This window comes from Xenopus laevis, chromosome 4L (assembly GCF_017654675.1).
Source record: "Xenopus laevis strain J_2021 chromosome 4L, Xenopus_laevis_v10.1, whole genome shotgun sequence".
NCBI lineage: Eukaryota > Metazoa > Chordata > Amphibia > Anura > Pipidae > Xenopus > Xenopus laevis.
In genome coordinates, this window is record NC_054377.1 from 29,749,107 (window position 1) to 29,893,285 (window position 144,179).

At 40.2% G+C, this 144,179-nt stretch overlaps 3 protein-coding genes across 6 annotated transcripts in view; all 3 read left to right on the plus strand.

The window, feature by feature from the left end:
- brms1.L (BRMS1, transcriptional repressor and anoikis regulator L homeolog) overlaps window positions 1-10,108 on the plus strand; it is a 15,126-nt gene extending 5,018 nt beyond the window's left edge. Inside the window, exons 4-12 of one of the 2 annotated variants that reach the window (XM_018256920.2) lie at window positions 1,427-1,554; window positions 2,350-2,429; window positions 2,526-2,622; window positions 2,777-2,869; window positions 3,262-3,326; window positions 3,490-3,529; window positions 3,627-3,750; window positions 6,256-6,334; window positions 8,611-9,186. In XM_018256920.2, the coding sequence (XP_018112409.1) occupies window positions 1,427-1,554; window positions 2,350-2,429; window positions 2,526-2,622; window positions 2,777-2,869; window positions 3,262-3,326; window positions 3,490-3,529; window positions 3,627-3,750; window positions 6,256-6,334; window positions 8,611-8,757 (853 nt within the window). In that variant the 3' untranslated portion in view covers window positions 8,758-9,186. 2 annotated transcript variants of the gene reach the window in all.
- Window positions 10,109-20,488: 10,380 nt separating this feature from the next.
- Window positions 20,489-45,187, plus strand: LOC108713950 (ras and Rab interactor 1). Of its 2 annotated transcripts, none has more exons than XM_018257700.2 (10): window positions 20,489-20,727; window positions 32,631-32,808; window positions 33,483-33,597; window positions 34,369-34,441; window positions 36,268-36,359; window positions 36,526-37,563; window positions 39,490-39,795; window positions 42,800-42,931; window positions 43,312-43,448; window positions 43,724-45,187. In XM_018257700.2, exons 2-10 carry the CDS (start codon window positions 32,632-32,634, stop codon window positions 44,015-44,017), a joined length of 2,364 nt encoding a protein of 787 aa, XP_018113189.1. In that variant the 5' UTR covers window positions 20,489-20,727; window position 32,631; the 3' UTR covers window positions 44,018-45,187. The 2 variants fall into 2 exon arrangements, with proteins under 2 accessions (XP_018113189.1, XP_041445964.1); XM_041590030.1 differs by lacking the exon at window positions 20,489-20,727 and adding an exon at window positions 27,359-27,444.
- A 16,002-nt stretch (window positions 45,188-61,189) lies between these two features.
- Window positions 61,190-80,114, plus strand: pmt.L (phosphoethanolamine methyltransferase [provisional] L homeolog). 2 transcript variants are annotated; one of them, XM_041590031.1, is made up of 12 exons: window positions 61,190-61,214; window positions 63,877-64,051; window positions 64,795-64,950; window positions 65,295-65,431; window positions 68,685-68,824; window positions 69,380-69,568; window positions 75,930-76,019; window positions 76,432-76,521; window positions 76,883-77,005; window positions 77,099-77,230; window positions 77,903-78,019; window positions 79,663-80,114. In XM_041590031.1, the coding sequence occupies exons 2-12, from the start codon at window positions 63,891-63,893 to the stop codon at window positions 79,786-79,788; spliced, it is 1,461 nt and encodes a 486-aa protein (XP_041445965.1). In that variant the 5' UTR covers window positions 61,190-61,214; window positions 63,877-63,890; the 3' UTR covers window positions 79,789-80,114. The 2 variants fall into 2 exon arrangements, with proteins under 2 accessions (XP_041445965.1, XP_018113190.1); XM_018257701.2 differs by lacking the exon at window positions 61,190-61,214 and adding an exon at window positions 61,221-61,547.
- Window positions 80,115-144,179: the final 64,065 nt, after the last annotated feature.

Below are 144,179 nucleotides of genomic sequence, written 5' to 3' on the forward strand. Positions count from 1 at the left end.
TTGCTTACAAAAAGCAAAAATATTTTTAAATTTCAATTACTACAAGCATGGACCAGAGGATTAAACTGCAGACCTACAGAAATGCATCAAGCAAGGACACCATTAACGTCTCGATGCAGTCCCTACTCAATGGGATTTTTGGATATTGATCAGTCAGGAAGTTGTGGGCTCCCATTTATGGGTCAGTAAGCTGTTGACTCAGTCTGGAGAAACAAAGTCACAGCTTATATAGGCCTGTCAGGGCTATAGTGTGCGTTAGATGAAGAGCTCATGATTTCTCTTTGTTTCTCTTATAGCTTTTACAGGGTAAGTAAACACAGTTCAACCACTCAGTGGCACATAAAGAACATTGCTGCTAGGGGGTTAATGGGGATTAAATGTTTTTAAATGCACTTTAGTACAAAGTAGGCAGTGTAGTTCTCACAATAAATAAGGAGCCTTGATATGGCATGTAAACCTACATATTTTGACCAAAATGTGATCTTATTTAAAGGAGAATTCAACCCTAAAGTTAAAAAAATCCTACCCTACATAGACCCCTCCCTCCCCAGCCCAGCCTAAGTGTTACCCCGGGCAAATGCCCATAACATTTTACTTACCCGTCGGTGCATATTGAGACTGGCACTTCGACAATTTTCATGAGTTTTTCGCTCTGCAGTCGTTGCTCCAACTGCGCATGCAGGTCTCATTCCGAAGATTACCGAAGCGGCTGAAGATGGCACCCGTGAACTCCGATGCCTCAATCTGCGCTGAGGGTTAAATAAAATGTTAGGGATATTTGCCCGGGGTAACACTTAGGCTGGGGGAGGAGGGAGGGGGTCTATAAAGGGTAGGGGGTAGGGTTGACTTCTCCTTTATAGGAATTCACCTAAGCTGAATTTGAGCGCTGAAGGTTTTTTCTCTTTCATATAGGCCTGTGTATGACAACTTGTAAGGCATCTTACAGAAATTATGATGTATAACTGACAAATAGCTGCAAGACTGAACCCTCCATTTAAAGAACAACATATTCTGGCTTGGACATATGGTTGTTTGTAGAAGAGATCAGTTGGTAGATTGGTCATGCATGATAAAAAATGCCAGCTGGGAACTTGTTAGGAACATTATCTAATGCCACTGTTGTAGCATTATAATCATCACATTGACTAAATATGAACAGAAAGTATTGTTTGAGCCAAAACTTACCAGGATTTGCAGCAGAACGACTAAATCACCAACATCCACTGTACAAAGCTGCTTGTTCTGATCCCTGTATGTAATAACAATATCTGTGCATGTTTGGCTAATTTTGCTTGTATGATGTATTTTGTTTGTATAGCCGTGTAGTGACATAACCCGAGCCAGTATCTTCCATGAACATTAGGTTATTTGTCTGCATGAAACAAATGATGATGTCCGTCATCTGGTTTCCTTCTCTTTTTCATAGATTGTTTAAGGAACGCTTAAATCAATTAAAGGCCAAATTGGAGGAGGTAAATTCAGGCAGAGCCATGGAGTATATCAACCCTTTAGCAGAACTGCAGAAGAACATGAAAATTAGGATAGAAGTTGCAGGTATTGCTTTCTTTTAACACTATCCCTGTTTGCAAATACAATTATTGATAATGTTTGTAATATTATCAATAGACAAGCTGCCTTATTTATTTTAACCCTATCCTATTTTGTGAATGCCTATAGGAGCTAAATTATGTTTGCATTAGCATCATCAGATTTTGATTTTGTTCTTTTACTGAAGATTGCCATATCTTAATTTTATCCAGTACCCATTCTTTAAAGGAGAACTAAAACTTAACTAGAGAACTAGGCTAGAAATGTTGTAAATTATGTTTTAGGCTTCTGTACCAGCCCAAGGCATCCACAGGCCTTTAGCATGGAAGATCTGTGCCCCCAAATATGCTCCAGTAGCTCTTTTCTGCTGAATCATTGCACATGCTCTGTGCTGCGGTTACTTACTGAGCTTAGGGACCCACTCACAATATACAGTACGCATAGAATAGAAATGTCACAATATAAGTCGAATTAGTAATTTATACAGTTTTTGCTTGAAAATTAGCAAAACCCCCCTAAGCTTAGCTTTTCAACACTGAGCATGTGAGTGTCGCAGACACTTTCCAAGATGGTGACCCCCTGTGACAAGTTTGAAGTCCCGGATCATTGTTGCTATTGATAAGCTGAAACTTTAGGCTGGTGCAACAAGTTTTTGTTTTTTAGCTATATTCATTTTTAGGGTTTAGTTTTCCTTTAAAACAGACACTTCTACACTTTCTATTGTTATAGCTCATTTTGCCATTCCTTTTAACAGAACCATTAGTTTGGCTGATTAAACAGCAAGTGACTTTTCTTTTGTAGGTATTTACAAGGGCTTCTGCCTGGATGTCATAAAACATCGCTATGAATGTGAGGTGCAGGGAGCTAAGCAGCACTTAGAGGTTATCTTACATTTGACCTTATAAATATAAATTTTTTTGTTTCTGAATATTAGATATGGTTGAAGATATTTTTGCTCATTCCTTATATATTTGCAGAGTGAGAAGGTTCTCCTGTTTGATAACATGAAATGTGAGCTTCTGGAGCGCATCCAAAGACTAGAGGAAGACCGACAGAGTATTGACATCTCATCAGGTATCCAAACAAGGAGACATTGGTCTCTATTTTCCTCTCATAAGTATTTACTACATGGGAGGGAGCATATGCGTTATGTCTGCATTACAAAACTGAAGTTGCCATTTGATTTCCACTTGAATTTAATTTCCTCTCAATTGTATTCTGTTTGTAGAATGGTGGGATGAAGAACTGAGATCGAAAAGAAACCGCAAAAAGTGGGATCCCTTCCGGTCAGAAAAAAAGAGGAGAGTTCCCTTAGTGTCTGGTATCCTTTCCTATAAGGAAATGTATAAGCATAAACTAGTTCATCAGTATAAGGATTTCCACCGCAAAATGTAAATTTCGTCCCACTGCTGCATCTTTTATATAGAAACAATTGTTAACCCAAAACTAAATTCTGCATACAAGCACCTGTCTATATTAAACCAATTGTATTTTCAAATTGAATCACGGTGGTGGTTACAGTTTTGTGCAAAAAACTTTCTGTCCCAGGATAAAATCTGTGAAGATGGCAACTCATCATTAATTGCATTTAGTATCATGGCAACTGCACATGGACACCATACTTCAGTAGAAACAGTAGCTGTTTTGTATGGCAGTTCCTGACAACTGATATGTACCAGATTGCATTACACGTTTTCTTAAAACAACCTCCAGGTCCATATATTGTTTATATGCTACGGGATTTGGATATCCTAGAAGACTGGACTGCTATCAAAAAGGTAAAATAAACAAGATGAATGGGGCTCTTAGAAAGGATTAAAATAATGCATTGTGTATGTTTCATAAAAAGAGTTCTTTGTATCATATCAGATACGGGTGTAAAAAAGGAATAAACATACTTTTGTTTCCTTTGTTACCTGTTACATCTTCTTTTGGTTTCAGGCCAAAGCAGCAGTTTCTCCACAGAAGAGGAAATCAGACAGTGAGTATATATGGGTACTGGCTATTGAACTCTTACATTTTGCTTCTTTTCAGTTAACATTTCTAGTGTTCCAATATTTTTTTTTCCCACAATGTAGATGTAAAGGTGGATAAGCAGCATTTCAGTGCTCGCTGTGAAGATGGCTGTCTGTATTATGAGGGAGAGAGCTTCACCAAAGGAGAGGCTATTATCTTAGATATGAAGGATGAACCTCCATCACAGTAAGATTCTTTCAGCTCTAGTTTTGACACTTATTCAGACCATACACATATACATTCTGGCAGAATCGCATGACCCTGCAATGTAGGGAAACCAGTTTGCAGGCATATTTGTATGGCATACTATGATACACACTTGGACTGTACAGAACATTTGGTGTGCTGATACCACCCCCTTTAATCCAACTATCTACTGTATGTGTAGAGAATCTGTCCCATGGTTAACCCACCAGCACACCCTGGCTTCTCAATGAAAATTTGTCCGGTGCATGGTAAGAGGGACTGGCAGCTTCAAAAGTACAGCAAGCAAGAAGAAAGATACCGGCAGTCAGGACTCCATGCAAGTTGGCCAAGCCCTTCCTGTTTATTGCAAAGTAACGTTTCGGGGGTACACCCCTTCGTCAGACAAGCAAACCACAATAATGGTGAACATTTCAACCCACCTTAATAAGTAATAACTAACATATAATTTAGTAGATAAAAATAGTGCCGAGCAAAACCCCAAAAGGACTGTTATTAGGGTATATGTGCAAAGAGTCCATAATAAATCCACTTTCAATTCAATTCAAGTCCAAAGAAAATTAGTAGTCCAAAAAAAATAGTAGTCCAAAAAAAATTTCTGTAACTTAATCGTAAACAAAGTGCACCTAACTAATCCTGTGGGAGAACATTAAAAACAATGTATTACAATACAAAAGGTTTGAAGCACTAGCTTGCTCTCTTCTATAAACGAAACAATGTTAAATAGATTAAATTTACTTTACCCTACCCTTGCAACATTACGATTCAATTCTCATATCTGCAATCTAAAGGGGAAGGCAACACATTAACATTTTTAAAGATAACAGGCAATATTAAATTCTTCATTGAGTTCCTATGGAAACTTTGTTTGTAAAACCCAAATCCAATGACATTCTCTCTGTAATAACAATTTTACTGCCAATAACTATACGCCTTAACGAGCACAAAAGTACTATAAGTAATTACCAGCCATCCACTGAACAGAAAGATGATGAGGAGACAAATAAAAAGAAAAGAGAAACTACACTTACTAGACATTTCTTTGAAAAGAGCCATAGAGTTGCCCAGTTGAGATTGCAGATTCTGGAAAAAAGTTTACTAAGTGAGCGACAGGATAATAAATTGTTATTACAGAGAAAATGTCATTGGATTTGGATTTTAAAAACAAGGCAGAGACCTGTGTCTGTCCCATGAATACTGCACTGCCTGCATTCCATCAACATTGTATTTATTAGGGGCAAGCCGGACATGGTGAGTAGGAGCCCCCTCCTCTTACAATGACATGCAAGTTAGTGGGCTTACGTTAAGGGATGTTCTGATATACATCGGTTCCTGCCCTTATAGACTCATGTGATATCTGAGCTTTCTACTTGCTGATCTGCTGGACCCTTTTAAATTTGACCATAGCTATGAAACAAAAGCCTGAATAAGTAAAGATTTGCTGCTGTCTAAAAATCAGCTCATGGATCCCATTTACGTGCACCTTTGGTGTAGCAATCTTCCAAATCCATTAAAGGAGAACTAATGCATAGCTAATGAAGTAGGGCAGCAATGTTGTATGTTATGCTCTGGCCTTCTGTACCAGCACAAGGCAACAACAGGCCTTTACTAGTAAAGATCTACACCTCCAAATATGCACCATTGGCTCCCCATCTTCTTTTCTGCACATGCTTTGTGCTGCTGTCTGTGCTTGCTGAGCTTAGGGACAAATGGACAAGATACTGGAGAAAAAAAAAAAAAAAAATAATATATATATATATATATATATATATATATATATATATATATATATATATATACACGGCAACACAATTAGCATCATAATTTAATAATCAGCCCTGTAGCATTAGCTTATATGACATACAGGCCTCATTTTCTGCATTATGATTTGTGACAACCCCTAAGCTTAGCTTTCCAACAGCTGCTGAGCATACTGAGCATGTGCTTGTCACAGACACGCCTAACAAAATCCAAGATGGTAAAATCCTTTGAATACTTTGAAGGAGTAGGATCATTACTACTATAGGGATGCTGAACCTTAAGGCTGGTTCAATATGTTCAAAAAATAATATATAGCATTTCTAGCCATATACATTTTTAGGGTTTAGTTCTCTTTTAAAGATTAAGCTGAATACCGAACCAAACCTGAAGGCTATGTATATTCAAATTTGATCACGGGGCAAACGTCACCCCTTGTAAAATGTTTCTTCTTCCTTTTGCCAGGGCTTTAACCCTTTACCTGCCAAGAACGTAGGTACTACGTTCTTGCAGGGAAAAGCCCCAACTGCCAAGCACGTAGTACCTACATTCTTGCTTGGAAAGGGCTCCTCTCTGCATTAGCGGCAGAGGTCTCTGGTGCTCTCCCAACCCCTTAGGCAATGAGCAGGGGGAGCACAGTGGGAGGCCACGTGGGTCCTGCGACGCGATCATCGCATGACCCACCTACGTGTCTGCGCGTCATCTGTGTCTCCTCTCTGCCTGTTCCAGCCAGCCTGCGACTTCCTGCTGCGTGGACTCTGCTTTAGGACCCCCCTTGGCTGCCCAGGCCCTGCTGGACTTCAGAACTGTAAGTAGCCTTTTTTTGACACTTATACACACATTTACATAGACACATACATGCATATACAAATACACACATTTTTTTCTTATTTTTTTAGATTTTCATTTCATCATTTTGCCTCTTGTTTTTCCCCTAAAAACTGTAGATTTCATAGCGTGACTATTTGATCAAGCATTCTGACCACTGACCACGCTGTCGGATCCGTTATTTTGTTATTTCATTGATTTTCCTGATTTTATTTTTGTGATTTTATTGCAGTATTATGCTTGCATTGTGTTTGTCATGTTTTATTTAGCGTAGCTTTGCAGTAAGAGTTTGGAGTAGAAATACATTTTTTGCAATTTTGTATGCGTCAGAATGTGTATTTTGCAAAAATATATGATTTTGGGGGGGGTCTTTGTGCTGTCAGGACGGTTTTGTGGCACATAATAAGGAGTCAGAGTGCTTTGTTCACAGAAGGCGAAAAGACAGCTGAGAAAATTAATATGTACTATTTTTATTTGGGGTCCACACATGCCAGCTGCTTTGGTATATCTATGCATATTGGGCATCAAACTGTTCAGTAGACCCTTGGCATCAATATTAAGGGTATTTTACAATTGTATGTAAGAAATTGGGGGAGCTAAATGTGGCCAATTGCAATATTTTTAGGCGATTTCCAGAAATGTCATAAATATATACTACCTTTAGCGTAGCTTTGCCGTTGATTAGTGTAGAGTAGAAAGACATAATAAACCATTTTGAATGTGTACTTTACAAAAAATATATTTGTTTTGGGGGTTCTTTGTGCTGATAGGCTGGTCTTGTGATTTATTTATCAGGTTGAGCTGTCTAAAAACGGGACAATTGGGAGGTATGATATATGGTTTTCTCTGGTGAACGTACTTTTTTCTGGGGTGAATGTACTTTTTTTTTCTACCTTTTGGCCACCCCAAAATCATGTAAATGTGTTGATATTGAAGTATCTGGAATTACAGAACTGGTAGCTCGAATGGGGTGTCTACATTTTGGGGCCCCTATATGCCACATGCTTAGGTAAACCTATACATATTGGCCATCAAACTGTTCAATGGACTCCTGGCATTCATATTTAGGGTGTTTTACAATGGTACCTAATGGTGTGTGGGAGATATGATGCCGGAAGCTTTTAGGTCATTTTTCAAAAAAATCACCAATTTCTATAAAAAATTGTAACTTTAGGAAAGAATTGCAACTTAGTAGTTTGGAGTACATTGATATATTCACCCATTTCTAATAATGTATAGTTTTCTAGGGTAAGCCTACTGTTAGTGAAATGTTTGGCCTTGAAATCAGAAGTATGCCGTTTTGTGGAGCAGTGCTTTGGACTTTGATAGATTGAGTGAGTGAGAAATCTCCATAAAACTATATTAATTTGGTATTGGAGCATTTGATTGTACTATGTGAAATATGTTTTTTTCCCATTTTATTAGGCACTTAGAAACCTATATTTTTTTTTTACAGAAGAGTAATTACACCAACATTCTATTTTGTACATGTGTGACAAAAATGGTCTGGCAATAAAAGTACCAAATCAGCTGGCAGCGAAAGGGTTAATGTCATTTGACATTAAAAGTTAGATTTATTTTAAATACAAATGAAAGTTTGGTGGTTTGGAGCTCTGCACTAAAAGTCCTTTTCAAAATAGATAATTGGCAGCACCAAGGCAGGTGTGGATCCACTCGTCCACGGAATGAATAAAAAAGATTTCTAGGGTCGGTGCGCTGATAATTAACTTGTTTTTCCACTGGTACCTAGATGTAAGACATATTATATAGTGAAGTACGATCCTTTCAGGATAATTATACAAAATCTACTCGCAAGGATCTCTTGGTTATTTGCTTATCACGGGGTTAACACCGCACATTGTAGAGCACAGGACCGGTATTAAGCACACTTGAAAAGGAATCTGGTAATTTCAGATAATTATCCTGTAAGGAGCGTACTTCACTATATAATATGTCTTACATCTATACCAGTGGAAAAACAAGTTAATTATCAGCGCACTGACCCTAGAAATCTTTTCGATTTATTTTTGACTGGCTGGTAAATATTGAGAAAAATGTGTGTTATACAAAAATGACTGGCATGAAGTACTTGATTTTGTGCATTCTTATTGTGAGACTCATTGCTCAAGGCAAAGTTCTGTTTAGTTGTGAAGGGGGGGGGCGCACACACACACAAATCAGTGACAAGTTATTATTTTGAAAATATCTATAATTTGCGGCTATCTCAACCAATTAAATATTTGTTTCTTCCTTCAGGGCAGTTATCACTGCAGTCAGCACAGGAGAAGTATGGCTCAGAAGAGGAGACAGCAGCAAGACAAAGATCTACGTGTCACAGCTACAGAAAGGCAAATATTCAGTCAGAAGAGCAGGAAAATAAAATTTGGTTCTCCATCATTTTAGATTTTCTAAATTCCCGGTTTCCTGCTTTTATTTGGCAATCGATGGATTTGATATGGATTAGTTAAATGATAAATATAGCTAAAATACATAGTGCCCCATGTAATAATATTCTTATTTTAATGGACGGTAGTGGGGTATATGGCCTTTTATATTGCCATTGTTCTTGTAATGTTACAAACATTTGTAACTCACTGGCTGAGTAGGGAGCTTGTCTGTATTGCTAGGGCAGTCGGGCGGTAGTTCTATTGTACTCTTATTAGGTTTTTCAGAGGTTTGTATTCTTCTTTTGTAGGAATTCCAGAAACAACAACTTCTCCTCTTTTCCAAGCTCTCATACATTATAAACATAACCCTTTATTTATTAACAAGTGCAAATACATCTGGGATCAAAAGTTATATTTAAAAATAATAAAATGGTGCTTCTTTCTGTTGGAAATCGAATTTATTTGGCCATGCACATTTAATTAATGATCAATAATGACAATGAATCAGATATGTTTAACATAGTTAATTATAATATGCTTTATTTTAACTGTGTCTTAGTAATGTAATGATAGCCTGAAAACCCGTTATTCAGAAAGTTCCAAATTACAGAAAAAGGCCATCTTCCATAGACTCCATTTTATCCAAATAATCCAAATTTTTAAAAATGAATTCCTTTTTTCTCTGTAATAGTAAAACAATACTTTGTACTTGATCCAAACGAAGATATAATTAATCCTTATTGGAAGCAAAATCGGCTTATTGCATTTATTTAATGTTTTACATGATGTTCTAGTAGATTCGAGGTACGAAGTTCCCAGGTATCCGGAAAACCCCCAGGTTCCGAGCATTCTGGATAACGTCCCTACCTGTATATTCACTACTAGATTCTGTGCTAGTCATTATGCTCGGATAAAAGTTGCCACACATTTCTTCAAACCAAGCAAAAATGGTAATTTGGGTACCATCTTTTATGCAGAAGTAAGAAATGTGCTACAGCTGGATGGTCTTTCCAGCCTGAAAAAAAAAAAACAGTGCAGCACTCCAAATACAGACTCACTATTAGGAAAAAATGCAAACTCATACCACTGCACATTGTGGCATGTGCATAACATTTACACTGTGATAGGCTGTGATGTCTTTACTTACAGGAGGGCAACAGTTGCAGTATGAAGAGAGTATTGGGCTCATCCAGTGACGCTTAAAATACTGTGCTTCTCTGCTAGTTGTACCTGTTGGTAAAGCAGCTACATTTAGTAGTAGGTTCCAAGTGATGAAAATGCAGCAGCATGGTCCTAACTTGTAAACTTCTCTCTCTTGGGGGGCCATTTACTTAGCTCAAGTGAAGGAATAGAATAAAAAAAAAAAACTTCGAATTTCGAATGTTCGCCACCTAAAACCTACCGAAGAACGATGTTAGCCTATGGGGAAGGTCCCCGTAGGCTTTCTAATGTTTTTTTGGTCGAAGAAAAATCGTTTGATCGATGGATTAAAATCCTTCGAATTGAACGATTCGAAGGATTTAATCGTTCGATCGAACGAATAGCGCTAAATCAAGTCGAAGGATTTAACTTCGACAGGCGAATATTCGATATTCGCCCCTAAGAGTAGCCAGTTACAAGATTATGAAATACAAGTCCGGTTATAAAATAAGTTGCAGGAATAAATATATTTTTTTGATCGACAATAATTAATATACAATGTTTCAACCACTTTATGAATATTATTCATTGTATTAACATTATTTCTTAAGTAGATATTCTATTTAGTGTAGCTGGTCAATGATTCATTGTTTTATTGATCAATAATTGGAAGTATGTCAAGGACTAAGAAATTGGTTTTATGGAAAGACTAAACAAAAACACCGTTTATTTTAAAGTTTTTTTTTTTTTTGTTTTGTTTTAGAAAATGGATTCTACTTTCTTTGCACTTGCTGTTTCTAAAGAGAATGTCAATTCTTATATTGTAGCTTCTATTGAATTGTGAAAATGAGTTTGAAAATCTTGTAATTTGCTCTGTCATAAGAGCAGCTTATATTTTAACTATAGGTGTGTTTTAAGGTAGAATATTTACAGAGAAGCATCTGGCATTCGCACTGGAGGAGCTGAGCGTATCATAGATATTATTCAGGTGATGTGTTAGCTGCATTAAATCTGAATGTAAGTCATTGAGCTATATGTATAAGGCATGATGCTAATAACAAAAAGCACCGTGCAAGCTCTTTGTAAACGAGGCCCACAACTTCCATATATATATCTGTGGAATGGATTCTCTTCATGAGAAAATTGCTTTAATCCCTCTTCATTTGTATATGCATTACCATTACAATGTATAGAGAGCAAAATGTTATACATGATTTTGTGTGTCCATTTGTTGATTGATTGATGTTGTGATGTGGGCATAACTACATATGTGGAGGCATGGCCAGTACTATTAAATAGAGTGCATACTTGGATCACAGAATAGGTATGTGCAAAGGCAAAATTAATTGTTCCCGAGGAGCCAGAATTGGCTAACAGTGAACAGAACCATAAATATATTGGATGACAGATATTGGACTATAGATCTAGCACTGTGCCATGCCTCATTGGAGTAAGGTATGAACAACCCAGATGTTTTTAATAGGTGGCTGGCTCTCTTTCTATACGGATGATTTGTTTTTGTGCAGTATTGTATTATACATGGGTTATAATGTGGAGCCGTGCATTAATATTAATTCTATGCTTTTTAGGTTTCACCATTTTTGGTGAAATAGGTGCCCTTTTTAATAAATCTGATTTCCCTTTTCAAAGGATATGTGATGCAGTACAGAAAGAACACTCACTTCTCCTAATACAATAGGTGCAACTTACAAGCATCTGGAGCCCCTAAATTTACATGCATATACCAAGGTATGGCTGTCTTTGGTAAGATAACATGCCTGGCAGGTGCTCAAGTCTTCCACCTTGGAGAGTGAGCTGTGCCAGTATGGGAAAAATTTGGGGGGCAGGGAAAAATAGGTGGCATTTAAATTCAGGGGAAGTGTGTAAGTACCTTGAGTGCAGAAACAGCAGGGAATTAGAATAATATTATTATTATGCAGTTTTTCAGATATTATATAATTATTTTACTATATTTACACTGTTTCTGGCAAAATGAAAGATATGTATTTTTTTAACCAGCTAAAGTAGTGCTTAATAAATAGCCATGTTTTATATCTAGACTCTTATTTATATGGTGGTTTGGGTGAGAAATTCTATATATTATCTCAAAAGGGGTGAGTAAGTCACTCTGCATATCAATACAATGGTCACTGCTTGTATGAAAATCATAACGGGAAATAATAAATAATGAAAGTGAGTCCATAACGTGCTGCCAATGCAGTGTATCCTAATGGATAATTCTAAGCAACTTTTCAATTTGTCTTGATTTTTTATTTATTTTTTTATTTTTTAAATTATTTCCCTTCTTCTTCTGATCATTTCCAATTGTAGTCACTGGCTAAAAATGCTCTGTAAGGCTACACATTTATTGTCAGTGCTGCTTTTTATTACTCATATTTCTCCTATTCATATTCCAGTCTTTTATTTAAATCAATGTATGTTTTTTAGTGTAAGTTGGACCCTAGCAACCAGATTGCTGAATTTGCACACTGCTAAATAACTCAAAAACCACAAACAATAAAAAATGAAAGCCAGTTGCAAATTGTCCCAGGGCATAACTCTCTACATAATAAAAGTTAATTAAGATGAAGAACCCCTTTAATAATGATATAAAGTTCATGGTCACCACTGCAGGGAATACAGCACGCTCCAAGTTAATCTTATGAATGTATATCTTGCAACATATACTGTAGTGTTAGAAGATAAACACTCAAGGTGGCCTCACTTGGTTGTTTTTTTTTTTGGTACCATGGGCTGGTGGCAGGATAGCCTCAGTACTAGTCCAAAACTTCAGAAGCAATATAGCAGTAATAATCCATGTTTTCAAAGTTGTTCCCAGCAGCTCCCCATCTTCTAATCTTGTTAGGCCATATCTTATGTTATTGACACTACATGTGCCCAGTGTGCTCTGGGCTGCTGCTAAGAAGCTAAGCTTAGGGGTCATGGGAAATCATCAAAAATTATAGGAAGACTAGCTCTTATATAATCCTTTCTCTTTTTATATGTATAGAAATATTACCCTGCATTTGGCTTTGTGGCAGTCCGTGTCATTAACAAAGAGCTTTGCAAAGAGAAATTCTTAGATAAACGTCACTTTGCAAGTAAAGTGCTGCAAAGAACATAGGCTCTGGTCTGCTGAACAGTGCAAAACACTTGGGTTAGCTGAGTCATGCTTTATATTGTTCTCAATAAGTGGATGTTGCATTGCCAAGCTCAGGAGCTGAGCTTGAGCACAGTTTTCTACATCCATTTGCAGTAAAATATGTATATTTTGTAGGGGTTTCCAGCTCCCTTTGTCCTCTCTTAATTCATTTAGAAATAATCTTCCATCTGAGAAAATCCAAAAACAGCAAGATTATTAAAGAACCTTGTGTCAGGGTCCTGATAGTTATTATTATTATTAACATGTATTTATATAGCGCCAACATATTGCGTAGCACTGTAAAGTAAATGTGATTATATAACTAAATCACATGAATTATATACATAGAACATATGGAGTTACATACATCACAATCAATACGGGTACGAAAGTTGAGGAAGGCCCTATGGATAGGCATACACTCTAAAGGGAAGGGAGTAATACACAAGGTGTGGGAGTGGGCAAGATCGAATTAAGTGGGTGGGAGAAATGTGGTACTGTATGTGGTGTTGCATTTGGTAGTTAAGCAGAGTGAGGGTAGGCTTCTCGAAAGAAGTGCGTTTTAAGAGATTTCTTGAAAGCAGAAAGGTTGGGAGAAAGTCGGACAGACCGTGGGAGAGAGTTCCAGAGGAGGGGTGCAGCCCTTGCAAAGTCTTGAATGCAAGAATGTGAGGAGGTAATGAGAGAAGAGTTGAGTAGCAGGTCAGTAGAGGAGCATAGTAAGCGGTTGGGTGAGTATATAGAGATGAGTTCAGAGATGTAGGGTGGGGCAGAGTTATGAAGTTCTTTAATGGTTTAGTGAGGACTGAGGAGGAAGAACTGGGGCACAGGCAGAAGACAGGTACTTGAAAACAAATTTATTGATGAACAGACAGCTAGAAAGGCAAGATAGAAAGGTGGGAACTGGCACATAAATGTAACGGGTAGGCAATAATAGACAAATGTTTGAAGCAAGGACAACAAATGTTAGAGTTTCAGAGCCCAGTTACAGGCAACGGATCAGGCAACATACAAAACAGTGACCATGACCAGGCTTGAATCTGTACCAGGGATGAAGGACAACAGTAGCATATGAATTGATGAAATTGTAGTCGCCAGATGGATTTGAGGCAGTTACGCATGCAGTACTTGGGGCACAAGGTGGCAGTAGCTCCAGGATTTCCCTGCATCAAAAAAGTACTGTCCTTAAAGAACAGTTCATTGTAAAAATAAAAACTGGATAAATAGATAGGCTGTGCAAAATAAAACATGTTTCTAATGTAGTTAGTTAGCCAAAAATGTATAAAGGCTGGAGTGACTGGATGTCTAACAGAACTATACTCCTGTTTTTCAGCTCTCTAACTCTGAGTTAGTCACCAACTTTAAGGGGGGTGGGCACAAAGGGACATTTTTTTGTGCAATGCCGGTGGAAAAATTTGCACAACTGCACTTGTGGTCATAAGTGAACCCTTTAATTTACTGTTAACCTGTACAGCATATTTATTCCAGAAGTACTGCTGCATATTACTGCATATAAATAAGATGCTGTGTTGCCATGGATTAAAGCCAATTAGGACAAAAAAAGCAGATGATTACACAGCAGATAGCCAAACTCTGTAGAATACAGTGGAGGTTTAGTTCTTACACAGGAAGATAAACATGGGTCAAATGCAAGTCAAATATCTCTACTGCAATATGAAATGGAAAACTTTAACATATGAAATAGGACATTTGCTGGCAAGAAAGAATGTATTTGCAGGTGCTAAAACTTAAAATGTCATTTGTAGTGATTTAACAAAGCTATTCGGACTCATCCCTATTCCCTTTGTTTGGTGTCTCAAGCAGGACTGCAGAGGATTCAGTGTGCCCGCATTCATGCAGAGCTCCTCAAACTACGATTATCCAGGGCAAAAAAGAAAAAATATTGAGCACACTTCCTTGTAGAGAAAAATAAATGAATTAATAAATAGTGGTTTTTATTTGAGTCTACGAGGGAGTGTGCCCAATATTCTTTCTTTTTTTTTGTCTTGGGTAATCTCAATTTGAGGAGAACAACTGTAGATGTAAGAAAACTTTGATCAATTGTGTGTCAGCCATGGCATTTTCCATTATTTATCAATATGAATAGAGACGGGCACACAGGGGCTGACATTGACCAATATAGGGGTGGTCACCAAACATGTAGATCCATTGCCAATGGGTATTTCCATCAGATGAATGAGCCAAGGAAGTGAATAGTATAGAGGGTGGTGAAAAAAAAATCCTATCCCCTATAAGCTCTTAAAAATATAAATTAGGTTGTTAAAATCGGTTTTACTGATTTCTGTGGGGACTTAAAAACAACACTTCTCTTAGTAAACGGCTACATATTTCCCTGTGTGGTAGTAACATGCAGAAATGCTTTCTGTGTTTTTAATATAGGAAACATCAGACATAGGCTGATTGAGCTACCAGGCTGGATGCATCTTATCCACCCACATATGCTAAGGAAATATTTAAGCTGGCCATAGACGCAAAGATCCGACCGTACAAATCGAGGATTCGAACGATTTTCGCACCATGTGTGGAGAGTCCCGACATTTTTTGTCCCGCAGAGATCGATCATACGATTTTCAGTGGGAGACTGTCACCAGCTTTGTCGGACATAACTTTCATAGGATTGCTGTCAGGGGCAGAATATCAGCTGATCTGTTCTTTTACTACTTTATTTGATCTGAATAGTTAGTGGCAGGTTAGGAGATGGGGAAGTCCAATCATTCGAGGATTCTAACGATCTTTGCATCTATGGCCAGCTTTAGTCACCAGCAGATACATTTTTCTTTTTCTTTTTAACTGAAAGGGATGATATATTTCAGGACAAGACAAATAAAATTGCGTTTGGAAAATGGCAGTTGCATTATGAGAAAAGCTTGGGACCTGGGGTTTTCTGGATAAGGGTTTTTCGTAACCGAGATCACCACCGCTTATGTTTACTAAGCATATTATATTATGACGTGCATTAAATTCATATTGCATATGAACACGGGCAATCCTGGCCCCTCCACCACCTTAGGCAGCTTGCTGTTGCTGCCGTCCCCACCACTCCACGAGGGTGGTGGAGAGGCCCAGGACGTTGGTGAATAGAGCAGGGGTGCCCAAACTTTTTGCGACGAGGGCTAGATTTGGTGGGGTGAAAATGTGTGGGGGCCGACCCTTCAGCCCGACATTCTTTGAACCATTAACATTTAATTAAAGGAATTGAGTAATCGTAGCAGTAATATTTGGGCACATTAGTGAAATGATCTGCCACTTGGTCTATACTGCTGCCTGTGTGCTGATGGTTTTAGCAATAGACACATACTGGAACGTAGTGACGCCATACTTCTTTAGTTTACCATACTGGCACGTCAGTACGTCTATTGAAACCTTCAGCCCTAAAGAAGTATGCGAGAGCGGCGTGTCACTAAGTGCCAGTACGTGTCTATTGCTAACACCTTCGGCACACAGGCAGCAGTATAGACCAAGTGGCAGATCATTTCACTAATGTGCCTTAATATTACTGCTATGGGATTGGCACTGTGCTGGGGGGCCTCATTATTATTAATTTCATGACGGAGGCTGAGGGCAGGTGTAAATTTGAAAACAGCCCGCAATTGGCCCCTGGGCCGCACTTTGGACCTGGAATAGAGCATACTTGCGTTCTCTGCGATAGAAGAGCCGAATTTCTAGTTTGAAAACTGGAAATTTGGCTCTTAAAGTACCAGGAGCGTAATTTTTGCCGCCTCTGGCACCTAGTGCGGTGCTGCTGTCTGAGGCAAGTTTCTCAACTCTCCTCATTGGCGCAGCGCCCCTGTATGAACAACCTATATAGGATCATTTTGCCACCAACATAGATTAGACAAGGAACAGTTTAATTTTTACAGAGATTTGGTACTCCATATTTTGGAGCTTTTTGGAGAATGGGTTTCCTGATAATAGATCCCAAGGACAAGTATAACTAGTGCTACAGTATATTTGCAGCCCTGTGGTTCTTTCATGCACCCAAGTACAGAGCAAAAACAACATATCACCATCACTAGGGCAGGTACAAAGATTTTAATTTAGACAATTGCAACGTTTATTTAGACAATATCTACCTTGCAGAAGATTTCTGCAAGGTTCTGCACTCTCAGGTGTCTTTAAGGGTAGGACTACATGGAGGTTTTAGGCGAGATCCGACAAGCTGCAACATAACTCCGGCGTCAATTAGCATGCAACGGAAATAAGGTAAGTGAATGCATTGTCGGATGGTGTCGCAGCGTTGATCTAACAAGACACGACTGTCGGATGCAGACGCTGCACGCTTCGACACCATCCGATATTTCCATTACCTACCTTATTTCCGTCGCATGCGATTTGGCGTCCATGTAGTCCTACCTTTAAGGGGCCCATTTATCATGTCTTGTAAAAATGGCAAGTAGAAAAGTTATAACAGCACCACAGGATTTTCTTCTTATTTAAAAAGCCTTTATTATTGCTTTAGAGCATCACAGCTTGATAAAAGGCTGCATGGCCTGAAGAAGAAGAAAATCCTGTGGTGCTGTTCTGACGATCCTACTTTTGATGTCAGTGGAAAGTGACTATGAAATAACATGCACTACCTCTACAAAAAAGTCATAATTGTTGTGCTGACTGCTAGATTGCTAAACTTGTGTAAAAATGACAGCCAGACATTGCTGTGTGAAAAAACAGTGCACTTATCAAGCTGTGTATGGTTTTTCAGCAACCGTAGTTATTTTCAGTGAGACTTCAGCCAGAACTTACTTGCCACTTGAATTTTTCCCATTGACTTTAACAGATTATGCAAAGTCTGATGGCATAAAATAGAGAAGCAGTTGTTACACACAGTGAGATAAAATAGTAACATAGTAAAATAAGTTAAAATAACGAAATTCAACCTTTTATGACTATATAAAACCTGCCTAGCTGCTAGCTTCTCCAATTTCCCTCAGAGGGGGAAAAAATTCATTTCTGACTCCAAGATGGCAATTGGACCAGTCTCTGAATCAACTTTGTTCTGAGGGCCTTTTTTTTCTTTAATCAAACTGTTTTATTGCCTTTTGAAGTGAAGAAACAAAGACAACAAATGTCCAGTTATCATAAGTCAGAAAAAAAAAATCAGCTATTTTCAATAACCCTGAATTTTCTCACTTGCGAAAAAGTCATCCAACCCCTTCTTCATCTAATGTGTCAGCCTGTACGACTGATTCAGGGGGAGAATAACACATCTTCACAGCTCTCACTGTAAAAAAACCCTTTCCAAATATTAAGATGGAACCTTCTTTCCTCTAATCGGAATGGGTGCCCTCATGTCAGCAGGAAGGACCTACTAGCAAATAAAACATTAAAGTAGGGCCAAGGGCAGACAGTGCCCCATCTCCATTCATTTGAATGACTTGTGTGCAGTCACACACAATGGAGTGGAGGTTGGCCTGAAAATGCCCGCTTTTGTGTTTTTGGGCTGACTTCCGCTGCGTGTGCACGCAAGTAGCAGATCTTATTCAAATCAATGGAGCAGACTTCTCTCATCCTGAAAAAATATTAAGGGCTGAAAGCAGCAGAATCAAAGCTCTGTCCACCCTTGGCATAATAAACTACCAGCTTGTAAATTGTGTAAATACAACTTGTAGTCCTCTCTGTCATTATTGAACTCCCAGGCCCGGATTTGTGGAAAGGCCACCAAGGCTCGGGCCTGGGGCGGTAGAATTTTAGGGGGCGGCATGCCTCCCAACCACATCCACATTGATTGAAAGATCTGAGACACAATCGTTTTTTAAATTTCCCTGTGCATCAATCCTCAGTTCTTCTGACCTGATGATGAAAATTTGTGCATGAATGAAGGGGAGGGGACAGGGGTGATGGGGCCTTGGGATGACCACCATGTAAATCTGACCATGTGAACCCCCAACCAAATCTCCTCCCCCATTTTCCCTTACTATGCCCAAATACCTTATGTAACCTATCACAGAATTACCCACTGCACCCCCTCATGCCAAGTTTAAACATTTCCTCATCCTTCTAGTCCTCCTCTCCCCCAAAAGCAGCTGCACCATCATTATTGAGGTGCAGTCCATCCCTGGCAAAGAACCTGCAGCCAATTGAAAAATCAGCCCAGTTCTCTAGAACCCAATGCCCTCCTCCCTGCCCCTCCCTAAACTGCCTTCTTGATGTTGCATGTGGCAGAGGTTATATCTCTGAGATAAGTTATCTTGGAAGTCCTCACCCTCAACGTTTAACCTGTTTTTTTCTTAAATCATTCCCCACCCCCTCTTACTTGGTAATTGGCACAGATATGTACCATGACTGCTGGGTCTTCCCCAGTCCCTTCCAATATTGTATCTACTCTTTCCACCACATGCCCAACCTTCGCACCAGGCAATCAACAGTTTGGCATGTAGAGTCCTTGTGATAGATAACCAATTCCACCTTCCCAATAACTGAATCTTCTATAACCTTCCTTTCCTTTCTAGCTGTCCCTCAGGGTGCTCTGAGAGAGAGCCTGCTCCATACATGCTAATTCAGATCTGTCCTTCCCAGGCCTCTAATATTAAATCATCACATTAACAGACATACACATATATATAATAACGTATACTCCTCCATGTTCCGTTAGTTTGCAGTTAAAGTCCTATGAATGGAAAAGTGCTCAGGTTAATAGAATGTCCCAGTATGAACATGCACTTCTCTACACGTCTAGAAATCTAATGAAAGATGGAATTAATGTTCTCTGGTTGGAATTATCAGCATTATGTATAAAGTTCATAAGGTATTGCCCAAAGCAGCAGTGCTGTCCACATGTAGCTTCTCATTTTGCAGCTGGTGCCTTGTTTTATAGAGAAGTTAAAAAGAATCCTCTTTATGATGCTGCAGGCTATATCTGATGTGCCCAGTCATGCAAACCAGACGCACCTTCCTTACGTCAGTACAGGATTTGTTTAATCAGTAGTTATAGGAGAGGAATTTGATATCTCGAGGAGGTGAAAGCAGGTTGTGGGTGGTGAAAAAAGTGCAGCTGGTAATTTCATAAAACACAACCATAATGTGTGCATTGGGGCAGAGAATGTTAACACACACACAGTATGCTGACTTTGTTTCCATGACTTTCTAGGAGCTATCATAACATGCTGAATATCAAGTTTGTTTTCCGTCCCATTTACTGTAGAAATACTTTACTTTATCTTTCCTCTCCAGTCTTATACAATCATTGCGGGATCCCAATCTGATTCATACTATGAAAATGTGGCTTCTACCTCAAACTCATTCCCTACCAGTACATTTCCTTCCCTTTTTAGCTCCAAGAATTTTCTCTCTTCTGCACTCCCCTATTCTCTCTCTCTGTCTGTCTGTCTGTCTGTCTGTCTGTCTGTCTGTCTGTCTGTCTGTCTCTCTCTCTCTCTCTCTCTCTCTCTCTCTCTCTCTCTCTCTCTCTCTCTCTCTCTCTCTCTCTTCTTCCACTCAATGATATTTCTAAAGCTGCTTTGATTTAACAAGTCTCTGCAAAGCAGTCATGTGGGGAAGAACAGTGAAAGAAAAACTTTAAGAGGAGAAAAGGAGGGAGGAGAGTGCATGTAAATCATGAGTGAACAAGGAGCCGCGTGTATACCTTGCAACACCCTAAGGGTTAGTCACCCTGGGAACACCCATGGGGGTTGGATAAGGAAAAAGAAAAGAATCTGGACTCACTGTCCCAGGCCGGAGCGAGACAAGGTATGTATAACATAAAAGCTTATAATTCTTTTGGATAAAAAAAGCTTGTTTAGTTGTTCTTAAGCGCTTTCATTCCTTTCAACGCCAGGTCATAAAACAGCAAATGCCCAGTAACAGACGAACTTAGGAATTATAATGTAACTTTTTTTTCTGACGCTGTAAATGAATTGTAGATACATATATAGCAAGAACAACAGAAAATAATTGCTGATAGGGAGCATAAAAATTGTCAATATTGGCATGTTACACTCCTGAAGCAGCAGATACAAATTGCAGTCTTTTGACATAAATGGTAGAGACAGATATAAATGACAATTGTTTTCTGCAATGCTTGTACTCTGTATTAATGACATTTACAATGACAGAGCTTGCAGCACTGACACCATTGAGAGGGGGCTGAACCAGAACGTTTCCAGTTTTTATACAATGTTTTATAAGCAGAGTTTATTCTTCATTTTTCAATGAATATTCATTTAAAATGATTTCTTCTTTTTACATAAGAGGGCTCATTTACCATTCACATGAGGCCAGGACGGTGGAATATCTGTACAATCTGCACTCTGCTTCTTGCGCCAGGCTAAAAGTCCTGAGCACAGTGCAGAACCAACCTGCTCCCTAATTACCATCCCTGGTTTGCATGTCATTGAGTCACAAGGTAGACAATGCCAAATTGATGCCCTCCACCTGCCTCTTTTGAATAGAGAACCGTTTTTTGCACACATCATAAGAGCTGCACCTTTAGGCACAATCCACTGAGCAAGGTCCATTTGCATCCTGCCTCAGGAATTATTGTTATTATTATTTTTATTATTTAAATTGGTATAATAATAAAAATGTTATTATTCAAAAATAAATACACAGTAAAGTAAATAAATAGTAAATTATTATAAGCTCTGTACAATAAATGGATGTATATACTGTACATTGATTATACAAAATGACGTCATCGTCGGGGCGGCGTGGGTCTATAAAAGGACCCCGGAAGCGTGGGTGCGGGCGGCACGCGCGGCAGCAGGGCGGGTTAGAATCGGGTGCAGGTCAGGAAAACCCTGACCCGCACATCACTAGTGGAGGTATATGAGCCTAGTGCCAGTATTCATTATGGACTGTAGGAGTGACTCTGTAATGGAAGGACAACTAATAAAGAGTTACAGTATTCAATGTGTTGAGAGAGGATTAGAATGCTGCCAGCATCTTGGGTGATAAATAATTGTATTTTGGTAATATTTCTTAGGTAAAACTGACATTATTTACTAAGTGGATCTGAGGAGTGAAAGACAGGGCAGAATCAAGGACAATCCCAAGGCACCGGGCCTGGGGAAATGGGGTGGTAATTGAGTTGTTAATTATAATACACACTTTGGGTCATTGTTGGTGTTGAGTGAAGAAATGAGAACCATTCCTGTCTTAGAGAGGTTTAATTTAATGTATTGTTGGGAAATCCAAGTACAGATAGACTGGAAGAAACCAGAGTTCAGTGTTGGACTGGGGTGTCCAGGCCCACCAGGGCTGCAATCTCAGGGCCCACCAGGGCTGCAATCTCAGGTCCCACCAGGGCTGCAATTTCAGTTGGCCACCAGGGCTGTAATCTCAGGGCCCCTCACACCCCCATCAGGGGTCCCAGCCCATGTCGCAAGTTTCTCCAAAGTTTCCTGCCCTCCACATCTCTCCCCCCACCAGCCCATATGCGTTCCTTTTTCCCTTTCTCCTTTGCAGGCGTGATCAAGGGGGAGCACCCATAGTTTCTGGCAGAGGGCAAGACACGCTGTGTTTTTTCCCCCCGACCCTGCTTGTGTTAAAAGCTCTGGGTTGAGATCAAGAGAGGAGAGGCAGATCTTAGTATAATCAGTATAGAAAACCATATTGTTTGCCAAGTAGGGGAAGTATAGAGAGAAAATAATAAGGGGGTCTAAGTCGTCTGTAAGTGTAATTTACAAATACAGATGCAAGTGTGTCCATCCCGTCTCTTCAATAGAACAGTGAACAAATGCGATGGTATTTCTTGGGTTCTTACAGAGGATCCAAGTAGACACTTGCACTCATGGCTGGTTCAAGCAGGGATAAACCCTTTTGTATTTATTTGCAAATGTGCAACGTATCGGGGTTATACCCCTTTGTCAAGCAGGGGTATAACCCCGAAACGTTGCACATTTGCAAATAAATACGCAAGGGTTTATCCCTGCTTGAACCAGCCGTGAGTGCAAGTGTCTACTTGGAACCTATTTGTCTAGGAGGGTGCCGATCCCCCCAACACTGTGCACCAGGTGTTTAAAATATGAAGGCCAGGGTGTGCGAGTGGGCCATATTATTCATTCTTACAGAGGATTTCATTAATCGGTGTAGCAGAATTGCTCCAACTGCAACTTTATTTATAAATCACCCTGGTATTCATCATTCAAAAAGTCAAATTTAAATCAGCCTTCTCTGATAGGTAAAGTATCAAGTACTGCCCTGAAAGATGCTAAAGAAAACAAAGCAATAAGAAAATATTAAGATAGATATATATAAGATAGATCTTAATACAAAGTAGACATATGTATAAAGTTAAAAATAAGTTATTGGGGCCCTTATGTGATTCACTACAGGAACAGATTGAACCCCACAACAATGATAAATACAGTAACATGATTACAAACTGTTCAATTTTTTTTTTACAGACGAATAGCAAACAGGTGAGCAAATAATTAGTCAGCAATGTTCCTGCTGCCATGATAATCCATTAATGGTTATTGGGACAAAGGAACCCTGTAGTTATTGGCAGCCTTGTTCTTGCTGGTATTTACAAGGTTCCCTTGTGGCTTGCACCCATAGATACAACTGATTTGCAACACAAATGTCAGTATTGATGCCACAGGTGTAGGCACAGGGGAAGTTAAACCATCTCCATTGCAAAAAAAGGAAACACTTGATGTATTATTTGCTAAAACAACACCAATTTGCACCCATATAAGCACATTATGCACAAGCATTGGATGGCCACAATGATGATTAAACTCTATGGAAACGCTGCATTATAGGTTAAACGCATGACAATTTGTACCTGAATTACACTTTGCACATTACACTGTGTTTCTTTTGTAATCTGAATGCATGCTTCTAAATAAGGACAATCTTGTTTAATGTGAACTTAGTTTATAATCTGTCTGGTTATAATTGCAACGTGATCATGTAATCCTGTCCCTATTATCAGATCACGCTGGTTGAGTAAGATCAGGCAGACACAGTGGAATTTACTTGTGCACAGTCTGAGCAACGACACTGAGGGGGCAAACCATATACAAGAGAAATATTCCCGTTGCAGGGTAGGACCTTCTAGCACAAGGTAAACCACTCAGGTCTTCATCAGCAAAAAAATTTCAGTTATTACGTTTTATCAAAACATGTTATCAATATATTATAATATATAGTATTATAATATAATAATAACAGTGTCTTCTGTTTTTATATATATATATATATATACATACATAGTCCATGAACGTTCAGCACACCATGACGGAAATAATGACCCAGGTGCTACTCTCATTAGCAGTATACAAAAAACAAAAAAGTGAGGTGCACACCAGGAACGTTTCTTAAATGGTTAAAAAAGTTAAATTTTATTTAATGCATTTAAAAAAAGGTCAACGTTTCGGTCTGTGTCTAAGACCTTTCTCAAGACCATACATGCAGCGATAAAAACGTTCAATAAATAAATAGCTAAAACCATTTGCACTCACCCAACCACGTGCTGCCACATACCCCATGTGATTAAAAAATCACTCCCCTCCCTCGGGGGGTTAGATAACCACATGAAATCTATCAATGGACAAAATTGAAACATACACAGTCCTTATTACAGAAGCAATTAAGTAACCTGTTCCTATATTAAACATTGTAGCCAATTCTCAAATAATGTTTCACATGTCAAAACTAGAACATAATTTAGATAAATACAAAAACAAAATTTAGATAAATGCAGAAAACACATACAGCATCCTACCAATAGCCCTTCAGCGTTGTTCCAAGAAACATAGAAGGGAACAGTGCTCGTTTAACCCTGCTGGTGCCAGGGTGTTCAACTTTCTAATCCAGAACACTTCCCTCTGTAGTAGGATTTTTGACCTGTCACCCCCTCTCCTAGGAGGGGGGATATGGTCAATGGCTATATAACGAAACGTGGGCAACCTATGTCCGACCGCCAAAAAATGGTTCGCCACCGGTTTATTTGTATAGCCATCACGAAACGCGGTTCTAATGGCTGAGCGATGTCCATCCATGCGTAGACGTAGTGTCTGATCGGTTTTCCCGACATGGGCATGTTATTAGGTATATTATATGAGTGGTTGTACAAGTTATGTGATGTTTAATCAAAAAATCGTTTACCTGTTTGTGGATGCAAAAAACTGTTACCCGGTGTCATAGATCTGCAAGAGGTACAATTCGGACACCTAAAGCACCCCGGTAGGTCATTGCGTAACCAGGTGTTTTGTCCCTTTTGATAGCAACCTACGGGATCTGTCTTAACCAGAAGATCTTTAAGGTTTGTGCCACGTCGATAACAGGTCATCAGGTCCTTTGGAACTACACTCTTCAAACCCGCATCTGCCTGAATAATACTCCAGTGTTTACTTACCAAATTCTTGGTTTTATGGGACCCGGTAGTGTATTTAGTACTGTAAATAAATTTAGGGGGAGTATTTGTCTGTGCTCGTGGTGTGCTTACCCGCTGCCTGGCTAGTATCAGTGCCTGCTCCAGAACAGGCGCTGGATAGCCACGGTCAAGAAACCGAGACCTCATGCTGCTTAATTGTTGTTCAGCCACCTCTGAATTTGAATTATTCCGAAGCACCCTACAAAATTGTGAAATAGGCAATGATTTTTTCATAGGGCCTGGGTGACAACTATTGAAATGGAGCAGGACATTTTTATCAGTGGACTTACGAAATATCGTGTATTCAATATGGTCTTCCTGTTTCCAAATTTCAATATCTAGAAAATGTATTGACTCGGGATGTATCTCATGGGTAAATTTTACAGGACTGTCTAAAGCATTCAATTGACTGACCATCGATTGAAACTCATCCTCCGTGCCACTCCAGACAATGATGACATCATCAATGTAGCGACGGAAGAAGAGAATCCGGTCCCCATAGTTAGGTACAATATAGTGTTGCTCGAATTGATGCATAAACAGATTGGCGTATGAGGGCGCCATGGCCGCCCCCATCGCCGTGCCAGACACCTGCAAAAAGAAATCAGACTGAAAACGAAAATAATTCATAGTCAGTGCTAGTCTTAGCAGCTCCAGTACAAATGGGATAGGAGGGCCCACATCATTTTCATGTTCCTCTAATGAACGCCTCACAGCTTCAATCCCAGCCGCATGTGGAATACAGGTGTAAAGGCTAACTACATCTAGACTGGCCAGCCAGCACTTTTTTCCGACAGGAATCACCAAAGATCTCAGACATTCAAGTAAATGGGGGGTGTCTCTCAAGTATGTAGGGGTATTTTGTACCACAGGCTGTAATATAACATCCAGATATATACCGATTGGGTGTAGTAAGGACCCCCTACTCGAGACAATCGGGCGGCCAGGGGGCTTAATCAGGCTTTTGTGAACCTTTTGGTAAAGTATACAATATAGGACAAATAGGGAATTACTGTTTCAGGTATTCCCTTAGGGTTGAATCAATAATGTCTTCCTCAAAAGCCTGGTTAAGCACCCCATCCACTTGGGACTTAAAGGATTTTATTGGGTCCCCCGACAACTGGTTGTTCACATCTTTAGTATCTAATTGACCTAATATTTCGTCTCTGTACTCTGAGTAGTTCAAGAGCACGATACCCCCGCCCTTATCGGCTGGACGTATTATTAGATTTGTATCCTCCTGGAGGGTTTTAATGGCAGCCCGTTCATCCTTAGTGATATTCTGTCTGACACGTGGGATAACGGTATTGGCTTCCATACCCTGTTCTACAGCATGTTTAAACAATTTAATAGTTGGATGTACACACGGGGGAGTAAAGAGACTTTTTAATTTCAATTTGTTAGGTTCCACGGTCATGCCAGGGCTATCTCTGAAGTGGTCCCTCAAACAGAGACCCCTGCAGAGTTTAAAAAAATCAATGTCCCAGTCCAAAGAGTCCATATGGCAAGTTGGCACAAAAGACAGACCCTTTTGTAAGAGACTTAACTCAGAGGCAGACAGTGTATGCTGTGATAGATTGAAAATCGGTACCTCTAATGTCTGTATCCCCTTCCTCCTCTGCCCCCTCCGCGTTGGGTACTTCTTGTACGTCCTAACGGTGGTTTGTCCTTCCCAGGAGGGCGCTCCCCTAAAAAAGGAGACAAGGGAGTTAAGGGGATTGAAGCAGGAGGCGATTCCACACTCGTCGGCACTGCAGTGTTTCCCTCCTGTCCCCGAGATCTTTCCGCAGACAGATCATCGCCGTCTGATTCACCTGAACTGTTATCCACTGTGTTAAGCGGTTTCTTCAGTTTGTACCTTGGAGCACGCCGGAAGCGGCCGGCCTGTTGATCGGGGTCACGTCCGCCGCTAAGCCACCTGTATACACGGCAACTGGTGTAGTCCTCATTAACGCGGCGTAATTTCTCTTTTTTGAAGCGCACCAAATCCTGTTTGTACTGCTCCAGAGAAGCGCGCGCCTTGGATAGTGCAGCATTAAAGGGTTCCCCCGGACAACACTGCTTGATGTTCCGTCTCATGTGAGGTAAGCGACTTCCTGACTTTAATAATGTCACTTGACACTTCCTCGATCACCAGGATCATAAGGTCCAAGGAACACTTATTCAATACCCCGATCCACTTTTTGCAGAACTCGGGATTAGATCTTCCGATAGTGGGTATGTTCCGGATCCTAAAACCTCTTGGTATCCTTTTAAGTCTATAGTAATCCGACAGGAACATGCCGTGAAGATCCAAATCCACTTCTCTGCGTTTTAATCGTTCCCACTCTGCCGCTATATCAGCCTCACTGGATTTACAGGGTAGTTCTGTATGCGATTGTTGCCACAAAACTCTGTCTGCATCGGCCTCGGAAATGTGCCATGTTTCTGCATAATCATTGGACAGGAATGCTCGATCGATATATTCATCCATTGTAGAGCTTGTAGAGTCAGTAGAATGTTCGGTCTATAGCAAAAAACGAAAACAATTGCCAACAATAGGTAACAAAAAAGAGAGAGGGTGCTTGAACTATTAGTCTTGCAAGAGACGCTTATCCACACATAGTCCATGAACGTTCAGCACACCATGACGGAAATAATGACCCAGGTGCTACTCTCATTAGCAGTATACAAAAAACTAAAAAGTGAGGTGCACACCAGGAACGTTTCTTAAATGGTTAAAAAAGTTAAATTTTATTTAATGCATTTAAAAAAAGGTCAACGTTTCGGTCTGTGTCTAAGACCTTTCTCAAGACCATACATGCAGCGATAAAAACGTTCAATAAATAAATAGCTAAAACCATTTGCACTCACCCAACCACGTGCTGCCACATACCCCATGTGATTAAAAAATCCCATGTGATTAAAAAATCACTCCCCTCCCTCGGGGGGTTAGATAACCACATGAAATCTATCAATGGACAAAATTGAAACATACACAGTCCTTATTACAGAAGCAATTAAGTAACCTGTTCCTATATTAAACATTGTAGCCAATTCTCAAATAATGTTTCACATGTCATATATTTATATATATATATATATATATATAGCTTTTCATTCCATTTTTCTGTAAAACTCCATGTTTAACAGGTTTAAAGTAGCAAAGTGATAAAGATTAGAAAGCTTAGAAAGGCAAAGAAAATTCCATGGTAGTTTTAAAATGTGCATTATAGTGCCACACTGGGCTGTTAATGCTCTGCACCAGAGGCATTGCGTCAACCTGGATTTAGACACATGGAGTAAATTTTGGTGCATAAAAAGCATACGTTTAGGCACAAAAATCCACTCCATTTGCCTGCACAAAACTAATACAGTACCTTTGGGTGCAGATACAGAAGAGCCTGGATGCCAGCAGTGTTCCTGATTCATTTCAAGTGACATTATTAAGAGGAAAATATTCATTACAGACAGTATTACATATTTTTACAAAGGGGTGGTTCAACTTTTAAATGACTTAGAATGTGTTGGCTAAATCACTAAACACATACAGTATGACCAAGCCATTTTTATATTGTAAACAATGACTTTAACCATTACGTAAAGGGGATAGCTTGTGTATATATATATATATATATATATATATATATATATATATATATATATATATATATATATATATATATACACAGTATGTAGATTACCTTTATACTGTCCAGTTCCCAGACTTAACATTGAGTGCAGCTTGTTTATTATTAATATATAGAGCAAACATAACAGCATGGTGCAGTATGTTTATCAGTATTACATTTGTAGTGCAGTATAGAATTTAAAGCAAGCGTAGATGTTCGATGATGATCTGAAACCCATATCCAGATAGTTTAAAATTACTAGAAGGTCTCCAATTTTAAGCAACTAATTCTAATGATTTTCTTTTTCTCTGTACAATAAAACAGTACCTTGTACTTTATCCCAACTAAGCTGCATGCATCCTTATCAGAAGCAAAACAATCCTGTTGCCTACTTCATGTTTATGATTTTGCTTTAGCAAACTTAAGGTCGGTGATCCAAATTACAGAAGGACCCCTTATCCAGAAAACCTAAAGCTTTGCAAATAATAGATTCTATACCTATATAACTTCTAACTGAATCATCTCCCAGAGATGGCAGGCCCCTCATTTTAATCACGTGGAAATAGAGCTCTACAGCATGGTCATTGCTAATTAATTTTCTGTTTTGCACATTACCTTTCTATTTGAACCTTATGTTACTAAAGGTTATTTCTAATAAAAAGCTGGTATCTTCTATGATTTGTTTTCTTGTGAAGGCTGTTGGTCCAGAGTAGTATACCTGGGCATAAGTAAGCATAGGCCATTTCTTTATTGTCTGCCTTATTATATTGACGTTTGCCTACTCGAGGGTAGTTCTGTCAGATATTTTTGGAGGCAGTGGGATCTATGCCCTGGTCTGGGCCCAATGGCACCTTAAAGTGGCCCTGCCTGAAATTTTTGTAATTTGAAACAGAGGAAATTACCTCTACATAGAGAGCAAATGATTGTGAAAGGGAAAGATGCTCGAAAAGCTATTCCATGGCAGACAAGACATAATATAATAGATAATAATAATAGACAAGCATAATATCTAGTGAGATGTGTCTTTATATTAGTCACATTAAAAATTCCCACTAATTTAATAATTGCTCATATTTAATATTGCAATTTTATAGGAAACAATAAAGATGATAGAAATAATCTCTGGTTTCCTGACCTGTGTCCTTCTCTGTTTATATGGTCATGAAGCTCCTTGGAGACAAACACTAGTAAAATAATTAAGAGCATTTTTGCTGCCAGGTTGGCATGTCTGAGTTCTGACTTGTTCTTAGATGTCACAGGGAACTTGTGTATTCACTCCCTGAAGCAGTTGTACTGGCATTAATTAGTTTCAAGTTAGGATAGGTTTTATTTGAGCAAAAGGCTGAATTTGATAGGCCTATGTTTTTTATTTTCAAATATGTATCTTTTGTATTATAACCAAAGTAACTATGATTTGGCACAAGAGAGAGTGCTGTAAAATGCCGTAGACAGTCACTATTTATTGGGCCTGAGGGAGCTGTTTGTGTAGCTGAACTCCAGGGGCTAATTTGAATATTAGTTCAGACCTGATTAGCCACAAAAGCAGAATGCAGGAGAAATGACTTGCCAAAAAAGTACTTTTTTGTGGCTCATTTATCAACTCTGGGCAAATTTGCTCCTGGGCAGTAACCCTTCTTTAAACTCATCTAGGCAACTGTCAGGAGTAAGGGGGCAAGATAAAGAGCTGACAGTAATACCCACCCAGAGCCATATTCAGGTATTCAGGTTTGGTAGAATCCTGAGAGCAGGCCAAATGGAATCTGAACCTTAATTATCACATAATTTTAGCACAATAGACAGGTCCGGACTGAGAATTAAAATAGGCCCTGGCATTTCAGGTACACAAACGCCCAATCAGCCGACATATAGGCCCAAACAGCTCCCACCAGCCCACTAAATACTGACTTTCTATGGCACCTTATAGCAGCCCCTCTGGCATTTGCCAGAACCGACAGATTGCTAGTCCGGGCCTAACACTAGACAACTGAGAGTGACAGTTTTTCATACAGGTATGGCATCCATTATCCAGAAACCCATTATCCAGAAAGCTCAGAATTCAGGAAGGTCATCTTCCATTGATTCTATTTTAAACAAATACCTGTATTTCCATTTTTTTTACATAATTCCTTTTTCTTTGTATTAATAAAACAGTACCTTGTACTTGATTCTAACAAGGATATAATTTATAGGCGGAAAACCCATCCTATTGGGTTTATTTAATATTTATATGGTTATATATGTTTTTTCTTTATCAGACTTAAGCTATGGAGATCCAAATTACGGAAAGGCCCCTTATTCAGAAAGCCCCAGGTCTGGCGCATTCTGAATAACACATCCCATACTTGTATGTTGGTACTTTCCATATAGTATTCAGCCAAATCTTTTTGCGATGGATTTGGTTTTTGGCTGAATACTAAAATTGTGTATTTGGTTGAAAATCCTACAAACAACTGCATAAACACAAACTGCACAAACCTCATTCAGTTGGAGATGGGTAGAACAGGCATTCAATCTATGATCCTATTATCAAAACAACTCTCAATATTTTTTAAAGGACTAGGCCTCTTTGTAAGTCAAATTGTAACCTTATGCCAGTGCTGCTCTCCTAAAACACAGTGTCCATGAGTACTGGACTGCCCTCAAACAGAACATACTGTATGAAGTGTATTAATTTGTGCAATTTTATTATACTGCACATGCTCCAACCCATGTGCCATAAATACTCCCTGAGAAAATCAAGGAAAACAATACCCAAGTGAATAGGGGTTGTTCTTTAAAGGGAATGTCAACACAAAAAAAAAAAATTCTGTCTAAGAAAGGAAAATAATTAGAAGTAATTTTGCAACATACATTACTTACAAATTTTGTATAGTGTTTAAGTTATTTGTATATGTGTCTATGAAGATTCTCATTCATCCAGGTCATGATACACAGTATCTAGTAGAATTAAATCAAAGGCAACTGGACTTTTAGGGGCCCATTTATTAAACTTGAATTTTTCTGGTCCAGTTTTTAAAGGGGAAAACGTGAAATTTTAGAGGAAGAAAAGTCGATTTATTGTACCCCAAAGCTGCTAAAAGTCATAATCAAAAATACTCCATCTGAAACCTGTCATGGTCATGTAGAAGTCAGTGGCAGATGTCCCTGAAGATCTTTGATGACATTGTGATCCACGCTGGTTTTTGTCAGATAATCTGATATAGTCGAGTCATAGAGGTGGGGCAGTCAATTACTTTCACTTTCCATTCAGTTCTTCCTACATGTCACTGTACTTCTTACATTGCCCTTTCCCTTCCCAGGCCCTATAATTATGCAGGACACTGTGTATGGGCATTAGGTTTCTCGTGCTTACACAAGATTTTGGGGTGATCCACAATTTATCTAAATAACAGTGTCCACAAAATCGCTGCTGCCTGCTTGGTGTGATTCCAAGAGTGAAGAAAACAAAATTGAAATAATAAATATAGTGTAAGTAAAGTTTATTTTGCTCAACTAACATGATAGTATAGAATTTGGAATTGTTTCTTAGGGTGAAAGGTCCCCTTTCAGATGCATCTAATACATGGGTGCTAGGAACCTTCACACATTACTCTACATATCATTGTTCAAACAGCATATTCCATACTTGTCTATAAACTGTCATCTTTCTCCTCCTGCAGGATGACTGAACCAGTATACGATTTCCCATATCAGGAATCCTCTCCATCCACAATCCGCAAGGGGTCACCAACATCAGTCAACATCACAGACCGGTTGCTACTCACCCAAAGTGTGTGGCTCCACCGCACGGTCAACTCAGCAACTGCACTGCATATTTTGCAAAGGGAGCCTCCAGGGGTAGGTATTTTACAGAAATAAATTGGAATGTGGAAGGGCCTGCTTTAAGGCACTAGTAGCTCAGTGTAAAGATCCTAATAGTGGGCTACGATTTCATAACCCACATTAAGTAATACCCACCCATTAGTGTGTCATATATTTTTTAGGGCTTCAGACCAATTGGTTGAATGGCTTTGGACACCTAAATATGGTCAGCCATGTAGTTGCCAAAGGGGACCAGTATATAAAGCCTTTGGATTTCATTAAGTTATTGTCACTCTGTCCAGCCATTTAATCTGGTCCACCATTAGCTTCTAAAGGTGTATTTACATGTATATGTATATTGTATGCATATTTATTTACATGTTTATTGGAGACTCTAAAGTGAATGGGACTATATCTCCATCCCATTTCTATTCCGATTCTTGAAAGACCTAGCAGATTAGTTTTATTTGTCTGTCCACCTCTGGCACACATTGTGAAACCATCCAACTACTTTGCCTGTGGGATGATTCTTACATACATATCATCATTATTATTATGTTTATTTATTTATAAAGCCCAATCTAATTCCGCAGTGATATAAATAAGGATACTTATAAAAACAATTGGCACAATCTCCTTTATTAGTTGATGTATAGAACTTGACAATGTTTAGTTTCTTCTTTGGACTCATACATGTCCTTCTCTTACAGACGTTCCTAGTGAGAAAGTCCAATACACGCCAGCAGCTGGTTTTATGCCTGCGACTGTCAGATGATTGTGGTCCAAGCTTCATTCATCAAGCATATATACACAAGAGCCCTGCAGGTAAGTAAGTGAGACACTTACTGTATTTGACTCATCTACCACCCAATGTTTTCTCATACAGTAGAGAAATAAAACCAGTAATAATACCCATAATCTTACACATTTTCATCTGAACAAGCACACATACACTCCGAGACACTGCATATAAGGAGTTCCGTTACCATATAAAGGCATCCAACTGCCTGTTTTTATATGTCATGGAAATTTGAGCCAATTAATATCCTCATATTTTACATCAATGTATACAAAAAAAGCATTTTTAAGCACTGGCTATAGTAAATGATGATATCACTAAGTGCCATTTATAAGGATATATTTTACAAGTTATTCCAGTCTCTTATGTATGATGTAGAGAAAAAACCCACTACATTCAGAAAATAAATAAACATTGCTGATGCATTTTCATGATCTTGTGATGATGTATCTCAGTGGTCCCCAACCAGTAGCTCGTGAGCAACATGTTGCTCTCCAACCCCTTGGATGTTGCTCCCAGTGGCCTCAAAGCAGGTGCTTATTTTTGGATTCCAGGCTTGGAGGCAAGTTTTAATTGCATAAACACGAAGTATAGTGCCAAGTAGAGCCTCCTGTAGGCTGCCAGTCCACATAGGGGCTACCAAATAGCCAATCACAACCCTTATTTGGCATCAAAAGGGACTTTTTCATGCTTGTGTTGCTCCCCAACTCTTTTTACATTTGAATGTGGCTCATGGCTAAAAAAGGTTGGGTACCCCTGATGTATCTAATTAAGTGTATTGTTTTCTGTCTCTTTAGGCATTTACCTGGAAACATCAGATCTCACTTTCCCTGATTTGATAAGGCTTGTATCTCACTACAGTATTGAAAAGTGAGTCTGGGGAGTGAGTACCTAGCAAAATCCTCTTTTTCTTGCATTAACTAGGGGGGCTCAGTCAATGATGTCTTGAAAAAACAGTATTTAGTATTGTTTAGTATAACAAAGGGTGCCCCATGAAAATAAGGTGGGTTTCTGATTGTAGATGTAGATGGAAGGAAATGTCCCTTCATTTCCTTAATTTTTTTTAAATCAATACATTTTATCTACAACTGTACAATGGAATTTTCCACTGTCATAGGAATAAGGGTTTGATTTGTCAATAATTGTTATCAGTTTTGGACTGAGGTGTCTGGGGCCACCACCCCAGTCAACCCCCACTGCTTTGTACTGCTTACCTTCCGGCCGTGATAGGGGTGGAAGTGGCAGCACCCACAGACGCTGATTGTTTAACTGCTCATTAATAGATACCAAACCTTCTCCTATATAATAATTGATTTTCCATGCTTAAAAAAATCGTGGGCCATATCTTTGGTGCAATTGCCTTGGTTCAAGGGTGGCAGTAGCTCCAAGTTTCCCCTGTGTTAATAGGTGCATCAGCATGAAATTTAGGACAGGAGGTAGTTGAAAGGCAGGGGCACCAATCACAACCATGAAGAAGTGCAAGTGTGCACATTGACACAAGTATGTTTAATGAATGGGTTTTTACACACAACTGACTGCGGTCAACTTAGCACGATCTAAAACTGCACTTGCGGTTGTAACATTGCCCTTGTTAGCTTGATCATCAGTGTTATCCCCAATGCAACTATTACTAGATGCTTGGCCTTGTGCAGTCTGACTGCAGCACCCACACACATGGAGGTCAGCAGAAAAGATCCAATAAGGAAGTTAAAGTGGTTGTATGTGTGCTGCCTTTGCAAATGCACAATGTAAATCTTGTATTTATTTATAAAGTGTAGACTAGTATAAAATAATGATGGTTGAGACATTTGTGGAGTCCAACAATGCACTAGTCATTTTGCTGCATTCAATGTTTAGCAGCACACCAAGTAGAAAAATTTATATTTTATTCATGCTTAGGCCCAACATGTTTTATATGCTATAGCAAGAATCGTGTTGGGCTAAGCAAGTCTGCTAATAATCTCCTTGGGTATTAAGGGGGTTATTTATCAAAGTTCGAGTTTTTGAGGTTTGTGAGGTTGTTTATACCTCCAATAAACTCACAACGCACATGTTTTCTGATTTTCTGAATTCTGAATTTAAAAAACTCAAAATCAATGTAGTTGGGTGAAAAACTTAAATACTCGAAATACTTGAAAACCATAGAAAAAAACCCAAACATCATAATGGCTACAAACATCTTCAAATGGTTCAAGGGACCTCTGTCGTTGACTTCTACATGACCTCGACAGGTTTTATCAAGAGTATTTTCTGATTAAAGATATTTCCATGTTCGAGGCATAATAAATCTTGAAAAATTCAAGTTTTTTTTCAAAACCTGAAAAAAAATCTAGTTTTTACTGAAAATACCCTCGAAAACTTTGTTAAAAAAACCTCCACATTGTAGTGGTATGTGTCACTCTTGGCTATGGATCTGGGACCCTACACAGATAACACAAATCATTTTCGGTTGATATAATTGATCTTTTACCTATTTTGCGTGGATACTAGTGATTTTGTTGCTTAGCACTTTCATAGACATTTCACTTACTCCATTTCTACCGCACAGCCTTTGTAAATTGCCCATTTTTGCTTTTGCATATACAGTTACAGTATATTATTTACATGTATCCTATTTCTATATACTTTTTCAAAGTTTTAACTCTCTCTATTTGAATTTTCCTATGTGCACCTCATTTACTCCTTTATTCTGACAGGGATGTTCTGCCATATACACTCAGACTTCCTGCAGCAATAGAAAAAGTAACATCCAGAAAGCAATTAGAAGCCATTTCTCATCTGGGTCTTGGTAAGTGACACGGATATTGTTTTTGTAGTTATTTAATTAAGGAACATATTTTCACCCCTGCCCAAAAATATCAACAGACCCCAATTATATTTATCAATGTTTTCATATTTAATACTTTGTTTTTTATTTGTATTAATGCATGCTGTTATCTCCTTTTATTGTGCAGAGTTCTGGAGGTCTGCCCTCAATGCACGTGACCCTCTGTTACTCTCAGCAAGTCCATTGCCATCTCCTCATCTTCTTCCTCTTCTGTCTCCAAATCCTTCTGACATCCCAGACATAGTTACTCCAAGTCTCATTCCTTCTCTTAAGACACGCAGCCCACTGGAAGTTTCTAGTGATGGAGGTGAAGGAGCTCTCTGTTTTTTTAATCCATTATTTAAACCCAAGGACACTGGAGTACTCAAGCGTTCTCAGTTTCAAAGGAGCATTAAAGTCAGGGTGTCGACAGAAAACTCAGGGTTCTTGTCACCACCTATAAATCCTCCTCCACCTGTACCCTCACAAGAGGTAGTGAAGGAGGAAGAGGAGGAGCGAATAACACCTTTGGTGGCTTCTCAAGAGGTTGAAACTGAACAGTGTCAACTATCATCAGACCAAGAGTACAGAAAACCAAGGTCATCTCTTAGACAACGTCTGAAGAAAAGCTTAAGCAAAGGCAGTATGGAGCTTGGATTAAAGATATCACAGTTGCGCTCCACAGATGGTGGAGACTACAAGGTCCCTGTACCAGTAACAAAGACACAAGAGTCAAAGGAAACAGAAGAACCTAGCTCAAATGGTCTGTCTCCTTTGGAAGGGCAGGACAGTGGATCCAGTAGTAGTGAAGAGGGTACATCTGAGGATTTTGGAAAGTTTTCCCCCCAACTTACAAGGAGGAAGAAAAAGAAAAAAAGTGGCCGTTCCTCTTTTCGAGCAGTCAGTGGGGCCTTCCTGTCACTTCTTTCCCCAGAAAGAAAAGTCCTTATATTCATAGAAGAAATGTCAAAAGACATCCAAACAGAATTTGGAAAGGAACTGCAAGAATTTCTAAGGAGAGTGACAGATGAAAAAAGTATAGGTGGAAAGGAGAAGGATACAGAGGATGAAGGAGCATCATATAAAACCCTGTTGAAGGAGGTGAGGGATTTCATGGATAAGATGAAGCATGTCTTGTGGGGAAGCGCAGAGTTACAACTAGAGACACTTTCTCTGGAAGAACAAGGTAAAGGGCTGTGCTATGTAGAATGAATATTGTTTATTAAGAAATTGTTATTTTATTATTTATGAGGAGGGCCATCCGAAAGAAAGGTACATTTCTTAATAAAATCTATTCGTTAAAAGAGCTTTCAGTGCATTACATTCTGTTACGTTAGATTCTTACTAAAACCATGTAGCCTAATGTAATCTTAGGTATTTCTGTTTTGATATGTATGTAAAGTATGTATGTTGACACCTACATCTTTACTTATTTGTTTATTCAAACACAAGCAATAGTTTGGGCACATGTACACAGACTAAAATATCATAGAGACATAATTAAATTGGTTTGAAAAAAGAGAAAAGTCCATGTATAAATACAAACATACATTTCTTCACACTGTGAGTGCTGGTTCATTGTATGGATGACCTGGCACACAGGCATATTATTGTTTTGGTAAGTGCTCTCTCTACTATGTTAAATATGTATATATATGTCCTCAGGTCCGGAACTAGGGGTAGGCAGAGTAGGCACGTGCCTAGGGCGCAAAGCTTGGAGGGCGCCAGGCACGTACCTTTCTCCGCTTCCTACCCCTAGTCCGGCTGAGTGCGCTCCTCTCCTCTACAGTACAGTTTGTGCGCCTGCGCATTTGTGCATGTACAGGAGGAGACCATACCGGAAGGGGGTTCCAGTCAGTCAGCACGCATGCGCACGTACTTCCAGCGTGCACGGTGGCAGGGGCGCCACGGCTGGCTGGGTTGCCTGGGGCACCTGGCCGGCGTAGTCAAATCTCTCTGCAAAGTGTCAGCATCCTGCACAGAACTTATAGTACCTAGCTAGCTTGAAACCCTAAAATACATGTTTTTTCTTACCAATCTTAATGCAAACATTTCTATCAAACCATAATGTTTGGCTTTGCTGCATCTTTCATTGCTTAAGGTGGATATACTAATACATTTGTTAAGCAGCATTTCAAAGACATTAATTTTCCCTTCTGTGTTTAACTATGTGAAAAGTATTTCTCAATACTTTTGAGCGCACCGGCAATTTTTGAAAAAAACAGGCCATTGATTGATTGATGGTCTTGATAAAAGTCTTAGATGGGGACTGAAATGCTGGCCTGTTTTTAAAGATGACAAATAAAATTATGGGTTTTTAGATTTTTAAAAAAAAAAAAAAAAAAAATTCCCGGTGTGCTCCTAATCTTTGTATAGGATGTGTGTGTGTGTGTGTGTGTGTGTGTGTGTGTGTGTGTATATATATATATATATATATATATATATGTATATATATATATATATATATATATATATTCAGAAGACTGAAAGACTGAGCTGTCTCTCACCTGTATATATACTGAGAGAAGAAAATAGATAGGGCTCAATTGGCTCTCCCATGTTAAAGGAACAATAACACCAAAAAACTGAACGTGTTTTAAAGTAATGAAAATATCTTGTAGTGTTGCCCTGCACTGGTAAAACTGATCTGTTTGCTTCAGAAACACTACTATAGTTCATATAAACAAGCTGCTGAGTAGCAATGGCGGAAATTGAAAAACAGCTATATGGCACAGGATAAATAATGGATAACAGATAGCATTATGTTCTACAGAGCTTATTTGCTATCTGCTGTGTAACTTGAGCCTTTTCTCCTTTGAATGGCTTCCCCCATGGCTACACAGCAGCTTATTTATATAAACAATAGTAGAGTTTCTGAAGCAAACACAGCAGTTTTACTAGTGCAGGGCAACACTGCATTATATTTTTATTACTTTAAAACAATTAAATTTTTTGATGTTACTGGTCCTTTAATATATAAAGAGAGGAAATAACAGAGATTGGGTTATACCAATGTATATAATTTTGATGTAGTCAGAAGAGTAAAACATTTTAATATTACAGTGGAAAAATAATTATTTATAAAGATTGCCCCCTTGGTTTCATGCCACAGATCGAGTTTTAGAGAAGTCCCTCCATCGCTTAATCTTGAAGCCACTGAACTCTCATCTCGTGTCTGAGATCCATAAGGGTTTGGAAGACAGCGGAGAGCTGGGGAGACTTGGAAAGAACATGCAAGCTGTGAGGAGTGGGGGTTCATCCCTTCTTGGTGTGAACCTGGTGCCGCCAACAGTTCAAGAGCTGGAAAAGATGCGGCACAAACTGTTGAGAATGCAAGAAAAATATTCACCATGTGATAAAGTCCGTCTTTTGCTGCAAGCATGCAGACTTGTCTATAGAAATATTGATGCACAACAAGGTGAGGAATGGGGTGATATAATTTATGGAGTGGATGTGAAGTAGTAAAACAGTGAATGAGGAAAAGAAGGTGCTAAGCACCTCAACCCAACTGACCACCTGTGGAATGAATTACAATGCCAACTGGGAGCCAGCCCTTGATCAGCGCCCAACCTCACTAATGCTCTAAAAGGCTAAATATTCCAAAATCTAGTATAAAGCCTTCCCAAAACAGCAGATGCTGCTATAGCAGGGAAGACCAACTTAACTTAATACAATTGGTTTAAGAATGAGATGTTGGACAGACAGGTGTTCAGATATTTTGGCCATATTGTACAATTGAAGTGAGCGAGTCATTCAGCCAAATCTTAATGTAAAGTTTGTTCCAGCTTTAGATGTTCTCTATGAGCCCATGTTGTAGGAGGGCACTATATTTGTTAAAGCAGAACCCAAAGAATGCACCTCAAAAAAACATGGTCAAATAGGTTCTCTGGACACAGCTTTCTAGACTCTTTACATAAACCCCTATTGATAGAGCCACGTTCCAAATGGACACCAGACCAAATTGTTGTGGAGACCATGTAGCAACAAGTATAGTCACGATAAATTGGATGCAACAGATGCATGTCTATTCATTTAAGGTACTTGTGTCTAAAAACACTTGTTGTACTTCCCCCAGCTTGTAAGGGGCCCTCCGGGCATTAAAGGGCACACTACACCAAATGTATAAAAAAACTTAAAAGATTTTTATTGAAGATCTTTTTCTCCAAAAACATCAGCTCACCAACGTACGATCAGAGTGTTGCTTTACAGTTGTACAGGTATGCAGAAAGTTCCCACAGACGTCAGACTTGTGAACCCAGCCTCAGACTTTTCTTGCACCACCTACCGGTCAGGCAGTCCGCCGTACGTCCTACGAGCCCTCCACCTTGCCCCGGTAGGAATTTCCATGTGCCACCTCCCTCCTTCAGCCAGCGAGCCACCAAAGCAGCGCCCCCTAGCTTTTCCGGGTAGGAATTTTCACCTGGGTTGTCCACACTGCCCTGACTATCTCTCTTTTTCCTGTCTGTGGCCGAGCCACGGCCACTAGGCCTCTTACTCCTTGGTGGGGTGCCAGCTACCCTTTCTAACTTGCCCTCACTGGCTATGGCACCTAGTGCCCCATTTACCATTTACCTGACTATCTTTCTAACTCTGATCGACCACACCCTGGCTAAAACCATCCCTTTTATACTTTTTTTTTTACCTTATCTCACTATTTCCCTCTAGTGGCTAGAACAGAAATTACACCTTGCATAACACCATTATATAATTTCTTCTATAATTAATGGAACCTTACAACCCCTTACAACCCCTGTAATTACACCCCTTAAACATTTCAATTTTTCCAACACTAACATTACACATACACATACCAATCATTTTCTCACATTTACATCATCATACACTGCATTTTCAAACAACACCATTTTCAATCACCTTACAAGCTGATAAATCAAATAGAACAAGAGGAAGACAAGAGGAAACCTAGAGCTGCTACAACCAAAACCGTGGTGGTAAATCCAGTTCCATTGGGCTACATCAGTATGTGCCTAAAGAGACATGTTCCAACACTATATAAACATCAACTCTAGAGTTATCCTCAGCGTATTATATTGATCATTATTTGTAATTAAGCTTCTCTGATCCTGCCTTTCCAAGTGAGCTTTATTTGGATGTTCTGCTCAGGGCCGGGCCAAGGTATTTTGGCACTCTAGGCAAGGGCTTCAATCAGTACCCCCCCACCCGGCCCTACATTATCATTTTCCACCTTACCATTCATACTGCCCCCTATACCTGTGCCAGGAGCCATTATGTTGCCCCATGTACCTGTGCCAGGACCTATTACCCCTATTTGTACCTGTGCCAATGGCAGTCAATCACTCAGATTACCCCCAAGCCCCCAATCTGTACCTGTGCCAGCATAAGACAAAACATCCATCATAGTGTTACCCCCAGTCTGTAATTATGCCAGCAGCAATCAAAAAAATCCATCATATTGCCCCTAATTTGTACCTGTGCCAGCAGAAGCCAAAAATCCATCATAATGCCCCAAACATCTGTGCACCTGTGCCAGCAGCTATCATTTTACCCCATATTACGTGTGCCATCAGCAGCCAATCCCTTATATTGCCCCCAATCTGTACCTGTGCCAGCAGGAGCCAAAAATCCACCATATTGCCCACAAATATGTAGCTGTGCCAGCAGCAGCCAAGAGGGAGGTGGGGAGTGCCCACAGTAAAAATCATGGGCAAGAGGGGGTTGGAATAGGTGGTTTATAAAATTGAAAAACTATTAAAGGCCAATCAAACCAGGGTTTAAAAAAAAAAGAAAACAAAATCCCCCTAAAAGTGCGCCCCCCATCTTGATTGCGCCCTAGGCGGCCACCTACTCTGCCTACCCCTAGTTCCGGCCCTGGTTGTGCTTATCACTTTTCTTCACCAGTTCTTCTTAGTTAGTGTCTAATATAGAAGTATAATAAAATAAAGTGTAATTATTAACAACATATCAATGTACATTATTACAGCCAATGTATCCAAAAGACCTGTAAAAAGTGTGCGAATGGAGGCGACTATAGGGAAAGCACATCTACATGAAAGCTATGTTCATACATACATACATCTTGTATAGAACAAACTGTAAAAATTGCTATTTCTTATAGTTGAGTTTGCATGAAATGGCATGATAGCTTATACAGTATGTTACAGCATCAACCCAGGTGAAACCTAGGTAAAATTATAGTCATGATTATTATAGATTGTTCCAAAGGGTAATTTGTGACCAGATGGTTATGAATTTTTTTTCGACTTAACTAAGGTAGTAAAACAAGTATTATCTGTAGCTGCAAAGCTGGGTAAAACCGTAAAGAACAAAAAATCAGAACCACAAGGAAGTTCATAAGTAGTAACACAGTTAGAAAAATATGGAAGCAAAGCATGGCTATGACTAATACAGGAAAAAACATTCTTTGTTTCTGTTTTTGATAGATGATGCATGTGGAGCAGATGAGTTTCTCCCTGCCCTGTGCTATGTGATGGCACTATGTGACCTGCCTCAGCTGCTCATTCATACCTACTATACAGGAGAACTTCTGTCACAGGACACCCTGGTTGGGGAAGGTGAGTGACATTTTTGCATCATGGATTTTGTGAGATTTAATTATCCTTATACCTGTACTATTGAAATTTTTGCCATAATAAATCTTGCATATCCTTTCTCTCTTGCTATCTCTCTTTTATCTGCAGTCTTTTAACCCTCACGGTTCTATCTATCAATTTGTATAATACTATTTAACATTTATTGCCTTTTCCCCACTTTCCTAATACATTTTGCCTTTCCCATCTTGTGCAATAAGCTTTCCATACATCTGTCATCCTCTATTATTGTCTGACTTTGCCTCAGCTTCACTATTTCCTTCTATTTTGTTTATAACTAATATTTGCGTTCTCTTCCCATTGTAATATTGCCTGTTTCTTTATCCAAATTTTTTCTTTAACAGGGGGATATTATCTCACTAGTGTGTCTGCCTCGTTGTCTGTTTTGTCTTCATTACACACTCATCCACCAGATATTGGGCTCTCACTAAGTGAATGGCACCGCAGAAGACAAGGATTGCCTTCCCTCAATGACTTACAGGTACCTCTCATTGTAGTGGATAATGTGTGGAAGGGAGAGTTATCATCTATGTGTTTTTTTTCTTGAATATTAAAGAGCTACTACACCAGGAGTTCCAGCACATGGTATGTTTTGACGTCTACTGTAATGAAGAAATAAAAAAATAACCCATACAATAATATGAGAGAATGTCAGCTTTGGAGACAACAATGAGATTATGTGTTGATTAGAGAATATGCATACAATAATAAGTAGAAGAGATATTGTGTGGTTAATAGTCATTATTTCTCTTGTAGAATTTTTTGAGAGTTGCTCATCAAGACCCGGTGAATGGCTGCACTACTAAAACTATCCTTCTACGACCCTCCCAGACGGTGGCAGATCTCACACATCTCTGCGCCCTTAAATTCAAGCCAAACAACCCTGAGGACTATGCCATCTTCCTCCACTGTGGTGGAAATCAGCAATTGCTGCTTCTAGACTCCCAGCCTCAGCAAATAAAGGCTCAGCTAAAAGAAAAAGGATCACATTTTTATTTTTGTTACCAGGGTCTGGAAAAGGAGAGCAGCACCAAAAAAGAAGAAGAATAGACGTATCCAAAGACTTATAAAGCTGTAGTTTCCCACCATTCATTTTAATCTTCTAATCTGATATGCAAAAACATGACACAATGCTGTATTTCTGACCTACTGGTCTCCCAAGCACTTTTATTTTATTTTGCTTTATTTATATAATTTTAACATCTTTTATGCAACCCTGTACAGACATTGTTCATCACTCACATCAGCCCTTGCCCTAGTGGAACTTACTTTAATGTACCATCAAAGTCATACAGCACACTAACAACTAATTTCACTGTGAGCCAATTAACCGGGAAGCAAATCTATGCAAACAAACTCCTTGTAGTGCTCTGGCCAGAATTGAACTCAGGATGGCAGTACTACAATGTAGCAGCACAATCCACTGACGCATTTTAAATAATTATGGTTTTAAAAAATGTATTCAGGCATTATTACAAATAAAACAGGTTGTATGACATATGCAAAAATATGATGCAAAAAGTTACTTATTGAATATAGGCTAAAATACAAACTAGGGGGAAAAATCCTTTGATCAGTCGGGTGTGTATATGTATACACCCCACTGATGTGAATAAGGGCAATGAAGAATCTAATTTACGGAACTGGAAGGCTAAGTTGGAATTGTTTACACTGGTGAAAAGTCCTAAGGGGAGATATTATCACTTTGTATTAATATACTGTGCGGCATACAATTAACTTTCCAGAAGTTTATTCTCCTAAAGATCTAACGTTGGACAGCAACCAGAGTTTTACGTTGAGGAGTTGTGGAATTCCCATCCCAGTTTGTATTGGCAGATTCAATGAATGATCACAAAAAATGGTTGCACTTTTTAACCTAGGTTAAAAGTATTACTGTGTATAGTACAACACTGGTGCACACTGTATTTTGCCCCTGATTAAATCTTAATGGCTCAAGAACTTTCACAAGGTTACAAATATACCTGAAAAGATAAACAGAACAGTAGGTTGACAGCTTTTTGTTTGGATCCTATGTGACATTTACCTAATTCTTAATGGGTTTGTGCAGTGAGATGCCAGATGGTTTGGACCTTGAATTTGTATCAATTTGCTGTTTTGCACATATTTTACATATTAAGTTTTGTGAAGATCTGAATATTTAACTGATAAAAGTAAATTATTCATATATGACTACTTCACTGAATAAATATTTCTGCTATATTCCTGATATGTACCAGATTCTTAAATATATGCTAAATGTATAGCTAAATTCAAGCTCCTTTTTACTTTTTAATGACTTTTTCATGACTGAGGAAAAGTCAACACAAGTAAGTTAAATGGGGCTAGGGAGGTAAAGTGATCAGGACATGTTGCTGCGCCAACTTTGAATGAGTCATTTGTACTTCCCTCAACCTTCTTATAGGTTTTTGTATTTTACAAAATACTACAGTAAAGTAGGAAAAATGTGGCTGTAATATTCCCTAGCTGATTTTTAATGTGACTTATGTCTTGATAATATTAGAGTATCTTGGTTTTGTAGATATAACACACGCACCACAGAGTGTACACGAATAGTGGGTCAAAGAGTAACCAGGAAGTGCTCTTTATATTCAGAGATCAGAGATTTGCAAGTTTTTTGTGCAATATTCAGGGTTTGCAATCTAAGATTAAATTGCTCCTGGTGTTACAGTTACATCTAAAATTCACCGACATGACACTGACCATTTTTTTTGCAGTCTGCACAATGCATCCTACATTGTGTAACTTGCTTCTAGCCTTTCTGAGTCCTTTTTGGATACAGATACATGTAGGCATCCCCTCCCACTTGCCCCCTACTCGCGCCCCCATGACATGCAAATTAGGGCGCATCAGGAGTCGCAATATGCATTGGGGCCCTGTCTTAACACTAGCAATTTGAGCAAATGGCAGAGCGGCTGCTGTAATATGCCCTAGATAGTCACTTTTTATTGGGCCTGTGAATCCTAGTTGAGAACTGAATGACACTGCTCTTTGCACCGGTTGCAATTGCCGGATTTTTTGATTTGGCACACTCTGCAGAGTGTTGAATTCCCTGGGATTCTGTATGACAACATTTTCTGGGCCTCACCTACCCCGGCCCCAACTCCACCCCAGATCCCACCCACACCACAATAAAAAGTCTGCACAGACATCAGCGCTAAAATAGTAAAAACACCATCCTCACACAAGTTATAAAAGCCACTCGTGGCCAGCTTTCTCCCCACAAGTTATAGGAAGCCATTGGTGGCCAGGGCCCCCCTTCAAGTTAAAAAGAAAAACTGGTTACCAGCCTACCCAAAAATTAAAATAAAAATTGGCGGACCTATAAAAGTAAAAAAACCCAAAAGATTAGTGGCCAGGGTCCCCCATAAAAATGTAAAAAAATTGGTGGCCATGGATTTAAAAAAAAAAAAAAAAAAAAGACCATTGGTGTTCAGTGGAACTTACCTTAACAGGCCTTCTTCATTCTCCTCTTCTTTGCACTTCATTTGGTTGATTCTCCTCTTCTTCGGGTTCTTGTGGTGGCTTTTGGCTCCTTGTGGCGGATTTTGGCTCCTTGTGGCTCCATTTGGCTCCTTCATTGGGTTTCAGCTCTTTTTGGTGCTGCATCAGCAACTCAAGTGGCAGCCATCTAATATGGGAAGTGCAGCATGTCTGGGCCCCCCTTTACAGCTTAAAAAAAAAGGGCCCGGTACAGCTGTCCTCCCTGATGGCGGCCCTGGCCATGCATGCTCAGTAAGTGGTCAATAAGGGGCATGTTCTTGTGCTTCTTAGCACTCAGGCACTTGCACCCGGGTAGTAATTAATGACCCCTATAGTGTTGTTTTCCCAGAACATTTAACAGATAACAGGCTGCAAAGTTTAAATTTGGTTTGAATGTAATTATACATTACACTTTTGCTATGAATTTTATCTTTGGAAAGTGTATCCTTATTATTCAGTAACCTTTTACCTGTGTATCCTCTAAAATGCATGGTAAGACTGACTTTGACTGTTTTAAAATGATTATATACCACTGCTCTGTGTAGTTTTTGTTATCATGCATGCTGTTCTTATCTGCATTTCCAGGAACATTATCTATTTGGAAAACTTTAACATGGTTAGGTGTGCCTCTTTACACATATTTTATTGTAACTATGTTGGGATAAAATATTCATTTAATCATCAGAATCAGAAAAAATCAAAAATCAGATTTATATTAAATATACAATACTATAGAGTAGCAAACCCAAAAAAAGAATATGGCTGGAACGGCCATATTTTTTATACTGAACCAACCTAAAGGTTCAGCATCTTTATAGTATTAATGATTCAGGCCTTCAAATTTGTCAAAGGAGTTTCCTATCTTGGATTTTGTTATGAGTGTCTGTGGCATGTACATGCTCAGTGTCCTTTGAGCAACTGGCTTAGGGGTCGTCACAACAAACGAGGTTTGCCTGTCATATAAGCTGATGCTACAGGGCTGATTATTTTGCTAATTGTGTTGGTTACTGAGCTGCCATGTAACAATAATTAATAACTATTCCGCCTCAGCCTTATATTGTGACATATATATTTTATAAATTCAGTATCTTATGCATTTGGTCCCAAAGCTCAGTAAGTGGCAGCAGCACAGAGCATGTGCAGTGAATCAGCAGAAGAGAAGATGGGGAGCTACTGGGGCATCTTTGGAGGGGTGTGCAAAAGAGGTTCATGCCTAAATCATAGTATTGGGGGAATGTACCGCTCCCCCCCCCCAGCTTGCTGGTTAGTCCCTGTGACGCTGTGTCACCATCACGCATGCGGGGGCTGCAAGGTGGTCTGCCACTGTTTGGAGGCACAGATCTTTACTGTTAAAGGGCCATGGGGGCCATGTTCTGGTATAGAAACCTATAACATAATATACAACTTTTTTTTCCTTACTTCTTTAGTTAAGCTGTAGTTTTTCTTTACTCATATGTCCATGTCAGTAGAATCATGATATCTCATGCAAAGGCAGAAGGAAGAATCTTCATGCAGTAGAACAATTCTACTGACATGGACACCTGCAGGGATGTGATTGCCCACGAACGTCAAAAGGCCCCATGTACTATCATCCTAACTGTATATGCTATTTATGGGATACACTATCCCATGGATTTTCTATAATCATTTAACTCATATTAACATATAAAAAAGAGTGTGTGTGTGTATATATAATATAAATACTCAAAGCCACGAAAGGAGACAAAGTTGAAGAGCCAAAGCCGCAAAAATACTCAAAGCCATGAAAGGAGACAAAGTTGAAGTCCTGAACCTGCGAAAAGAGCCGAGCCACGAGTTCAGTTCTACTGAACACCAATGTGTTGTTTTTTTAAATTTTATTAGACCCCTAGCCACTAATGTACATTATTTTGATACTCTATAGGCCTCTGCCACCAATGTTTTTTAAAAAAATATTCTCTGGGGCCCCAATGTTTCTTTTTAACTTGTTACTTTTTTTTGACTTACAGTGACCCTGACCTGAAGTATACAGTCTATATTTCCTCTTGAATTAAATTAATTTTCTAATTCAATACTTTTCAAACTATGGGGCCCCACCTAAAGACTAACTAGGGTGACATTTGGGGTGATTGCTTAATTATGTTTTGGATATCCCTTAACTACAGTTTAAAAAAAAGTCTTAAAATCTTCCATGTAAGACATGTAAAGGCAGGTATGGGATCCGTTATCGATAAATCCATTTTAAGCAAATAATTTTTAAAAATGATTTCCTTTTCCTGTAATAAAAAGTACCTTGTATTGGATCCTAACTAAGCTGCATGAATCTATATTGGTGGCAAAACAATTCTTTTGCATTTATTTAACATTTAAAGGATTTTAAGCTGAGTTAAGGATTTCTGGGAGTTGTAGTTTGTAAGCAGCTAGAAGAATTCAAGTTGGATTTCCCTGCTTATGCAGTTTTTATCATTTGTTTTTTGCTATTTTTAGTCCAGGAACATTCATGTAATTACATCATGTTCAAGGTTTAAGTGTTAAACAAAATACTGACCTTAGTCCTGAAGATTGGTGATGTGGTTGCTGCAATCAGCTGAAAGGTTATAAGTCAGAAATACTTGCATGTAAGTGATTGGTTGTCTGAAATGATGTGTGACTGGATATCAGTTTTCCCACATTTATAATAAGTAAATTGGTCTACTATTCTTCATTAACAGACCAGTTACATGTAAAGTACTTAAGCATGTTATTAATAAATAACATTCTGCTAATGTTGAAAGTGAGGATCAAACACATACACTTATGTATGACTAATAGCTCTATGCTGTGTGTCACTGTGACTGCCATTCCTGATGTAACACTGCTGTTCACGCACGTCTGTAAATTTACCAAAGGCAAACAAAAATACCAGGTGAGGGGAAAAAAGGCTGTAATTTTCCACTCTTCATGGCTGTTGTGCATTTGCTAATCCAGCATTATAACTGAGCATGTTCCAAATAAGGTCCAGCAGAAAGTCAGTTCTTTTCAGGCACAGACCTACCATTATTTGAGCTTAACCTAAAATAATAGAACTTTCTTAGCCTGCTGCCAGTACTGCCCAGTCTGGTGGTCATTATACAGACACTGTAAACAGCTATAGCTAAAATATGTTACAGGTATAGACGGAAACATAAACCCTGAATGGCACTTGATAGGGGGAACACTTGTGGTGTGGTAATGGGGGGTCCAGGGCTGGATTTCAACCCAAACCACCCCTAGGCTGCTCGTAGACCCCCCCGCCACTCGTACCCCTACTCCCTTAGCTACTGCCCAATGCTGCTGGTGCCATTCCCTGATCACCAGAACTAGAGACTGGGTGCAGGAGATTCAAACAACTGTCAAATTCTCCCCCCGGTCTCCAGTTCCGATGCATTCAGCCGGCTTCATGCTGCCCCCAGATCTTTGCTGTTTTAGGCCCAGCCGAAGGGTTGCCACCTGGCTGGTATTTTACTGGCAGCTAAAAATTCCGGTTGATCCCAATGCTATTAATAGGGAAAAAAGATAAATATATAGGAAGGCCGGTATTTTTTTCCCAGAAAAGGTGGCAACCCTAGGCCCAGGCCTTTATGGGCTGCCCACAAATCCAGACCTGGGGGTTTCCCAGTTACTTGTGCAAGCACACAAAGCCCAATGATGTCACAAAATGCTCACTGCATGCACAGTGAGCATTCAGATGGGGAGATACCCAAAATCTGGTTGAATCCCTTTTGGTGACTGGGGGAAAGCATCTAAACTGGCTAACTCCCAAAACAATCAGAGGATCAATTGTCCAGAATACTTGGGAGCTGGGAGATTCTGGATTCTTTTTCCAAATTTGAATCACTATTCCGTAAGTCTGCTAAAATCCTTAAATAAACCCAATAGGATTGTTTTGCCACCAATTTGTATTAATTATATTTTAGTTGGGGTCAAGTACAAGGTACTGTTTTATTATTACAAAGATGAAAGAAGTCATTTATAAAAATTAGCATTCTGGATAATGAGTTTCGGATAAGGGATCCTATCCCAAGATATTGTTTACAGTCTTTTATCCTGTTACTATCCAGCTGTTGCTGAACTACATATGCTTGCATCCACAGACAGTCAGTGGGGATGCTGGGAGATCTGGTTTTGGGTGTTATCCAACAGGTGCATAATTTCTAATGATCTAATGACACAATTGGCAAACAGAAATTACTGCTCAGCCTGCAGTGTACTTTGCACCTGCTATTAAACTGCCCTTATTTGTTTGAGGCACACTACAGGGATGCATATCTAGTCACATATTGATAGCTGGATCACTTTTTTTGAATGACAGGCCATTTATAGACTCATCTTAGCTAAACAGCCCCAAGATTTCTGATGACAAGCCTGGGCATAGGACAGAAGGGAGATAATACAAGATATACTTGCAGAGATGCAAAGTACAATACATTTGGAAGGTCATGGGGGGGGGATCCTGTCCTCACTAATAATAGCATTATTATGAGATATACAGTATATATATATATATATATATATATATATATATATATATATATATATATATATATATATATATATATATATATATAAAAATCCTTTGTGATCCGCACTCCACTGGAATCAAAAAGCCACCCAGGTGCTACTCACATAAACATGTATAAATATAAGTCCAAGAAGCCTTAGTGCACACTGGGATTTACTTAAAAATATAATTTTATTTTGTTACATTAAAACAGGTCAACCTTTATATACACTATTAAAATACCAGCCAGGTGGAAAAACTAAAATGTGCAGCCAATGAGGCAAGTTTTTCAACCATTGTCGAGCAGGTTACCAGGGGCGGCAAAAAAATACCTCTGGTACTACTGGTCTCTAAACTGTGAGCGCGGGATAGGTAAGCACTTTTTCGGGGTGAGGGAGGACAACTCCTGTGTTAGGAGTGGGATCATTAGTGCAGTGGTAATGCTGCCAGTAGATGCATAAGGAGGATGGGGGATCAGGGGCAGATTAATGCACAGACTAGGCTATAGTCTATAGGCCCAGTGTGATCAAGGGCCCATCTAGCTTTATAAATGATCATTTCTATTTTCTTTTAAGAAAAGGTCGGGCACACTTGTTAGTAGAAGATGGCAGGAAAGATGTATGGGCCGATGCTTGCAGATGCAGTGACTTTGGCGGTGCACACCAAACTGACCCAATGTAGAGAGCTTGGATGCACGTGTGCCTGGTAGCCTAGAAGGGGGGCCTGTGGATGTAGCCTTGGGGTCCCACATCTCAATAATCTGCCACTGTGGGGGATTAGTACAAGGGCCCACAGGACACTAGTTACAATACTTTCCAATGAAGTGTTGTAAAGTAACTCCACCAATATTTTCCTCTCCTTATATAAAGGGAAAAATGAAAGTTAACGCTAATCTTGTTTGGGGCAATACTTTTTCTGTTTGACCTCCCCCCCCCACTTATGTAGTTCCACCACTGTTTTTAAGGAGAGAACATAGGCTAAAAGAAGACAAGCAGGAATGCAGTACTCAAGGTTTATTCCTGCAGTTAGAGCGCGTTCAAGGTTTAAGTGAAAAGCAGAATGACCTTTGTCCTGTAGATTAATAATGTGGTTGCTGCAATTAGCTAAAATACATTCATGTTAGTGATGTTAGTGATGAGATATCAGTAAAACAGGACAATATTCTCTATAAATAGATCATAATTACAAATACAGTACCCTTCTAAAATAATATTTAGCATTAAATATGGATATGGATAATTGTATGTACTGAATGTATTTATTTATATAGTGCCACAAATGTACACAGTGCTTGACAAGGCATAAAACAGTGTTAATGTTGTTATAAGTGCTTAGCAGTTTTAGTACACAGTTGGGATGAGTTCCCTGCCCCAATGAGCTTACGATCTATTAGGAAAAGGAAACAACAGAAACTAAAAGGAAAAAGGCAATTGCCCATGGCGCATCGCATGTGGACCATTTTTTAATAAAGCATCTCTATGAAATAGCAGATCACACATTTTAATCAAGTGAAAACGCTTTACTATATTACAATTTTTTTTAAATTTAGTTGCAGGTAAATTTGTAATATCCTTAACTTTAGCCCCAGCCCGCCAAGCTAAGCCCTCAACCTGCCCTAATCCTATGTTTTCCCTTTGCGATCTCTCCTAGCTCCACCTTCTAGTTGCCAGTCAGGTTATAGCCCTGCCCTTTTAACATCAGCCGGCCTTTGCAGAGCTGTAAACTCCCCCTACTTTATAAGGAATTATTAATTGCGGCTTCAGGAGAGGTTCTACGCATGTGTGAACTTCCAGTGATGTCACTTATTATTAAGTCTCAGACCTGGAAAATTTGGCAAATCTCCCTATCCTTGCTGTTATAACCAGCACCACCCCATTTATGTCATAACCGCCCCCTTCATCACAGCCTCCAGTCACGCAGTAAAAAGAATTTCAAAAGGTGGCAACCCTACCCACAGGCCCAGGCCCAGATTTACAAACTTGCCGCCCCTAGGCCGGCTCTACTCATCGCCCCCGCTTCCCTGCCGGTGCCGTCCCCTTCGCTTCCCCTGTCCAGCACTGTTACCTCCACTTCCGGTTTCCCCCTGTCCAGCGATGTCCCCTTGCCTTCCAGGGCCTTCCGCTTTCTGTGTGTGCGCATAGCTTAACACTCTGGAACAGCACTGTGCCGTCCCCTTCACTTCCCCCTGTCCAGCACTGTCGCCTCCACTTCCGCTTCCCCCTGTCCAACGATGTCCCTCACCTTCCAGGTGCCGTCCTCTTCCCCCTCAGTGTGTGCGCGCATATGCGCACATCTTAACACTTGGGAACAGCACTGGAGACTGACATGAGTCTCCAGCGCTAGTTACTGATGCGGCTGGGCCGCCCCTGAAATTGCGCCGCCCTAGTCCCGGGCCTATGTGGCCTTGCCACAAATCCGGGCCTGCACAGGCCAGAAATGGCCATCCAATGTATTTTTACTGGACCCTTCAGTCTCTTCTAGTGGTTGTAGGATCAAATTAAATATGTTTTTTACAACTGTACCTATTTGCATACCTCCCAACATTTCAAAAACTTAAAGAGGGACATGGTGAGTTTTTTTTGACCATGCCCATTTAATGGCCAGACCTCCTAAATACCATGTGCATTTTACAAAATTTGACTGGCTATGGAAAGTTTGAACACATTTCTGGGAGTTTTAGAGCCATGTTTTACGTGTTATATGCTAATGAAGATGAAAACTGTGAGTCTCAGTTCTCCCAAGAGACCTGCTTTTCTTAAATAGTTACAATTGTATCTTTGCTTATCTTTAATTGTCACAAATATATCAAAGTGTAGGTGCTGAGTGTTCTGGGCTCTCTGCCAAGAACCTCTTATTTAATTAAATTTCAGAAACTTGTATCTGTTTCTGGCTGTTCAGTACAGGAGACCAATAAGAAAGCCAGGACATTTCATGCACATTCCAGCACTGCGGTCACAGCTGTCAATATCAGGAATGTCCCACAAAAAAATGGAAAGTTGGGGGGTATGTTTTCGTTATGGATTTGCCCTTCTCTTCTATATGAACATATCTGTTGGGAGTATGGAGTGGAAATAAAGCCCTGGGATTTTTTAATCAACAAGTTTGTGAAGATTGAGGATAAGGGCACAAGGGGAAAACTGTCACTTGTGGTAAAAATACACTAAAAATGTCACCCTAACAGCATTGAATATATACATTTGCTGCTGTTACAACCCTCGGTAATAGCTCCATTCTCTATGTGTCATTCTGACACAGGCCATTCCTGTGATGAAATTGCTGTTCCTACAGTTCTGTAAATTTACCAAAGGCAAATACAAATAGAAGGTATGGAAAAACCACTGACAGTGGTTGCTGTACGTTTGCTAACCCAGCATTGTTACCAATAAGCTCCAGTGGAAGGTTTGCAAAGCAGCTACAAATCCAGCATTATTTGTGCCTATTCTGAAATATCAGCACTTTCTCAGTCTGATGCCAGTAGGGTTGTCATCCTGCTGTTTTTTCACCAGTCTAGCCAGTGAAATACCTGTCAAGGCCGGGGCCAATGTTACAAATATACTACCAATGAACTTGCTGCACTACACAATTTTAAAATAGTTTTTTGCGACCCTTTCCCACCCATTTGAGGGGTTGTTCACCTTTGAATTAACTGTTTATTATGATGCATGAGACAATTTCCAAGGGGTTTTCAATTTTTATTATTTTGGTTAAGATTTTATTTAGCAACACTCCAATTTGTAATTTTAGCAATCTGGTTGCTAGGGTTCAAATTACCCTAGCAACCATGCACTGATTTGACTAAGAGACTGGAATATCAATAGGAGAGGCCTGGATAGAAGGATGAAAGAAAAAAAGTAGCAATAACTATAATGTATAATGTTAATATGCAATTTCCAATGCTAAAATGTTTCGATTTATGCTGTATAACTGTGAGAAATGATAAAACAAAAGTTTTTTCTTAACCCTCAGGGTATTTGAATATGATGACAATGTCCTCCTCTGCGTAGGAGAGTATCCATTTTCTGAAAGTAAAAATGTACAAAAATCAGCTATGACGAAAGTAAATGCTGTAATGTTATCTAATAAAAAAGCTTTAAAAGAAAAAGCTATAAAAAGAAAAAACAATCCCTTCTTGTATCACCACCCAATCAGGGCCAGTTAATTCATATTCAGAATGTGCTGCTAAGATGCTAGTAGGGTCCAGCCTGGTGGTTACTAGACAGAAATGCTAAAGAACTACAAAAAATATTATACGGTAGTCTAGCATCAGGTCGGGTACCCACAGTCAGTTTTTCAGCAGAAAACTCTTGAATCCCTAATTATGTGTGTGGTCCATGTGAAGTGGACCCTCCCTGGGTAGCAGGCTCTGATCTGTAATTTGTCCTCCCATTCCTTTCCCAGGAGAAACATTTTTGGTAACCAGGTTAATCTGCCTCCCAGAGTTTTCAATGTTACATTGAGTTTATGTGTTTCCCAGGTTGGGATAAAGCTAAGGCCCTGCAGACTGGGTCAGGCAGAGGGTCTGGGGAAGGGGGCAAAGCTGATAGGTGGTTCTGGATCAGGCAGGAATGTGCCTACCACTTCTAAATTAAGTTTGTCAATTTTTTTGCCATAGAATAATATAATGATATGTTAACATATGAAGACCCAAAAATAAACCGAGAGCAATGTGTCTCTGGTGCAATACACACAAAGCAAAGAAAAAAATATGTGGCTTATGAGTAGGTGTTGTCAGAAAAGTGGGGCTGTATTTTCCATGTGACAACTTCTACTTGAGTTTCTCCTGATTTCACTTTGAAATTCTGGCAACTTTATATTAGAAGAATATGGTATAGGTCCGTTATACATCCTTTGCTGGTCAACAGATCCTAGCATTAGTTAATGCCTGTATGGAATACTGGGAGTTTTAGTTCTGTGAAAGCTGCAATTTGATCACAGTATTAGCTATGGTAAAAAAGGCATGAAGGGGTTGGGTGGAATGTCAGATGCTGACAAGCTCTTACATTCCACCCCAGGCATTTTACACTAGAAGTATATGGGGGGACTGTTTCGGGGGCTTTGACATTTTTAGTTTTCAGAGAGCTGTGCTAAAAGTGCCCAAAGGAGTCCCATGTGCCATTTTGCTTGATGTGTTAGGGTGGCAGTGGGGTTGGTAATCAATTTTGCTGTTGGACAGAGTAACTTTTAGTTACACCTCTACACTCCTCAGTGTTCCAAGATGTCAAAACAAAGATGGTGAAAATAAGGTGCTTGCTGAAATTATCTTGAACACATTAACCAGTGACGTAACTATAGAGGAAGAAGCCCCGGCCGGGGTGGGGGAGAAGGCCCAGGCTGTGGGGTCTGCTTCTTCTGCCCTATACAATTAACATCTATTAAAGTGAGATAGCGGCTCCGGGTGAGCCGGGCCTTCTGAAGATTCTTTTGGAGGGGGGCCAAGCATGCTCTTGTTAAGCTGCTGACATTAACCTTTCTAAAATTCAAGTGATCTTGATATGTTACAAATACAAGTACAAGCATCACTTGTCTGAGCCTCTGAATTTGGAGGGATGCTGGAAAACACAGCTGAAGAGACAAAGGGATGGGCAGTATATCCAATTTAAACTTTGTATCAGGCAGAAAGAATTTCATATAATTTAATTAAGGCACCTTTTTAAAACACATAGGAAATGCATGGATTTAAATTTGGACACTTCATGATAAAAAGGAGTCCTCCTTGTGTCATCCAACCAGGGGCGTAACTACTGGGGGAGCAGGGGGTGCAACTGGGCCAGGGCCCGCACCCCCCGCAGGGCCCCCCCGGCAGATCACGCGTGCTGCAGCTGGCTGGAGTCGGCTGCAGGCGCAGAGAAAAATCGCAGGGAGGAGGGTGGGAGCGGGCCCGGCTGCACGGCCCGCACTAGGGCCTGCCCTCACCTAGTTCCATTACTGCATTCAACTTAAGGGGTCCATAGATGCACCAATGATATCATACAGAACAAATTTTCATACCATATTCAGTGTGTCTATGGTGGGAAATGAGACGACCGATATCGGCAGAAGACTTGGATATCAGTCGGCTCATCAGTTCAGGCACCCGAGCACCCAAACATTGGCCACTGTTAGTGGTGACTTGTCAGATACGAGACAAATTTTCTTGTTTCTACCTGTATAACAGCTCTACACGTGTGTTCTGAAACAAACAATATTTCCTAGAAAGATCTTTTCCAGGAAAGTTTGTAATTAGTTATGTCTATGGCCACCTTTAGACAGCAAAATATTAGGGCACATGCTACTTTACCTAAATTCTAAAAAGCAAGCATACATGCATAATAAAACAGAAGCAAATAATATGTGAAAAATCCAGGGAATGTTTTTGCAAAACTTTTTAACTCCCTATGCCGCCCAAGAAATGCTGGTTCTTATATTTTAGTGAGAAATGGAAAGTTAAAAATGCCCTAACCATAAAACTTTATGTATTTTCTGTCTTTCACTAATATTTCCGCCTATGAAAGTAATGCCATACTATTTGACACTAGTGCACATCTTCCTCTCTATTACACATCATCAGAGGTGGCTACTCCAGCTCAAGAAGTCAAGCATAGAAAGTATTTCACATGAACTGACCTGTACGTGCAAAGAAAGCAGGAATGCAATACAGTAACTGTTACTATCCACCCCCCTCCAACCTCCCAGCCAAAGTCATTGTCTACAAAAGCCAGTAAATCAAAAGAAGTTCCACAGTGGTAGTGCTAGCAATTATATAGAGCAATGTAGAGCAGGGGAAGAAAGCTTTGTAGCTGAACCAGTAAACCTGTGCAACTACATTTGTAGTTAAGCAACAAGTACTTTAAGTGCAATGGTTACATGCAAAGGTTACTAGTTTAAAGGAGAAGGAAAGCTACTGAGGCATTTTATTGCCAATAGATTAGCTGCAATAGTGCAAGCTAGAATTATATATTTATTCTGTAGAATGTTTTACCATACCTGAGTAAAAAGCTCTAGAATCTCTCTGTTTGTTTAGTATAGCAGCTGCAGTATTAGCTTGGTGTGACATCACTTCCTGCCTGAGTCTCTCCCTGCTCACTTATAGCTCTGGGCTCAGATTACAGCAGAGAAGGGGAGGGGTAGAGGAGCATGCTCATGCCTGGGGCAAGGAGGTTTAAGATAAAGTCTGATACAAAAGCCCATGTGTACACAATAGAAGGAAATAAATGCAGTTTCTTTTGACAGAGGACTCAGAGCAGCACTAATTGAGGGTTTACTGGTATATTTAGGTGGACCTTTCTGATAAGGCTTACTTAGTTTTAACCTTTCCTTCTCCTTTAATGGTAGTTTAGGGCATCTACACTTCTTATAATGTAAGCTCTCGTGAGCAGTGTCTCCTGACAATATCCAATTGCAACTGAGAACTAATTTTGGTGAAATATTTGTCTGTATATATAAACTGTTGGAAAAATTATTTATGAATGATACTAATAATAATAGCTCAACAGGATAGGTGCTTACTATTCTCTGGGTGGTTCTTCTGGTGTCTGTCAGTTCAACTGTGTTAGTGCTGAATAAAAGGTCCCCTTAATACCCCTTCCCAACAAGTTAGCATATAGCTGTTTAGGGTAATGGCAAATGAGAGATTTACTGGGTTTTGCTCTCCAAGCATTTAGACATTTGCTGTCCCCCATTTATTTCAACAGAAATCATCTGGTTCCGCGTGTGTGTACTTGGATTCGGGTGATTGTCATGCCCAGATTTGTTGGCAGGCCACAAAGGCCCGGGCCTAAGGCAGCAGAAATCTGGAGCTGCACTAGTGACTAGGTGGAAGATTTTGACGGGGGACAGGTGGGAGTGCGAGCCGACAGGCAGCCTTGGGGTGCACAATTTTTAAGTCTGGCCCTGGTTGACTGTCATCTTTGGAGGTGGTGACAGTTTCAGGATTCTTCTATGGCAACTAGGGTATTAATAACATTGGGATCAACCATCATTTTTACCGGCCAGGCCGCAAAGTGTAACTTTATGGAAGCAGCTTTGGACACAAATTGCTTCAATAGATAAATGACTGCAGCAGATAAAATGACTGCTGGACAGCAACTACACTTGCGGATAAATACAAAATATCTACTAATTTTGGTACCAAACACTATGAATATTTCTTGGCAAATACTGCTTAAATGGGCACTGAGATTCAGTGTGCAAAAAGACTATTGCTACGAAGTGCCCATCAACACATATATTGGCGGCCAATTTAATCTGTTCGCATGTGAACAGCTCACCCGTAAGTGATAGTGACCCAGGTGCATATACCCCGGGTCCTGCTCCTAAATTCACAGTGCCTTAAAAAGTATTAAGGGTAAATCGTCCAAAGGAACTCACCAGATCCAGGTGCATCGCCCCAAGCCCGTAGCTGTAGGTGAGTCACGATCAATTTTCAAGAATAGACGAGCACTCCATTTCCATCCGTATAAGTTAAAAGGAAATTTTTATTCCAACTTTGTTAAAAACATCAGATCCCTGACGCGTTTCGTATCATCAGATACACAGTCATAGGGGTTATACATAAAAGCAGCCAACGGTTTTTTTAAAAATACACTTTTCCGGATATGACTTCAACAATTACAATAATTGCAATTAACTACAAATAAGACATAATAGCTTGTTAAACCTTGTAAAACCCTGTAAAAACATGGTTGGCAGCAAAGGGTTAACAACCTAATATTTGTAGTTAATTGCAATTATTGTAATTGTTAAAGTCATATCCGGGAAAGTGTCTTTTTTAAAAAACCGTTAGCTGCTTTTATGTATAACTCGTATGATGTCAGGAATCTGATGTTCTTAACAAAGTTGGAATAAAAATTACCTTTTAACCTATATGGATGGAAACGGAGTGCTCGTCTATTCTTGAAAATTGATATCAATTACACTTGCCGTGAGTAAATGACCCTGATGTCCAGGCCCGGATTTGTGGGCACGACTCAAAAGCCCTGGCTTAGGGCACCATGTTGAATGAGGAAAAGTGCTGGCGATTGGAGAAACAGCACCGGGGGAGCCACTGAGAATAGGTGAGGGAGATGTGAGCGGGGGAGTGTGAAATGGTGTGAGGGGGCAATAGGTTGCAAGTTGCCTAGGGGGGTACCAGCGTTAAATCCAGCCCTGCTCATTTCAGATTTACATTTACAATCTAGTAAATTCCGGGAAGTACAGGAGACTTGGTTGTTACTACCAGGGCAGCCATCAGGGGGGGGGACAGGAGGGATAGTTGTAGGGGGCCCGAGGGGGGAGAGTTGTAGGGGCCCCGAGGGTAAGGGGGCCCGGCCACGCCACACTTACTTGATTAGCCGGGCCCCCCATCTTTCTGAGAGCTGCTGACTTCGGGAAGGCATGAACGTTTAAGGGGCCCTGGCCACCAATTTTCTTATAATGTGGGGGGGGCCCTGGCTACAAATTTTGGCCACCAATTTTTTTTTCTCATGTGGGGTCCTAGCCACCAATATTTTTTAATGGGGGGGGTACTGGCCGCAAATGTTTTTTTTGGGGGCCCTGACTACCAATATCTTTTTATTTTTTATTAACATGTGGGAACCCTAGCCACCAATATTTTTTTTTGTTTTTTTACTGTGTGGTGGGGAGGGCAGACCTGTAGGTGGGGCTTGCAGTGGGCGTAGCCCAGGGGGCCCAGGAAATTTTGTCGTATGGGGCCCTGCAATTTCTGATGGCGGTCCTGGTTACTACGAATACCAGCTCTGTTGGAGTAGGAGGCCACAAAAGGGGATGGCTAACATGTCTGTTTATGATGCAATTAACTCACTCTATTTTCTATACTAGGCTCATATTACACGAAAAATCCAGACTTCCTAAAACAACGTGAGGTAAATATCACTTTCCAATGATGATATCCATTGATATAGAATAAGTGTAAGTACAACAATGCTTTTTAACGTCACTTAGAGCACCTATTTTTCTCCTCTAGCTGATGCCCTTCGCCTGTTCAGCTCAGCGCCACCTCACTGTTTCTCTGAACCTTAGCACAGTAAGAGAGGCCCCTCTAATCTGCATGAACCACACAACCCCTCAAGCAACTGGCTCCCCTCCGTCTTCTTAGCAATTATTAACCAATCAGCAGGTGCGTGGGCGTGGTCACATATCGGCAGGCTGACGGTGGGCGTGGTCACATATCGGCAGGTTGGCGAGGGGGAGGAGTTTCAGTGACAGAACGTCACTACACGTTGGCTGGAATGTTGAGAGGCGGTGCACGTTTTACTTTATAAATACCTTAAAGTAAGGGTTTCTCTCGCTGCTTCTACGTGTAGCTTCTCTAATGAGGCCTAGGGGCAAGAGATATAATAGATACAGCAGAAGTTTCAGTCGCACCAGAGTTGCTATCCACACTGTCATATACTAGTACAATATTATAGGGACGGGGGATTTTTTTTTATAGTGTTATTTTTTTTTAATGTGTTGTATTTGACATGAATAGATATAGAAATTAATATTATACAAAATATAGACTTTGGATATAAAAATATCTTGCTGCTGGAGCCTTAGGAAATAGGACTGTTTATCTAGTTGCCTACAGACCGGTGAAGACTACAATAGAAAACATGGCAGATGGTAAGTGAGCAGATTCTGCTGTCTCATTTGGAGCATTTGTTGGGTTTGCATGGATCTGTTACCCTGGGGGCACATAGCCTTGCCACTACGGATGCCATCAGTGATGTTCTAATCCGGGATACTGAAATCCCAAGCCATGTGGGCCAGACATATAGAACATGACAGCAGCAGGCAGTGGTGCCTTCTGAGTTGCTAACTGCCAGAATTGCATCATCTCCAGTGTCAGCTCTGTTCTAATGTATAAGATGCTGCTGCTGCTGGTGGTGGGGGAGCTGAACTTTCTGTATTGCTTCTGAGAACGGAGATCCTGTTCTGTGTAATAAAAGAGCTTCCAAAAGATTGGAAAGGGCAATTACTGCACCTCTATCCACAGTCCTTTTTAAATTGATAATCTGTAATTACCTACCTACCTAACTTGTATTAAACCCAGACCTTTACACGTAGGCTGCCTCCATTCCCTGTAGCTGTACAGATAGAGGTTTATGGGATTTGTAGCTGTCTTCACTGGGCTAAAATTGCAGAGATTTAGGGGGTTATTTACTAAACGTCTATCTGGTCTGGTTTTTTGGGGCAAAAACTAGGATTTAAGTCAGTGGCAGATGTCCCTATCCGCTATCGTGGTCTGCGCTGGGTTTAGCTTGATAATGCGATAAAATACAGCGTTTTCAGGCAAAAACCCGAAAAAATCTAGCAATTCGGGAGAAAAGTAAAAAAAATCATACAATTCGGGTTTTTGCTCCATTTTATCGAGTTTTTTACTTATCCAATGTATTCGAGTTATTTTATTAATAAATAAGACAAAATCGGGGAAGGGAGTTTGGTCGAGCTTTTTTTTATTATTAAAATAATTAGATAAATTCTGATTTTAGTAAATAACCCCCTAAGTATTCAGCTATTCTGAATAATATTACCTTGCTTGAGGCACCACAAATTCTGCAGAGCTGATTGCCACCCCCTCCTGTTAAAAGTCTTCTACTTTGCCTTTCTCTGTAGCCAATCACTGTTCATAGGGCGCACGGTACAGAATGGGCGGGGTCACAGCTGGTGCTCTGTTTTACTGTTAGCTAGTAGGGAAAAAGTTTGTGAACAAAAGGCAAGCGTAAATTGACATCAGGGATCTTTATAGTTGTTGCAGAAACAGCCCCATTAGTCAGTTATTAAAGGCAAACTATCATGAAACTATTTTGAAAATGAAAAGTTAATATAAGCTTTATCATACTGAAATAAGACGTTTTATAAGTACAATCAATTAAAAATTCAGTACTGTTTCTGAGATAATCAAGTTTATCTTCACTATCCCTCTCTCAGCATCTGTTTCTCTTCATTCTCTCTTCTTGCAGGAGTTGGGTGTCAGATTTTCATTAACAGTTAGATCCAATGTATCTTATGGGGGGGGCTCCTTTTGCCTAGAAGATGTATTAGAGCTCACTCTATTAAAATCGCCAGACATCATGTCTCTCTACATGCAGAATTTGTGCCCAAGTCAGTTATTTTGTTTGTATTGTAATCAGTTATTTGAATGAGCGCTAAAACATCTTCTAGGAAAGGGAGCCCCCCCCCCCTATAAGATATATTGGATCTAACTGTAAATGAAAATCTGAAAACTCCTGCATGAAGAGAGACTGGAGAGAAACAGATGATGAGAGGGGGACAGTGAACATAAACTTGATTATTTCAGAAACAGTACATAATTAATTGATTGTACTTAGAAAGCTTCTTATTTCAGTATGATCAAGCTTATATTAATCTATTTCCGCTATAGTTCCCCTGGAGATACTGGATATTGCAGTCAAGAAACCACTGTGGAGAGCAATGAGCTTCAAATGCTGATGTTCAGTTGATCATAAACAGAAATAATTCATGTTCATGATTTCATGAGCTAAAGGAGCACTTCTAGGTTGAGGCAGAGGGTTATATTACAGGTTGGGAAATATGACAGTGCTTTCAGTCTGTGCAGAAAAAGTGCTCAAGTGGAGCTGTCATATTGAAGGCAGATTTTTCCTTTTGGTCAGGCTCTTTTGGGCTGATATGCCACCACCAACAAAAGCAGGTTTGGGGGTACAGTACAGACTTCTTAAGGCAGACTGTCTCCTTTTATACTTTTACAGCCCTATGTCCTGATGTCTCTGTTATTATTTGCACAGTTACTGTCCCAAGACTGGCCTGGGCCTAAAAAATCCAGGTCAACTTGGGTGCAGCCTCAGATGGTCTGGCTTTAACTGGCAAAGATATAATTTTGCTCTGGTTTTCTTGGACAAAGTGAAATTCTGTCAGATCGTTGACAGTATGGCCTTTAAAGAAACACATTTTTTTTTGTTCTTTCATCTAGATTCCCGTCAAGTTATGACACAGTTTTGGGAGGAACATTCTCAAGATGCCACAGTGGAAGAGATGATGTTGGACTCCAGTGCTAAGCTTTTATCCCTTGAAGAGAAGCCAGAAATCATCTTATTATTGCCCAGCTTGGATGGGCACTCTGTGTTGGAGTTGGGGGCTGGGATAGGGTAAGACTTAACTTTGCAGGCAGATCTGAGGAGGCTCGGGGGCAGAACAGCAAGGGGTTTCAGACTTACTGGCAAGTATATTGCCGATAAATTAGTAATACTGGCCCTGGAATTGGCTGTTATTTTACAGCTAGGTTGGTATCTCCCATATCCCATGTTCTTAACTTCCTGATGATCTGGGGACTGAGAGGTATCATCCGGTTTTTTATTGGATTTGTGGGAAATATGTGGGAAATAAGCACTCACATATGCCATAGTATGGTCGATACTTTCTACCCAGGGATGCACAGCATTCCATACATGCCTAACAGCACCTCAAAATATCTAAAGCTGGGCAAGATGTATAAGAAATTGCCTTGAGCAGGACAGTGGACCATAACTAGATATAAAAACTGAAACTCCTCCCCCAAAGTATTCCATGCCATTGGGAGAATTAGTTGGGAAGACTCAGAGGGTCATGGAGCACTGAGACACCTCTGTCATTTAAAGGTACCAAATTTATTATATGTGAAGCTGTTTAACTCTTTATATTAAATAATTTAAAAAATCACACAAAAGAAACAATAAACACCAACTAGAAAGTTGCTTGAAATAGGCTCTTATATATCACACTTAATGTTACTGTAAAGGTCTCTTTAATTGTAACAAATAAGCAGGCCCCAATTTTTATTATTTTTAACAGTCTGTAGTGGTGATCCTATGAATTCCATACTTTTATGTTTTTACTCTATTCTCCCATTCAGCCGTTTCACAGGACATCTAGCTAAACTTGCCAGCCATGTGACTGCTGTGGACTTCATGCAAAATTTTATAGAAAAGAACCGCGAGGATAATGGTTTCCGTGGCAACATCACCTTCTTGCAAGCTGATGTCACTACCCTCGACCTGCCCAAAGAAAGGTAAGATTTTCATAAAAGCACTACCAGGCTCCAGTGAGATATTATTATCAATATGCATACAGATTAAGCTTTAACGGCGCAGTTTATCTTATCGCAGCACAAGTGCAATATGCAGTGGAAAATGTTGAAAATGTTGAAAGTATCTATATTTATTTAAACCAATATTTACTGTAGCAATAATTACTTACTTTTACAAAAACCTATTGGGTCCTGCTCATGTAGACTATTTACTGTATGATAGTAATGAAAAAGTCTGTATAGAGGCTAAAATTGTGTAAATAGATGTATAATGATTTTGAGGTTGATTGATTAATGTGATATTTTCGTTTTATTCTTTTCATTAGTTTCGACTTCATTTTTTCCAACTGGCTCTTCATGTACCTGACAGATGCAGAGTTGCTAGCCCTGACACAAAAGATGTTGGGATGGCTCAAACCAGGCGGCTATCTGTTCTTTAGAGAGTCCTGCTTCTTCCAGTCTGGTCAGTTCAGTACCAATGGGGACATGCTTGTAAACTTTATCAACTGTGTCACTTAAAGGGAAAGTCAACCCTAAAATAAATATTTGCCTAATGAAAGAAAACATAATTCTAAACAACTTTCCAATAAACGTGTATTACAAATGTTTAGTGCTGTTAAAGTTACTAGTAAAAAAAGTGCTATTGAAAGTAGCATTTGCTTAACTTCTGGTTGTTATTTTTTAAACAATGTTTCAAAAGTCTTGTTATCAGCCTTACATTGTTTCAAAAGTCTGAGCCATCAGGACAGAGAATAGAAAGGGACAGACAAACACGTCTTACAATAACAAAACATAATAAAGATAACTTAAAGACCAAAGAACATTTCTAATGACTGTATATTGCAAAGTTGCTTATAATTATGTTTTCTTTTTAGGCAAAACATATTTTTTGGGGAAGGTGTTGACTTTCCCTTTACAGGGTTTTAGCCAGAAACCATAAAAAACATTATAGTGGTCTTGTTTACTTCTGTTCATGATTGAATGATTAATAAAAGAGTGGTTAAAGGGGTTATTCACCTTTGCATCACCATGCATTGATTTGAATAAGAGACTGGAATATGAATAGGAGGGGGCCTGAATAGAAGGATCAGTAATAAAAAGTAGCAATAACAATACATGTAGCCTTACAGAGTATTTGTTTTTATAAGAGAGTCAGCGACACCCATTTGAAAGCTGCAAAGAGTCAGAAGAAAAAGGCAAATAACTATAAAACTATGAAAAATAAACAATGAAAACCAATTGAAAAGTTGCTTAGAATTGGCCATTCTATAGCATAATAAAAGTTACCTTAAAGGTGAACCACCCCTTTAAACGTTGCTATAATGGAAATTTGTCTTCCATCAAAATAAATCGGCTAAAACACAAAAGTTCAATGAGATTATGGAAACACATCCAAAATAAATACAGAGTATTAATTTGCTCACATTACTTGTCCTAGCCAGTTTACCCCAATATGTAATAAAAGGCACTGTTTGTCCAGGTGAAATAACCCACAGCAAGCTATATGATGATTGCTTTTAAACAGGTGAACAGTAAATGCTTCATGCTGATTGGTTGCTATGGGTTACTGCTCCTGAGCAAACTTAGTGTTTATTATTACCCCATTAACACTTGCTCATCAGACAACTCGGTTATATCTGTAATACTAAAAATGTTACTGTCCATAGAGGCAGGACAACTACAGTTGCTGTAAATCACTTTCTGACATCATTAGGCTCTGTACCTAAGGGCTTTTCATGTGATTTACTCTTATGCCTTCCACTGCATGGCTACTTAACTGTTAACTGAAATAATTCTTCCTACGAGACCAGAAGCCGTCAATAATAATAATAAAATAAATAGTTCATCATTTGTTTGTATGGGTTACACTACTTTGGACACAGTCTCATATGGCAGAATGAGATTAATGTATGTTTTGGTGGGTAAAATTCTGGCATCATATACCTCCTGTCATAACTATATGGCCTTACTATACAGTAAAAGTAATAGAGTGTTGGAGTAGATCAATGGGGAGAAGCTACCATAAATTATTTTCCACAGGCACATTTGCTATTTTCTGGTGCAGTGTCCCTTTAAATTGTGTACATAGAACATTCAGTTGGCTGCATATTTGCTATATTTAGATATAAAAGACAGAGCAGAGTACGTGACTCAGATAGGGTATCCATAGACAGCAATGGAGCAGCATAACTAGTTGTTATAAATAGATTGTTATAGTTGCAACAAATTCCTAGATTTACTAAGCTAAAGCAAATAACATGACAACTGTAGGGTTGAATTAATTGATCAGTTCACTTAATAAAAACATGCACTGAAACAGAGAAGCATGTTAACATAACATATAACATATTCTTTTTGCCCCTGTTTATTAAGGTCTGTAAAAAAGTGGTTAGAATACATCACACATCACCACTTGAAAATCATAGGGATCACCAGCAAAACACTCAAGAATCTTTCTTCAACTGCACTGACTTCACTACACCAGGTGGTGTCAAATATAAATGTAAAAACATTTTTGGAGTAAATCAAAATACACATCCTCAGAAATATCGCCACTTTTACATTTGCAATGGATGGTACCTGCTGATATCAGAAATGTGTAGTACTGTGTTAAAGGGGATCTTCACTTTTGGACAACTGTCTACATTTGAACAGACCATACATTACATTGCGTTTACCAAAAGATCTTTATTATTTAAAGAATCCTCTTTTAAGATACAGTAGCAGTGCCAATTGGGATGGTTTCTCTCTTACCTGTGGCACAAAAGAAGAAGAAAATTAGGATTGAAGTGCTACTGCTCATGTCTTTTCCTTCTCATTAACATATATTTAATCCGATTGGCTGTCATGATTCAGCAAATTGGATTATTGATCTTTAAATGAAGCTGGAGAGGAAGGGCATGAGTACCAGCACTTCAGTTCTGAAGTACTTTGCCTTCCTGCCAGGGCCGCCATTAGAAATCACAGGGCCCCGTACAAATATGTTCAGGGCCCCAAGCCCCACCCCATATCTGGCCCACTCCACACTACAGTTAAAAGACCACATAGACATCAGTGCCAAAAAAGGTAACCCCCCCCACACACACACGTTATAATAGGCTATTGATGGTCATAAGGTGCCAGGGCCCCCCATAAAATTTTTTTTTTAAAAAAAAATTGGTAGTTAGGGCCCCCCTACAAGTAAAAAAAAATAATTGGTGATCAGGGCCCCCTACAAGTTCCAAAAAAAATTGGTGATCTGGGCCCCCCTATAAGTGAAGCAGGGGGGGGGCCCGGCTAATGAAGTAAGTGAAGCATGGCCGGGCCCCCCCTTAGACACAAAATCCTGTGACCCCGGGACAACTGTCCCCCCTGTGACCCCCTGATGGCGGCCATGCTTCCTGCACATCACACAAGCAGGGGCTTGGAGATCCACTGTATGAAGAGAGGCACTGTCATTTATCCTGACATCAAATTTTTTAATAAAATGAATATTATTTGGGACAGTATTGTTACTGACACAATTTCCTTAGATGACCCCTTTAAAAAACAAGTATGATTCATAGCTTAATTAATGGCAATTTTATTTTACACCATTTGTAACACTTTTGTTGGTGTAAAATAATTTATACAGCTTTATAAACTTCAAAGCTCATGTCTGTTATTTTATATATATATATTTTTTTTAATGTTATGCCTAAAGTAAAGTATATTAATGGGAATCCTTTACATTTCAGGGGACAAACAGAGAACATTTAACCCCACAGTTTACCGCACCCCAGCTCGGTATAACCTCCTCTTGACATCGGCTACCTCAGTTTCAGGAGACTCTGGTTTTGAGATTGTGATGTCAAGGTCTGTGCAGACATATATAAAGGTAGGTGATCCCTGCTGTGGATCTGTGCTCCTAATAGAAATGCTGCCCCTTCCACACTTTTGTCCCAAACTCTTCTGTTTGTATTTTATCTCTGTCAGATCTCATTTTATCTCTAGCAATTCCTTTCAGGTGTTTCATTAAAGGGGTTGTTCACCTTCCAAACATGTTTTTTCAGTTCAGTTTTTCAGATTGTTCACCAGAACAGAAGACATTTTTCAATTGCTTTCCATTTTTTTTATTTTTTTTTTATAGTTTTTCCAACATCTAAGTTTAAAGCTTAATGTCCCTGTCTCTGGTGTTTGTCTGGCAGTTCAGTAATCCAGGTGCAGATTCTGAGCTGTTACAATTTGCTACATTTAGCTGATACATTTCTCAGCAGCATCTGTAGAATATTAGCAACTATTGTATCAATTCTAAAAAGTGTTGGAAGGTGAACAACCCCTTTAAAATTTTGCTCACCTTGACTATATATCCTATCCTATAGCCTGGCCTTACACATCCATTTCTTTATTGTGTGCACCTCATTATTTCATTACTGCTATCTCCATTGCTCAGCTAAAGAAAAATCAGAACCAGGTGTGCTGGTTGCTTCAGAAGGTCCCGCGAGTTCCAGATGGCCATCAGGGCTACAACACCTTCCAGCAGTTTCTGGATAATCAGCAGTACTCCCGTAGAGGAATCCTCAGATATGAAAAGATATTCGGGGAGGGATTTGTGAGCACTGGAGGACTGGAAACCACTAAGGTAATTAGGTGACATAGGATTCACATCTGCTTTACGTTTTTAATAATTGGTATTCTTACCTTATAGTGGAACTGCCGGCTGAAACATTATTTAACACTATGTTATCATAGTTATAATAGATAACTTTTGAGCAAGTGAGGGAATACAGCGTTATGAAAGATAGCTCATAGTACAAGTTGATCCAAGGACTGGTCCGATTGCCATCTTGGAGTCAGGAAGGAATTATTTCCCCCTCTGAGGCAAATTGGAAAGCCTTCAAATGGGTTTTTTTTGTCTTCCTTTGGATCAACTAACAGGCAGGTTATATATAGACTTGAACTTGTGGTTGAACTTGGATGTGTGTCTTTTTTCAACCTAAGTTATTTCACCTCTGAAGTAATGCTGGCCCACCTGTGGGACTCTAGGACATTCATATGCTTGGTATGGCTCCTTCTTGGGAGACTAAAGAATAGGGGAGAACTGGGAAAAGTTGGTTCTGTATGTATAACTTTATTTATAAACTGCTACTAGGATACACTGTGCTCTACGATTTTACATCGGTACACGGTAGACAATATTATAAAAAAAAAATAATAGGAATTAAAGAAGTATACAATGATTAAGCGACACACATACAGAAATAGAATCGTACATTCATAGATGGCAGTTGCCATTAACATCATTAACCCCCAAAAACAGGATTTTTTATACTTACCGTTAAATCTGTTTCTCTGTGATCAATAGGGGGACACAGGGACGATGGGGTTAAGCTCCACCCTCCAGGAGGCAGGACACTTACTAATAAATTTGTGGGCGTGCCTAACCGGCTTAACCCCCACACTCCAGCTTATCCAATCAGTTTGTCACAAAAAATGCTGTAACAGGATTACGTACTAATCAAAATAATAATAACCCACGTAGAAGGTAAATCAGGGAATTATCCCGACATGACCAAATGGTCAATAAACAAAAGTTTTAGGGCGGGCCGCCCTGTGTCCCCCTATTGATCACAGAGAAACAGATTTAACGGTAAGTATAAAAAATCCTGTTTTCTCTGTCATCATAGGGGGACACAGGGACGATGGGGACTTAACAAAGCAGCCCCCAAAACAGCAGGGCGGGAAAACGAATTAACCATTACTTCAGCACAGAATGCAGCACCTTGCGCCCAAAAGATGCTTCAGCTGAAGAAAAAATATCAACTTTATAGAATTTTGAAAAAGTATGTACAGAGGACCAGGTAGCCGCCCTGCAAATCTGGTCCAATGAGGCTGAATTACGCCAAGCCCAGGAAGCTCCGATTGCTCTTGTAGAATGAGCTCGAATTCCCTCCGGTGGAATCTTCCCTTTGGCCATGTATGCCTGTCTGATGGTCTCCTTGATCCATCTAGAAATGGTAGCTTTAGATGCAGGATGACCCTTCCTGGGCCCTGATGGTAATACGAAGAGAGTTTGAGACCGTCGAAAAGACCTTGATTTTTCAATATACCATCGTAAGGCTCTAACTACATCTAAGTTGTGTAGCCGACGTTCCTTATCATTCTTTGGTTCCGGACAGAGAGAGGGAACAACAATGTCTTGGTTGATGTGAAATGACGAGACCACCTTAGGAAGGAAAGACGGAACTGTGCGTAGGACTGCCTTATCCTTGTGGAACACTAGAAAAGATGGATCTGCCGATAGTGCACTCAGTTCTGACACTCTTCTAGTGGATGTAATTGCCATTAAGAACACTACCTTCCAGGTAAGCCAAGTATCTGAAATAGATCCCATCGGTTCGAATGGTGGATCCAGAAGGGCTTCAAGAACAACATTCAAATCCCATGCTGGAACTGGAGGCTGATATGGAGGAACTATATGTGCCACTCCTTGTAGAAAAGTGCGTACTGTATCATTCAAGGCTAGTTTGGACTGAAATAGGATTGACAGAGCTGATACTTGTACTTTCAGAGAGCTGAGTTTTAGACCTCGCCTGAGCCCGCGCTGCAGGAAAGACAGAACTCTCGGAATGCTAAGCTTGTGAAAGGATAGATTGAACTCCTCGCACCAACTCCGATAGGATTGCCAGACTCTGTAGTATGATTTTGAAGATGAAGACTTACGAGCTCTCAATAATGTGGCAATAACTTCTTCTGTTAACCCTTGTTTTCGCCAGATGTCTGCCTCAACAGCCATCCCGTCAAAGCGAACAACCCTGGGTTGTGATGTGCAACGGGCCCTTGGAACAGAAGGTCCGGCCTGTTCTCGAGACGTATCGGTTGTGCTATTGACATTTCCTGAAGGTCGTAAAACCAAGTCCTCCGAGGCCAGTAAGGAGCCACCACAATTACCGTGATGTCTGACTGTCTGATCTTCTTGAGGACTCGTGGAAGCATGGGTAGCGGAGGGAATATGTACGCTAGATTGAACTGCCATTTCTGCGTCATGGCATCGACCCCTGCTGCCAGTCTCTCTCGGTAACGAGCAAAGAATCGAGGGACCTTTGTGTTGCTTCTTGACGCCATTAGATCGACCTGTGGTTGTCCCCAATGGAGTACTAGTTTTTGCAAACACTTCTGGGTGAAGTTCCCATTCTCCCGGATCTAGACGAATTCTGCTGAGGTAATCTGCTTTGGTGTTTAGAACTCCTGGGATGTGGATCGCGGACAGCTGTACTTCGTTGGTTTCTGCCCAACTGAGAATTTGTTGAGCTTCCAACAGCGCCGCTTTGCTGCGAGTACCTCCCTGGCGATTTATGTACGCCACTGCGGTAGCATTGTCGCTCTGTAATCGAACCGGACTTGCCTGTAATAACTCTGTCCATTCGGCCAGAGCTAGTCTTATTGCCCTTAGCTCTAAGATGTTGATTGGAAGTTTGGACTCCCTTGGAGACCATTGACCTTGGGCAGACAAGTTGTCCCAGGTTGCTCCCCAACCCCTCAGACTGGCATCTGTGGAAATTATCTTCCAATCTTGCGTCGCCCAGGATTGACCCTTGGAGAGATTGGTCGGTCGCAGCCACCACTGGATGGCTACTCTTGTCGACTGAGATAGATTGAGCTTGCGAGTTAGAGCTCCCCCTCTCCATGACGTTAGAATGTTCGCTTGCAATGGTCGTAAGTGAATCTGTGCAAATGGAACGGCTTCTATGGTAGCAACCATGAGTCCCAGTACTCTCATTCCTAGATGAACAGTTGGACTCTGATCTCGGAGGAGTAGACGGACTTGCTTCATGACCTTCATTTGCTTGTCCAACGGAAGATGCACCATTTGTGTAATGGTATTGAACTCGAGACCCAGGAATGTCATGTGATGACTGGGTCGCAAATTGGACTTCGACCAATTTATGGTCCAGCCAAAATTCTGCAGAAGACTGATTGCCTTGCTCCGATCTTCCTCTGCTTTTTCCTCTGATCTGGCTTTCAGAAGCAGATCGTCCAGATAAGGAGTGACTGAAATCCCTTGCAGACGTAACGCCGCCGCCGATACTGCCATTAGTTTTGTGAACACTCTGGGGGCTGAAGAGAGTCCGAATGGCAGAGCCACAAACTGGTAGTGTTGGTTCCTGAATGCGAATCGAAGGAAGGAGTGATGCGGCGGCCAGATTGGTACATGGAGGTACGCATCTCTGATATCGATAGACATCAGCAGTTGATTTTTCTCCATCCCTCTTATCACTGATCTCAGAGTCTCCATTTTGAATCGTACTGATCTGACGAACTTGTTCAGCTGTTTGAGATCTAGTACCGGCCTGAAGGAACCGTTTTTCTTTGGCACAATGAAAATGTTGGAATAGAATCCGGAAAATCTCTCTGAATGTGGCACTGGAACAATCACTCCAGTTTGTTCTAAATTTGTGATGCAATTTAGAAATGCAGCAGCTTTGTCTGGATCTGCAGGAACTCTGGACATGATGAATCTTTTGCCAGGAATGGTTGAGAAATCTATGTGGTAACCTTCGGAAATAATTTCGTTCACCCACATGTCTGACGCATGGTTGATCCACACCTCCCGGAATTGGAGTAATTTGCCCCCAATACGTTCCCCCGACTCCGGAAGGGGTACCCCGTCAGGCTGAAGAAGACTTATCTGCTGCGGGCTTGGTAACCGGTCGATTGGTCTTCCAATGCATGCGACTTTTGTCGTTTGTTTTGGCTCGAAAGTGTGACCGCTGAGGTGAATTGTTTCTTCGTGTATATCGTCTACTTGAGCCACGAAAAAACCTTCCCCGTCTGGTGGAAGTAGTTATTTTACTTTTGGCCTGTGGAAGAAAAGTGCTTTTTCCTCCCGTCGCCTGCGAAATAATTTTTTCGAGCTCTTCACCAAACAGGCGCTGTCCCTTGAATGGAAGAGATGTCAAAGACTTCTTAGAACTCAGATCTGCTGACCAATTTTTCAGCCACAATGTTCTACGTGCTGCAACAGAAAGCGCGGAAGTACGTGCCGTGACTTGAACTATGTCTAGTGCGGTGTCGCACAAATAAGCCGATGCCTCTGCTATCGCATTGGCTGATGATAACAGATCGGATCTGGAAACTGCATTCTGGATGTCCTTGACAAGTGATTCGGACCACGCTTGTATTGCTCTGGCCACCCAAGCCGAAGCCAGGCATGGGCGAAGAGCTGACCCAGACGAAGAATAAATTGACCTAAGAAAACCTTCCAATCTTCGGTCAGATGGGTCTTTGAAGTATGCCGCATCTGTGACTGGCAATGTAGTGGACTTGGCCAATCTTGATACAGGTGCATCAACTGCTGGGGGATTAGTCCACTTTTCTATCAGATCTTTCGAAAAAGGATAAGACTTAGAAAATTTCCTAGTCGTCTGAAACTTTCTTTCTGGAACACTCCACTCTTCTTGTATTATGTGAAGAAGATGCTCATGAGAAGGAAAACAAACTTCGGATTTTTGCTTCCTCTTGAATAAACCTAAATCATCCTGGGATTTGGGCGTTTGTGATATATTCAACACATCCATAACACCCTTAATAATACCCTCCACATCATGCTGACTATCATGATCTCTGTGATCCTCCACAGTTTCTTCCTCCTCCCCAGACGAAACTTCAGAAGGAAGTAATTCTCCCTCAGATTGTGAGGATGCCTGCTCAGCTGCAGATTCGTCAGACAAACAATGAACAGACGTAGTAGGCACTTTAGTTTCTTCAGACCGCTTTCGCTTAGAGCTAGTCTTTTGATCAAGTCTGGCTAACATTCTTCCTAAATTGTCAGCAATAGAGGGAAGACCCTGCAAGGAAGCAAGGGACTGTGTTAAATGAATGGCCCACAATGGTGCTGGCACATCAGCATCTGAGCTGAGCCCCTGACCTTGAGAAATACTCTCCCTTGAAGGATTCTCTGGCTGAGCCGCTGGAGGGCTTGAAACATCTTCTGAAATGAGCGCTGTACTCTGCCCCACTAAACAGGACTTACAGAGCGGCTCCCCCTGCCCTCGAGGCAGCTTAACATTGCAATTGGCACAGGCAAAAAATTTAATCTGCGCTGTTTTGGCAGCCTTCCCCCCTGCCCTGGTAAATAACCCCTCTGACCTACCTTCTGCCATGGAGATTGGGTAAGTAGGAGTGTGTGGGGCAGTCAGCAACCGCTTACAACTCTCTAGTACTTGCAGGAGCGGAGAAATGGACCATCCGGTGCGCAGCAGAAGCACTATGCGCAAAATGGCCGCTGGAACGCATGCGCGCATGCGCACAACGTGCGCAAGATGGCCGCCGGAACGCATACGCCGCATGCGTTCCAGCGCAGCGTGATCCGGCCCTCTCCCCCCTCAGCCGTCTCCTCACTTAGACAGAAGGCGCAGCGAGCGCCCAGACACAGCATGGAGGGAAAGAACCGGCCAGTACAGGAGCACGCCCTGCACCTCTTACAAAAACAGTAAGGATAAGGGGGGGAACGGGGGGAGGGCTACCCTGCTAGGGGGGAGGCTGCCAAGCCATACCTGTGAGGTGAGTTGTTATGCCCAAGGCAGGTACTCACCTCGTGCCCATCCCGGCCAGACCATCTGCCATCGCCAAACTTAGCAGGGATACGTCTGGGTGGTCGTTATAGCCTATAACGGCTAGAAATGACCCCGGTGGGCGGAGAAATACTGGGACTGTACTAAGGACAAACATGCGCTGCCCAGAGTAAGACCACAGAAAGAGAATAGTCATCCTTGACTAACATCGCTGGACGTCCATCCTCCTGGTAACAGGACACTTAAAAAACTGATTGGATAAGCTGGAGTGTGGGGGTTAAGCCGGTTAGGCACGCCCACAAATTTATTAGTAAGTGTCCTGCCTCCTGGAGGGTGGAGCTTAACCCCATCGTCCCTGTGTCCCCCTATGATGACAGAGAAAGAAGAAACCTCACTCCGCCTGTATTCATTCCCTTTTGTTTCTTGAAGGAGTTCATCTCCATGTTGAACTTGCGTCCCGGACAAAGTGTCATTGATGTGGGTTGTGGCATTGGTGGAGGAGACTTCTACATGGCCAAGGTAAAATTATCTTTTACTTAGGGGAATTTGTGATTTGTTAGTTAGAAATATATCTCACAATACTCATCAAAACAAATTCTGCCAGGAAGAATATACTTTTCAAATAAGGAAATGCTTTATAATCTAACATTAAGAAACCATAAGAATTTCCTAGGTTACGGTAACAAAATGTTTTAGCTTAAATTACAATGCAACAATGACTTTCTGTGAGACATGCTGAAATAGCATTCATAAACCTGCTTTCTGTTGGGAATGCTGCATGTTTATTCAATTAAACTTAAATAAACTGCTTTTCTACTCCAACTTCTACTACTTCAGTGTTGATATAAAATATTATGTTATAAATGCTTATTTCTAGAAAACAAGGCATGCACAGTCTATAACCCTGTTTTTTTTTTTTTTTTTCTTTCAGACATATGGGGTGGAAGTCCTTGGGATGGACCTATCGTCTAACATGGTGGAGATCGCCATGGAAAGAGCCATCACAGAGAAAACTCCTCTGGTGGGTGAATCACTATGGGTTCTTTACAGTATGGCCTGGCTTCCTGTTCAGTATCTAGTTCCAGTAACCTGCAGGGGAGATAGATTGGTGGACTAATCTAGCATTCAGCATCAAAGGGACAGCACTTGATAGATCCCCTATAACACTTCTTAAAAGCATAGCCTATTTAGGCACTATTTAAAAGCTGATTTTATAGAATACACTTGTATTCCTTTCTGTGTATATAGATGGTTTTTTCTTCCATAGTAAGACCATGTGTTTTGCAATACAACATTTTTACCTAAAAGTTTAGCAAATGTATGTCAACTGGAATACAGGTTGTTTGATTGTCCTGCTGATATATGTACTTCTTTGTCTATAGGTACAGTTTGAAATTGGGGATGCCACAAGAAGGTCTTTTTCAGAGGCCTCGTTCGATGTGGTGTACAGCAGAGACACTATCCTCCACATCAATGATAAGGAGGCTCTTTTCAGAAGATTCTTTGTGAGTAGGGGAAAGATTTGTTGAAAGGAAGGGGAAGTTATAGTGATAGGGACAGGGATGAACAGCTACATCTTACATATTTTTCTGTTACAGTCCTGGTTAAAACCTGGTGGAAAACTACTGATCACAGACTACTGCTGTGGAGAAAGACCCTGGTCTCCAGTTTTCCAGGAATATGTAAATCAAAGAGGTTATATTCTGTATACACCTAAGGAGTATGGACAGGTATTACTATTACTAGAATGCCTGACTATTGTATGTGAAAGGAACGTCAAGCTCATATTCATACTTTTCCAATGTTAAAGGAAAACTATACCCCCAAAATGAACACTTAAGCAACAGATAGTTTATATCAAATTGAATGACATATTAAAGAATCTTACCAAACTGGAATATATATTTACATAAATATTGCCCTTTTACATCTCTTGCCTTGAACCACCATTTCGTGACTCTATCTGTGCTGCCTCAGAGATCACCTGACCAGAAATACTACAACACTAACTGTAACAGGAAGAAGTGAGGAAGCAAAATGCAGAACTCTGTCTGTTAATTGGCTCATGTGACCTTACATGTGGTTTGTATGTGTGCACAGTGAATCTTACGATCTCTGGGGGCGGCCCTTATTTTTTAAAATGGCAATTTTCTATTTATGATTACCCAATGGCACATACTACTAAAAAAGTATATTATTATGATAATGATTCATTTACATGAAGCAGGGTTTTACACATGAGCTGTTTTACTCAGTATCTTTTAATATAGACCTACATTGTTTGGGGGGGTATAGTTTTCCTTTAATATAAGAGACTGTCCACTGATTGCTTTGCTCTTGTATGTGTTACTCATGTGTGTTATGTAACAGTATGTTTCTTCATTTTCATTATCTCTAAATAGTTCCTTGAAAAGGCTGGTTTTGTGAATGTTCAAGCTCAGGACCGAACTGAACAGTTTGTGAACGTTTTAAATACAGAACTTAGTCGAACGCAGGACATCAAGCAGGAATTCATTGAGGTAACTTTATTTACCCTGTATGCTATTAATCTTAAATGACAAATATGACTGCAGGGTGGGAAGATAAGAGTATTAATGAGAAAAGTTATCTATCTCTAGGAGGGTGATATTTTTTTTCCAAACTGTTTTATTGTATTTTCAAAAAAACTAAAAAAATATTAAGCTAAGACAGTTGGCAGTTTACCATTAATTTTGCATAAAGAATACTGTACAATGTGTTTTTATTACAAAGTACTGGACGCAAATATGTCTCTGCTGCGTATATTTTTTAAACAATGTCGGTCAAGTTTATCACTGTCAAAGTAAGGATCAGAGCAACATGGTAGAAATAATTGAGAAGAATAACATGGATAGAGAAAATAAAGGGAGTGGAGGGGAGGAGGTCATTGCTAATCATATCACTTATGGGTGCCAGTGAGCACAGTATGCTATTCCAGGTATAAATGGTGGAGGAGGCAAGTATATTATTGTCACTTTGTTCATAGACTATTAGGCAAGTTCTCTTCTGAGAGAGGCTTCTGATGATCATTAGGTATATTGTGCCTATGTATTTGTTCAAAATATCATATTATTATTAAACATGTATTTATATAGCACCAACATTTTGCGTAGCACTGTTAAGTAAGTGTGATTATTACAACTAATTCACATGAATTATATACATAGAACATATGTATGTACATACATCACCATCAATACTGGTACAAAAGGTGAGGAATGCCCTATGCAGAAAAAGCTTACACTTATGTGTTGTTGCGTTTGGTAATTAAGCAGAGTGAGGGTAGGCTTCTCGAAAGAAGTGCTTTTTAAGAGATTTCTTTAAAGCAGAAAGGTTGGGAGAAAGTCGGACAGACCGTGGGAGAGAGTTCCAGAGGAAGGGTGCAGCCCTTGCAAAGTCTTGAATGTGAGCAGGTAATGAGAGAAGAGTTGAGTAGCAGGTCAGTAGAGGAGTGTAGTAAGCAGTTGGGTGAGTATATAGAGAGATGAGTTCAGAGATGTAGGGTGGGGCAGAGTTATGAAGTGCTTTGAATGCCAGGGTCATTCATTTGAATTTAATTCTGAGAGGTAGTGGAAGCCAGTGCAGGGATTGACAGAATGACATGGCAGAGGAGGAGCGGTTGCTGAGGTGTATGAGCCTCGCAGCAGTGCTCATTATGGACTGGAGAGGTGACAGTCTCTGGTGGGGAAGGCCAATTAAAAGAGAGTTACAGTAGTCTAGACCTGATATGGCGAGAGGATAAATAAGAATTTTGGCAGCATCTCGGGTGATAAATGAACGTATTTTGGATATGTTCCTTAGGTGGAAGTGACCTGATTTAATAAGTGACTGGATATGAGGAGTGAATGACGGGGCAGAATCTAGGATAACCCCAAGGCACCAGGCCTGGGGATAGGGGGTGATAGTGGAATTGTTAGCTATGATGGATACTTCCGGGATGTTACTGGTTTTGTTTTGAGGGAATTGGATCAAGCGGGCAGGTGGTAAGGTGAGAATAGGGAACCTTTACATTCCTTGTCTTGTTGTGCCAAGACCCATTGGAGTTGCATTGTGTACAGTAGATGATAAATTACCACGTTAATAAGATTTATATCTAACTCTTATATTTCTCCCATCCTTCCTTCCTTTATTCGCTCCTCTGCAGAATTTCTCAGAAGAAGATTATAAGTACATTATTGATGGCTGGAACGAAAAACAACATCGTTGTAGTTTAGGAGACCAGCGCTGGGGCCTATTCTATGCAGAAAAGCCTATGGAAACAATTTCCTAACTTCACTACCTCCTGTTTAGTTATTTGTGGTCAAACCACTACCCTGAATTGCTGTCATAAAATACTGATGGTTCCTGATTTTGTTTTCTTTTATTCTGGATGTAACACTGTATGTAACAGTATTAATTGAATGTGCTGCAAAAATAACCTCACAATAGACTATTCTACAAATACACTACAACATGTTTTTAGCAAAAAAAAAAATTAAAACAATGATTTTCATGTTCTATTATACAATACAAAGATATTATGTTAATATGGACACTAAGGTTATAATAATTTATAAATCCAGTGCAATATCTATTAAAATAATAGAATTAACATTCTTTTGTGCATTTCTGTGTTTTTTTTCAACATTTAAACAACTTTTTTGACCCTTTTACTTAGAAGCTTACCTGCTGGGACAGGACAAACCCAGCTGTCTCTAGGAGATGATGGGTGACACTGTGTAACTTGTACACTATGGCTTAGCTTCTCCACCTAGTGGAATCAGGGGATACAACAACAGGTTGTCCTACTAGGAAGAGAATAACTAATATAATACATATGTATATGTACATTTTTCATCTGTGTGTATCCTTAAGAAGGTCCCTGTATGGGAGATAAAATCTTCAATTTTTTTCATTATTACAAAATTTTAATTCTTTTAAGGGCAGAGACACGAGAGATTCTAGGAGATTTAGTCAGCCGGCTAAAACCCTTTGATAAATATGCCTTTAAAAACCCCATAGATAATTTAGATTCTAGTCAGCGGGAAGGCAGTTCGGGGAGATTAGTCGCACGAAGAAGAGGAGATTTGTCGCCGTGCCACTAAATCTCCCCCGAATCTTTGTGTGTGTCTCTGCCCTAACAATAATAAAAGGAGTCAAAAAGACGTTTTAGTGCTAACGTGTGATAATCCAATCAAGTTTGTCGATTTGAATTCAATGAAAAAGTACACATTGCTATAAAACAGGATATTCAATCTTACCAGTAGGTGTCACCATTACACCCATTATTAAAATACTCACAATACGTCTCTATTTAAAATTCAATTTAATATAACCCTGAACTTGATAAAAACATTATACTGTTATAGGATCTGTTATCTGGAAAGTTGCTATGCAGAAAGCAACTAAATACATGAAGGCCATCTCCCATAGACTAATTCTTTTTTCTCTGTAATAATAAAACAGTACCTTGTACTTGATGGTAACTTAACCTGCATGAATCCATATTGGTGGTAAAACTATCCTGATGGGTTTATTTAATGTTCAAATTATTTTTAGCTATCTCTGAATAGCAGGTCTGTGGTAAGACATCATGAAAAATTGTGATATATAATCTCACCAATAGGTGTCACCTTTGCATACATTAAAATAATCATGAAATATCCATTTATAAATCGTGTTTTATAGCAATGTGTAATATTATAATTAATTCAAATGGAATAATTGTATAAGATTATTACACATTAGCATAATGATGTAATTGTGGCACGTTTTTGTATTTATAAGGGAATTTAAAGCTTGTTGATACATACCCAGAAATCAACGACTTGCGGGAAGGCCATCACCCATGGATTCCATTTCAATCCAATAATCAAATTTCTAATAACGATTTCCTTTTTCTCTATAGTAAGAAAACAATATCTCGCATCCCAACTAAGATATACTCTAATTAATTCTTTTTGGAGGCAAAACAATCCAAATGGGATGAATGAATTTTTAAAAAAATTTTTTAGACTTAAAAGAAAATAATTCCAAATTCTTTTCTATATGGTTAGTCAAATAAATAAACTTTACTTAAACTATAAATTTTTTGCTGCCTTAAAACAGGAAATTGTTTTTACCTACCGTAATTTCTGTTTCCTGGTCACCTTCCATGGCAGCATTCACCAATGGGTTAACCTCCCTCCGGACCAATGGACAGGACCTCCCACTAACAAGTTAAAATGAGAGCCCCACCCATACTCACTTGTCTTAGTCTAAAGCCTGACATCTAGGGTGGGTAATTCCCTGGTGAATGCTGCCATGGAAGGTGACCAGGAAACAGAAATTACGGTAGGTAAAAACAATTTCCTGTTTTCCTAGTCACCCCTGGCCAGCATTCACCAATGGGACTTCCAAAGCTACGAAAAAAAGGGAGGGATACACAATATTGCAGAAACGAAAAAATATGCTTTATTCAGCAATGTATAACTGACTGCAAGACCTTCCTCCCAAATCTAGCTTCTTGGGAGGCAAGGACATCTAGTCTATGGTTTTTAATGAATGTGTTGACAGACGACCATCTTGCTGCTCTACAAATCGCTTCTGGCGATGCTTTTGCTTCCATTGCCCATGAACTCGCCAACGCTCTGGTGGAATGGGCTTTTAACCCCCAGGGAACCTTCCTGCCCGCTATATTGTAGGTCTTCGCAATTGCTGACACAATCCAGGAGCTTAAAGTCTTTTTGGAAGGAGCTTGCCCTTTCCTGAACCCACAGGGAATCACAAACAGATGGTCTGACTTTCTGAATATCTTGGACCTCTCCAGGTAAATTTCAATGGCTCTGACCAGATCTAATGTGTGCCAATATCTTTCTCTGTCCGACTTTGGAGATGGACAAAAAGATGGAAGAACCATTTCTAATTCCATATGGAATTTTGATACAACTTTCGGCAGAAATTTGAACGCAGGTCGAAGCACAACTTTATCCTTGAAGATTACCGTATAAGGCTCTAAAGCAGACAAGGCAGCCAATTCTCCAACTCTACATGCTGACGTAACCGCCACCAGTAGTATAACCTTTAAGGTAAGGTTCCATAAAGAAGACTTTTCTAATGGTTCAAAGGGAGCTTTTGTGAGAACATCCAGAACAAACGGTAAGTCCCAAGGAGGTGCAATTTTCTTTATGCAAGGTTTTACTCTTACAAAAGCATCAAAAAATCTTCGGACTAATGAATCCGAAGCCCAGCTTACTCCTGTCAACGCTGAAATAGCTGACACTTGCACCCTTAATGTACTCAATTGGAGACCCCTCTCATAGCCTGAGTACAGAAAATCCACCAGCAACGAAGCTGTTGGAGAAATTGGGTCTTGGTTTTTGAGGGTTGCAAATTGCACGAATCTGTCCCAGACTTTATAGTACTGAGATGAAGTGGAATACTTCCTTGACTTTAGGAGAAAATCCACAATCTCTTCTTTGAAACCTTGTTTCTTTAACCTCTCCCTTTCAACCTCCATGCCATTAAGGACAGGGGGTCCTTCTCCTGGTAGAGGAACATTCCCTGGGACAACCAACCTGGGAATTTCAAAATCTTCTTGGGACCCTCTAAGGTAAGTTTGCGAAGCAGAGGAAACCAAGGTCTTCTTGGCCAAAAGGGAATCAGTACTATAGCATCGACTGCTTCCCGATCCACTTTCTTCAACACTTTCCAAATAAGAGGAATTGGGGGAAATACATACACGAGTCCCCTGGACCAATCTTGACTTAGACCGTCTATGGCCAGTGCCTCTTCGCAGGGATACCATGCGTAGAATTTTTCGCATTTCCTGTTTTGGACTGAAGCCATAGCGTCTACTTCTGGCATGCCCCATGCGTTTGCCAATTCCTGAAAGATGTTCTCGTGAAGACTCCACTCTCCTAAGTCTAAACTGACTCGACTTAAAAAGTCTGCTCTTACATTTTCTGTTCCTGGCAAGTGTATTGCTGAAAGATTCTCTAGCCATCTTTCTGCCCACTGGAATATCGGAATGGCTTCTTTTAAAAATGTCATACTTCTGGTGCCTCCCTGCTTCTGCACATAGGCGACTGCTGTGACATTGTCTGACATGACTTTTATACTCTTCCCTTTAAGAACATCTGAAAGAGCAATAGAGCCTTTCCTATTGCCCTTAGCTCGAGAACATTCGAAGGTGTGTTTCATATCCCATGACCCTTGAGCAAAATGTTCTCCAAAATGGGCTCCCCAGCCGGAACCTGACGCGTCTGTTGTTAGCACCACCCATACTGGTTCTTCCAGCTGTGTTCCTTTCATCAAATTTTCTCTTACGCACAACCAATCTAGGTTGTGTTTTATCTCTTGCGGCAGCCTTAGTGTTTTGTACATATTTAGCTGTGGACATCTTACTTTTCTTAGTAGGAAATTTTGAAGATCTCTCATGTGCCATCTTGACCATTTTACTACTTGTATCGTTGAAGACATCAAGCCCAGAATTTTCAGACAGTGATGCACTGTCAATGACGCACGGCTTCTGAAGTCTTCTATTGCCTGCGGAATTTTCTGCTGTTTCTGGATTGGAAGACTTACCAAATTTTCCTGTGTCTGGAAATATGCTCCCAGAAAAGGCAGTGACCTTGACGGGATTAGCTGTCTTTTTTCTAGGTTGACAATCCATCCGTGTGTTTGCAGAACTTCCAATACTCGTCTTGTATGTCGTTCTGCTTCTTCTCTTGACCTTGCGGCCACCAGGATGTCATCTAGGTAATGAAAAGTTGCTATTCCTTCCTTCCTCAATTCTGCTATTATGGTAACGAAGACTTTTGTAAAGACTCTTGGGGATTGTGATAACCCGAATGGAAGACATCTGAATTGTACTTGAATTTCTCCTACTGCGAATCGTAGATACTTCCTGTGTTCTGGGAAGACTGGTACGTGGAAATATGCATCCTTCAAGTCTATGTTCGTTAACCAATCTCCGATTGAGATGGCCTTGATGATGGATGCTAAGGACTCCATCTGGAACTTTTTCTTTACTAAGAATTTGTTTAGCTTTCTCATGTCCAACACCGGTCTTAAAGCGCCGGATGCTTTTTTTACTAAGAAAAGCCTTGAGTAAAATCCTTTTCCTCTTTCTTGAGACGGAACTACTTCTATGTCTTTCGAGATGAGTAGCTGATTCATATACTCCTGAACCAAACCTTGACTCTCCTCTTTGTTCTGGAACGAAGAAACTAAAAAATAATCCCTCCTTGGGATTGTTTCGAACTCCAAACGAAAACCTTCTTGAATTATTTTGGACATCCATCGATCTTGTATCGTTCTGGCCCAGACTTGAGCGAACAGATTCAATCTGCCTCCTACTTCTGCCTGAGTCAAGGTATCCTCATTGCTGCTGAGCTGTAGAAGAGGAGGAAGAGAAAACTTGATCTCTTCATATTCCCCCTGGAGCCAGGACGCCCCGATCTCCAGGATGACTGTCTTGTGTATTCTTTCCCAGGTCTATATTGCCTTGAAGATTTAAAAGGCCTGTCTTTGTCTCTGGCATATGATGTATCATATCTGCCTCTTTTACTTCTCCTCTCTTGAGGAACGAATACACTTTTTCCACCCAAGACCTTTTTGATAATGGCGTCTAGTTTTTCACCGAAAAGCATATCCCCTTCAAAAGGGAGCTGACATAAATTTGTTTTCGAGGCTGCATCCGCTGCCCAAGGCTTCAGCCACAATGCCCTCCTTGCTGCCACTGAAAGTGCCATGGATCTGGCCATAAAATGCACTAAGTCAACCGAAGCTTCTGACAAAGTCAATCGCTGATTTGCAGTCTGCAAGCATCTCCAATAATTTAGGTCTTTTGACATTGGATGAAATTGCTTCCTCGATATTCAGGAGCCAAACTTTAACTGCTCTAGAAACAGAAGTTAGTGCTACAGCTGGCCTGCATGCCGCTCCCGCAGCCGCAAACGATTTCTTTAGATTAAACTCCATCTTTTTCTCCATAGGCTTTTTAAAAACCGCTGCATCATCCACAGGTAATGTTGTCTTCTTAGCAAGCCTAACCACGGCTGCATCCACCTTGGGAGGGGCATCCCAAAATTTTGCCTCATCATCATCAAAAGGATACTTCCTTTGGAATTTCCCGGCCGTCTGTGGCCTTTTCTCTTTCTTCTTCCATTCTGTAGCTATTATCTCTTTTATAGAGGCATGCACTGGAAAGCACAATGATTTTTTCTTCAAAGAAGGAAAAAGCTTATCAGCCGAAGACAATTTAGATGGCTCTGTAGGAAAGTTTGACGGACTGCCTTAATTAGTGGCTCCACTATAGACAAATCAAAATATAACTCATCTTCTGAGTCAATATCCCCTTCTTCTGAGCCTAATGGAGAATGAAAAACTGAAACATCTGAAAGTTCCCCTTCAGAAACCTCCGACAGTGAGTCTGTCTGTCTTGAATATGCATGCCTTGGCCTTTTCCTGGAACTAGCCACTTCTTGAAAACCCTGCACCACTGCCTGTTTTATGACAGCTGCTAAGGAATCCGTAAAAGCTTTATTTTCCTGAGAGCATGAAGGTGTTCGATCTTCCTGAGCTTGTGAAGTGGACGTCTTCTCAGGTGTTTTATCTTTTTTCTCTGTGGCAGGAAGGCTGCATAAAACAATAAACAAGATAAAGACAATAAACCTGGTGTCTTTTTTTTTTTTTTTCCACATTTAGCTACCATCTAACCTTTTCCCCTTGGGGTGAGGTGTGAACCTTTCAAGCTATCCCCTGGAGTGTAACACACAGTGACAGGATTACAGCACACAAACAAATGGATACAAACAGGAAGTATTGTCTCCTTAAATTGCCCACAAATCCACAAGCATGATATAATTCTACCCTATATGCTAGGGTTACAAACTTAATCTATGCCTGTTCCAGGGCTGCACGCCATACCTAGAAGATTTTGGCGCCAAAAGAAACACTTCCGTGTTTCACCTTAATGCTGCGACACAGACGCTTTGCCCATATCAAAAATGGCGTCTTTTTTACTTCCGGTATTAGTATAGCGTAGAATCGCTCCTCTAGCCCATCCCGTGTTTCAGGATGACCGAGCGACCCTGCCTACCTTACTCTGTGACTACCGTCTGACGCCCTTCCTCCTTTCGGAACGCACCAGACTCCTCTGTCGGTACCGCTCGCAGGGCTGAACGATGACGTCACTTCCGGTTCCGCGCTCCCAGTCCACAGACGTCTCGCGCATTAGGTCTGCAGCATCGCCTCCCTAACCCGCTCTGCGGGAGGTACAGCTTGGCCCATAATGGCAACATCGCACCACCCGGCCTTCCTTAACTAACCCCTCATAGGGGAGTATTTGGACCTCCAGCAATGCAGTGGCTTAAGGGAGCGCACGGACCCCACATGCTGGGAACTCTACAGGGACCTGACCCATGTCTGTTGTTACCATCCATCGGCCTCTGGACAGGACGAAAAAAGACAAGCGAGTATGGGTGGGGCTCTCATTTTAACTTGTTAGTGGGAGGTCCTGTCCATTGGTCCGGAGGGAGGTTAACCCATTGGTGAATGCTGGCCAGGGGTGACTAGGAAAGAGATACTGACACCAGAAAATAAACCCTTTTTATAACCATCATAACATTATCTTTGAATGATATTTATTTTGCCATAAAAGTGTTTGCCTGATGCTTTTACATTACCTTTCTTACCCCCATGTTCCTCTATGAGGGGGCTGCCATATTTGTGCAGCAGGAGTCTGTTAGCATTAGAATCTCTAACTGACATGAGATGGGACAGTCAGGTTTATGAACTTCAAGTAATAATTACTGGGCAGTTGGGTGGTAACTGTAATTGTACCCTGGGTATGAACTTGTCTAGCAGGAATATGTAGCAGACTACGAGATTAGTGGCACATAGACATGCTAAATATGAAACAGACCACCAGATGGCAGGACAAGCTCCTCTTTTTCATGGTGTACTACTGTACAATATTTTATCAGTGACTTATTTACCAATTATGTATTTTACATTAATGTATTATCTTTGCTTAATAGACCGCTGTCGTATTGAAATGTTTTATATTATATTTTGTATTATGTCACACAAATGCCACTTTCAGGTGGCAATAAAACCTGGCAATAATTTTGGCGTGTATGGGGTAATGTTGGCACCAAAGTATAGAATCCTTGCGATATAATTTTTCTTCTGGTTAGATTAGGGGATATATGCACCAAGGGATAAAGTCCCTGTAGCTGCTCTTATGCCCTCCACCTCCACAATCCTTATTTCCATTTTAGTGTCCTCAGAAGGATGCTGGTGGCAGTGTTCGTCTGAGCATTAGTGGTCCACTTGGGCTGCCACAAAAAGGGGTGTTCTCCCAAAATCCATCGCCCTCCTCTTGATTTACACCTATACACACTGTGTCGTTTGCCTTTTGCATCTTCCTACTCCTTAACTTTGATGGAGCAGCCGGGGCAGGGGGAGCAGACCTGGGTGGGGAAGGTGTCCCGTCGGTCTTGTTGGTGGCATGGAAGGTGTAGGTCAACAATATAGTTCAAGACAGTGCTACACAGAAGTCATGTGTCCCAAACCAGCACTAGTGATGGGCGAATAAATTTGGCAGGCGCAAATTTCTGCGTTTCACCGCCGGCAAATAAATTTGCGAAACTGCAGAGAAAATTCTCCGGCCAAAAATCAGCTGCGTCAAAAAAATTTGGGTGCGAGTCAGAATAGTCGCGTGCATAAAAATTGTCACGCACCAAAATTATTTGGACGACCCATTGACTTTAATGCATTTGGACAAAATAGGTGCACATATAAAAATTTACGTTTCACAGGAAATTCGCAAATTTTTCGGCGAAGCGAAACAGGACAAATTCGCCCATCGCTAACAGCACCTTACTAAACTTTTTTAACCCTAAATTTGGGATCTGTTTTACCAGTGCCTCCAGCCATTTCACCCCACAGGGACCTGCAGGCTTTCGGCTTCTACTCACCTTAGGCTAAAATCTTCCACTTCCTGAAAGTGTCCAGGGCCGGATTTAATGGTGGGGCAGACAAAAACATCTCATTCTACATAAAATGAATTTACAGTTGCATGTTCTCCTCACACTAACTTTTGTAAGTCTCCAATACTAGGATTTTATAGTACTAATCACTTATTTGTATTTATTTATTTGTTTTTTCATTTTAACAATTTAACATTTTTGTAGGGTTAGGAATCTGCTAAATATTTCTAGCCCAAGGCCTGAGAGGTTGTGGCCTCTTCCCAGTTTGGGCCAGGGAATTACTCCAAAATACAATCGATGCTGCTGCACAATATAATTCATACATTTAGTGAAATCATAACCACACCCCGTATGTTCTGTGCATAAAATAAAAACTAATGTTGAAACTCACCAATTTTTATATAATAATAAATAAACCTATGCAAAAAAATAAGAATATTGCTCACCCTTTGAAAACATGTGTATATATTGTGACATGCCACTGGCCTGCACATGCACTTTTATGGGTGAATTAGCGTTTGGTAGGCAGGTAAGCGTAGGATTTTTGCGCTTTGAGGCAGGGACACCTAGGCTTCAGACAAAAACGCAGGTTTATTATGCACTGGGCATTCCCAACAAAAAGGCAACAGAAAAATGTTCAGGTAACAGTTCAACTTCACTGTAGAAAATGCAGGGTACAGTTCAGTAAATACACTGCCAAACATTCAGGGTTTTCCCCCCCTCTGGTCGCTCACCATCAAGGGAAACTCTCACCCTCTTGTACCTTGAAGTATTTGGGCTTCACAATCAGCCCTGCTGGCTTACCCTCCTGGGACTCAGACTCACTAGTCTCTGCCAGTCCTTTTCTCTTTCTTTCCCCGCAAGGGATTTAGGCTCCAACCTCTGGAACTCTCTTGCTGGCAGCAAAGCTCCTTCTGCCCAGCTCTGTCTCTCACAGCCCCTCACTTCCCTCTACTCTAGGAGGTGTTTGGAGAGCGCTGAACTGTACTCACACAGCTCTTTTACATTGCCAGTAGGGATGTAACGAACGTCGGAAAAAATGTTCGCGAACATATTCGCGAACTTGCGTCAAAAATGCGAACGGTTCGCGAACGTCGCGAACCCCATAGACTTCAATGGGAAGGCGAATTTTAAAAGCTAGAAAAGACATTTCTGGCCAGAAAAATGATTTTAAAGTTGTTTAAAGGGTGCAACGACCTGGACAGTACCATGCCAGAGGGGGATCAAGGGCAAAAATGTTTCTAAAAAATCCATTGTTGACACAGCGCTGCGTTTTGTGCTGTAAAGGGCAGAAATCACACTACATTTCTAAACCTGTGTAATAAAATGCTTTAAAACGTCCGGCGTCTACATGCCAATCAAGTCGTGTAAAGGTTACAGCCTGTTCACACGCAAAGACGAAACGCGGTGCTTACTGCAACGCAAAAAGACGCAAAGAGCTTTAATGAATGATACCGTCAAGTGAGCAAATAATAGTTTTTAATTACTAGTTGCTTGTCACCTCCAGGATGTTCGTCCTGTTGGTAGCAATATTTCTGTAGTGGTGTGTTTAGCAGTCACCGTGCTTGTGCGCACGTGCACGGTCAGGCAGAGGTAATTCAATGTACAGTGAAGTGAACCAAAAAACACTGATTCTGCAGTGTGGGCCCAGTTTTGGTCTACTTTATTGATCACCTGCGGTGACCATAAAAGATGCGATTTTGCCACTGTTGCAGAACCCTGAAAAATTAGGCATGTGTACTTTCCTGAAAAATTATGTTTTTTTGTCGCAGCCACTGAACCAGAAGTCCAGAAACAATATGCCATATAAATGCTGAAAATATTATTTTTTTTTTGTGGCAGCCACTGCAGCACAGAGGCCAGAAAAAATATGCCATATAAATGCAAACAATATTAATTTTTTTTTGTCGCAGCCACTGCAGCACAGAGGCCAGAAAAAATATGCCATATAAATGCTAACAATATAAAAAATTTTTGTCGCAGACACTGAAGCACAGAGGCCAGAAAAAATATGCCATATAAATGCTGAAAATATTCTGTTTTTTTTGGCCGCAGCCACTGAAGCACAGAGGCCAGAAAAAATATGCCATATAAATGCTGAAAATATTCATTTATTTTTGTCGCAGCCACTGAAGCACAGAGGCCGAAACAATATGCCATATAAATGCTGAAAATATTCATTTTTTTGTCACAGCCACTGAAGCACAGAGGCCAGAAAAAATATGCCATATAAATGCTGAAAATATTCTGTTTTTTTTGGTCGCAGCCACTGAAGCACAGAGGCCAGAAAAAATATGCCATATAAATGCTGAAAATATTCATTTTTTTGTCACAGCCACTGAAGCACAGAGGCCAGAAAAAATATGCCATATAAATGCTGAAAATATTCTGTTTTTTTTGGTCGCAGCCACTGAAGCACAGAGGCCAGAAAAAATATGCCATATAAATGCAAACAATATTAATTTTTTTTTGTCGCAGCCACTGCAGCACAGAGGCCAGAAAAAATATGCCATATAAATGCTGAAAATATTCATTTTTTTTGTCACAGCCACTGCAGCACAGAGGCCAGAAAAAATATGCCATATAAATGCTGAAAATATTCTGTTTTTTTTGGTCGCAGCCACTGAAGCACAGAGGCCAGAAAAACTCAGGATTTACCTGGATTCAAATTAAACCAGTAGGGTTTGCACCCTAGTTTGTAACGGTGGTGGAGGGAGGAGGACGCTAAAGGACAGCTGTATGTGGAGTCATGAGGCGTGCAGAGAAGGACAGCTGCATGGGGAGTCAGAATCAGAAACTCAGAACAAGTCTTCCGGCGTGCAGTAACCCTCCGAGATCCACCCCTCATTCATTTTAATAAAGGTCAGGTAATCCACACTTTTGTGACCTAGGCGAGTTCTCTTCTCAGTTACAATCCCTCCTGCTGCACTGAAGGTCCTTTCTGAGAGGACACTTGAGGCGGGGCAAGACAAGAGGTTCATGGCAAATTGTGACAGCTCTGGCCACAGATCAAGCCTGCGCACCCAGTAGTCCAGGGGTTCATCGCTCCTCAGAGTGTCGATATCTGCAGTTAATGCCAGGTAGTCCGCTACCTGCCGGTCGAGGCGTTCTTTGAGGGTGGATCCCGAAGGGTTCTGCCGCTGCCTTGGACTGAAAAACATTTGCATGTCTGACGTTACAGAGTGGCCAAAGTGCTTTGTCCTTGCAGGTGCGCTCGTGGCAGGATTACTGGCACCTCTGCCCCTGGAATGTTGATGAGTTCCTGAAGTGACATCACCCTTAAAAGCATTGTACAACATGTTTTGCAGGCTGGTTTGTAAATGCAGCATCCTTTCAGACTTGTGGTATGTTGGTAACATTTCTGCCACTTTATGCTTGTACCGAGGGTCTAGTAGAGTCGCGACCCAGTACAGGTCCTTCTCCTTAAGCCTCTTGATACGGGGGTCCTTCAACAGGCATGACAGCATGAAAGACCCCATTCTCACAAGGTTGGATGCAGAGGTATCCATCTCCGCTTCCTCGTTATCAAGGACTGCATCATCCACGGTCTCCTCCCCCCAGCCACGTACAAGACCAGGGGTCCCCAAAAGGTCACCACTAGCCCCCTGGGAAGCCTGCTCCTGTTGGTCCTCCTCCTCCACAAAGCCACCTTCCTCCTCTGACTCCACTTCTGACACCTCTCCCTGCGTTGCAGCAGGTGCCTGGTTCGTTCTGGTGATTCCGACCAGAAATCTTGTGCTTCCTGCTCCTCGTCACGCTGGTCTACAGCCTCATCTGTCACTCGTCGCACGGCACGCTCCAGGAAGAAAGCAAAGGGTATTAGGTCGCTGATGGTGCCTTCGGTGCGACTGACCATATTTGTAACCTCTTCAAAAGGGCGCATGAGCCTGCAGCCATCGCGCATAAGCACCCAGTAACGGGGGAAAAAATCCCCAGCTCTGCAGATCCAGTCCTACCACCCAGTTCAAACAGGTATTCGTTGACGGCTCTTTGTTGTTGCAGCAGACGTTCCAACATGAGGAGCGTTGAATTCCAGCGAGTCTGGCTGTCGCAAATCAAACGCCTGACTGGCATGTTGTACCGCTGCTGAATGTCAGCAAGGCGTGCCATGGCTGTATAGGAACGTCTGAAATGGGCCGACACCTTCCTGGACTGCCTGAGAACGTCCTGGAATCCTGGGTACTTTGAGACAAAACGTTGTACTATTAAATTCAGAACATGTGCCATACAGGGCACATGTGTTAAATTGCCCAGTCTCAGTGCTGCCAACAGATTGCTTCCATTGTCACACACCACTTTTCCGATCTTCAGTTGGTGTGGGGTCAGCCACCGATCGGCCTGTGACTGCAGAGATGACAGGAGTACAGATCCGGTATGGTTTTTGCTTTCCAGGCACGTCATCCCCAAGACAGCATGACAACGGCGTACCTGGCACGTCGAATAGCCTAGGGGGAGCTGGGGGTGCACAGGTGTGGAGGAGGACCCAGCAGCAGAGGACGAAGAAGAGGAAGAAGACGAGGTAGAGAGCGAAGGAGGAGTAGAGGTGGTGGCAGAACCGCGTGCAATCCATGGCGGTGACACCAACTCCACTGTCGTTGTTGAGCCACACATTTCCTGCTTCCCAGCCATGACCAAGTTCACCCAGTGGGCAGTGTAGGTGACATACCTGCCCTGACCATGCTTGGAGGACCATGCGTCAGTAGTCATATGGACCTTTGGCCCAACACTAAGTGACAGAGATGCGGTGACTTGGCTCTGCACATGGTGGTACAGGTGTGGTATTCCCTTTTTTGAAAAAAAATTGCGGCTGGGTACCTTCCACTGCGGTGTCCCAATTGCTATAAATTTGCGGAAGGCCTCAGAGTCCACCAGCTGGTATGGTAAAAGCTGGCGGGCTAAGAGTGCAGACAAGCCAGCTGTCAGACGCCGGGCAAGGGGGTGACTCGCAGACATTGGCTTCTTACGCTCAAACATGGCCCTCACAGAAACTTGGCTGGGGGCAGATGACTGGGAATGGGAACTGGTGGTCAAGGTGGAAGGCGGAGTGGAGGGTGGTTCAGACGGGTCAAGGACAGCAGAGGTAGAGCAGTAAGATGCTGGACCAGAAGGAGGGTGGCTTTTAGTTTGCCTGTTGCCTTTGAGGTGTTGCTCCCAAAGTGCTTTGTGCTTGCCGTTCATGTGCCTTCGCATAGAAGTTGTACCTATGTGGCTGTTGGGCTTCCCAAGACTCAGTTTCTGACTGCACTCATTGCAAATTACAACGCTTTTGTCAGAGGCACACACATTAAAAAAATCCCACACTGCTGACCTTTTTGAGGCTGGCAATCTGGGGGTAAAAGTAGAAGTCGGCGGCGTTGGCGGCAATGGCGGGTGCGTTGGCCGGCTGACCACAGGTGCCGATACATGTTGTTGCCCTACTGTTCCCTGCGAGCTGTCCTCCCTGCTTCTTCTAAGTCTTATTCTCCTCCTGCCTCTCTGACTCTCCGTCTCTCCATCTGAACTATCCTCCTCTTGCTCTCTTCTACTGGGCACCCACAAAACATCAATCTCCTCATCATCATTCTCCTCAGATGCATCAATTTCTTCTAACAGCTCACAGAAGGAAGCAGCAGCGGGGACCTCCTCGTCATCACTCATTATGTCCATCTCTGTTGTGTTCTCTGCCAGAATTAAATCTGGTGTAACGTCCTCATCTCCTTCATCTTCTTCTGCCAATAATGGTTGCGCATCACTCAGTTCAAGAAACTCATGTGAAAATAACTCCTCTGACTCCAGTGAAGAAGGGGCGCCGGTGGTGGAGGAAGTGTTACGTGGGGTGCCCATAGCAGTGGAGGATGAGGATGTTGTGGTAAAGTTAGAAACGGTAGAGGATGGGGTGTGCTGTGTAAGCCAGTCAACTACCTCTTCAGCATTTTGGGAGTTCAGGGTCATTGCCTTTTTAAAACTGGGCAATTTCCTAGGGCCACAGGATAGCATAGCAGCACGGCCCCTAGTGCCTCTGCGTGGCGGCCTGCCTTTGCCTGGCATTATTTTTAAAACAAAAACAACAACAACTCAGGTGGTGTTTCTGGAGACGGTATTATTATTGATATTTAGACAGAATGTGAACAAGCTCACAGAGCTAGATGGGAGTGGTTTGAAAATGAAGAACACACTGGGCAAATAATGCCTACAAGGTCAACGTATACACTACAGCAGTGGTGGATACGGAATATATTATTGCTGCTTGAAAAACGTCACTCAGGTGGTGTTTCTGGAGACGGTATTATTATTGATATTTAGACAGAATGTGAACAAGCTCACACAGCTAAGTGGCAGTGGTTTGAAAATGAAGAACACACTGGGCAAATAATGCCTACAAGGTCAACGTATACACTACAGCAGTGGTAGATACGGAATATATTATTGCTGCTTGAAAAACGTCACTCAGGTGGTGTTTCTGGAGACGGTATTATTATTGATATTTAGACAGAATGTGAACAAGCTCACACAGCTAAGTGGCAGTGGTTTGAAAATGAAGAACACACTGGGCAAATAATGCCTACAAGGTCAACGTATACACTACAGCAGTGGTGGATACGGAATATATTATTGCTGCTTGAAAAACGTCACTCAGGTGGTGTTTCTGGAGACGGTATTATTATTGATATTTAGACAGAATGTGAACAAGCTCACACAGCTAAGTGGCAGTGGTTTGAAAATGAAGAACACACTGGGCAAATAATGCCTACAAGGTCAACGTATACACTACAGCAGTGGTGGATACGGAATATATTATTGCTGCTTGAAAAACGTCACTCAGGTGGTGTTTCTGGAGACGGTATTATTATTGATATTTAGACAGAATGTGAACAAGCTCACACAGCTAAGTGGCAGTGGTTTGAAAATGAAGAACACACTGGGCAAATAATGCCTACAAGGTCAACGTATACACTACAGCAGTGGTGGATACGGAATATATTATTGCTGCTTGAAAAACGTCACTCAGGTGGTGTTTCTGGAGACGGTATTATTATTGATATTTAGACAGAATGTGAACAAGCTCACACAGCTAAGTGGCAGTGGTTTGAAAATGAAGAACACACTGGGCAAATAATGCCTACAAGGTCAACGTATACACTACAGCAGTGGTGGATACGGAAAATATTATTGCTGCTTGAAAAACGTCACTCAGGTGGTGTTTCTGGAGATGGTATTATTATTGATATTTAGACAGAATGTGAACAAGCTCACACAGCTAAGTGGCAGTGGTTTGAAAATGAAGAACACACTGGGCAAATAATGCCTACAAGGTCAACGTATACACTACAGCAGTGGTGGATACGGAATATATTATTGCTGCTTGAAAAACGTCACTCAGGTGGTGTTTCTGGAGACGGTATTATTATTGATATTTAGACAGAATGTGAACAAGCTCACACAGCTAAGTGGCAGTGGTTTGAAAATGAAGAACACACTGGGCAAATAATGCCTACAAGGTCAACGTATAGACTACAGCAGTGGTGGATACGGAATATATTATTGCTGCTTGAAAAACGTCACTCAGGTGGTGTTTCTGGAGACGGTATTATTATTGATATTTAGACAGAATGTGAACAAGCTCACACAGCTAAGTGGCAGTGGTTTGAAAATGAAGAACACACTGGGCAAATAATGCCTACAAGGTCAACGTATACACTACAGCAGTGGTGGATACGGAATATATTATTGCTGCTTGAAAAACGTCACTCAGGTGGTGTTTCTGGAGACGGTATTATTATTGATATTTAGACAGAATGTGAACAAGCTCACACAGCTAAGTGGCAGTGGTTTGAAAATGAAGAACACACTGGGCAAATAATGCCTACAAGGTCAACGTATACACTACAGCAGTGGTGGATACGGAATATATTATTGCTTCTTGAAAAACGTCACTCAGGTGGTGTTTCTGGAGACGGTATTATTATTGATATTTAGACAGAATGTGAACAAGCTCACACAGCTAAGTGGCAGTGGTTTGAAAATGAAGAACACACTGGGCAAATAATGCCTACAAGGTCAACGTATACACTACAGCAGTGGTGGATACGGAAAATATTATTGCTGCTTGAAAAACGTCACTCAGGTGGTGTTTCTGGAGATGGTATTATTATTGATATTTAGACAGAATGTGAACAAGCTCACACAGCTAGATGGCCACTGGGCAAATAATGCCTGCAAGTGCACTACTATTGGTGCACTACTATGAAGAACAGCAAACAGCACTGGACACCTTAAAGAACAGTAAGATAAGTAAAATAAAAAAAAATTATATGTATATTAAAAAAAAAAAATATTCTCGGGTTGGTGCTGCTGAACTACTAGGAGCAGCACAGTAGCACACCAGTCCCACTCCCCAACACTGCTAGACTAATAGCACTTGGCTGTTAAAGTAGCAAAGTAAAACAACAAAAAAGAAAATAAAAGCAGTCCTTACAAGGACTATTGGGTTATTACAGCAGTCAGCAGATGAGATCAGAAGAGATCAGTGCCCACAGCAGGCAGCTACATACAGAGCACTGCAGTAGAAGGTAGATTACTAGCCAGCAAAGCTACCCTAAAATGTCCCTCAAATCCCTGCAGACTTCTGTCCCTCCAATACAGAGCAGTATCAAGTAGATTACTAGCCAGCAAACTTACTATCAACTGCCCCTCAAATCAGTGAAATCACTAGCAGCTCTCTCCCTACACTAGCTCTTCCAAGCACACACAGGCAGAATGAAAAAACGCTGCAGGGCTTCAGTTTATATATGGAAGGGGAGTGGTCCAGGGGTGTGGGGGTGGTCCAGGAGGGAGAGCTTCCTGATTGGCTGCCATGTATCTGCTGGTCTGGGGTGAGAGGTCAAAAAAAAGCGCCAGGTAAGGCGAACCCAAAATGGCGAACGTCGCGCGACGTTCGCGAACTTGCGGCGGACGCGAACAGCCGATGTTCGCGCGAACAAGTTCGCCGGCGAACAGTCCGCGACATCCCTAATTGCCAGGTAGATCCTCTCTCAGCTGCCACATAATTACCTGGCTGAGAGGGAATATTAACCCTACCTGAGCCAAATATTCCTTTGCAGCACATACAATGCAGTTTAAATGCACTCTTTTATGTGCCTTTTGCTCTAAGACAGTGGTGTTTCCCAAACACCCTGTCACAGTATATATATATATATATATATATATATATATATATATATATATATATATATATATATATATTTGTGGTGAAGTGAAGAGTGGTGAAGCTATATTTTATTGTGGTTTAAATATGTTGGTTTGCTGACCAATGGGAAGGCTCCCCAACAAGACTGGTGGTGGTACATATGCTCCAATCTAGGGCCCCACTGGACAGGAGTTCTGTGTAACCCAAGATGTATATACAACTCAGTTTCCATGAAGTGATATACATCGGCTGATTTATGTGTTGAACCTACTATGGGTTTGCTGTGGTGTTTGCCTGTGTGTGTGTGAACCCCATGAACTCCAACTGTAAATCTGATCAATATAGCAAGCAGAATAGTATAAACCAATAAATGTTCTCTGGAGGACAGGTACTTAGGCCAGATCATAACTACCAGTGACACACAAACGAAAATAAAGCAAGTCTGGTGGGCAGTGTTTTCCCATTCACCCACTCCAGTGTGACTTTTGCAATTGTTTATGCTGACATTTATAAGTCTGAAATGTGTTGTCATAAATCCCACATTTGGAGACTCCTGGGAATTGTAGTATGGGCTCTGCAAATACAGGCTGCCATAACGACAGAGTTCTAATAAAATTGAATAGCCTATTTGTTGATTTCCTTGCTGTTTTTTTGTTTACTGTGTCTCATGCTTGCTTATTTGTTTTACATTTTTTAAACTTTATCTACTTGTGACAAGCTTTTTGTCAATCGGGCACCATCAGATTGAATTCCACATCTTTTTGTTGATGTTGGCTAAGCGATCGGATCAGCCCAACATCCTGGTGGGCATAACAGTGAAAGACCCGGTCGCTTAGTGACCTTTCTCACTTGTCAACCTGGTTTAATAGGCTTCTGAAGATCAGATCTGAAGAGAAGAAGCCTTGTGTGTCCACTAGTAAAGAGCAGTCCCATTACCAAAATGTGGGCATATTCTTACACTCTGCAGAGAATTGTCCCACTATGCACAGGGACTTCTTTGAAGGGCCTTTTTTCACCTTCAAGACTTTTTCTTTGGGGCCGTTTTAGCAAAAGTCTTGTTTTTTTTCTAGATATGCAGAAAAAACATGCAAGTATTTACCATAAAGTCTATTATTAAAGGAAGAAAACCACAAAAAGTCGCCAGAAAAAACTGGCAAGGCTGTATAGTAGTCAATGGGAATGATCTCAAAAAATGTTATTTATTTTCACAGTTTATTAAAATATTTAAAATGTTCAGCCTCATTGAAAATGAATGGGACAATGCTCGCTGGCATGCGACTTTTTTTTCTGCGAAAAAAAGAGCACAGGAATATTTTGTTGCTGGTTTTTCCTTGAAGGGGGACTTAACCTCCCCAATCTTCTTTGGGTCCTCTTCCTTCCCTTTGGCAATTAACTGCACTTTTGGAGCATGCGCAGTTGCTACGAACTGGAAGACTGCTCCAACTGCACATGCGCCAATACGGCGCTCCCTTACAGATGAAGACCGAAGATCCAGAAGATGGAGTCCATGAGTTCCGCTGTGCTTACTCTGCACCGTTACGTGAGCAATGTATTTGGGACACTTTAAGGGGTAATGAACTTTGCAGGGGGAAGCAGACCAATAGGATTGTTTTTTCCACCAGTAAGGATTCTTGCAATTTAGTTACAAGTACAAGGTACTGTTTTATTATTACAGAGAAAAAAGAAGGAAATATAAAAGAACATTAGTATTATTTGATTAAAGGGGTTGTGCAACTTTGAGCTAACTTTTAGTATAATGTAGAGTGTGATATTTAGAGAACATGCAACTGGTCTTCATTTTTTATTAATTGGGTTATTTATAATAATATTTATTTATTATTGAGTTATTTAGATTCTTAGTCAGCAGCTCTTCAATTTGCAATTTCAGCAATCGGATTGCTAAGGTCCAAATTACCTTAGCAGCCATGTATTGATTTGAATAAGAAAATAAAAAAGATAAGTAATAAATAGTAGCCATAACAAGAAATTTGCAACCTTACAGAGCATTATTTTTTTAAGATGGGTCAGTGACCCCCATTTGAAAGCTGGAAAGAGTCAGAAAAGGCAAATAATTCAAAAACTATAAAAATAAATAATGATTACCATTTGAAATGTTGCTTAGAATTGGCCAATCTATAACATATTAAGGGACAGATTTGTCAAGGGTAGAATTGAAACCTTCAAATTCAACTAGGGAGTTATACAAATTAGATTTGAGTTTTTTACAAAAAAATTGAATTCGATTTTCGACATTTATCATACTCTAGCACTTTAAGAATACAAATTGGACTATTTGTCACCTAAAACATACCTCCCAACTGTCCCGTTTTTAGATGGACAGTCCCTTTTTTGACAGCTCAACCTGCAGTCCCTCATTTGTACTGGAAAGTCCCAAAAAGCCACAAAATAAAACAAAGTTTCTAACTTAATTGGCTTTTGGCAGAGAGGCTGGAACAGCCACAACAGAAGATAAGATACATTTGTAACAATTCAAATGTATCTAGATAAGCAAATAAGCAATTGTAACAATATAAGATAAGAGGTCCCTTGGGAAAAGTTAGACTCACAGCTTAAAAGGTCAATTCACCTTCATTAACAAAACCGTAATAACTGAAAAAAACACAGAAATGTTCAAACTTTTATAACTAGCTAAATTTTGTAAAATGAACATGATAATTAGGGGATGTGGCCACAAAAAATGGGCGTGGTCAAAAATCGCCCCGCTACCAACAGCAACTTTTTTTTGTCCCTCTTTTTATTTCCAAAATGTTGGGAGGTATGCTAAAACCTCCCGAATTGCTGTTTAAATCAATGGCAGAGGTCCAGGAATCAATTTGGAGATGTTTGCAGCCTTCCTGAAATTCAAGTTTAAAAAATTTGATTTTAATAATAAATTTAGATTGATTGAATTCCGATTTTATGGGAGTTTAGGGGAGTTTTAAAAAACTCACATGAATTCAAAATTCGACCTTTGATAAATGTACCTCCCCAATTTAACTTAAAGGTGAACCCCTTTAAATTTGACTCTATGGAAAATGTCCTTCCTGTAATTTGGAGCTTTCTGGATAACACGTTTCTAGATAAGGGATTTGTTACATATACAACATTATGCACTCTCAGCATTATCTACTCTCTGTACCCTTTACTGTGCCACCCTGGAGCCCTTTTAAGATCTGAGATCTAAGGTACAGCCATGGTTTGTCATCTTGGACGGAAGAGGGTTTCAGAACCATTCTTTACTTTAGACCACTATTGTTCTATAATAGGGGTCCCCAACCTTTTTTACTTGTGAGCCACATATAAATGTAAAAAACGAGCAAAACAAGCATGAAAAAAAGTTCCAGTGTGTGCCAAATAAGAACTGTGATTGGCTCATTGATAGCCCCTATAGGGACTGGCAGCCTTCAGGAAGCTCTGTTTGGCAGTACATCTGTTTTTATACAACCAAAACTTACCTCCAAGCCAGGAATTAAAAAATAAGCACCTGCTTTGATGCCACTGGGAGCAAAATCAAAGGGGTTGTCGAGCAACATGTTGCTCCCGAGCTACTGGTTGGGGACCACTGATCTATAATATTACCTTCTATTTCCTTTAAATGGGTTATAGAAAAAAATTTGTACAGTCAAACTTTGCCTTTCTAAGCTCAAAAGCTGAAGGATGTCACTGACATGATGGGAGTTGTAGTCAACAAAATCTACAGGGTTGTACATTCCTGTTGTATAGAAAGGAAATCCCTGTGTATATTCATGCCTTTGTACAGCTCAGGTACCCTTAAATCAAGAAGGCAAATTTGTCCAATGTTGATAAATGAGCCCCATTGTCCTTTATGATGTGATGTCACAAGTGAGAAATTACAGAATTCTGATTTACAGAACATTATCACTTAATTAATATATTTTTAAAGAAAGAGGTAGCAGCAGTATTCTTATGTGTATGCTTTGATTGAATAATAAAAGAACAAAATCCTCTTATTTAAAGATACCAGCAGGCATGGATGCTATGTTGATTACTTTCAGATGTACGTGTAATAGTGGCATGTGAAGTATTCAGATGTTTCACATATAATCACATTCCTTTTATGAACCTCAACATATCAGGAAACATCAGCTACAAAACGGAAATGAAGGAAAACATTCTTCACCAAAGTCTCAGTGTATAACACAGGCCTGAATATGAAACATCAGAATAATAGGGCATGGCACAACCTTTTACAGTGTTTCCACTGCAAATTCAAGGTAGATATTAGTGCAAATCAGGTAGATCATATGTAAAGCTTATTCCAGTGGGGCTTAAGGTCATAGTAACTAAGACCTGACACACTTAATAGTTTCCATATGGATGATGGACATTAACATGCCTTTCATATCAAGCGAACACAACAGAAAATCGCCATCAGGTGTCCCTAATTATAGGTCTTCTTAAAAATTTCATGGTGCCACAGAGACACGCACTAAACTTTCTCTTGTTGGATTCCAAAGTGATATTGCAAAGTGAGTTCATCTCTTTATATTTATTGTGTTTTTAAAATTGTTTGCCTTTCTGTTCTTCCTTCAACTACATGTGACACAAAATCTGGTTTCTGGTGTCATCTGTGCCTAGCAACCAGGAACTTGGTGCATTCTAAGGTTGGATTTTTTTCAGCATGATTCTGTAGATATCCTCTCTTATTCCTCTTTAAAGGGCAGGCAAAGTCTAAAATAGAATAAGGCTAGAAATGCTGTATTTTGTATACTAAATATAAACATGAACTTACTGCAACACAAGCCTAATCAAACAATTAATTTATGCTTTCAAAGGGGGTCACCATCTTGTAACTTTGTTAAACATCTTTGCAAGACTAAGACTGTGCACATGCTCAGTGTGGTCTAGGCTGCTTAGGGATCGTCATCAGGGTCGGACTGGGGGGCCGGGGCCCACCGGAACTGCTGGTCCAGGGCCCCCCTCCAGCCCCCCGGCCCCCTACTGTGATGTGCCGACTGTGTGAAGGCACCGCTCAGTGCGCATACATGAACGGCGCCATGCGCGAGCAGCGTCGCTCGGCGCGCATGCGCAGACTGTGCTCTGCAGCGCCGAAAACTTTTTTCCCCCAAAAATATAAATATCGGAGAGGGGGTCTGGCCCGGTGGGGACCCACCGGGTATTTTCCCGGTGTCCCGCCGGGCCAGTCCGACACTGATCGTCATAAACAAAGCTGCTTGAGTTCTGCATGGCTGGGAAGTAAGGCGGGCTCCCCCTGCTGTTCATAAGTATGATTGTTTCCCTGCTCAGCAGTTTGGGACCATCTGACAATTCCTATCCACAGCAGTAAATGAAGGGAGAATTTCACTGCATACAGTCAGGTTTCTTATAAAATCGGTACACATTTTTTAATTAAAGTATATTGGAGATAGGTTTCTTTTTCATTAAAGAAAGTAAAAATGGGATTTTATTTTTTTGCCTTTACATGCCCTTTAAGTCAAATCACTTCCAGGTTGTTAGTGTAAGTGGGACCTTAGCAACAAGATGACAAGTTCAATTTCCAGTCTTGAGAGTTAGAGGATAAAATAAAATGTTAATTCGAAATAACAAAAAAATCATCATACTAAAAGTTCATTTGAAGGTAAACGTCACCTTTATTTTACTATGGGTAAGATGTCAGTGGGACACATTTATAAACATCAGATGTCTAAAAAAGAAATCACTGATTAGTTACTATTGCTTACTGTCCATGTGCAAATTTGCCTAAAGTTTATAAATAAGCCCCACAACAGTGTTTTAATATGCTTTTTTATTGTTGCATGGATTTAAGTGAAGTTTTTTAACCCTTTAAGTGCCAGCAGAATTTCACATTTTGGTTACGCGAAATGCCAGCCGTTTTTGAAACATTTTGTGCTCTCTCACTTTAGGGGCATTTTCTGAGGGGAAACCTATAGTTTACCTAGGAAAACTATACATTGTTTTTTTCGGTAGAAACTGAGCTTTCTAAATCTGCCTGAGTTTTCATGTATTTCCACCTGTGCAAAAAAATTTATAGTGCTAAATACCAAAAAAAAATGAAAAATTACCATTTTTCATCGTATATCAATTTATACCAGAAAAATATTTCATTTTACGGATGAAAATCCAACTGATTTGGAAAGCCTTATGTCTCTCGAACGTGCCAATACCAGATATGTATAGTTTTAGGGAGATTTAGGACTTCTGTACCTCAAAAACTCCCGGCAGTATATTGCCGAATTTTGAAAGCACTAAGGCAGAAAACGGCATGCTTTAGATTCCAAGGCAAAAACTCCTGAAACCGTAGGTTTACCCCAGAAAACCATACATTTTTGAAAAGTACACATTCTGCCGATTACAAAATGGGTAACTATGTCTCTCTAATCCCAACTACCAAACATAAAAGCTTGTCTGAACATAGCGGTTTTTCAAAAAAAAATTCAAAATTCTGAAAAATCATTGCAAAGGTTTTATTTTGCTGCTCCGCATATCCCAAACTATATTAGGTACCAAGAAAAAGCACCTGAAATATGATTGCCAGGGGTCCACTGAACAGTTTGACACCCATTATGCATAGGTTTACCAAAGTATCTGGCATTTAGAGACACCAATATGAAGTTAGCACATCCAAATTGATCAGGACTTTACTTCAGCTACTGAGAAATCAACACATTGACTGCATTTTTTGTGGGGTAAAAACACAGAAATATATGTTTACCCCCCAAACCCATATATTTTTGGAAAGTACACATTCTACAGAATCTAAAATGGGTACCCATGCCTTTCTGCTCCAAACTACTGAGTCGCAAGGCTTTCCCAAAATTGTCGGTTTTGGTGAAATATGTGAAAATTGCCTCAAACCTTCAACTTCCCAGCACCATATCACCCATGTATCATTATGTACTAAGAAAAAGCACCCTAAATATGATTGCCAGGGTTCCTCTGAACATTTTGGTGGCCATTGTTCATAGGTTTACCAAAGTATCTGGCATTTAGAGGCCCCAAAATGAAGTTAGCGCATACAAACAGTCCCGTGGGTAACTTCAGCTAATGAAAAATCAAACACATTGACTGCATTTTTGTGGGGTAAAAACACAGAAATATATGTTTACCCCCAAAACCCATATATTTTTGGAAAGTACACATTCTACTGAATCTAAAATGGGTACCCATGCCTTTCTGCTCCAAACTACTGAGTCGCAAGGCTTTCCCACAATTGTCAGTTTTGGTGAAATATGTGAAAATTGCCTCAAACCTTCAACTTCTCAGCACCATATCACCCATGTATCGTTACACACCAAGAAAAAGCACCCTAAATATGATTGCCAGGGTTCCTCCAAACAGTTTGGTGGCCATTGTTCATAGGTTTACCAAAGTATCTGGCATTTAGAGGCCCCAAAATGAAGTTAGCGCATACAAACAGTCCCGTGGGTAACTTCAGCTAATGAAAAATCAACACATTGACTGCATTTTTGTGGGGTAAAAACACAGAAATATATGTTTACCCCCAAAACCCATATATTTTTGGAAAGTACACATTCTACCGAATCTAAAATGGGTACCCATGCCTTTCTGCTCCAAACTACTGAGTCGCAAGGCTTTCCCACAATTGTCGGTTTTGGTGAAATATCTGAAAATTGCCTCAAAACTTCAACTTCTCAGCACCATATCACCCATGTATCGTTACGCACCAAGAAAAAGCACCCTAAATATGATTGCCAGGGTTCCTCCAAACAGTTTGGTGGCCATTGTTCATAGGTTTACCAAAGTATCTGGCATTTAGAGGCCCCAAAATGAAGTTAGCGCATACAAACAGTCCCGTGGGTAACTTCAGCTAATGAAAAATCAACACATTGACTGCATTTTTGTGGGGTAAAAACACAGAAATATATGTTTACCCCCAAAGCCCATATATTTTTGGAAAGTACACATTCTACCGAATCTAAAATGGGTACCCATGCCTTTCTGCTCCAAACTACTGAGTCGCAAGGCTTTCCCACAATTGTCGGTTTTGGTGAAATATCTGAAAATTGCCTCAAAGCTTCAACTTCTCAGCACCATATCACCCATGTATCGTTACGCACCAAGAAAAAGCACCCTAAATATGATTGCCAGGGTTCCTCCAAACAGTTTGGTGGCCATTGTTCATAGGTTTACCAAAGTATCTGGCATTTAGAGGCCCCAAAATGAAGTTAGCGCATACAAACAGTCCCGTGGGTAACTTCAGCTAATGAAAAATCAACACATTGACTGCATTTTTGTGGGGTAAAAACACAGAAATATATGTTTACCCCCAAAACCCATATATTTTTGGAAAGTACACATTCTACCGAATCTAAAATGGGTCCCCATGCCTTTCTGCTCCAAACTACTGAGTCGCAAGGCTTTCCCAAAGTTGTCGGTTTTGGTGAAATATCTGAAAATTGCCTCAAAGCTTCAACTTCCCAGCACCATATCACCCATGTATCATTACGTACTAAGAAAAAGCACCCTAAATATGATTGCCAGGGTTCCTCTGAACATTTTGGTGGCCATTGTTCATAAGTTTACCAAAGTATCTGGCATTTAGAGGCCCCAAAATGAAGTTAGCGCATACAAACAGTTCTGTGGGTAACTTCAGCTAATGAAAAATCAACACATTGACTGCATTTTTGCGGGGTAAAAACACAGAAATATATGTTTGCCCCCCAAAACCCATATAGTTTTGGAAAGTACACATTCTACCGAATCTAAAATGGGTACCCATGCCTTTCTGCTCCAAACTACTGAGTCGCAAGGCTTTCCCACAATTGTCGGTTTTGGTGAAATATCTGAAAATTGCCTCAAAGCTTCAACTTCTCAGCACCATATCACCCATGTATCGTTATGCACCAAGAAAAAGCACCCTAAATATGATTGCCAGGGTTCCTCCGAACAGTTTGGTGGCCATTGTTCATAGGTTTACCAAAGTATCTGGCATTTAGAGGCCTCAAAATGAAGTTAGTGCATACAAATAGTCCTGTGGGTAACTTCAGCTAATGAAAGATCAACACATTAACTGCATTTTTTGTGGGGTAAAAACACAGAAATATATGTTTACCCCCCAAACCCATACATTTTTGGAAAGTACACATTCTACAGAATCTAAAATGGGTACCCATGCCTTATTGCTCCAAACTACTGAGTCGCAAGGCTTTCCCAAAGTTGTCGGTTTTGGTGAAATATCTGAAAATTGCCTCAATGCTTCAACTATCCAGCATCATATCACCCATGTATCATTACGTATCACAAAAAAGCACCCAAATTGTGATTGCCAGGGGTCCTCCAAACAGTTTGGTGCCCACTGTGCATAGGTTTACCAAAGTATATGGCATTTAGAGGCCCCAAAATGAAGTTAGCACATACAAATTGTCCTGTGGGTAACGTCAGCTAATGAAAATCAGCACATTGTCTGCATTTTTGTGGGGTAAAAACACAGAAATATATGTTTACCCCCCAAACCCATACATTTTTGGAAAGTACACATTCTACAGAATCTAAAATGGGTACCCATGCCTTTCTGCTCCAAACTACTGAGTCGCAAGGCTTTGCCAAATTTGGCGGTTTTGGTGAAATATCTGAAAATTGCCTCAAAGCTTCAACTTTCCAGCAACGTATTGTCCATGTATCATTACCAGCATAAAGCATCCTAAATATAAACATAGGGGTCTACTAAATAGTTTGATGCCCAATGTGCATAGATATACCAAACTATGTGGCGCACAGAGACCCCCAAATGACAATATGTATAGACATTTTCACGGCTGACGCGCTGGCTGCTGCAACATAACCACCCGGTGTGTGTATTATGCGACATTAGACCACCTAACAGTACAGAGACCCCAGAAAACCATATATTTTCAGAAAGTACACATTCTGACGAATCCAATATGGGTAAATAAGTGTTTCTACTACAAACTGCCAAACTGCAAAGCAATGCTGAACATAACGTTTTTTATCAAATTTCTGAAAATCGTCACAAAGCTTGAATTTTACCCCATTATATGCCCCACATTTCGTAACTTATCAGCATAAAACATCCTAAATATGAACGCCAGCGGTCTACTGAACACTTTGATGCCCAATATGCATAGATATACCAAACTATGTGGCGCACAGAGACCCCCAAATGACAATACTGTATATACATTTTCACGGCTGACGCGCTGGCTGCTGCAATATAAGCACCTGGTGTGTGTATTATGCGACATTAGACCCCCTAACAGTACAGAGACCCCAGAAAACCATATATTTTCAGAAAGTACACATTCTGACGAATCCAATATGGGTAAATAAGTGTTTCTACTACAAACTGCCAAACTGCAAAGCAATGCTGAACATAACGGTTTTTATCAAATTTCTGAAAATCATCACAAAGCTTGAATTTTACCCCATTATATGCTCCACGTTTCGTAACGTATCAGCATAAAACATCCTAAATATGAACGCCAGGGGTCTACTGAACACTTTGATGCCCAATATGCATAGATATACCAAACTATGTGGCGCACAGAGACCCCCAAATGACAATAGTGTATATACATTTTCACGGCTGACGCGCTGGCTGCTGCAATATAAGCACCTGGTGTGTGTATTATGCGACATTAGACCCCCCTAACAGTACAGAGACCCCAGAAAACCATATATTTTCAGAAAGTACACATTCTGACAAATCCAATATGGGTAAATAAGTGTTTCTACTGCAAACTGCCAAACTGCAAAGCAATGCTGAACATAACGGTTTTTATCAAATTTCTGAAAATCGTCACAAAGCTTGAATTTTACCCCATTATATGCTCCACGTTTCGTAACGTATCAGCATAAAACATCCTAAATATGAACGCCAGGGGTCTACTGAACACTTTGATGCCCAATATGCATAGATATACCAAACTATGTGGCGCACAGAGACCCCCAAATGACAATAGTGTATATACATTTTCACGGCTGACGCGCTGGCTGCTGCAATATAAGCACCTGGTGTGTGTATTATGCGACATTAGACCCCCCTAACAGTACAGAGACCCCAGAAAACCAGATATTTTCAGAAAGTACACATTCTGACGAATCCAATATGGGTAAATAAGTGTTTCTACTACAAACTGCCAAACTGCAAAGCAATGCTGAACATAACGGTTTTTATCAGATTTCTGAAAATCGTCACAAAGCTTGAATTTTACCCCATTATATGCTCCACGTTTCGTAACGTATCAGCATAAAACATCCTAAATATGAACGCCAGGGGTCTACTGAACACTTTGATGCCCAATATGCATAGATATACCAAACTATGTGGCGCACAGAGACCCCCAAATGACAATAGTGTATATACATTTTCACGGCTGACGCGCTGGCTGCTGCAATATAAGCACCTGGTGTGTGTATTATGCGATATTAGACCCCCCTAACAGTACAGAGACCCCAGAAAACCATATATTTTCAGAAATTACACATTCTGACGAATCCAATATGGGTAAATAAGTGTTTCTACTACAAACTGCCAAACTGCAAAGCAATGCTGAACATAACGGTTTTTATCAAATTTCTGAAAATCGTCACAAAGCTTGAATTTTACCCCATTATATGCTCCACGTTTTGTAACGTATCAGCATAAAACATCCTAAATATGAACGCCAGAGGTCTACTGAACACTTTGATGCTCAATATGCATAGATATACCAAACTATGTAGCGCACAGAGACCACCAAATGACAATAGTGTATATACATTTTCACAGCTGACGCGCTGGCTGCTGCAATATAAGCGCCTGGTGTGTGTATTATGCAACATTAGACCCCCCTAACAGTACAGAGACCCCAGAAAACCATATATTTTCAGAAAGTACACATTCTGACGAATCCAATATGGGTAAATAAGTGTTTCTACTACAAACTGCCAAACTGCAAAGCAATGCTGAACATAACGGTTTTTTATCAAATTTCTGAAAATCGTCAGAAAGCTTGAATTTTACCCCATTATATGCCCCACATTTCGTAACGTATCAGCATAAAACATCCTAAATATGAACGCCAGGGGTCTACTGAACACTTTGATGCTCAATATGCATAGATATACCAAACTATGTGGCGCACAGAGACCACCAAATGACAATAGTGTATATACATTTTCACAGCTGACGCTCTGGCTGCTGCAATATAAGCACCTGGTGTGTGTATTATGCGACATTAGACCCCCTAACAGTACAGAGACCCCAGAAAACCATATATTTTCAGAAAGTACACATTCTGACGAATCCAATATGGGTAAATAAGTGTTTCTACTACAAACTGCCAAACTGCAAAGCAATGCTGAACATAACGGTTTTTATCAAATTTCTGAAAATCGTCACAAAGCTTGAATTTTACCCCATTATATGCCCCACATTTCGTAACGTATCAGCATAAAACATCCTAAATATGAACGCCAGGGGTCTACGGAACACTTTGATGCCCAATATGCATAGATATACCAAACTATGTGGCGCACAGAGACCCCCAAATGGATATATAGTAGATAAAATTTACAAGGCAAAACAAAATAAGGCAGTAAAGAGTGAAATGAAAAAAAATCCAATAAAACCACAAAAATCAATGTTTTTTTTCCAGAATAGTGTTATCGGCCATCAGAATCACAGTTTGAATATTTTAGCTGGGCCAAACAGGTTATACGGCTAGAAACAAGTGAACACAACATATGCAGAGCTGAAAATGCAATAAAATGGCTAAAAATTCAATAAAATGGCTAAAAATGCACCAAAATACCCAAAATTGCAATATAATCACCGAAATAACATACAAAAGATATTGCACAGTACGGTTAGCGAATACGCTATTCGTAATGGCAATAAAACATTTTTTTCAGCCAAAAAAAGAGACGATGCGATAAGAAAAAAAAAAAAAAAGCCACAATGCCATGTATGTGCGTGTGCGTGTATACAAATGGTAAATTACATGTTATGTGCGCGTGTGTGCGTGTGCACATGTGTGTAAGTGCAGTGAGTGTAAGTGACCCCCCCAATCCCCAAAAATGTATGTGTAAGTGTGTGTAAGTGTGAATCTAAGTGTGTATTACTGTAATAAGTGTGTGTTGGTGTGTTTGTGTGTGTAATTGTTGCACTAACCTGAAAAAGTCGCTGAAGACTGTTGCACACGATGTGGAGGGGTCCCAGGAAGACATCTGCGACGATCCTCGTGTTCCTGTGCTGTGGGGGCGGAGATCAACGGCGCAGTGCAGGCTGCAGCAGCAGGACACGTAAGTAACACGTGCCTGCTGCTGCTTTTGGGCCCCTGGGCGATCGCGCCCCAGGGGCCACTCGATCCCCTGCTCTGCTCGTTGCCTAGGGGCAGGGGATCGAAGCGGAACGGAGCGAGCGGCTCTAACAGCCGCTCCTCCGCTCCACAACCCGGAAGTGCTGCAGAACGTAGAATCTACGTTCTGTGGCATTTCAAGTTACTTTTCCACAGAACGTAGATTCTACGTTCTGTGGCACTTAAAGGGTTAATTAAAGTAGTAGTATTTTCAATAACTCCTGTTTGTAGTCCATTCCTTTTTAAAAGAGGGCTCACATTGTGTAATCATCTAGCTGTGTCTCTTTCATTGTAATTGTATTAATTCTCATTGTAGAGACCTTCTTGGTACATTAGAGCCCTACAAGTTCACAATCTGTTCCCCACAGATTAAAAACCACAACCAAAAAATGTAGAGCCCATGAAATCCCCCATTGCTTGGCTACCTGCTACTGTCAGATGCAAAATATGTGCCAATCGTTTTTCCTTGCTGTCCTAATCATGCGTGCAATCACCATTCACCTCCTGCATATGGAATTGTGCATTCTCCTTTGTACTTAAGCTATTTCTTATTCACTCTGGTGTAAGATCCAATGTTTTTTGTCTCATGGGACCCCTTTTAGTCCTAGGGCCCAGGTGCTTTGTGACCCCTGCCCCTTCTGTAGCTACAGCCATGCCACTGCACTTTTTAAAATTGGTTCTGCTCCAAAACTGGAATTCCAACATTAAAGCACACAGCTGGTCTGGTTTGGATATATGACTTGATGGAGTACACATGCAGGGAGGAATCCGTTATTCGGAATGCTGGGGACCTGTTTGTTTTTTTCCAGATTTTTCTGTAATTTTGATAACCATAGGAAGGAAATATCGAATATTGGTAAATCTAAAAACAACTGGACTTGCTGAGTAATCAATGAAGACGTTTCACTACTCATCCGAGCAGCTTCTTCAGTTCAACTGACTAGTGTGGGAAGTTCTCGGCATATACCTTCAGCTGCTACATGCTTTCTACTCCAATTCAACACCCTTACCCCCCAACAGTCCTCCCTTGTCATAGAAGAGATTCTCCACGACTTTAGCCCCTCCAAACTGGTGTCCCGGCTCTACCAACGACTTCTCCTATCTGGCCCTAAACCCTCAACAACTCAGGAATGGTGGACTAACTAAATTACAGGCCTTGCACAGGATGATTGGGAGGAGGCAATAGACAATGTGTACACCGGTCTCATTTCTTTTTTAAAGGATAAATTAATACAGTACAAAATTATACACCATGTATTTGTAACCCCCATACGCCTTAAACAAATGGGCGGAATCCCTCTTGACAATTGCCCTAGATGTCAACAACCAGGCACGGACTTCTTCTACTTAATATGGGAGTGCCAACATATTTTGAATTTCTGGACACGAGTTGTAAATTATTTAGCAGATAACTAGTCCCAACCAAATATGCCTGAATTGCCTACCGTATCCTTCTCTTTTATGCAAAGAAAACTGTAGCACTTCACTGGATGGGCAACCTCTCACCTTCTCTTAGAGCTTGGGTGCAGCTGGTTAACAGTGTACTACCCCTCTATAAACTTACCTATGAGTCTAGGGGTGCCCAGATGAAATTTGATAAAATATTGGGCCCATGGACTGACATAGACCCGAACCCTCCAGAATGAACCGTGATTCGTTAACCCCTCTATGCAGAGACGGTGGAGGTTTAGTTCACCTTGAGTTGCTTGAACGATCTCTTAGGCACTATGATATAGCAGATGTCGATCTCTATCCTATAGCAATGTTTATCTTATTACACTCTGAGTCAACTTGTGTTTTGTACCCATTTCATGTACCTTGTATGAAACAGTCTGCTTAACTGTTTGTAATGTATGTATAATTTCTGTGCGTTTCAAAAGGAAATAAAACTTACCTTTCAAAAAAAAAAAAATCATTCTGTAGAATATGGCCTTCAGGCTGAAACGTGTTCACACCTACACTCATGCTGATATACAATTTCAGTCAATGAGGCCATTACCAAAGCGGAGGAAAAAAATAGTATCTTAATTAGTGTGCAAAGTTTCTCTGGCTGCTTGCCTGTTCTTTTTCTCTCTGCCCTTATGTAATATGAAGAAACACAGGCAATGGCAAACATATTTTTATTATCATGCAAATCTTCATATGCTGCCATTATATTAGGCTGTTTTGCCAATGCCTGGTGAGAGAGAAATGAAAATTACACATAATTTCTTTCTCTGTTTAGAATTTGCCCAGAGCTGCTGAAAGTCAAGTTCTGTGCAGGGCTTCACAAGCAGTAAAGTGCAGAGAAGAAGAAAGAGCTACTAAACCAAATTAACTAAATGAAAATATATATATATTTATCCGGATCCTAAATTTGCTCTTGAAGCAGTTATTCTTAGTAAATGAAGTGGTTTCCCCTTTCACATAAAAGATGCATAACTCTGTATTGCATAATAATATACAGTATATCTTCATAAAACTGTGGGAAATACATAAACACTTCAGAAAATTCCTTTGATTTGTTTTCATATGTTTATACTATATATATATATATATGTAAGTAATTAGTTCCATAAGAATGGTATAGGAAACTGACACTCATTTGCTGCAAGGGACTGATAGAAGGGGACAGCTGTGGGACTGAAGAGTTAATGCTGTTGTTGGAAACTTATGGGGGCAAATTTAATAAAGGGTGAACTTTTACTTAGGGAAACTTTGCCATACTTTGCAGAAATTCGTCAGACATTATTTGGCAGCGAATAAAATTATTTATCAAAATGCGAAGTTTCTCGGCAGATGAATGCTAGTGAAACGTCAGGAAATTTTTTAAGCAAATTTTCTCTATCATTACTTTCTGCTTAGGGAAACTTCATTAACATACTTATGATTAAATATGGCGGTTACATATAGGTCATATAAATGTCTTTATTAGTGTTTGTTGGGGAAAATTGCTGGAAGTGAACAATATTTTTAAAAATTTCTAAAGAAGCAAAATAAAGACAAAAGAGATCTTCTATTGTCCTAGACACGAGCCTACCCTAAAACAAATGTGGCATGAGCTTAAAAGCATATATTTAACAGGTACAACTTTTAAACATAGTCCAAAAATAAAATATGAAAAAACGCCAGCGCTTTGTCTTTTTTTATAACTTTTTTGGCATACAGGATATGATCAATGACATAATAATGTTGAGGATGTAGTTTCATATTATCAATGCACCAGGTATAACATGATGAAACAGACTCTGGTGAAAAGGGTAACAGATTGGAAAGTTTGCACTTGGTTAAATGTGCAGAGTAACGATAGTTTTATTGTTATCAAATTGCCCACTTCACCTTAAAGTAAAATGATGATGTCCCTGTTAATTGTCTTTTTGGGGCCCCCATTAGACCATCTATATTCATGGGTCCACCAGCAGCTGCAGGATATGCTGCATCACCTGGTGTTCCTACAGTACATTGTACAGTGCAACAGATTTACTGCATTAAGCTGGCCATAGACGCAAAGATGCAATCGTACGAATCGAGGATTCGGACGATTTTCAGACCATGTGTGGTGAGTCCCGACATTTTTCGTCCGGCGAAGATCAGTCAGTTGGTCGATCGGCCAGGTTAGAAAATTTCTGTCGGCTGCCGATAATATCTCTGCGTGGATTGCCGATCGTATGATTTTCAGTGGGAGACTGTCACTAGCTTTTGTCGGACATAACTTTAGTAAGATTGCTGTCAGGGGCAGAACATTGGCTGATCTGTTCTTTTGTACTTTATTTGATCTGAATGGTTAGTGGCAGGTCGGGAGATGGGAAAGTCCGATTGCCCGAGGATTCGAACAATCGGATCTTTGCATCTTTAGCCAGCTTTACACTGTAATGAGCCACTTATTCTCCCTACAGACCCTTTGTTGCACCATTACAGAGTATCATTACAATGCATCACATAGCTGCCTAGTGTTCTCAAAGACCCTGTTATACCTGCAGCATTGTCACTGCCCTGACTATGGGGCAGATTCACTAAAGGGCAAAGTGACCAATGCTAGGAACAATTCACTAGAAATCCCATCCGCAGGGATATTGCCAATTCACAGACGTAGAGGACAATTCACTAGCGAACAAGACTGCTACTAGCGTTCGTTCAGACTCTATCGCTGGTGAACAGTCATTACCTCGAATTTGCTAAGCTGTGAAATTTACCGAACGTTACCCCTTTCGCCAGAGTTTACTTTGTCACCTCAGACCAGGCGAACTGATAAAACAAAGCTACATCCTCCTCAATCTTATGTCAGTGACATCATATCCTGTATGCTGGAAATGCATTAAAGTTGTTAAATTAGGCTGGTGACTTTTCTTTTTTTAAAGCGGGATTGCCTTCAAAATTCCGAACTATTAAAAATTTTTAGGGGCATGCCACATTTGTTTAAGGGTGGACTTATGTCTAGGGCATTAGAGGATCTCTTCTTTCTTTATTATGGCTCATTGGACATGTGTTTGAAAAAGTGGCCACTTTGGCATTTGCACCAACATTACTAATAAAGACGTCCATACGACTTTTAGGTACCCGTCCTTTTCAATTTAACCTAAGCTCAAGAGTGCAAAAATTTGCCCTTTAATGAGTTTGCCCCTATTTCTTTTTAAAAAGTAAGATGAATTGCCCACCTACTTAGTTCATTATAGTAACGTTGCAGCAGTATGTCAAAAGGTTTTTTAATTTTTATGTTCAAGCTCCCCCTCAGAGGTCCAATATTTGATCAGGGACCACCTAAGCTAATAAATTAATTACAGACAAAGGAAAATAGCTGTTCATGCCTGATCTTACCCTAAATAACCCTCAGTGTTTCTAAGAGAGCAAATGGACTTTCTTTATAAATATTAACCTAAATAGCTTCTAGGTTTGACACCCCAGCTACTGCTCTGGGCCCCCCTAGCAGGATCAGTTCTTTAGTTGCAGCGGGTGTATGCCAGTGGTGAAGTTTAAGGCCATAAAAAACACACTTTACAGTTGTTCACATTTTGTATTTGAAGGTCTATTAATTTTGCAGTATATTAGTCTTCCAGTCTTGATCATGCTGCTCCCATTGCCCCATAATGCACTTTGCATCCTCCAATGACCTTGGCAATATGTCTAAAATGTGTCCATTTTTTTTCTTTTTTTTTTGTCCATAGCTGTTTCTTCACAAATGAATCCTATAATTCTGCCTGAGTGCAATGTTATTCCAGCAGTGTTTATTCCCCAGATAGGTCACCTTTCATAGATCTTTTATGAATCCCTATCAGTATGTGCTCTCTAATTCATCCCAGCACTGACTTCCCATTCTTTCACTGAATAACTTTTATCATTCGCCCACACATCTGTCTCCTTATAACCTCTGCTAAGCCTGTAAAGAATTATACACCTCTTATATACTGCCATACACACACACACACTCTCTCCCTGTCTCTCTACAGTTCACATCTGCAGTCCCTCCTCCTACATCTGTCCCAGGTTCCCAGCACTGGGGGGTAGTGGGAACATCTGGATGTAATTTAGGGAGGGGGTAGGGAACATTATATGCTGACGTAGCATGGGTAGGGGTGAGAGAATGCTAAAGTCTCCTTGATGACTGATTGCTGAGCTGCACAGTTAAATGAACTGATTGTTTCTACGACTATTTGCATGTAACTGAACTGATTGTTTTGTCTGAGTGTGTGTATATCTGTACAACCGGATCTATTACTAGAAAATTAGAAATGCAGTATCCAGTCACGGGTAAACTGTACCATGTCCCAGACAGAGCCAATTTAGTAGAGATTGCTATTTTCTTTAAAGGTTTTTATTTTGTGTTTTCTCAACAATACAACAAAAACATAAGCAATCATTGCTATGACAGTTTAAGATTGAGGACAGCATAATTACAATGTTACAGCAAGTCATGAGTAGCAGGACATAAATAAGGCATATGGTAGAGAGCCAACGAATATCATTGGGAGGGCACCCGGGACTAGTTTTCCCGTTCAGTGATAAGAATGCTATTTTCATTGCTAAATCAGCCAAAGCAGTTCCAAGCAGCATTCATTTTAAGGGCGATGACAAATGAAGAGACTAGTCACCCTGCAATGAAACTCCTCTACTGTGGGCAACTAATCTCCTCCAAATCCTTCCTCATCGACTACTTCAACCTAAATTGCCGCTGAGGAAACATACACTACTTTCCAAACTAGCCAACTTTGGGCACTTTCTTGCTGAGTAGGTTTTCCCAGCAGTGATTCGCATGTTAATGTGGCCATACACTGAGAGATCCGCTCGTTTGGCAATGTCGCCATACGGGCGGTCGGATCGCAGGACCACATCAACGAACAGACCCGTCCGCGATCTGACGAGATTTTTAGTCCTGTCCGATAGACATCTGGCCAACTTGCGGCCAGATATCGATCGGGGAAGCCCGTCAGAGGGCCCCGTACATGGGCCAATAAGCTGCCGACTCGGCCTGTCAGTAGCTTTTATCGGCCTGTGTATGGCCACCTTTAGCCTCTGAGGAAGCATTTGGAGGAGACTAGTCATCTAAAGAAAGGAGATTAAAGGGGTTGTTCACCATTCAATTAACTTTTAGTGGGCTGTAGGTAGTGATATTCTAAAACAATTTGCAATTGGTTTTCATTTTTTATTATTTGTGGTGTTTGAGTTATTTAACTTTTTATTCAGCTGCTCTCCAGGTTGCTAGTGTAATCCAAATTATCCTAGCAACCCTGCATTGATTTGAATAAGACACTGGAATATGAATAGGGGAGGGCCGGAATAGAAAGATGAGTAATAACAACAACGCATTTTTAGCCTTACAGAGCATTTGTTTTATAGATGGGGTCAGCGACACCCATTTGAAAGCTTGAAAGAGTCAGAAGAAGAATGCAAACAATTAAAAAACGTAAAAAAAATAATGAGGACCAATTGAAAAGTTGCTTAGAAATGGTCATTCTATAACATACTAAAATTTAACTTAAAGGTGAACCACCACTTTAAGCATGGGGCATCTAATCTCCTTATTTGTCATTGCTATAATAGCAAAAAGAGTGTTTTGTAGCACCACTAGCAGGGGTTGTCGTTCTTGAAATTATGTCCCCATTCACTTCTTTTTGAGGCAATAAGTGGCTGTTGCTTCACTGCACTGGGTGTCTGCAGATAATTTCACATCAAAGTCAATGGGGAAGTTGTCCCCACCCATGCAACTGCAAAATACAGATACCTTTAGGGCAGAGACACTCTCAGATTCGGGGAGATTTAGTCGCACGGCGATAAATCGTCTCTTCTTCGGGGCGACTAATCTCCCTGAACTGCCTCCCGCTGGCTTCGGGCAACTTCAGAAAAGAAGTGCTCCGATTGAGATTCTAGCCAGCAGGAGGCAGTTCGGGGAGATTAGTCACCCCGAAGAAGAGGAGATTTATTGCTGGGCGACTAATCTTCCCGAATCTGAGCGCGTGTCTCTGCCCTTAATAAACTATTGAGATAAAGGATGTTTAATCCTGCTTTGTGCTGTGTGACAATAGCCATTTTCTTGAGATTGTATGGCTCATTTACAAGCCTGGGGGCACAAGTGCAAGAGTGCACCCCTTAGTGCTCATTTAATAGAACTTGCTCCCCCATCTGCAATAGTTGTTGCTCTCTGCACAAATTGATATTTGAAACTCCAACCTGCGCCTCCTTCTGGTTCTGTGCATGTGCAAATGTCACCTACATGCCTTCCCCTGGAGAATCTAGAACACAGTCTAGAACAGCCTAGTACAGACCACACTAGATTCAAACAGCAGATCACAGGTCTCTGCATGCATGCCCCACTCAGTGGACAAACAAAATGACTAATTGCTGCTTTTTTGCACTTTATACACTGCATGGGGCATTGTAAATGACCCCTCATATTTGGAAGCTGTGCCATAAAAAAGGTAAAGCTTCTTTCTGTTTTAGGCAGCAAAGAAAAAGAGAAATATATAGAATAGAATATCACGTGGCCTGACTTTACATGATAGTCTCTCTCTCTCTCTCTCTCTCTCTCTCTCTCTCTCTCTCTCTCTATAAACTATGTGTACATTTTCTGCCAGAATAGCCAAAATAATGCAAATTTCCAGACTATATAATCACTGGACCAGTTATAAGGAAGGAATGATGATCTGTTTAATATCTGTGAGAAAATGACTGGCTCTGGCTCTGTTTCAGACTGTTCCCACAACATATTGAGCTTATCTAGCTATATGCAGTGGCATAAGCAGACTAAAATGTTTGCCCCCTCCCTGCACTTCATAGTATTGTGATGACATTTCTTGCCTGCACTTGCTCACATCGTTGGCATTTGGGACACAGGGGAGGGCACTGATGCAGAATGTATGGTGCACACAGGAGGGAGAGTATGGGAGTGATTAGTTCTTACCAGGTCTGGGCCAACTGCATTATGCCACTGGCTATTTGGCTTTACTATTGTTAACCCTTGGGTTAAACCCCCAAATCACAAATTGTCATTACTCAAACTTAAGACCATGGATGCTTCCAAGAGTTTACCCCATGGATTAATAACACATTTTTTGTTGGCACATAGCTACAATGATGTTATTATGACAAGTTAACCTAGAGTGTGAATTAGTGTCTAGAAAATTAGCGGCCTCCTGGTGCTGAGGGTTATAGAATCTATAGTATTTCTTGGTAGATCTTGATAGATATGTCATCTGATATCCTCTCATTTTGGATTGTGGATAAACAAGAGGATCAGAAGATAACTGACTCATTTGACAGGCCAACTTTAATCAAGGATTGTTTAAAAATTAACTGAGTACAACCCATCTGTTTTGGTGGATTTTTTTCAATCCCAAGAATCGCATTATATAATGGTAACACCGTAACATAGAGCAGTGATCTTCAACCAGTGGCTCATCCAACTCATTGGATGTTGTTCTCAGTGGCCTCAAAGCAGGTGCTTGATTTTGAATTCCCAACTTCGAGGTAAAATGTGGTTGCATAAAAACCAGATGTACTGCCAAAGGGAGTCACCTGTACACTGCCAGTCCACATAGGGCTTTCTAAATAGCTTATCACATTCACAACCCTTATTTGGCACCCACAGGGACTTTTTCCATGCTTGTAATGCTCCCCCCCAACTCTTTTTCATTTGAATTTGGCTTACTGGTAGAAAGAGTTTTGGGACCCCTTGTATAGAGAAACTGTACCTTACTTTGTTTCTTTTCATCCATAGCGTCTCATAATGATGTGTGAGAAAAGAAATTTGTTGGAAAACAGAAGAAGTACCTTCTCCTGTTTAGTATGATTGTGTATGTAGAGCTGCTAATTTTAATGATCTCTAGGGGCAGAACCTCATGTTTTTACGTCTTGGTTTGGAGGTGATTGTAGCTCCAGGGTTCCCCTGCATCAATAGGCACAACTGAGCGAAATTCATAAGAGTAGTCAAGCTATATCGAAGTGCAAGGAGTCCATGTTGAAGAAAGTTACTTTAATGAAGGGTATTTTTTGTGCAACTGACTGCGGCCAAGTGCAACTACATTTATGTTAGTGGTTAGATTCATAATTAGGATTCTACTTCTCTTTCACATCGCTTCATTATGGTTTCACCTCTGAGGAATTTGCAAGGTTATAAATATCCAGAAACAAAATGCTGCTTGATAAATTTACCCCATGCTGAACCTCATTTTGTTTTTGCTAACCAATGGCTCACCACCACCTCTCATTGGAGCACTGTGAAAAACATGAAATCCTCAGTGTCACATTTTTCCATCGCTGAGGTATTTGTCACTGTGACCCCATTCCTCTTCTTGGCTTTTTTTAAATGCATCGTGGGAATTTCCTGCCTCACAGCTACTATATGTGTTCTGTGTGATTCTTTGGTATGTTGTGATGACACATATATAAGTTGTATGTAGACGTCACACATCTGAAATGCACCATGGTTTGACAGAAGGCAAATGGTGCAATTTCCCCTCTCAGATTTACTTATTGGAAGGGCAGATTTTCTTTACTGTCTGTCGTAGGAGATATAGTAGTCTGTCCTTGGATGGGAAGGAGGAACACAGAGCTCCTTTCTGATTTTACTTCCGTCAGTATGTTTTTCCATTCTTTGGCTAAAAGACCTTTGCTAATGATGTCAATAATTTAGCCCAAATGCAGATGTTTATATGACCCTAGTGTGAACTCAGATGCTTATTAGAGTCCTGTGGGTGACCCATTCTATGGGGTTTCTATGTGTGTAGGGGGTAATTGGGACAATTCTTCATTTGACAGACTTTTGCATTGGCAGAGAAGCCAATGTCCACAGCCATTCCCAGGGGATCAGTGGCACGCATAGAGTCACTCTAAGGAATGTGGGTGTGGCCTATTAGGAGGGTCTTATAATGTCACTGGACGCTCACTGGTCATATGCACAGGCACTTCTAACATCACTAAATGCTCATTGCGCATGGTATTTCCAGCCTCTTTCTGCTAATTCTTAACCATGCAGCAATCACAGAACATAATCCTGTGTGTTTGCTGCCTGTTATTAAATGCACACTATAAACTCCATTGTCTGCTGTTCCATTGCTTTTTTTTATCAGTTACTGTATCCTTAGCTAGTCTCTTTGCATGTCTCCAGACATATTCCTTTTTTGACCCTGCTGCAGTTCATCACCCTGACAGACTTGCTTAGATCCTACCAATCCTTTTCTCTATGGTTTTTATGATTTTTTTTTAACTCATTACCCACTTAACTGGAAACCACCCAACGCTCTCTACATCTTCTGTCTTGCTCCACTACTTACTGTAGCTATTGCTGCAATCACTTAACAGCATTAAGCCATGAATTCTATCTTAACTACAGTCTTTCTAGTAAAGGGTTAAGTAAATTGTCATGGTTTCGTAGTGGCACCACCCAGACATCTGGGGTCACCTCCTCCCTCCCTTTAGGCAGGGTGGGACTCAATCTGGTTTAGATTTGGGTGTGGACAGTTCTTTCTGTGTGTTTTTAGAGTGGAGTTGATTCTTTGTTAGACACAGTATTTTTCATACAAAAACACAAATAAACATATACACTTACATTTTAACAATGCTCCCCTTTATCTTTAAGATGCCTTAAATTCATATGGTCATTTGGGTCATTCTGATTAGTTAATTCACTAGCCATAGCAATCCAAAATGAAAACAGATTAAAATAACATGACTGTTAATTGGTCAGTCACAGTGCATCTCTAATTAAGAACCATGGCTGTCAAATAGGATTGCCACCTTTTCTGGAAAAAAAATACCGGCCTTCCTAAATATTTATCTTTTTTGCCACCTTTTCTGGAAAAAAAATACCGGCCAGGTGGCAATGCCTGCAGTGCCCTATTGGGAAAAACTAGCACAACGACTGGAAGCAAGTTTATTTATTTATTTTTTTAATATTGGGTATAGAGAGGCATGCTTCTTTAAAGGCCAACTTATATTTTTGGGTCTGAATGTCAAACATGAGCAAAATAACTACAAGCCGTACAAACATCTATTTTGATTCCTGGCTGTGTATATTCTCTGCACATTTCCTGATGTTTAGCTTGGTGATTAAATGCAAAATTGAAGTCATCTGTCTTGTATTAGCCTAGTCTCCATTCATCATTGGGCTTGTGTTTTATATGTATATGCACATTACTACCCTCTCCACCTGCATCTGTATCCCTTTATGGCCCAGTGAGGCCTGACTTTATACAAAACAAGCAGAAACAAGCAAAATTCTTAGGTTTCTTACTCCATTTTCCATTAAAAGCAAGGCAATAAAAATGAGAGAAATGTTCCTAGGCCTAGGGAAATACTGTATTACGGCAGTTTCAGAGCATAGAGGACCCTGGGACCATAGTAGGCCCTATATGCAAAAATAATATTAATACCAACTTCAAGTGAAAGAGAAAAAAAACTGCAGTGTGTATGTGTCAAGCCATGATTCCCTTTGGCAGGGTATAAGGATAAATTTACGGGTAAATATAGGCATTGAGATTTATGTATCTAACAATCATGTGGGCTATTGACAATAAATTGCACAGGAGCCCTTTACCCTCTAGTTACCTTACTGGCTTGGTTTCTTTAATAGTAAATATTGCAATGGCATAGCAGCATGTCCATGGAGGACACACATGCTGTTAGCCAAGTTCTGACCTTATTTTATGGGCTTCTATTAGTATATTTGCTTGTTAACCAGACAGCTGGCTTTTAGTTGCTGTAAAAGTTCTGATATATACAGCTGCAGCATTAACAGTTCATATGTATCCCTGTAATGTATATTGCTAAGAGCCAGCATGCCTTAGTGGTGACTGAAAGCTTCTCCCCTCTTGATATCACAATACATTATCTCATAATAATCCCTACCAGCTCCCATATGTTTTATTTTTAATGGAAATCAACTGTAAGTGGTTCTAGTTGTTTTTCTTAGAGAAATGCTAGTTTAGCTGAGTAGACTGGAGTAATCAAAAGACCTGGGGCCATTAATCTTGTTTCTTTTTCTTTATGTTTTCATTGAACTAAGGTTAACTTTCTAATGTATTGTTAAATGGTAGTAGTACATGCTTCACCACCATAAACAGTAGATATTGTTAGAGATTCTTATTTTAAGAAAACACCTAAGCTCCATAAAAAGAACTATGTATCTGCACTTTTCACAGGTAATATCCAAAAGAGTTCAGACACCTATAGGGATGACACCAATATCCCAGTTGATGATACCCTATAGGGCTGTTGAACAATTAATTGAATTATAAAGGACAGTAAAGTCTTCTGAATGTCCCAGGGACTATATTAACTATATTAATGTTGGGTTTGCTTTTCTTTTGTATCTTTGTAGACTGCGCCCACTTACATTTTTGTAAGTGGGGTCATATTGGCAATTGAGCATTGCCAATATGACACCACTTACAAAAATGTAGCCTTTTTTGTATATGGAAGTTTATATCAAAGTTAGCTCCATTTTGGCCATGCTAGTACTCTACCCAGGCAACACCCCAAAAGGACAAAAATGGACAGCTGGAAGGTAGGTATATATATATATTCCCTTTAAAGTCATTGAGCTGTGCCAGTTTAATCTAATACAGCTCCATTTCAATAACAATACAACTGCATCCTTACAGAGCATTTTTGTTTTAGATGAGGTCAGTGACCCTCATTTGAAGCTGGAATGAGCCAGAAGAAGAAGAATTAAAAACTATGAATAATAAATAATTGAAAAGTTACTTAGAATTAGCCATTCTATAAAATACTAAAAGTTAACTTAAAGATGAACCACCCCTTTAATCTTCCTCCATCCTACGGCAATGTCCCTTCTCAGAGAGAGAGAAAGTAAAATGTAACCCATGCAACACATGCTCTGTCGGGAGCTGCAGTAATTGCAACTTGCCAAGTGAAAGTTGGGAAAGAACCAGCAAGGTTGTAGGTACCGAGAATGTTCAAAATAGCATTCCATATGAATGCAGTACAATGTGTAAAATTCAAGATTTGACTACAGCAGTTCTGTGCAACTACTATTGTACCCTTGAGAAAACCCCATCTATCTCATCTAGCCCACAGGCCTCCTGTTTGACAGGCTTCTCGAATGTTTGGGGCTCTTGTTGGTACCTACTCTCCAGTAGTAGAAGACCACAGTTCCATAATACTGAATGCACATCTATCCAGAGTTTTATAATGTTAAATGATATTTTGCTACAATATTTGTGATTTTGCAAAGCACGGCACCACCCTTACTGGATTACAGGTTGCATGGCTCTGTTCTATTTAATTACTGTGATCTGTGTACGTAGAAAAAGGAAACATGTGTACATAAATATTTCATTCAGCAACTGCATTTCTATTCTCATTCATGCTTTTCTTTTTTTGACTTCACAGGCTAAACTATTTAATCCTTTCTACCCGCTATAGTTATCTTCTCCTGAATTCATCTGTTTTCCTAGTCCCTCTCCCTTTCTCTTTCATCTCTGCATACTTTTTAAGTTTTCCTTAAATCCTTTTTGTCTCCCACGCCTGACTCACCTCACTTTTTCTAAATTTTCAAAGCTTCTTTATACCCTTCTGTTTTCAACTATCCTTCGCTCATTTAGATGCATAATCCAGAGCAATAAATTTAAGTGTGAGCATATGTGTGTATGTTAATTGCATCTGGGTGCTTAGATGGATTGTAATAAATGGCATGTAAACCAAATATATTCTTAGGGCTATCACATGTGGTATATTTTGACCGCCTTCTCAGTCTTTCCCTGTCTGTGGCCACTTCCCATTAGTTTCAGGGGCCCACACCCCATCAGTGCCTGCCCGAGAATCAAACCGCAATTAATTCAGCATTAAAATTGCGTCTGGGGGGTGGGGGCCCGGGTGCATGGCCTGCACCTGAGCTCAGGAACTACTAGTTCTGTTAGTTAGTTTGATTAGCTGCATCTCAATGATGATGGTGCAGCTGCTTTGGGGGAGATGATGGCTAGAGGGTTGGAGAAGATTTTAAACTAGTTGTGCGGGGGGGGGGAGGTGCAGTAAAGGATTCCATGGATGGACGATAGGTTTGGTGAGGTAGGGAGCAAAGTAAGGGAAAATGGGGAGGAGATTTGGTTAAGGTCAGGGAGGACCACATATTGCATTTACAGAATTCTAATGCTGGTACGCGTATTAAATATATGTTTTCAAATGTAAGGAGTCTGACTGGTAAAATGGGAGAGCTGGAGGTGCTGGTGCTGAAAGGAAAATACAATGTAATTGGTGTGGCTGAAACATGGCTGAATGACTGGCCAGTTAATATCAGTGGCTATACTTTGTTTCAGAGGGACAGAGGCAATATAAAATGTCGAGGTGTATGTCTGTTAGGAAGGATTTAAAAGCTAATAAAAAAGAGGAGGTGATGTTAGAAAATGAGGGGGCAGAAGTCTTATGGGTGGAGCTCTTCACTGATTGTAAAGAGTCCAGCAAATTAATTTTAAGAGTATGTCAGCGCTGTGAAATATGCTGGCGCCATATAAATAAATGTTAATAATAATGTTATAAGTGAAGAGGAGGAGCTCCTGAAGCAAATAGAAAAGCTTGATACTTTGGGGAAAGTAATAAAAATGGGGAGTTTTAATTACCCAGATATTGACTGCAACAGTAATGCCAGGAGAGTTAATTGGAAGTATATAAACTTGTTGCATGACAATTTTATGGCACAGGTTGGTGAGAAGTCAACCAGAAAAATGCTATACTGGATCTAGTGATCTCTAATGACCCAAAACGTATAGCAAATGTGCAAATCATCGAACCCCTGATAATAGTGGCCATAATGTGATCTCATTTTATGTCTGGTGCAAAAAACAAATATACACTGCGGCAACAAAAACCCTCAATTTCAGAAAAGCAAACTTTAGCACCTTAAGGGCTACCCTACAGAGCATAGTTTGGGGCATTATGTTTTCTGCTAAAAACACAGAACTGAAATGGTTGTCATTTAAAATGATATTCATTTGTTACTGTTCTCAATTTATGGTTGTAACACAGCAAATGTGACAGATGAGATGCAATGTTGATAAATGCACCTAGGATGTAAAAATATGCAAGCCACAAAGGACAAAACTAGACAGCTGAAAGGTATGTATGTTCCCATTGAAGTCATTGAGGAGCTTCACAAAACTGGGCAGCTAAGTGGCAAATGAGATTCAATGTTGATAAATGTAAAGTCATGCACCTGGAATGTAAAAATATCCAAGCCACTTATACCCTTAATGGGACCAGACAAATCCATAAAGGAAAAAGGACCTTGGAGTCCTTGCAGATAAAAAAACTTGGCTGTAGCAAGTAATGCTAGTGTGCAGCTTAAATGGCAAATAAAATTTTGAGTTGTATTGAAAGGGGCATAGATTTGTGGGAGTAGGGGGTCATTCTTCCAGTATTTGCCATACAGTTTTGGTCTCCGAATGTTCAAACAGGATATTATTGAATTAAAAAGCGTCAAGAGAAGGGCAACTAAGCTTGAAGGGGAAAAACGAACCGACTGCCACTGGAACCTTGGATTCTAGCTGCCCAACAATGCCTCGCATTCCGGATCCAGGGAACTTGCACAAAGAAACACCAACAAGTGGATCAGAATAACAAGTTCCGTTTATTGAAGCCCAAACGTATACTTATATAGGTTATAAGTAAAGACATCCCAATATAGTGACGTATTAGCATAGTACATGTCTGTAACAGGTACAGCATTCAGGATGGAAAAGAGAGAAAAAAAGAAACAAATATGTGAATGCGTATTAGCTAAGATATGTTGGCTGAGGCAAGCTGATAACATTGTTTATGGTACATGAGGATACTTGTGGAAGGTTGTCTAAGAAGAGCAAGTACAGGGTCGTACAGAGGCCTACAAGGGTCAGCACGTAGGCATGTTATCCCTTCAACGCTGGGAAAAGGTATAGAAAATCTTATGAGGAAAGACTGGCCGAGTTGGGGTTGTTCACGCTGGAGAAGAGGTTCTTAAGGGGTGATAAGATAACTATGTATAGATATATAATGGGATCATATAATAATCTCTCCAATGCTTTATTTACCAGTAGGTCTTTCCAACTGACATGAGGGCACCCATTCTCATTAGAAGTAAAGAGGTTCCGGCTAAATATTTGGAAAGGGTTTTTTTTTACAGTGAGAGCTGTGAAGATGCTGAATTCTCTCCCTGAATCAGACGTACAGGCTGATACATTGGATAGCTTTAAGAAGGGGTTGGATGGCTTTTTAGCAAGTGAAGGAATACAGGGTTATGAAAGATAGCTCATATTACAATTTGATCCAGGGACTGGGCCGATTGGCATCTTGGAGTCAGGATGGAATTTCTTCCCCCTCTTAGGCAAATTGAAGATGCTTCATGGGTCTTTTTGCCTTCCTCTGGATCAACTAGTAGTTAGGCAGATTTTATATACGGTAGACTTAATCCTTGATTATGTGGGAAAATCAAACCAATCAGACCAATTTTTGGCCAGATATCGTCGGAGGGCCCCATACACTGACAGATAAGCTGCTGATTCGGTCTAAAGGACACCAATTAGCATCTTAAATCTACCAGTATATAGTCACCTTAGTATATAGTCACCTTAACGTAGATGTTTGATTCACTTAAAAAAAATCCTTTTACTTTTCTCAGTCTCTGGTTTAGAGTACAGGTATGGGATCTATTATATAGAACTATAGGCTAATGGTACTCAGGGCACTTTCTTCACCTCTGCCGAATTGATTATGGAGAAAAGGCTGTTCCTCCGACTTTCCCTTCCTGCAAAAGTATGCACAGGCCGATGCCCCGCAGAACAGGGCTCGGAAGTCAGCAGACTGGTCTGTCTTATGAAGTCAGAAATAGCAGTGTATTAGCATATACATTTCATGCAGTGTTGTTCTGATGTTACAGCTATGACATTAACTGAAACAGAAAATGACAATGAACATAGTTTAGAGGTTAGTAGAGTAATGACTGTGCCAAGGACACATGTTGCGTGTTAAGCATATACTAGTAAACAATTACATAATGCTGGCTTATTTTTGTATCACTTATCCTACAAAAATAACATTGCCTTTAAACAAGAAATAGGAACCCTTAACCCCTTATTTAAGAGGGATCTAAACATACAAAATTAATTGATGTAATCTTAGACATGATTCTTCTCTAAACACTTTTGCAACCAGAGGAATGGCAGCACTATGGGGAAAGAATACCAAAAAGCACTTATAGCTGCAAAGGTGCCTTTATTCACCGTCACACAACATGTTTCGAGCTAGGTAGCTCTTTTTCAAGTGTATATGGCAGCACCCACTGCCTCACCCCCTCCAGGGTTGCCACATTTCTGCTTTCCTGCTACCGGGAGTTTGAGTTGGGAGTTGGCTGTGATGTTACTCTATAAGAATGGAGAGGAACAACAGGCAGGTTGGGAGCAAAAAAGGTGGATGGGACTGGAAAAACATGCAATGTATGCAAATTTACGTACTTTTTAATACCGGTACCGGCCCTAGCTAGCTTGGCCAATCAAATACTGGCCAGGTTGCAATCCTAACCTCACCTCTCTGCATTTAATGTTGCAGTGTCAGAGTGTGTCGAGGGAGGGCATCAATAAAAAATTGTAACGTCGACTCAGTTTGTCTTTTTGCTACCCCAGGTAATATGCAGGGAGCTGCCACTTGAGGCAAGTTTCTCAACTTGCCTCATGGCTTTAGCACCCCTGATTAGACAAATCTTCCCTGCTGTAGATGACTAATAGACTAAATGCCTTCCCGCCGGCAAGAATTCGAATTACCAGTGGGATGGCATACATAGCACTTCGTTTTCAGAAGTCATCTGAAGTAGCCTCATGAGGAAACTTTAGACGACTTCAGAATTCCGAAGCGATACGTATACAATCCCGCAGACGATTTGTATTCTTGGTGGCGGGCGTATTCTGGGCGACTAATCTCCTCATCTGCCTCCACCCTTACAGCTTACATTCATTTTCTATTTTTGTAGTGTCTGAGATATTTGCTAATTCCAGGCTTTTGGCTCAACAGAGAGTCAGCAACCCTAGAGTCCAAACATGAAGATGGTCTGTTCGAACTTTTAAGATCTCAATAATGGAAGATATTGGAATTTGGTGTCTGAAGGGTAGGACTTGGAAAGCAACCAAATGAGCAGAAAAGCCCATCATGATTCAAAAAATGCATTTAAAGCCTGTGAAAATAGAAGGTATTTATATACACATAATGCAAGAAAGCTTAATATTATATGCCATCAACATTATTTGGAGCAGGGATCCCCAACATTTAGAACCCGTGAGCAACATTCAGAAGTAAAAGGAGTTGGGGAGCAACACAAGCATGAAAATGTTCCTGGGGTGCCAAATAAGGGCTGTGATTGGCCATGTTGTAGCCCCTATGTAGATTGCCTGCTCCTGCTTTGAGGTCACTGGGAGCAAAATCCAAGGAGTCGGAGAGCAACATGTTGCTCACGAGCTACTGGTTGGGGATCACTGATTTGGAGTATTCAATAACAAGATCCTACCTTGTTATTTCAGATAAAAAGCAAATCAGTCAAATAACAATAAATCAGATTAGTCCATGGCAGGAGATTTTATCTGCAAGCAACAATACAGGTATGGGATCTGTTATCCGGAAACCTGGATGAGAAAGATGTGAAAGACAGTTTGTGTCCTCTTGGATGCTCTGACTATACATCATACACACAGGCCTGGATTAGTGGGCTTTTTTTTTTTTTTTAGAGTTTTGACCTTATAACCTGGCTAAATGTTTTTTTATCTGCCACTTAGCATGGTGGATATGGCGGTTAGCATTACTGGTTCATCCTTATGGCATTCAGTAATCTCTCCAAGCCTAAAGGTTCTTTGTTATTTTCCTACACTCTGATATTATGTATGCAAGTTAATATTACTCCAGCTTCATAGAGTCTTGTGTTGTAGGGAGATTCGATTGCAGACTACACAGGGCAGAAAGCCATGTAAATTATAAACAACTTGTATAAAGTGCCGTCAGATATCTATCAGGTATAATAGTTGCATAATCTTTAGTATGTGTGTAACAGGATAAAGGCAAAAATGGGGGTAAAGCTTTGCATGTGCTTTCATACTTCCCAACATTGCAAAAACGGAAAGAGGGACAGAAATCTGCAGAGTACATCGGCAATTTTTTTGACCACGCAAATTTTATGGCCACACCCCTAAATGTCTATTTTACTAAATTTGGCAGGTTATCACAGAACTAAATTATCCTTTAATTATGCTAACCTTAAATTCATTAATGAAAAAACAATCGTATTGCAGATCTATTCTCATAAAAACCATCCACACCAAGAATTCAGGGGGACCACACATACCTTTAACATGATAACATATAAGCCGACTCACTCTGTAAACCCCAGACCCATTTTTTATTCCTGAGCTGCAGGTCATAAAACATTCCTAATGTCAGCAAAGGTTTCAGCACAGCCCTGAGCAGTACAGTGTTTGATGTTTCCCATTTTAAAGAGAAGGTTTAGCATATACGCCTCAAACCCCACATTTCTTTTGTCCTGATTTTTTTCTCTATTTTACTCTAGTTTCCTTCTTTTGGTAGTTTTCTTTGACAGATTTTTCCATAGGCATTGCTACAGAAAGGTTCTTTCTTTCTCTGGGAAATACATTTCTATTTACTATCCATTCTCCTTTCTGTGATGGTACCTGGAGTTTCTAAGTTGGGCCATATCCAATTTTTCTTCTATTTATTTTTTTCACTTCTGCTGCTGTTCTGAGTTAATTCATCATAAACCTGAGGGTGTTTGTTTTTACGTACAAGTTTTATCTCTCTTTATTCACAAAGATGGACTAATGTAAATTTGCAGCAAGAAAGATTGACTCAAACTATTTTAAAAATAGTCAAATTCACAAAAGCCTCACTCCAATTTTATGCTTTGGCATTGACTACCTTTGAATATGGAGTACCACAAATGTGCAAATACAGGTGTCGGACCTATTATACAGAAAGCTTTGGACGTGGGGTTTTCCAAATAAGGGATCTTTCTGTAATTTGGATCTCCATACCTTAAAGCGATACTGACACTACAATATTAATATTGTATCTACATTGGGGGGCAGATTTATCAAGGTTAGAATTTCGAAGGTTAAAAAACCCTCGAATTCAACCCTCGAAGTAAAATCCTTCGAATATCGAATTCGAATTCGAAGGATTTTAGTGCAAAAGGTTCGATCTAACGATCAAACAAAAATCGTTCGATCGAACGATTCTAAGCGATCGATCGAATGATCCCCATAGGCCAACATTCAATTCGGTAGCTTTTATTTAGTAATGAGTAGTAGACAGAAGAGACAGTACTTCGTTTATCGAATGGACGAATGGTTGAACGATTTTTACTTCAAATCGTTCAAATCATTTGATTCGATCGAATTAGCCAATTCGATGGTTGAAATTCGAATAGTTTTGGATTCAAACTATTCACTCGAGCTTAGTAAATCTGCCCCTAAAAGTTATATAGGTCACATTAATCGATTTTTGCTGATAGTTCTGCTTTTGTAAGTAATTATTACTTGTAGTTCCTAAACCTGACTGTTTTGCCAACCTGACTGTCCTTCTTGACCTGTCAGTTAGAGTTTCTAATGCTAATGGACTACTGCTGCACAAATATGGCAGCCCCTTCATAGAGGAATATGGGGTAAGAAAGGTAATGCAAAAGCATCAGGCAAATACTTATGGCAAAATGATAAATAGCATTCAAAGATAGTTATAATAGATGTAAAAAATGTTATTTTTTTTGGTGTCAGTATTTCATTGTCTTCTCAAAAATCATATAAACATTATAAACCCAACTGGATATTTTGCCTCAAATAAGAAGTAATTATATCTTAGCTGGGATCAATACACGGTACCGTTTTAATTGAAACAGAGAAAAAGGAAATAATTGTTAAATATTCAAATTAAAATGGACTCTATGGGAGATGGCCTTTCTGTCATTCGGAACTTTCTGGATAACAGGTTTCTGTGTAACGGATCCCATACCTGTATAACAACATTTTCTGCCTTCCATTATTCCACTGTTCCAGTTAATATGCTGCTTCATTCTGAATATAGCTTTTCTTCTATCCTTTTCTGTATCACTATACATTTTCTATTTCCATTCGGCTTTCATGTAGTTTCATTCTCTAAGTTCTTTATATTCTCATTGATTGTCTGGTTATTTTATCCATCTTCTTTTCCTTTTTCTGCTAAAACCATCAAAGTCAGACTGCTTGCCTCCCACCTACCCATCTCTCCTCAAGGATGCAGAAATTCAAAGCCAGTCTGCTCTCTGCGGGGTTAAATCATTAAGAACGGAAGTTTAACATTCCTTCCATATCAAGCTCAGATCTTCTCTTTGGTCAGACCAGTTCCCAGGACTCCAGTCTAGGCCCTTTAACCCTTACACCATATGGATATATGTCAACAAAGGAGGAGAATATTGAAGGCTTAGCTTCCCAAAAAGGAAATTAAGTGACATATATCAGTATATAATTAACGCTACTGGAGGAGGCAGTCTATTATTAGCTTCTCTAAACAAAAAACGTCAGCCTTCTCTGTTACCAAGTATTGGCAAACACTAAATAACAATGTATATATATGTTTGTGTGACTTCTTTAATAGTGTTAGCTCAGGTAATCATTAGGATACAGCACAGATAGTACTTCATATAGATAGAGAGAAATATCTGGGCCAGGGTGAAAGAATAGGGGAAGAGTGCACATGGTCCAATTGGGCCCTACTCCGCACGTTGGCACCTTTAGCTTTAAAAAAAAGACATTCGGGAGAGGGAAGTGGGGCAGAGAGCAAAACGTATAATTATGTAGCCAAATACATAACTTAACTGGTCTACCATCAGCCAATAATGAAGATTATGATTATTTACTGGTCATTGCTTTGACAATATTAGAAAGTTGTGTTGTTGCTTTTTGCTTTGATGTGCCTAAATACTTTACTTTTTTAATGCACCACAAAAGCCATGAGGCCACACCAAAATATTCAGAATTTGGTCCTGCAATAACTAAAGTCAGCTCTACTAGTAAATATACTGTAGTCAGTAGCTTTTGGTTAAATACAGTCATTATTAAAAATGAATAATTATGCCATAGTCAGCCCCTCCTCTCTACGGAATTGCATGCCAGAGCCCTCCCTATGTTCCAAAAACCTTCCCCTGCCACCAGGTCTGGATTGGGATTTAAAATAAACCCTGGCATTTCAGGACATAGGGGCCCAAACAGTCCCTTGCTGGCGCAAACTCCACCTACCAGCCCAATAAATAGTGACTGTCTGTGGCATCTTATAGCAGCCCATTTGGCATTTGCCAGAACCCACAGATTTCCAGTTGGAATCCAGGTGTATGTAATAAACATAATATTATATTGAAATACAGGAGCTAAATTGCAGTACAAGGGTGGTACACCTTTAAGTTAACTTTTAGTATGTTATCGAATGGCCAATTCTAAGCAACTTGTCAATTGGTCTTCATTATTTATTTTTTATCATTTTTTAAAAATTATTTGCCTTCTTCATCTGACACTTTTTGGCTTTCAAATGGGGGTTATCGACCTCCATCTGAAAAGACAAATGCTCTGTAGGTCTACAAATGTATTGTTATTGCTACTTTTTATTATTTATCGTTCTTATCAGGCCTCTTCTATTCATATTCCACTCTCTTATTCACATCAATGCATGGTTGATAGGGTAATTTGGACCCTAGCAACCAGATTGCTGAAGTGGAGTACTGCTGGATAAAAAGCTAACTCAAAAACCACAAGTAAAAAATGAAAACCAATTGCAAAATGTCTCAGAATATCACTCTCTACATCAAACTAAAAGTTAGCTCAAAGGTGAACAACGCCTTTAACATCAAAGTTTATATGAGTTTGTTTTGTACCATTTATTCTCTCCAACAATGAATCATACTAGGCATCAACATATACTAAACAGCTGAATAGTTTCTGTAGAGGGCATCTAGGCCATGTTGTGGGTTATCTATCAAAGGTCGAATTTTAAAGTTTATATACCTTTCTAAGCTAAATTCAGCGCGTTTGAGTTGCGAAACCTGAAAACTTCAAATCGCTTGAATTGATCTAGGTTTTCTGCCAGTGACTTCTACATGACCTTGACAGGTTTTAGATGGTGTATTTTCAAATTTGAACTATTTCCAGGATCGAGGTACAATAAATCTCGAAAAATTTTAGGTTTTTGTGATTTTTGACCAAATAAATTACCCTCAAAACTCAAATTTCTGCCCCAAAACGTCTGCACCATATTTATACAAAATGCAATGCTATGAATTATCAATAAATTATTCTGTATTAATATTAGTTAATATTTTATATTAGGTCAGGCATCATTATTATACAGAACATAATTAGGAAAATGACCTCCTTGTTTGTGCTGTACTACATCTCTCAACATCAGCCAGACAGAAGTTGGTTGAGAAGGGAATTGTTTATCAGTAAATTGGTATTGTTTGGGCATCCCATGGCTTTTGGAGCTCCCTGTCTGAGCAGCTGGGTTCCAGAGTATCCACCTAGAACATGTTACAGTGCCTGGTCTTGTATAAATTACAACTGGCAGTCAATGCTAACGTAACTAGATGTAAATATTTAGCCTAATTATCACTATATAGACACCCGCCGTTATTGTACAGAACACAGTATTCATTGCTGGGTATTTTTTGCCTTGCTGATTTCCTTATATGTCGAACAGAAGCTGCCTCGTAAGTTTTAGTGGGCCTCACAAAATGACATAACATGAGAGTTGAGATACAACCCAGACGGCATCTATGCCAGCCACCCCCTCTCACATAGTGACATGTACACAGCACAAGTACAGTGCAGATGGCTATAGCTCAAGTGCCCCCTTTATATATATGTACTGCAGCAGCAAGACCTGTATAGTCTATCTAGAGCAAGGTTTACCAGTCTCTTAATACTTTAAATTAAGGGGCTTTACATTGCTGACGTTGGTTACATCTAGTCTATGGTATGTGCTGTTATAGTGTAATCTTAAAACCTTTGCTACTACTGTGACATATAAATTACCCTTCTTCTCCTGGCTGACCCCAAAACCCATGTCTCAATTAGCCATAAGTCTTGTGAGCCCACCTGCTCTGGGGGTCACAATGTCAGAATTCTTACCCCATGTAGTTTTCTTCCAGTTAGTGTGCTTGGTATATCTGGAGACAGGCATCCTTAACATGGACTGCTCACTGCACTAGGAAGATAACCTTTTTTGTCTCTTAATGCTAAAATTAATTATTGATTTTACTAAGTCACTGCCAGAGGTAACTGGGATTTACGAGAACTACAGTATGTACTATCATGTTAAATCACTTTAGGTGCAAATGGCATTATTTCTGGTTCAACAATGGGGTGGCACCAGAGTTGTGTGTGTTCAAAGGTCTAAGGGAAGTTGTTATTTCTAGGGCAAACTTGTGTTCGTGCTCTGTGCACTTTGCATCATTTGCACAATTTATAGAAACAGGAGCTAGGAGCAAGCTGCAAGGAGTGAGAATTGCTTATAAATATGTGACGTTTGTGTGTGGTTCTGATCTTTGGAACTGAAGCCCCTATATGCAATAAAAGGCACAAAATACGACCCCATATTTTTAATCACTTTTTAATCAATTCTTTGCTATATACAGTAATACAATTTTTTTTTAAAAAAAAATGACTGTTTTCTGGAGGCAGAAAAAGCACACAGTCCTAAAATGCACTATACTGGACCCACCATTGCATTAAAGTAGCCTTGGTTTTTCTCACACTCTTTCTCTCAGAAAAAGAGGTGGTCACAGAAAAGCCGCTTCCCACTTCATATTAGGGATTTTGTCATGAGAAAACATGTTGTTGTTTTTTTTCCCAAAATGCATCAGTTAATAGTGCTTGTCCAGCAGAATCATGCATTGAAATCTGTTTTTCAAAAGAGCAAACAGACTTTTTTCATGTTTAATTTTGAAATCTGACATGGGGATTGACATGTTGTCAGTTTCCCAGATGCCCCATTCATATGGATTGTGCTCTGATAAACTTCAGTCACTCTTTACAACTGTGCTGCAAGTGATATCCCCCCTTCCTTTCTCCCCAGCAGAACAACAGATAACAGCTTCCTGACACAAGATAACAGCTCCTTGGTACATATGAGAATAGCACTCAATGGTAAAAATCCCACTGCAACAGATACAAAATTGCTTATCTGAAAGCATTTCAATGTGATCTGCTGGTTCTTTCTGAAAGCACATGACCAGGCAAAATTACCTGAGATGGCTACCTACACACCAATATTACAGCTAAAAAATACATTTATTGGTTCAAGAAAATGTTTTAAATGGTAGAATGAATTACATTCAATGTACACAGTGTAGAATCCCAATCCAGACCTGATCATACACCACCAATAATGGTAAGCACCTCTCTTCTTCTTTGCCTGGGATCGCTGGTATGTACTTCTGGAACAGTCAGGCACTCCTTCCAACTGTCATCTCCATACCTTGGACACACTTGAGAGAGCTCTTTAAAAATATACGGATTTTTTAGTGCTTCTCTCCCAACCCCTACAACCCTAATATGGTTCTCCAAGCCTCCATTCTACGCTCTATAGAAGGCCTCAGTAACTACCCTTACAGGCACCCTGCTGGCCACCTTGCCTGATACCCTTGCTACTCTACACAAAGCATGGACTATGGTTCTCAAATGAAATTGTTTTAAAGTAATACAAATATAATGCAGTGTTGCCCTGCACTGGTAAAACTGCAGTGTTTGCTTCAGAAACACAACTATTGTTTATATAAATAAGCTGTTCTGTAGCAATGGGGCAGCTCAGGTAACACAGCAGATAGCAGATAAGCTCTGTAGAACATAATGGTGTATCTGTTATCCACTATTTAACTTGTGCCATATAGCCTTTTTTCCATTTATGCCATTGGTACACAGCAGCTTGTTTATATGAACTATAGTAGTGTTTGTGAAGCAAACAGATCAGTTTTACCAGTGCAGGGCAACAGGACGTGATATTTTCATTACTTTAAAACACTAGTTTTTTGTAGTTACTGCTCCTTTAAGCTTTTAGGCTATCCTTTACGATATCTATCACCCAACCTTCCCCTGTGGGGCAATTATCTTCTTCCCCACCTATATGGCTTATCTGATTTTATATACTGGCCATGCCTAGACCTCAAAAAGTTTTCTGACCTGTTATCAAATTCACAATTTCCTACATTCCAAGACCTGCAAGAGCAGTTACCTGTTCAGAAAATACAATTTTTAGGTACCTCCAGCTCAGAAATGCTTTCAAGGTGCAGTTTCACACTCTCATCCCAGTAATAACCGAAGTTAACAGAGAACACTCTCCAGTCTCCATCAACCTTCTCCTACCAAACTCTTGTCTGGACTATACCAAAACATCATAGAAACAGTCAGACCCCTTTTGATAGAGCTTACCTCCTCTGAACACAGACCATCCCTGACCTTAATCAAGAACAGTGGGAGAAAGATGTAGACACTGCTTACAGTTTCTTAATCTTAATAAAAGACAGGCTTATACAATATAAGTTTCTACATCAGATTTATGTAACCCCCCTTAAACTGAAAGAAATCAGCACAAGCCTGGATGTAAATCCCCAGATGCCAACGTTATTCATATGGTCTGGTCCTGCCCCTTATAAAGGCATTTTGAGCTACATAAGTAAATTGGGAAATAAATAAATACGATTTACCTTAAAAATAATATATACGTAGGGTTTTACATGTTGCAAAGTATTAGGGAATGCTTTAGTCCAGCCAAAGCAGCAGTCAGACAGTGAGAAAGCACTCAGCCAAACTCCTCGCATTGATTTCAGAAACTTTCAACAGTCCATTATGATTGTAGGGTACTAGGGTTTTTGAAAAAGTTGCGTCAAAAAAAACTTCAACACGGTGCTTATTCAAAACTCTTTCATATTGCAACACTTTTCTTTCATGGTCTTCACCTCTCTTTGCAACTAGTGTCTCATTGTGCTGACAAATATTATGACCTCTTTCTGCACAATGTAATGCTAAGGGACTTTGCCCCCCTTTAAACTACACTGACTAAATTTCACTATAGTGGCACCAATATGTTTGAACATACTGTACAAATTGTACAACATGAAGACTTTATAATATACATGAAAACTGTAGTTCTGCAATTAAAATACCCATGAATTATATATCTGTGTCCATAATATGAGCGTGTAAATTATTTTCATCGCAATAGCCTTCTTGGAATAATATACTCTTTATATGAGTACTTTAGCTTTAGATACACATAAGCAATACACAGATTTGTATTATCCTCCAGTTTTTCTTAACAATTGTATTTACTCAGTGTGAATTACCCTGAAAGAAATTGGAATTTTTCTTCACAGAATCCTAAATTAAGCCTTTTTGGGGGTCGAGAGTCAGGCTTCATGCTGCAGCCTGCATACATTATCTCTACTGGTCACATTCTGCAGTCTTGCTATGATTATTGCAGAAAATAGCTGCAGAGTGATCTTTACTTGACTATTCACTGTTCATTGGCAAGCTTTTAAACCAGTCTCTTCCTTGGACACTAGGTTCAAGTGTCTCATGTAAACACTTATGACTATGTCAGTATCTTGTTAAAAAAAAGATGTATTATATATTTCCCAACCACTTTCCACACAGCAATTTATGCGGTAATTGTTTTAAATTTTAGGACACCAACCCCATTAGCGAATGGTAGGGTCTAATGAATTGCTGCTTTTCGGTTTATGAGGTTAAGGGGAGGAGTTTCCTTCAAAGAATACTATTAAATATTTTCCTTTTCTTTTCATGCACAACCCTGGGGGAAAGAAAAAGATGCCCTGGTTACAAAATGTTCTTGGCATAGTTAAGTTCAACAATTAAGAAGTGCAGCAAGTAAACCTGTGCAGATGTGTGATATGTTTTAACATATAAGCAGTTTTGCATATTTACTCATTACTCGCTGATTCACTTCAGTCTTTTTAATTAGATTGAGTCTTAATAATGCTATGTAGTCATTGCAGCACACTTAAGTTGGAACCTGAACCTTGGGGAACACTAAACCTGCAATACAAACGGTCACTATGAAAAAGTAAAAAAAAAAAAGACGCTAAATTCTGAAATTGTGCTGCACATAAGAGTTCACCACCCACTCTTATGACTGTGGAACATTAATGTGTGCTTCCGCAGCTGTTGTTTTAAAACAGCATTCAGCATCTCCTGGCAATGGACACAAACATGGCTCTGCACCCTGACAGCGCTGCTTATGCAGACAGGGAGGTAGCAATCTAAGATGATTGCAAGATTGCAAAACTTGGGCATTGCAGCACACGGAGGCCAGAACTGGATTGCAGAAGGAGCCCAGACTCACCTCATTATTATCTATTATAAATATTGAATGTAAAGCTGATTCATATGATACTTAGCTAAACGTAGAACATTTTCTCAGTCCCTCTCCTGCCAATAGAGATAACAGAGGTGATAATTGAATTACAAGGAAGAAAGGCAGTCCTTTAGGTTACCTCGTGGAGGATCGGAGGCGTGAATTACTGTTGCCAATTATTCAAAAGAAAAGAAAAAGATAGTAAGAGCCCCCGTACTCTCAAATGAACTAACTAACTTATCTAAATTATATAGTGAACCAATGAGTTGATAATTATAAAGTGCTTGTGCTAATAAAAAAGATTTGCTTGATTAATTACAGCCTTTTGATAGGCTTTAAATAAATAATTAACAAAACAACAAGTTCAGAGAAGCATAGATTTGCTTTTTCTGTGTATTAAAAATAGCCAGTGCCAACTTGTTGATTTATGTACTTAATCTATAAGCGATAGATTCAAGATTCCAATAAGTTATAAAGTGCAAGTGCTCAATTGTTATTCAGTTGCCGACTGGGTGTGGTTCAAAATGATTAATTTATGCAAGTGCTAGTGCATTATAAATTCACAAGGTAATTCATTAATAATATAGTTTAACGAAAAAGGAACCAGGTCCAACATTCAAGGAAATTTGAGTAGGAAAAGGAAAATAGTGTAGAGGTGGAGAAGTGATAATTGCTCCATTTGGTTCATTATGGGCTCTGTGTAGATGCCGCATAGACTTTCTCTTAGGCTGGCCATAGACGCAAAGATACTATCGTACAAAACAAAGATTTGTATGATTTTCAGCCGTGTGTGGATTTTCCCAACATTTTTCATGCCATGGTGATCGGTCATTCAGTCAATCAGACAGACAGGTTAAAAGATTTATATTGGCTACAGATAATATATCTGCATGTATTGTATCTGACGATATCAATGGGAGATGGTCACTACTATTTGTCAGACATAACTTTTGTACGATTGCTATCTGTCAATTAATAGCCCAAGCATCATGTGATTTGTTCTCTTTATTACTTTATATTAATCTGAATGGTTAGTTGCAGGTTGAAAGATTGTTCGTCCGACATAATCTACACATCTATGGCCAGCTTAATTGACAGTCAAATTGCATGTGATTTAGTGCATGCTGTGCCTTGACCTAATGGATGAGGTAGCACATGATCAAATTGCTTTTATAAATACTGGCCATAAATAAAACAGATTAAGTCTCTTCAAGGAAGTGTGCAAAATGCAGTTAAAAGATGCATTTCCCAATGTTTTATTCTGCATAGTCCCAGCATCGTTGTGGCAGTGTGCTTAAATGCATCTGGCATAATTGTGTGCAATGCACTTTCAGTATGCCAATGCATGTGGCATCAGCATTAGTGAGCTATTCACTTTCCGCAAGTCAGTCGTATCTATTGGGGCAGCCCCTGTGTAGGGTTGCCACTTTCCCCACCGCTAATGCTGGGTTGGCTGACAATGTGGTGGGGGCGAGGTGGTGACATTGTGGGGGAAGGCCAGCAATGTCAATCTCAGGGAATTGTGCCCAGTTTTCCTCATTTGGAAAACGAGGCAGGATGTTTTGACCGAAACAGACTGTCAGGGTCAAAACCAGACACATGGCAACCCAACCACTGTGGCACACTTTTAGCAACAATGCACCTATTCAGCCTGCTCTGATGGATACTGTAAAAGTGTGCCACAGCAGTAGGGTTGCCACCTGTCTGGTTTTGACCCCAACAGCCAATTTTTTGGAAGGGCTGTTCGGTCAAACGAGACAGGTGACAACCCTACCGCTATGACACACTTTTACAGTATCCATCAGAGCAGGCTGAGTGGGTGCATTGTCAGTCAATGGAAGTACAGGGTAGTGCAGGGAGGAGTGAGAGAACTGAGGCAGGGACTTATGTGACATCATTAGCGTGGTGATGAGTGAAGTATTTAGTCTGGTACTGTTTTTGCTGTGAAATTCACAGTTTTGTCATTGTCAATTTTTTTGTGAATCTGAACTCATATTTTGCCCTGTAGTCTGTTTTGCAGGAAAAAACCCACAACCAATGTTCGCTCTAATTCCTTCTTGGCTATGTGCGCAAAAATAACATTTTGTGCGCACATTTTAAACAATAAACATTTTGTATGTAGTTTTTAAAAACTGTGTGCTCAGTAATACAAAATTTTGTGTTTTCACACCTTTCGCACCTACAAGCGCACACTTCAGAGGGAACATTATATATAAATAACAGATAATAGATAATAAAATAGTGCATACTAATAGGTGCAATAATGTGCCTTTAAGGGTGTTTATTGTGCACAAGCACTTAGATTATGTAACACATTACCGGTACATTATTATTAGATTGTTGATTGCAACCATGTGCTTGAGAAAGTGGTCAGAGCATGAAACATTGATGTTTGGGACAAGAATTGGTTTTTATTAAAGATTTGCATGTAACAAGGTGGGTGCTGTGTAATTCTTTACTTTATGTATATCAACTAAAGATGACAATCACCTGTGTGTCAATTTCTAAACGTTTCTCATTCGCATATGCAAATTTGGGTTCGAACTCTAGATTCAGCCAAATTTCTCTTTACATATGGCTTTGGTGTATACTTAATAATCAAACAAAAAACTTGAATTTTTGACTTTTATCAATTAAAATTAAATGTAGCCAGAGAATGGATAGCAAGGATGCTAAGACAAGATGATTACAGAAACAATTTGGGGAGGCGGTCCAATGTTTAAAAGTGCAGAAATTTTCAAAATCTATACTCTGCAGCTCAACTGTCTCAACTGTGCTCTCATTGTGGTGGTTGCTTTACCCACTGCTGTTTGCTCTCTGCTGGAAAAAGTGGTGGAGATTTCTTTCACAGCTGTAACGCTTTCTTGGCCTATCCCGCCAATTAGGGGTTAAGGGTGTCCAGCTAGTGTATGAGCATGGGTTACACTGTGAAACTACACTCAGGGCGGAGCCTTCGCTAAATGGAAGCTTCCCCTTTAAGATGGTGTAAAACTACAACCCACAGGCTAATTAGTGTGAAAGATAGAATAATGGACGCCAGGAGGTTCTTAGATAGTGAAAACAAGTGAAATGGTTTATTTAGCCCAAAAGGATATGCAAAGGCAATTGACCACAGGTTTACTCACGCAGGAGTTGTAGTAGGATTTAGCACATCACAGAGGAGAAAGGATAGCATTGATGATGATGCAGCATGTACAGATGTCACTCCTCAAGTCAAACAGTAGGAAGAATATCTCACTCCCAAAGACCAGCGACCAAAGTGAAACAGGATCGATCAAGTAGGGGTCAGGCAGTGCTCTGCTAAACTGAATTCCCTATCACTGAGTTCCTTACACTAAAGGCACCTTAAAAGCCTTTGGGAGGCTACTCCCTGCTATTCTCCTCGTTGGAGCACAGAACTGCTCATGCTACCTTAATCTAGCTATCTCTCTCTCCTAGAGAGACTATTACAGATCTGCCCTAATGATAGCTAATCCTCATTCACGGGATTGCCTGGTTCCCGACTTCAGCACCAAAGGTACAGGTCCCTTTGGGGTAAATGGCTTTACTGGGGCCTTGGTGATCCCAGGCTCAATGGGAAACACCTAGCAGCACAGACACCAGGAGCCAAAGAGGAAGAGGCCACTCCCTACACAGCACTATATAGCAGTGTGGCAGGGGAGTGTCATTACACTCTTTGTCCAATAGGTGTGGTTGTTACACTTTACCAGTTACAAGGGCTTGGCCCAATAACAAGGGAAAAGAGAACTACATACAAAAAGGTAGGGGATTAACTCTATAGGGATAGGATATCCTATAGGTCCCTACATACACCCGGGGGAAAAATCCATTTCGTCCCGACAATGGTGAAATGATATAGACACAATAGTAACAAAGTGAATATACAAGTGCAAACCAACAATACCATTGAACATCACTCTTCTGGTATCCTCTCCTGAGGAATACCTGGTAACAATGGGTACTGTGGAGAAAAGAACAGTAAAGAGCAAAAGTGCAAATACTGTATAGAGTAAGTCTCAGTGCAAATAACATCAGTCGCATTACTTTATTACATTTCATGAGAACCCTTAAGGACACTCAGGCACTTAACTTACAATACGTGAACCATCCATAGTGTATCAGGAGGTCCAGGCACAGGCTTGGCTGAAAAGAAAAATTAGCATAGATTTCTTTTCACACATGAACACTCATTTTCAGTGCAGTTGAGTTACATGACCCCACCATGACCAAAAACTTTATTCCATATCATACCCCCCCCTACCCAAGTGTACAAAGTTACTGAGAGCCACTTGGGGAGTAGTAAGGCAAAGAATAAAGGTGCGACTCAGCGAGTAGTTAGAGGTAGAAGAGTTTTGGTGGGGGCTCAGCAGTCTTTGTCTCATGAACCCAACTATTT

Coding starts and splice junctions, on each gene's coding strand:
- pmt.L (XM_018257701.2), top strand. Junction 68,825..69,379: donor CTGTGCAGACATATATAAAG/GTAGGTGATCCC, acceptor TCCATTGCTCAG/CTAAAGAAAAATCAGAACCA. Junction 77,006..77,098: donor CTCTTTTCAGAAGATTCTTT/GTGAGTAGGGGA, acceptor TTTCTGTTACAG/TCCTGGTTAAAACCTGGTGG.
- LOC108713950 (XM_018257700.2), top strand. CDS start 32,632: ATGACTGAACCAGTATACGATTTCCCATATCAGGAATCCTCTCCATCC. Junction 33,598..34,368: donor TATACACAAGAGCCCTGCAG/GTAAGTAAGTGA, acceptor CTGTCTCTTTAG/GCATTTACCTGGAAACATCA. Junction 42,932..43,311: donor GGACACCCTGGTTGGGGAAG/GTGAGTGACATT, acceptor TTTCTTTAACAG/GGGGATATTATCTCACTAGT.